Source organism: Bos grunniens, chromosome 3 (assembly GCF_055505025.1).
Source record: "Bos grunniens cultivar Pamir isolate PY7600 chromosome 3, Bosgru_T2T1.0, whole genome shotgun sequence".
Taxonomy (NCBI): Eukaryota; Metazoa; Chordata; class Mammalia; order Artiodactyla; family Bovidae; genus Bos; species Bos grunniens.
The window spans coordinates 98,861,919-98,991,216 of record NC_141167.1 but is presented as its reverse complement, the minus strand read 5'-3'; the positions used below and the strand labels follow the sequence as shown (position 1 = coordinate 98,991,216).

Below are 129,298 nucleotides of genomic sequence, written 5' to 3'. Positions count from 1 at the left end.
AAGCCCCAGTTACTGATTAATACTCATCAATTTACCACATCTTTCTTTTGTAATTATATTAAAAAGTAATATCATTTTCCTAATTATATTATACAAAAAAAAAAAAAAAAGAGAGAGAGAAAGCTTTTTTGTAGTACCAGAAAGTAAGGAAGTGCTCAAAAAGCAAACTGGTGGGAGTATGTCATAGGGACACAGGAACCAACTGAAAATGGCCCCAGTGGCCAAAGCTGAATAACAGTACAAATAATCTAGCCATCTCGAGTGGCTTAGGCCTGCAGCAGCTTGAAGCGGGGTTTTGGTTCTCAGCCAGAGATTGAAGATGATGGTGAAAGCACCAAATCCTAGCCACTAGGCCAGTCGTCAGTGACAAGGCCCTGGCTCTTCAGCTTTGCAGAAAAGAATTCCCACTAAGAGAGAAAGTAGTGAAACCAGTAAAGTATTTATTAGGAAGAAAAAGGGTACCATATGTGTGGATAAATACATGGACACACTCCCTTCGTGGCAATTTGAATCATTTTTATGGGGCATTTCTTCCAGTTTCTTTTGGCCGATCATTTTGATGTACCTGGTTCGGTGTTCATATTTGGTATATCTCAGGATCCTCCCGTATGTGCCAAGATGGGTTCTATGGAAAAGGCCTATGGGTAAAGCATCCCTTAGCACTCCCCTTCAAGGGGACTTTCTGTGAATGTGTGGTCAGGGAGGTCTCCTGACTTCAAGAATGAGAAATACATGGCCTGGGCAGGGCTCAGCCTCCTCCCTTGACAAGATATTCTTGTTTTGGAGTTTCAGTCCACAGGGAATAAATCTCCAATCACTTCACTGGGTGGGGGGGGTGTGGTAATCTACCTCCTGCCTCACTAGTACTGGATTATAGTATAAAGTATAAAAAAAAATGCCCATGAGTCAATACTGATATAAATAAGTGATTGAGTAATAAATAGGGCAGAACAGACAAAACACCCATAGGAAGAATTTTGAACCTTTACATAACTACACTACCCTTAAGGAGTTGAATCACAATTCCCCACTCCTTAAGTATAGGCTGCAGAGAGTGACTTCCTTCCAAAGAGAACAATATGAAAAGGGGGAGAATTAACTTTGCAGTGGAGAAATCAGACAAACACTACTTCAACTGGGTGATCAAGATTAACATCAACAGTGAAGTCATGCTGACAGTATGCACTCTTGATATGATGTGATGAGAAAGGTACTTTACATCTATGGTCTTTCTCCCTAAAACCATAACCCAGTCAACCCATGAGAAAAACATCAGACAAACCCAAGTTCAAGAATATCTTACAAAATACCTGACCATCTCAAAACTGTCAAGCTCATCAAAGAAAAAGGAAGGTCTGAAACTGCTGTAGTATAGAGGAGCCTAAGGAGACCTGATGTCTAAATGTAATGTATCTTGGATGGGTCTTGGAAAATAAAAAGGACAACAAGTAAAAGAAAATGAAATTAGTGTTAATAAACTATGGATTTTGGTTAATAACAGTGTACTGATTGGTTTATTGGTTGTGACAAATGTACCACAGTAATGTAAAATGTTAACAATAAAATAAATTGGATGTGGGATTATTCAGGGACCCTATACTATCTTCCCAAGTTTTTCTTAAAACTATTCTAAAATTTTTTAATTATTAAATAAAAAAGAAACATATTCCTTTGGTTCAGGATTTGACCCAGAGCCATAATCTAGTGGAATTTTCTCAGAGGAGAAGTTATATTGGACCGTACCATTCATTTAAATTACTTTCTTTTCCCTTGATTAGTCTACAAATTAAGCTGTTTTAATAAGGTACACTATAACTTACTATAGCAATTATTTTCCTTTGCTGAGTAAGTATAGGCTACAGTTGTAGAGGAAAAAATGGTAATATAAGGTCAAAAGACACATTTTCTTAAAATACTCCGTTAATTTTTTTCTTGTAGCTGAGTATATTAAGACAGTCATCTCCACTAGCAAATTGTATGATATATTAATGACAAGTACATTCATGAATGAGATAATTTTACTCAATATTGGATCTCTGCATTGTTAATTTTATCAATAGTAATATAAAACATACTGAAAGGTTGTTGTTGAATCATGCAAAGACGCCGGGAATTCAGTCCGGGGCCAGAGACGAGGCTTGATCACTCAGAGCTTTTGTGTAATAAAGTTTTATTAAAATATATACTGAAGTATTACTGAAAGGTTGTTGCTGAATCACGCAAAGACTCCGGGAATTCAATCCGGGGCCAGAGGCGAGGCTTGATCGCTCAGAGCTTTTGTGTAATAAAGTTTTATTAAAGTATAAAGGAGATAGAGAAAGCTTCTAGACATAGGCATCAGAAGGGGGCAGAAAGAGTACCCCGCTGCTAGTCTTCAGCTGGATGTTACATAGTCACTAGCAGTCTGTTACTGAAAGAAAGGAATGTCTTAGAATGGCACCAGGCCCCTCACCCATAAGATGCATTTTGGGATAATATTGGCACCAAATGGTTCATCCTGGGCCATAAAATGATTAACTTGAATCTTGAAGAAGGGCAGATCACCATACAAATAGTTTCATTTACAAAAATTAGGGGAACAATATCTGAGTATAACAAACTGGTTTGTCAAGTAGGTTCTGAGCCAAGAGGAGGAACCGACTTGAAGAGAGTTTGGGGGTAAATGCATAGTACATTAGCATAGCTTAAGACAAACATTTCCATAAGAAAAAGGCAGTGCTTAACTTCAGGTGAAACCAGGGGTCATTATGGCAACACAGTATTTTAAGAGAAACCTCTTTTTAAATTTGTATAGAGAAGGAAAAAATATTGCTAGTTTGTTTCCTCCTGCTGCTTAAGAGAGAGAAAAATGTCTGACACTTGCAGCCTATTTCCTCCATTTGGAGACCCCTGGCCTTCCTGCCTGTTACCCTCTCAATACTATATAAATATCCTCCAGACTGCCTATTGGAATTTACCAAAGTGTTGTGTTTTTACCATGCTTCTATATACATTCTCATGCTGTACCCTCCTCTTATTACATGTTCCAGCCTATTTCATATTTCACCTTCCAGATTCACTTTATCTGTTATCTCTTCCAGAAATCTCTAGATTTCCAGGATGAAACAGGTGACCGCACTACACTTGGTATATTGCTCAATTATACACGATGAATATCACAGTCACACTACATAATATCAGTTGTTTCTCTCACCTAGTTCTTCCTTGAACTAGTAAATTCCTTTGAGGAAGATACTTTATAATTAATTTGTATGTTCCTATAGCAACCCACTCCAGTACTCTTGCCTGGAAAATCCCATGGACGGAGGGGCCTGGTGGGCTACAGTCCATGGGGTCGTGAAGAGTTGGACATGACTGAGCAACTTCACTTTCTCTTTTCACTTTCATGCTTTGGAGAAGGAAATGGCAACCCACTCCAGTGTTCTTGCCTGGAGAATCCCAGGGATGGGGGAACCTGGTGGGCTGCCGTCTATGGGGTCGCATAGAGTCGGACACGACTGAAGTGACATAGCTTAGCAGTGCCCAATATAGTGTCTGAAACATGGTAAGACCTAAGTAAATTAGTGATTAGTTAATTAAATAAATTCAACATGGGAGATAACAGTATGAATGAGTTTTTTAAAAAGTAAATAAAATAGTGAATAATATGTTACCATTTTATTAAAAAGTGATCAGGAGATTAAGGGGTTCTTAACACTTTGAAATGTTTGTGGGCCAAGCACGTTCTTCCAGAAAATATTCTTGGATAAATCTTTGATCTGAGTCAGTAGGTCATCTATAATATTCTGTTTGGTTTGAAACACAAGTGATATGTCCTATCTATAACGTATTTCCTTGATCAAACGCAGGGTTTAAAAAGTCAATCTCAGCACAGGAAAGAAGATGGGGGACATGTCTTCCTCGATCCTGCTTGCTGTCCTGGTCCTCAGTACTGTTTCTTCATGTTTTGTCACATTCCCCAGCTTCTTTAAAGTATCCACTATCACTTCTGTTTGAAGTTCTTTAGAGACCTCCTGTTTACTCTTCATTCAGGGAAGATTTGAGCACCAAGCTTTCCACCTTTATATATAATTACTCCTGTAGTTGATTTTTTCAGCAGTTTTTTTTAACCTCAATTTTTTATTGATATATAACTGACATGCATTGTTAGTTTCAAATGTACAATATAATGATTTATGCATATATTATTAAGTGATCACCATGGTAAATATGGTTAAGATCTATCACCACAAATAGTTAATAAATTTTTTTATTAACTATTAATTACTGATGATGAAAGGTTGTTGTTGAATCACGCGAATACACCGGGATTCTTGGCCCCCGGAGGAGAAGAATTCAATCCGGGGCCAGAGACGAGGCTTGATCGCTCAGAGCTTTTGTGTAATAAAGTTTTATTGAAGTATAAAGGAGATAGAGAAAGCTTCTGACATAGGCATCAGAAGGGGACAGAAAGAGTACCCCCCTGCTAGTCTTTAGCTGGATGTTATATAGTCACTAGCAGTCTGTTAATTAAAGAAAGGAATATCTTAAAATTCAGAATGGCACCAGGCCCCTCACCCATAAGATGCATTTTGGGATAAACGGTTTATCCTGGGCCATAAAATGATTAACTTGAATCTTGAAGAAGGGCAGACCACCATACAAATAGTTTCATTTACATAGATTAGGGGAACAATATCCATACTGGTTTGTCAAGTAGGTTCTGGGCCAAGAGGCGGAACCGACTTGGAGACAGAGTTTGGGGTAAAGGCATAGTACATTAGCATAGCTTAAGACAAACATTTCCATAAGAAAAAGGCATTGGTTATCTCTAGACTCGAGAATAGCTAACTTCAGGCGAAACCGGGTGTCATTATGGCAACACAATATTTTAAGAGAAACCTCCCTTTAAATTTGTATAGAGAAGGAAAAAATATTGCTAGTTTGTTTCCTCCTGCCGCTTAAGAGAGATAAAAATGTCTGACACTTGCAGGCTATTTCCTCTATTTGGAGACCCCTGGCCTTCCTGCCTGTTACCCTCTCAATGAGAACTTTAAAGATCTACTCTGTTAGCAACTTTCAAATGTACAACAGAATATTGTTAATTATAGTCACCATGGTGTACATTATATCCCCAGGACTTATTTTACAACTGTAAGTATTTACCTTTAGGGGCTTCCCTGATGGTTCAGGCGGTAAAGAATCCACCATGATTCCCATGCCTGGAGAATCCCCATGGACAGAGGAGCCTGGCGGGCTATACAGTCCATGAGGTTGCAAAGAGTCAGACATGACTGAGCCACTAAGCATGGCACACTTACCTTTAGACCTCCTTCACCCATTGTGCCCATGTCCTGCCTCTGCCAACCACCAATCTTCTCTGTGCATCTGTGAGTTTAAGTGTTTTATTTTCTAGATTCCACATATAACTGAGATCATATGCTATTTCTCTCTGTCTTACTTATTTCATTTAGCCTAACGCCTTCAAGGTCCATCCATGTTGTCGCAGAGGCAGGATTTCCTTTATTTTTATTGCTAAATAATATACCATTGTGTATATATACCACATATTCTTCATTTCTCCATGAATGGACAGTTTGGTTGTTTCCATGTTTTGGCTATTATAAATAATGCTGCTATGAACATGGATGTGTAACCTTATTCTGTAGTTGATTTCCACAATTATGTAAGTAACACTTTCACCCATCCAATGTATTAGTTAGGATTAGTAACAGTAACCCAAAGTAACAGTGGGTTAAACAAGGTTAAAATTTATTTCCTCCTCATATTAAAAAGTCTGGAGGAAGATAGTCCTGAAGTGGTATAGCAGCTCCATAGCATCTCTTTCTGCTCCGCTCTCAGCATATGGCTCTGTCTTATGGTCCAAAATGGCTACTGGAGCTCCAGCCATTATATGGACATTCTACACAAAAGGAAAGTATAGTTTCCATTTCTCTTAAGGCAACTTCCTAGGAGAACATTGCCTTCCACAGAACATTGCCACTTGGATCTCATTTAGTCACATATATCTAGCTACCAGAGAGGCTAGGAAATGTGTCCTTATACAGAGAGGCAATGTGCCCAGGTAAAAATCAAGATTCTGATATTAAGGAGGAAGGGAGAATGAGTATAAGTGTTGAGGTAGATCTTTACCACCTGGCCTCTCAGTTCAGTGACCTTCTCACCCCAATGATCTTATAATCTACCTATGTCATTATCATCAAAACCTTGATTTAAAGCATCTTACTCTCCGAAAACATCTCTTATCTTTCCAGCACACTCACTCCAGTACTCTGACTCCAACAGTTTTTTGACTCCCCTGTGTGCCCTCCATCAACCTCCTCTTTTTTTGGGGGGGGGGGCGTTGTGCTGGGTCTTTGTTGCTTTGTGTGGGGGTTTTTTGTCTCTAGTTGCTTCAGGGCAGGGGGTGGGCTACTCTTGGTTTCAGTGTGCAAGCCTCTCACTGCAATGGCTTCTTTTGTTGCAGAGCACAGGCTCTAGGCATGCAGGCTTCAGCAGGTGTGGCACATGGGCTCAGCTGCTCTGCGGCATGTGGGATATTCCCATACCAGGGGCTGAACCCATGTCCCCTGCATTAGCAGGCAGATTCTTAACCACTGGACCACCAGGGAAGCTCCATCAACCTGCTCTGTCTTCACTTCTTAACCCACCTGGTCTAAAACCCATGGTCCAACATTATATCCATACCCTACCATGCACTCTCAATTCCTTTGCCCTTTCCCCCATACTTGCTTGGGTATTACCTTTGTTATGTGTCTTCACTAAAACACTCACATATGGCGAGAGAAAAATACTACCTGACATCTTAAATTCATGACTACTAAACCTTGCTTCTTTTTTCTCTAAGATAGACGCAATCAGAAGATTTTCACATCTTTCCACTCAGTGCCTGAGGTTTGTAATGAGGGCTAGTTATATAGGCACCCTCTGCCTAGCATATATCAAAATTCCAGGCTCCCAAGAGGAAAGCAGATGTTCAATATAAAACACATGGTTAGACTTCAGTGGTTAAGAATCCACTTGATAATGAAGGGGACATAGGTTCAATTCCTGGTCTGGGAGGATTCCACATGCCACGGGGCAACTAAACCCAGGCACCATGACTACTGAGCCTGCACTTAAGAGCCCATGCTCTGCAACAAGAGAAGCCACCATAATGAGAAGCCCGTGCCCTGCAACTTGAGAGTAGTCCCCGCCCACCATAACTAAAGAAAGCCTGGACACAGCAGTGAAGACCCAGCACAGTCAAAAATAAAATTAAATAAATATAAGATAATAGATTCCATAATTTACAGGAAATGGATAAATTCCTTTACAAGCGTAATTAAAAAAAAATAATAAACCACATGGTTATACAGTTTAGTCTCGGGGAGCTACTCTTATCAGGGTGGTAAGAACCCTCCCCAAATCCAAATTCTCAGGCACCAGACATGGGTTAAGGATGCAAGCTGGCCTTCCTGAGGATAAACAGTCTCAGGCCTGGAGTCATGCCCTCCTTGAGAGGGCAATACATACATAAGTTATTTGGAATTTTTCTGTACAGAAGATTTGTTCCCCATATTCTGGTTGGTTTTAATTCTTTATTTTGGGGGATATGGGAAGCACTATCATGGTTACAAGAGTCAGCTAACCCTTTCCTGCACATTGCTTTTTATTAGGAGCCTCCAATACTGGTCTCCAGACTCTTGCCTGGCCCAGTGTTTCTCAAAATTTGGCTCTTGAGCCAGAAATATCAGCATCATCTGGAATGTGACAGAAATTCTCAAATCCCACCCCAGACTTACTGAATCAGAAATTTTAGTAAGTCCTCCTGATGAATGGTCAAGTTGAAGAACCACTGGTTTAGCCAGATAATGAGGAAGACCTGTACCTGCTCTTTCTGTCGGGCTTCAAACTGATCCTGAGGTCTCCACTATCTGCCAGAACCAATAGATGAAAGTAGGTTAGGATGGGAGTGGTGTGGAGTCAGGGTATATTCAAACTAGCATCTTCCCTTCCTTGTGGATTGTAAATAAACTTATTTTAAAGCTCTCTTCAGAGCATTCTTTTTCTCGATTTCCTTGGGGGCAAATTCTCTCATTTGAAGAGTCTTCTTACGAAAGATCATGGTACTGGATGCCTGTGTTTTACTATTTGGATTGCTTTAGTAATTTTTTATGTTTTTTTTTGGGGGGGGGGGCGGATTTCATAGTTTCATAAAAGTTGAAAAACTAAAACAAAGATTTCTTACATAACTTTTGCCCAAATTCCCTAAAGGCAAGACTTTACATACCAACAAAGGAACAAGAAAATTAACATTCATATAACATTGTTAACTAAACCACTTATTCAACGGTCACCACTTTTCCCACTAATTTCCCTTTTTTGTTCCAGGATCCTGTATTACATTTAGTAGTTATGTATCCTTAATCTCCTCTAATCTTTGTCAATTCTTCAATGTTTTGTTGTCTTTCAGGACCTTGACAATTTGAAAGACCTAAGTTCCATATTTTATTTCTGATTTATTTACTTTATACCTAATGTTGTTTTTCTATTGCAGGATCCCACTTTCTAAGTGGGATCACATGCCCTTTATTATTAGTCTGCTTTAGACTGTGACAGTCTCTTACACCTTCCTTGTTTTCGATGACTTGACAGTTTTGAGGAGTACTAGTTAAGTATTTTGTAGACTATCCCTTAATTTGTGATTGTCTGATATTTTCCCCTCATGATTAGGCTAGGGTTTTGCATTGTCAGGAGGAAAACTACAGAGGTGAAGTGCTATTCTCATCACATCATACCAGGGTACTACTAATCACTTACCACTAATGATGTTAACCTGCTGAGCTTGTGTTTGTTAAGTTTCTCTGTAAAGTTATTCTTTTTTCCTTTTTTCCAAATTGTATTCTTTGGAAGGAAGTTACTAGGCTCTGCCCATACTTAAGGGTTGAAGAGTTATGATCCATGTCCTTGAGGGCAGAGTATCTACATAAATTTTTTATAATTCTTCTGTATGGGAAGAATCCTCTCCCATGTATTTGTTTATTCAATTATTTATATCAGTATGGATTCATGGGTATTTATTTCATAACATGGGTTATAATCCAATTCTACATTATTTATTCCATTGCTCAAAGTATTCCAGCTTTAGCCATTTGGAGCTGTTGCACTGGTGCCTCTGACATACCATCATTAGTTTTTTTAAAGCACTTCTTCACTTTCTGGCACTACAAGATGCTCCAAACTCATCTTGTACATTCCCTGTCCCAGTTTTAGGAGCAGCCGTTTTGCTCGGAGTCCTGGTTACTCTCACTAGAGAATGGTATTAGAAATAAAAACTTGGTGCTAAGTGTGCTCATTGCTACTGGGGTATCATGGCTTCCAGGCCCTTCAGAGGACAGAGCTTGGAAATATGTGTATACTCACGAATACACAATTATTTCTATACTTATCCATCTACTTCTACACTAAGCTAAATATGACTTCATACTAATGAGAGAGGTAAAGCTTATGCAGATTGATAGGGAGTCCAAGGCCCCTTGAGGAGGAGGCAAGCATTCTTTCAGATATTCTTTTGCCTTAGTCTCATAAGACATGTTTCCCTTAGTTCAGTTCACTTCAGTTCAGTCGCTCAGTCGTGTCCGACTCTTTGCAACCCCATGAATCGCAGCACGCCAGGCCTCCCTGTCCATCACCATCTCCTGGAGTTCACTCAAACTCACGTCCATCGAGTCAGTGATGCCATCCAGCCATCTCATTCTCTGTCATCCCCTTCTCCTCCTGCCCACAATCCCTCCCAGCATCAGAGTCTCTTCCAATGTGTCAACTCTTTGCATGAGGTAGCCAAAGTATTGGAGTTTCAGCTTTAGCATCATTCCTTCCAAAGAAATCCCAGGGCTGATCTCCTTTAGAATGGACTGGTTGGATCTCCTTGCAGTCCAAGGGACTCTCAAGAGTCTTCTCCAACACCACAGTTCAAAAGCATCAATTCTTCGGTGTTCAGCTTTCTTCACAGTCCAACTCTCACATCCATACATGACTACTGGAAAAACCATAGCCTTGACTAGATGGACCTTTGTTGGGAAAGTAATGTCTCTGCTTTTGAATATACTATGTAGGTTGGTCATAACTTTCCTTCAAAGGAGTAAGCGTCTTTTAATTTCATGACTGCAGTCACCATCTGCAGTGATTTTGGAGCCCCAAAAATAAAGTCTGACACGGTTTCCACTGTTTCCCCATCTATCTCCCATGAAGTGATGGGACCGGATGCCATGATCTTCGTTTTCTCAATGTTGAGCTTTAAGCCAACTTTTTCACTCTCCACTTTCACTTTCACAAGAGGCTTTTTAGTTCCTCTTCACTTTCTGCCATAAGGGTGGTGTCATCTACATATTTGAGGTTATTGATATTTCTCCCGGCAATCTTGATTCCAGCTTGTGCTTCTTCCAGCCCCGCATTTCTCATAATGTACTCTGCATATAAGTTAAATAAGCAGGGTGACAATATACAGCCTTGACGTACTCCTTTTCCTATTTGGAACCAGTCTGTTGTTCCATGTCCAGTTCTAACTGTTGCTTCCTGCCCTGCATACAGGTTTCTCAAGAGGCAGGTCAGGTGGTCTGGTATTCCCATCTCTTTCAGAATTTTCCACAGTTGATTGTGATCCACACAGTCAAAGGCTTTGGCATAGTTAATAAAGCAGAAATAGATGTTTTTCTGGAACTCTCTTGCTTTTTCCATGATCCAGCGGATTTTGACAATTTGATCTTTGGTTCCTCTGCCTTTTCTAAAACCAGCTTGAACATCAGGAAGTTCACGGTTCACATATTGCTGAAGCCTGGCTTGGAGAATTTTGAGCATTACTTTACTAGCATGTGAGATGAGTGCAATTGTGCGGTAGTTTGAGCATTCTTTGGCATTGCCTTTCTTTGGGATTGGAATGAAAACTGACCTTTTCCAGTCCTGTGGCCACTGCTGAGTTTTCCAAATGTGCTGGCATATTGAGTGCAGCACTTTCACAGCATCATCTTTCAGGATTTGAAATAGCTCCACTGGAATTCCATCACCTCCACTAGCTTTGTTCGTAGTGCTGCTTTCTAAGCCCACTTGACTTCACATTCCAGGATGTCTGGCTCTAGGTGAGTGATCACACCATTGTGATTATCTTGGTCGTGAAGATCTTTTTTGTACAGTTCTTCTGTGTATTCTTGCCACCTCTTCTTAATATCTTCCGCTTCTGTTAGGTCCATACCATTTCTGTTCTTTACTGAGCCCATCTTTGCATGAAATGTTCCCTTGGTATCTCTAATTTTCTTGAAGAGATCTCTAGTCTTTTCCATTTTGTTGTTTTCCTCTATTTCTTTGCATATTACAATGATATATCTTACTCATGGGAATGCTTTTCTCAGGCTTTGAGTTAATTATAACATAATTATAATATAATTATAACTGTAATTATAACAATATATCTTGACTGGGATTTTGTTCTTTCTCAAGACTGGCACTACTGAAGCCCAGAGACATGTTGCTTGGAACATGTTACTCCTGGCTAATCTTTTGCTGATGTTGTGTCAAGAAGTATGTTGTGGGAGAAGGGTCTGGTAAAACTTTTACAGACTTGAAGTATTCTTTTTATCTATTCTCAGCAGCCAATTGAAAAGTATATAATGCTCAGCTCATACTAGCAAAGTGGATACTCTTCTACCTTCCTTCCAGTTCCTTATGCTGGAAGCTTTCCCTATCCTTTCACTTTAACAAAATCTCTGCTGCACAAAGCTGAGACTGTGTCTTTGGTCCCAGAGTGAAATCTTCTCCTTCAGAGGCCACAAACCCGACACCAACCACCATAAGTGAAAGTGGAGTCACTCAGTCGTGTCTGACTCTTTGTGACCCCATAGACTATAGCCTACCACGCTCCTCTGTCCATGGGATTTTCCAGGTAAGAGTACTGGATTGGGTTGCCATTTCCTTCTCCAACCACCTAAGCTATCACTAATGTCTTCAAGTCTAATCTAGGATTTAGTGATCCCATGCCTAATCCTCTTACTTTATGTAGGAGAAAATTTACAACTAGAAAGATAAAGATACTTCCCCTAGTCAAACAACTTACAGTTAGCAGTCTACTTGCACCAAATCAATGCTTACGTGGTGATGCTGTGTATATGCTGCTGCTGCTAAGTCACTTCAGTCATGTCCAACTCTGTGTGACCCCATAGACAACAGCCCACTGGGTTCCCCCGTCCCTGGCATTCTCCAGGCAAGAACACTGGAGTGGATTGCCATTTCCTTCTCCAATGCATGAAAGTGAAAAGTGAAAGTGAAGTCACTCAGTCGTGTCTGACTCTTCATGACCCCATGGACTGCAGCCTACCAGGCTCCTCCATCCATGGGATTTTCCAGGCAAGAGTACTGGAGTAGGGTGCCATTGTCTTCTCCGGATGCTGTGTAAATGCTAGGTGCTAAGTCAATGCATTTTAATTAAGATGCTAATTAAGATACTAATTCTTCCAATAATATAAGTCTATATTATATTTGGAGGACATTTTCAGTGAACATTTAAGTCATATGTGTCATTAGAGACATTTATGGGTTTATAAGGGTCAGATTAGGAATCATATCTATTTGGGGTCATAGTGGTTTCTATGGAGATTTCAAGATTGTGAGTAGGTCCAGAGCAAGGGCCTTTAGCTAAGACCAGCAAGTACTAAGCCCCTTATAAAGGTTTGTTAAAATAACAGACTATAAGTATCATTTCAGGAAATAACTGGCCAAGTAGTTAATCTGAACCTCTTTTGTACAATGATCATCTAGATGTTCCACCTACCCTCACAAGTGGTTTCGAGGATCACACGACACAATTCATATGGAAATCCTTTGAAGCCTGAAAGAATTATGATAATATGTGGGGAAAATTCTGGACCCTTGAATTTGGTCCTTCTTCCTGCTGGTAGACAGAATATATGAACTGCTTCTCAGCCTGTATAAAATTATTACAAATAAAATAAAGGGATGAATCCCCTGGTGGTCCAGTGGTTAGACTCAGTGCTCTCACTGCCATGGGCCCAGGTTAAGTCGTTGGTCAGGGAACTAAGATCCAGCAAACGGTGCAGTGTGGCCAAAATGAATAAAACAAAAATAAGAAGCCACAAAGACTCAATAGCCAAAGGAATCTTGAGAAAGAGGAACAAACTGGAGGTATTACACTTTCTGATTTTAAATAATAATAGCCCAAACGGTATGGTACTGGCATAAAAAAAAGACACATAGACTAATGGAAGAGGATAGATAGCACAGAAATAAACACACATCTATACAGTCAAGAAATCTTTGAGGAAGGCACCAAGAGCGCAAAATGGGGAGAGCCTCTTTAGTAAGAGACTGGGAAAACTGAACATCCACGTGCAAAAGAATGAAACCGAATACCTATCTTATCTATCTGAAGATGGTGTCAGATCTCACAAGTTAAGGGCTCAGTCCTACAAGACTATCCTACCCCACCATAAAAACATGCACTTCAGACACCAACCACAAGTCCAGCCTGTCATCTGAGCTCCTGAGAGATGGGCTATGGATCAGGTTCCCAGACTTCCTCCTCAGGTTTTATTAATTTTCTAGAGTACCTCAGAGAACTCTGGAAACCCATTTACTGTCTAGATTATTGGTTTATTATAAAAGTATATTACTCAGGAACCAGAAGGAAGAGATGCATAAGGCAAGGTATGGTGAAAGGACTGTTTCCAGGCCCTCTCCAAGTAAGCCACTCTCTGTGAATGTCCATGTATTCACCAGTCTGGAAGCTCTCCAAATCCCTGTCCTTTTGAGGTTTTTATGAAAGCCTCAGTACATAATTATGACTGACTAAAGCACTGGCCACTGGCCACTGTCTCAACCTCCAGCTCCTCCCCCTTCCCCAGAGGTCAGGGGTATGGGACTTAAAGTTCAACCCTCTAAATAGTGTTTGGTTTTCCTGGCAACCAGCCCCATCCTTAGGTTCAGTCCAAAAGTCACATCATTAACCTAACAAGAGACACCTTTAATGTTCTCATCACTTAGAAAATGCCAAGGATTTTGAGAGCTATGCCAGAAATAGAGACAAAGATCAAATACATGTTTCCTATTATAAATCATGACATCACCTGAATAGACCTGAATAGGCATTTCTCCAAAGAAAGTATGCAAAAGGCCAACAGATACATGAAAAGGCACTCAACACTGATAATCATTAGGGAAATGTAAATCAAAACTACAATGAAATATCATCAGCTCATCTGTTAGAATGGCTATTATCAAAAAAAGACTAAGTGTTGGCAAGGACACAGGAAAGGGAATACTTGTATGCTGTTGGTGGGAATGTAAATTGAGACAGCCGCTATGGAAAACAGTATGACGATTCCTCAAAAATTTAAAAACAGAACTACCATATGATCCAGTAATCCTTCTTACATGTATATATCCAAAGGAAATGAAATCAGGATCTTGAAAATATATTTGCACTCCCATGTTCACTGCAGTATTATTCCCAATAGCCAAGGCATGGAGACAACCTAAGTGTCTGTCTAAAGATGAATGGCTAAAGAAGATGTAGCATACATACACACAATGGAATACTACTTAGCTATGAGAAAGAAGAAAATCCTGCCATGTCCAACATCATAGACAGAACTTGAGGGCATTATACGAAGTGAAATAAATCAGTCAGAGAACCAAAATACTGTATTGAATCACTTATACCTGGAATCTAAAAAAAAAGTTAAACTCAGAGAAATAGAGGGCAGAATGATGGTTGCCAGGGGTTGGGAGGTAGAGGAAATGGGAAGATGTTGGTCAAAAGGTATAAGCTTTCAGTTATAAGATGAATAAGAACAGCATGATGACTAAAGTTAATAATACTGTGTTGTATACTTGAAATTTGTTGAGAGTAAATCTTAAGCATTTTCCCACACAAACACACAAAAGTGTGAAGTGATAGGTATGAATTACCTTTATTGTGAGAATCATTTCACAGTGCATACATAGATCAAATCATTACACTGCATACTTATATATATATAATATAGTTATACCTCAATAAAATTGCAAAACATTAATATCGATGTTATTTATTTCTAAAAATAGTTTCCACAGTGGTTGAGTAGTCTCTTTTATGTATAAATTTGTATCTTTTCTCTTCCTAAAGCTGATTTTAAATAGATTTAAATTGTTTTTATTTTTATTGTGGCATAATATTCATATAATAAATCACCCTTTATAGTATAGTTCTGTAAATTTCGGCAGATACATTACATTCAAGATACAGTAGTATTCTATAATATAAACTTATTCTATAACTCAAAGTTCCTCAGTCACATTTGTAAACCCCTCTTCCCACCTTCAGCTCCTAGAAAGTACTGATCTGTTTTCCGACCCTAAGTCTTGCTTTTTCCAGACTGTCATGTAAATAGACTCTGGCTTCTTTCACTTCCCATAATGCATTTGAAGTTTATCCATGATGTGTGTATCAAGAATTTAATCTCTTTCACTGCCGAGTTTGATCCCTAGGTCAGGAAGATCCCCTGGAGAAGAAAATGGCAACCCACTCCAGTATTCTTGCCTGGAAAATTCCATGGACAGAGGAGCCTGATGGGCTACAGTCCATGGAGTTGCAAAGAGTCAGACATGACTGAGCACATTCCATTTATGGCTATACCACATTTTGCTTATGGATTTACCAAGTGAAAGACACTTGTGTTGTTTCCATTTTGGGGTGAGTGTGAATAAAACCACATATTGTACAAATAAATATTTATATACAGGGTTTTGTGTGAACCTGTCTTTATTTCATTTGAATAAATACCTAGGAGTGGTATTACTAAATTGCATGTTAGGTGTATGTTTAACTTTATAGAAAAAGATCAAATTGTTTTGGAAATGGAAATGACCAAGATGAGATGTCATACTCATTCCTGATCATAAATGGGGATGCAACCTGGGGAGTGGAGACAGTAAAGCTCCAGATGCAGAATCTAACCCGTCATCCAGTTCCATAAGATCAACAGATTTTCTCCCCATCCTCACTTCTCAGAGGAAGCAGGATACCTTTAGCAGCACACATAAAAGCATACTGTGCTATGAAGTCTCCCAAGCTCTCCTTTATTCTCCTTAGTTTATTAGGCAGAATGGCTTATCTGAGGAGAACAGTGGCAATGACATCTGAGATACAGCAATATCAAGAGAACCTCCATTAATTATTTTGCCTATTACCACCTTCTTTTCCTTCCCTCTAGAAGGAAAGATAGGACACTGGGGCAACAGTATTAAGTCTAAAGAGATAAAATTATACTAGTATTAGTTGAGAGGTCATGTTTCTTTACCTAGTCATTCCTGAGTAGAAGGAAAAAACAAATAGACATGAGACTGGGGATAAGAAGTTAATCCTTCGTACAGTGTGAAATTACTTTTGCCCTATACCTAAAATATGCAATATGCAAAGTTGACTTTTATTATTAACTACTGATTCATAAATGCTATTAGAGCAGAACGGTGGCATGGATACTCCTCCAAACCAGATTTGTCTCACCTATGGTGATCTGATGCTTATAAAGAAATACAGACAAGGGACAAATTATTTGGCGTGCAGAAACCACCCTGGGTTAGAAATCTGAATAGTAAATAAATTAAGATTTAATATATTTGTCCTTCAAGGCCCTTACTTCAGAGTCCTATAGAAAGATTAAAAGAAACTCAGAATAAAAGGGAGGTGGGGAGGGGGAAGTGGGGGTGGTATAAGGTTATCCAAGTAGCAGGTAACTAGACTGTAAAGATTTTGAAGGGGTAAGCAAAAGGTTGAAGTAAAATATGTAACTTTTTCTTCCTGCAAACTGTCTTTGGTGAGGAGCCACAGAATAACTGAATTTCTTAGGGGCAGAGTAAAAACATAAGTGGAAGCAGTGGATTTGTTGGACTTAAGTGGATGGGTATTCAACTTAATATAAAAAGGAACTTTTCAATTAAAAGGTTGAACTTTTCAACATTTCTGCTCATTCAGAAAGGGTGGCCTTGTGTGACTTGGGGTCCCCCATGACTGTCTGTATTTAAGACTAAGTGGAATTTCTGCATGGTTGCTGAGTTATATCTGACTCTTTGCAACCCTATGAACTATAGCCCACCAGGCTCCTCTGTCCATGAGATTTTCCAGACAAGAATATTGGAGTAGGTTGCCATTTCCTCCTCCAGGGGGATCTTCCCAGCCCAGGGGTCCAACCTGAGTCTCCTGCTTTTCCTGCACTGGCAGGTGGATTCTTTACCACTGAGCCACCAGGTGGAATTATCCTGTTATAAATGTAGTAAGCAGAATTCATGTACCCTTCATTCTGCAAATTTTTATTAAAAGTTTACTCTGTACAGGTGCATGCAAGAATATGAAAAAGAATCAAACCTAGTTTTTCTCTCTGCCTATTGTCAGTGCAGTGGTTCTTATCCTTTAGGTGTATTCACATTCCCTTGGGGGATCTTGTTAAAATGCAGAATCTGCTTTTGAGACGGCAGAGGTGGGTTCCATTCCTGGGTCAGGAAGATCCCCTGGAGAAGGAAATGGCCACCCATTCCAGTATTCTTGCCTGGAAAATCCCATGGACAGAGGAGCCTGGTGGACTACAGTCCATGGGGTTGCAAAGAGTTGGACAGGGCTAAACATCCATACACAGAGAGAGAACAGATGGGGCCTCTGATTCAGCATTTCTAACAAGCTCCCAGATGATGGCAATGCTGCTGGTCACTGTAACACACGCTGAGCGACAAGGGTTTCTAGTAGGTCATTAGACATGCATATAATCATAATACAGAGTAAGAATTAGTAAATAGCACAGATATCCCATTAATTATCAGTAGAAAGCTGAATTTATCCCAACCTAAGGGCTGTCATTGCCCTTTTCTGCCTTAAGTGTTCCTTCTGATGTTTCTGTTGCTTTCTTACTTGTATTTTCTTTCTTTTGAGGTTGCTCACGGCAAATACTCTTTCTTAGCCTAGAATAGCTTTCTCCTTCTAATTTTTACAATCTGTCAAGATTTGTCTAAATATTCCCTCTTCCCTGGGGCCCCACTCTGACTGCTAAGTACTCCCCATAACATCTAGTTTTAACCCCCAGCAATTACCATTATTTCCTTAGCTTTCAATTGCAAGTCCGTGTTCTTATTCCTTACAGGAACTCACCTCTCTGGCAAGCTTGACGAAAAGATGCTACAAAATGAAAACATTTGGCAAACCTGAGGCCAGGTGAGGAGGCCGAGAAGAAATCAACGCAGCTCCTCCCGGTACGGTGCACCAGAGCCCAGGAAGGGACCCCAGGTATATTTTGGGAACCATCCCTTCCGCATGGCAGGTCTTTGGGCTCAACCAACCTCTTGATGAAAGTGAAAGAGGAGAGTGAAAAAGTTGGCTTAAAGCTCAACATTCAGAAAACAAAGATCATGGCATCTGGTCCTATCAGTTCATGGCAAATAGATGGAGAAACAGTGGAAACAGTGGCAGACTTTATTTTGGGGGGGTGCCAAAATCACTGCATGTTGACTACAGCCATGAAATTAAAAAACGCTTACTCCTTGGAAGAAAAGTTATGACCAACCTAGACAGCACATTACAAAGCAGAGACATTACTTTGCCAACAAAGGTCCGTCTAGTCAAGGCTATGGTTTTTCCAGTAGTCATATATGGATGTGAGAGTTGGACTATAAAGAGAAGAAGAATTGATGCTTTTGAACTGTGGCGTTGGAGAAGACTTTTGAGAGTCCCTTGGACTACAAGGAGATCCAACCAGTTCATTCTAAAGGAGATCAGTCCTGGGTGTTCATTGGAAGGACTGATGTTGAAGCTGAAACTTCAATACTTTGGCCACCTGATGGGAAGGGAAGAGCTGACTCATTTGAAAAGACCCTGATGCTGGGAAAGATTGAAGGCGAGAGGAGAAGGGGACGACAGAGGATGAGACGGTTGGATGGCATCACCGGCTCAATGGACATGAGTTTGAGTAAACTCCGGGAGTTGGTGATGGACAGGGAGGCCTGGCGTGCTGAAGTCCATGGGGTCGCAAAGAGTCGGACACGACCGAGCGACTGAACTGAACTGAACTAAACCTAAGATTCGGGCGCTGGCTTGCCAGGGAAGCGGTCCTGGCCCCGCACTTCGCTGACTGTGGCACGGGCGCCCCCGCCTGGCGCTGGAGGCAGCGCGTGGCGGCCCACCACCGAGCCGGCGGCGGCTAGAGAGGCCGGCTGGCCCCGGGCGCCGTAGCGGCACGGCCGCAGGGAACGCGCGCGGGGCGGGCCCCACGCCACTGATCTTGTAGCCATTTTAGGAGGAAACCAGGCTCGCTAGCCCCGGGCGAGGTTTCAATTTCGATAACTTTATTGGTGGCTTTATCCGCAGAACAGCCATCGCACCATTGGTCCCGGGAGGAGGGAGAGCATCGCGGGAGGTGATTGGGTTGGGGGTGCCCCTGGACCGTGAGCGCGGGGGATGCGGGGGAGTTCCCGAAAGGGGGTTTCTTGAGCAGCCGGCCTCTGGAGGGTTTGGGGGTTCCGGGTGTTCTTGGAGGCCAGAGAGGAAGAGGTCCCCCAGGCACGGCTTCCCTGGGGCGGGGATTCCCTAGCCCGGGTCCCCAGACGCAGGGGCGGGGCCGGGGGCTCCCCTGACAAGACTGCCGGGGTGTCCCTTGCCCCATGCTGTTCCTTACGGCAGGTGGCCCCCGACTCGAGCTGCACAGCCATGGGAAACACCACCAGCGATCGAGTGGCCGGGGAGCGCCACGGCGCCAAGGCTGCGCGCGCCGAGGGCGCCGGCGGCCATGCTCCGGGTAAGGAACATAAGATCATGGTGGGGAGCACCGACGACCCCAGCGTCTTCAGCCTGCCGGACTCCAAGGTGAGCGTCCCCACGCCCCCAGTTGGTGGTGGTCCTGCAGCAGGCTGGGTGTCAGGCCTCCTCCTTCCTCTTTTGTTTTTTTCTTACCACGCTGACCCGAATTAAGGCTTTTAGAATTAAAGGTTTTTTTCTGGGGACGGAGATACTGAGTGGTAATTCTTTTTGCGGTGCTGCCTCAAAATAGGATAGAGGCGGAGTTCTTGTTACTGGACTCCTCTGTTTGCCACATTTTTAGGATGAGGCCAACCGCCCCCCCCCCCCCCCCCGCCCCCAACCTCCACCTTTGATTCTCCTGACCGGCAAGGGTGCCTCTTCTAGAGTATTGATGAATTTGTAGGTTGTGAAAAACTTCAGACTGTAGGTTACCTGAGTTGCTGACCATAGGCGGCAGTTTCTCACATTTGCCCTAAGGTAGATAAGTGACTTACTTTTCCCTGAACACTTCTACTTCTTTGTATTAGTCTCATTTTTGCCCTTCTAAGAGATCAGCACTTCAGATCCTCTTTCCCTTTGGCATGACTGTGAGCAACAACCCCTTGCTTATATGAATACTTTTTCCTAGTCTTGGGGATCAGTAAAGGACATTATTTGGTTGACTGCTTAGTTTTCATCTCAAACTTCATAGTTGTAGCTGAGGTGCTTTTTTTCATATCCAGCTACTTCTTAAGTGGGAGAGCAAATAAGTTTAGGATTTCTTCACTTCCCGGTAGTACTTGATATTACCAAGCTGAAAAGGGACAACCCGCAGTTTCCCTGAAGACCTGGCTGTCAGTCTAGGACTTTCAGGAAAGTGGCAACTTGTGTTCACTCTACAGAAAGGATAGATGGAGCTGACAGCAATAAAATTACATCCGAATGTTTCGAATCACTTTTAGAACTGTCTGCATTAAATACAGTAATTCCACCTGGTAGTCTGACTGGGATGAAGTAGAAAAATGGAGGGATTGAGGAGACTGGGGTGTGTTTGATGTTATCACTCATCCCTTGCCACACATCTGAGGTTTTATTTTATTTACTCTTGTAAATGTGTGTGTGTGTTAGTCATTCAGTCGTCTCCGACTCTTTGCAACCCCATGTCCATGGGATTCTCCAGGCAAGAATACTGAAGTGGGTTGCCATTCCCTTTCCAGGGGATCTTCCCTATTGAGGGATTGAACCTGGGTCTCCTGAATTGCAGGCAGATGCTTTTCCATCTGAGCCACCAGGGTAAATAGAGAGTAATTTTGCTGGGTTGGTAATACATGAAATGTGGATTCTGTTTATTTTCTTGGATCCCAATTGAAAACATAATCACAAAGAGAAGTGAAGGTGATTTCTTGGGGTTTCTTCTCTGTTCCTTTCTTGCTTCTTCCACTTCAGGACTTCTTCCTCAACACTTGGGCTGTCTCCCCAGCCATCTGAATTTACTTCTTCAAAGCTTTCTCAAGGTGATTGTATTTTTATCCATTTCCTACACTGATGACTCAGGATTTAAGTACCGTGTACTTTTCAAACTGTGACTGCAGTAATCGGTGTCCTGAATAAAAGCCAGGTTGCTCTGTCTGAAATGGAGCCTATTTTGGATCATTTTTTCCCTTACCTCAGTCTTGCCATTTGTGAAATAAGATTGGTTCAAATAATTCCCAAGGTCATTTCCAAATCTAAGATTTTACAGTTGCTCAGTCTATTCTGTTTCTTTCCTCAGTGTTTCACTTAAACAGTTTTCAATTGTAATTCTAGTTGTTTTGCCTCTTTTCCTGATGATTTTGCTGACTATTTAACTTGGAGTAAACAATCTTCCTGCTTGTCAGCTGCACTGATGCCTACCACAGAAATATCATATCATATGTGGAAGGGCTTTCTTCCAAAGCTAGGCATATTAATAGTTTATAGCTTTCAAATTCTAAAATAATAAAGCATACAAGTAAATGATAGAAACAGTGGCAGAAGGGCCTATATTGCTTCAAATGCCACCGTTCTTCAGTGAACTAGTTCAATGGTTTTCAGTCCTATTTGCACATTAGACTTACCTGGGATTTATTTAAACATTTCATGGAAAATCTGAAACATTTTCCATGTTTCAAAGTCAGGAGAGCAGTGTAATGAATCCTATATAACTGTCATCCAGTTTAAACAATGATCAAATCATGAATGAATTCATATTGTCTATACCCCAATCCACTCTACCCCCACCAATTATTTTTAAGCAAATCCCAGCCCATCATATCAAATATTACTTTATCTATAAGTATTTTAGGATGTATCGCTAATGATGAGATTTCTTTATTTATTTTCAACATTAAATTTTAGTATTATTGTCTGGGAAGCTTAAAAATAGATTCCCAGGTCCTATATCTGAATCAGAATCTGAGGCATATGTAATTGTTAGGAATGTAAAAATTTCTGTAATTCTAATCCAGACTGTCAAATGAGTTCATTGCTTTGAGAAAATGGAGATCAAGTTTTTCTCTTAAGTCATTTTCTTATATAATGTGAAAGTTCCTTCAGTTCTCTTTGTTTACTAAGGATTATGTTGCCACTAACGTCTCATACTGTAGTTTTGAGGAATATTCAGAGACAGTATGGAAGGTAGACTGCCTCAGCCATTTTGAAAGTAAAGCGCAAGTGAATAAACTAGTCTTTTTTTTAATCCCACATTATTTTATTTGGTATTAATAATATTTTGGCTTGTTACCATGAAGACTTATTACCAAAGTCATTTAAGCCACTCTAAAGTGTGGATCAACAAACTTTTTCTGTAAAGGGCCATATAGTAAATATTTTAGACTTTGTGGCAGACCATACAGTCTCTGTCACTGATATTCAGTTCTGCCATTGCAGCATGAAAGCAGCTATAGAAAATGAGTAAGTGAATGAGTGTGGCTATTTTCCAGTAAAACGTTATTTGTAAAAGCATCTGGCTCACTGGCCATAGTTTGCCAGTTTCTGTTCTAAAAGATAGTAATGAAAAGAAACTTGACTTAAGGAGTCAGTTTTTTTCTGCAACCCTACATACCTCATTTGATATTGGAACCACTTTTTTAAAGGAAACTGTGTTTTTGATCTGATGCTTCTTGTAGCTCCACAATTTTCATCCCTACTCCTGAAAATTACTAGTATAAGCCTGGCATAGATGAATAAGTAAGATTTCATAACTATTTCTCAAAATTTAGGAAACCAGTGATCTGATTTTTATATATTTAATGTCCTTTTATAACCTGTTAACTAAAGAGGAAATTATGAATTATTTAAGAATTTTAGTATCTCTAATTTCTATTACAACTGATAATTGATAATTGAGATGCTTATATTTACATATGAAAAATACATGGCTTAGGACTTCCTTGGTGGTCCAGTGATTAAAACTCTGTGCTTCTGCTGCAGGGGTGAGGGTTTGAATCCTTGGTTGGGGAACTAAGATCCTGCATGCTGCATGGCACAGCAAAAGAAAAAAAATAGATGACTAACTTAATTATTTTTTGTAGAACCGTGCTTTATTATCATATTTTTTCTCTTAAGAGATAAGCATATCATGATTGTCTGCCTATGAGTTAATCTGGTAACAGGAAGTAAGATTTTTTGTTTGTTTGTATTTTAAGGGAAATCCTAAGGCTCTGAAAGGATGAGTGATTCATGCAGACTCAGAAATTAAGCTATGATTTGGGCAGACTTTGAGCATAAGCCATTTGACCATTTGGGTCCTAGATGAGTTTCTTTTCTATAGTTTTGTTCAAAGTTTGATGTAGTTGCTAATTTCAAGACTTATTAATCCTTATCAGAAATGTAGCACCCCTCTCTGCCCTAAGGAGGAGAGTGACCTTTTCAGAATTCCAGGGTCACAATTTAGGGATGACCTAATCCTTCTTACAGCTCCCTGGGGACAAAGAGTTTGTATCATGGCAGCAGGATTTGGAGGACTCCGTAAAGCCCACACAGCAGGCCCGGCCCACTGTTATCCGCTGGTCTGAAGGAGGCAAGGAGGTCTTCATCTCTGGGTCCTTCAACAATTGGAGCACCAAGATTCCACTGATTAAGAGGTGAAGACAAGTGTCTTGGTTGAGTCTGCTGGGTCCAGGAGTAGAGACCCAATTTCCTTTCTCAGGAGAGAGACTTGGCTGGACGACTACTCTCCACCTGCTAGGGACTTTCTCTAGAACATTTTTTGTGACCAGTAACTACATCTGTGACTTTTTTTTTAACCTTATAGTGAGTCAGAGATGTTTTACCACTTACAATGTCATTGCCTTAGAGGGACTTACAACAGTTTTGTAGGTATGTTCTTTAGCATTGTGTTAATAGAAGTCCTTTCTATGCTTGTGGGAAGTCTCCCGTAACTGCCTGAGTCCAGCTGCCCTGACTTCTGCACTAAAACAAAACACGTTGTAAAGTTCTAGGTAGTAATGTTATTTGTTGCTTGCAGAGCAACAATGAGTTATGTAACTGACTATGGCCCTTTGTATGTAGGTAATTTTCTAGAAAATGCTCACCAAAATGTGGAAAGAGTACCTTGAGGCACTTCTTATCCTGAACCTACTCACTATCTTTTTTACACTCCTGAGGGATCTGTTCTGCTGAAGCAAAATAGTTGTACTAAGGTGAAACATTCTGGGGGATTAATATCTTTATTGTTCTTTTCCAGATATTAGTTAAAAATTAAAGTTATTAGGAGGGATAGCAAATACATGCTCAAGGGGATATAGAAAAGGAGAATGGGTTTATAAATTATTAATTTTTACTCCAGGGGGTGCAATCACTTAGGAATATGGGAGATCACTGGTATGATACTGTGATTGCCTCATGGCTTTTACATTTATCTTCTGTCTTCTAATAAGAATTTAGCCTGTTTAACTTTCTGTTTTCTTCTGTAGCCATAATGACTTTGTTGCCATCCTGGACCTCCCTGAGGGAGAGCACCAGTACAAGTTTTTTGTGGATGGACAGTGGGTTCATGATCCATCAGAGGTAAGACCTTGACCTCTGAGGGTAACCACTGGCTTAATAGTCTCCTTTTAGCTATTATTCCACTGGGTGTCAAATATCATTGCTTTTGGATTTCCCTGTTGATAAAAGATGGTGGTGCCAAGTATAATCCCTTCTAAAAAGAGGAGAGTTGAATGGATGAGATGTATTTGAAATGGGGATTCATGAATTTTTTTTTTTTTCCATTCACTGTTTCAGCCTGTGGTTACCAGTCAGCTTGGCACAATTAACAATTTGATCCATGTCAAGAAATCTGATTTTGAGGTGTTTGATGCTTTAAAGCTAGATTCAATGGAAAGCTCAGAGACATCTTGTCGAGGTAATTTTGTAGTATTTGCTCTTTCTTGATCTTTCCTTTCTTATAATGCATGTTTCTTCCCAAGAGTGGTTTTTGTTTTTTTCATTTTCGATTTAGGAATCTTCCTAATTGTATGTATGTGTATGTTTCTCCTATAAACATTTAGGTCATATTCTCTGAGAATGAAATCTGTGTAATGTATTTGATTTCACAGTAAGTGAAAGTAAATATATTTGATCTACATTAAATTTACATTGTAACCCAACACACATCACACAAACCAGTAACATGTCTTGCAGTATAATGTTTGCCTTTATTACATGTAAAGCACTTTATTTTCTGCTTTATTCTTCTTTTTATAAACAACGAATGTGCTGTGATCTATAGTTTAAAAAGCTATTTCTAATAATTTTTCAGTTTTTTCATTGACCTTTGATAGTATCAACTAGCAGGAGCTACTTATATCTCCTTTGTCTTGTTTAGCTGCCTCAACTTAATCCTGCCAGATTGATAGCTTAGTTGGCAGTTGTATATTTAATAGGCCCTACACATATGGCAGTCTTTGGGGAAAAAAGAGTCATAAAAACCTCAAATTTCTTTTGTGTGTATGTTAACTGAAATTTTTAAGTTTTGGGTTAAAGAAAAAATCCTCGATAGAGGAATAGACCTATATCCTTTTGTTTCTCCCAGTACTTTTTCCAAGGCCTTCATCTCTACTTACATTGGCTATAACACCAGAAAAGTGATTTGCCGTCCACATTCACAGTTACCAGTTTTGTTACTTTACAGTAAAGACTGTGAGTGTCTAAAGAACTGTGTTCCCAGTAAACAGACTTCTCCCTTTTGAGTTCAAAACCTGCCTCTGCTACTAACTAGCTTTCCCATTATGCGTAAGTCCTTCAGCATTTTTAGTTTTCAAAGTTTCTTATCAGTAAAATCAAAGGTTTAAGCTCTCAGTGATTCTCAGCTGAGGAGACACAGTGCCTAAGTGAGACATATTAGAATCTCAGGACACAAGGGTAACTTATGCAGAATAATTTCTAAGAGAATAATCAATAGTATAATATTGTCTGCTTAGAAAAATTACAGATATTGTTTTCATTATATAAGGTCAGAAAGTAAGGCTGGACATTGTTCTTAACTGGTGGGATAGAGATTAAAGAGAGATTAAAAAATACCAAATTAAATGTCAAGGCCACTATGGCTAAATTTTTGCATTATATGATTCTAACAAAGCAACCAGTGAATAATAGACATATAATCATAATTATATAGAGAGAAGACTAGCATACTTTTGATATTCTTCCTTTCCTTCTTTCACCCAATTTCCTGATCCTCTGAGGTAAGGTTTAGAATACATTTTATTAGGAATCTTGAGTTTTAATCTGCACTCAGTGACCATCTTGCTATGTATGTGACTTTAGCTAAATAACTTTACCTTTTTTTTTTTTTTTAATGAAAAGGGAAAAAATACTGTTCTGTGTACTTGCCAAGAGTAATTTTGTAGTTCACATGACAAAATAACAGAGTACTTTGAAAAGTGTCAAGTTCTATATGTTTTTAAGATATTGTTTAATATAACAGTATTTTTGCTACTCTTCTTTTGCCCCACATATAATTGAATTCTGAGTCCTTATGTTGAATTGGTTTAAAAATCCTTCTTACTAGGAACTGTAAAAAATATTAAGCAAAAACTTCTAGTTCTCCTCATTTTTGTGTTTCTGTTCTTATCTGTATATACTTTTCCCATTTTTTAAAGATTTAATTTCACATGCCATAAAATTCACTCTTTTAAGGAGTATAATTAGATAATTTTTAGTGTATTCACTGAGTTGTGCGACCATTATCACTATCTAATTCCAGACCATTTTAATCACCCCCAAAAGAAACTCCATTCCCATTAGCAGTTACTTCCCATTCCTTGCTTCTCTCCACCTCTGGCATCCCTAAATTATTTTGTGTCTCTATGGATTTTCCTATTTTGGACATTTCATATAAATGGGATTATAAACTTTGTGGTCTTTTTCGTGTGGCTTCTTTAACTTGGCATAATGTTTTGAGGGCTCATCCATGTTTTAATATGTTAAGTACTTCATTCCTTACAACTGAATTAAATTCCATTGTATGGGTATACCATTTTGTTGATCCATTCATTTAGCTGATGACACTTGGACTGTTTCCACTTTTTGTATGTTACAAATGATGATGTTATAAACATTTATGTTCAAGTTCTTTTGTGGACATCTGTTTTCATTTCTCTTGGGTATGTATGTGCCCAGGAGTATAATTTCGGGTCCTACGGTAACTTTGTGCTTAACTTCTGGAGGAACTGCTGGACTGTTTTCCAGAGTGGCTGCACCATTTTGCATTCCAGCCAGCAATGGGAATAGTACAAAGGTTCTCGTTTCTCCACATCATTGCCAATAATTATTATTGTCTGTCTTTTTTTATTATAGCCAAATTAATGAGTGTGATGTGGTATCTTATGGTTTTAACTTGTATTTCCCTAATGACTACTACATTGGTAGCCGTTTTTCCTCGTTGTTACAGTCATTGTAGTATCAATAGTCCTAGAGTTTTATTGTTGCTTGGGTGGGAAAAAGAAAAATCTAATATTTTCATGTTGTTTAATAGTTTTAAAGGCATTGTCACATCTGTTGTCTCATTTGATTCCTATCAAAACACTGTGAAATAGGGCAGAAATTGTTGTTTTCATTTTATGAATGAAGAAACTGACTATAGTAGAGAGATTTGTCCCAAGTCATACAGTTGATAAATGGAGTAGCTCTCCCCTGAACCTACATCCTTATCTCTTACCCTGTCCTCCACATCATGTTGCCATGAAGAACCTCATGGTTTATGTTTAGGATGACCCAGACTTTTTCTTTGCCTTATAGTTATAGACCCAACAAGTCACAAGTTAATGATTCTTGACTTCTACCATATTTAATATTACCTGCCACGTATTGACAGTTTTTTCATGCATCTGTACTAGCTGTCCAACTTTCCTTTATATTTGAATAAATATCTTCCAGACCTTTCCAGCTCACCCCCAGGGCCTTATGGTCAAGAAATGTATGTGTTTCGATCAGAGGAGAGATTTAAATCTCCACCCATCCTGCCTCCTCACCTTCTCCAAGTTATTCTTAACAAAGACACTAACATATCTGTGAGTATTCTAAAAATATTGCTGGGGCATCTGAGGGTTACTAGGATTATTTGAGCCAAAGTGTAGTAATCTTAGAGGTTGGGATTATTACAAAGGTCTGTTGAATATGAATCATGTATGTATCAGTAGCATTACAGGTTCCTTTTTCCAGGGCTGTGTTGTGACTTTTCCAAGTACTGATATCAAAATTCATAGTTTTCTTCTGGTCCTAATGTATCAGCTCAGAGCTGTGGATTGCTAGAAACAGTTTCTAAGACTTTTATTCCAACATAAAATAAGAAGTATTTATCATTTGGCGATATCCAAAAGAAGCATATTTTTCATATAATTTATATTTCTAGTCAATTCACTTGATTCCCACTAAGATTATTTTTGCCTCTTAACACAAACCTTCCATATGTGTTGTGGGTAAGGTCTATTAAAAAGAGGATGAATAGATTCTGAAACTTAGAGTTTCTGCCCTGGACTCAGAATTTTTGTGATTTTCTGTGATGAGAATGTATTATTGATGTATACTAGAATAAGTGAATTATTTAAAAAAAAAATAATACCTTCTAGTTTTGAGTTTCTCAACAGTTCCAAAGATCTTTGAGGAAGAATAAACTGTTTGGTTTAAGATTGTACATTTAACCCCATGTAGTCTTTTTTTTTTTTAAACAGTGTGACCCAGCCTTGCTCCCCGAGCCCAATCATGTTATGCTGAACCATCTCTATGCATTGTCCATTAAGGTAAATGGTGGGCCTGCTTCTTCACATAGCTCCCAAAAACAGGAGGGCAAGAGTTGAACACATGTTCTCTAGTGGTTTGCTGAAGCTGGCAGTAATGGTCCAGTTATAGGAGAAGAACTTTCTTTTTTTTAACCAAAGGGTGAGTTGTTTATTCTAAATCTTAGTCTTGATATCTGAGTTCTGGCTAGCTGAATTGCCCTGTGATTAAATGGACTTTTTTGTTTCTTGGTTTCTTTTTGGGTAGCTATAACCTTTGCACCACCTACTTAATTAAGTGTGAGTTCATAGTAAGTACTAGGATTTCATTTGCAGAAAAAACAAGTTTACTTTCCAGTTCAAAGAATGCTTAAATCTGATATTAAGGCCTCCAGTGTTTAAAGGTGGACATGAACTGCTTTAAGGTGCCTGAGTCGTATATACGCCAGTGCTTGCATCTTTCCTATACACTACTCAAAGGAGAAATGTGACCAGACTTGCCCTGTGCACCGCCAACCCCACCCCCACCCCGCCGCTCCCCCGCTTTTAGAATGTTTCTTGGTTTCTTAGAATGCTTCTTAATTTCTCTGCTGCTTTAGATTCTGGATTGAAAATATCTGTTCAGTCCTGTAATGTCTTTGTGGTCTGGCTGTTGGGATATTTTATATAGTTCTATAGTTACCAAACTAAGCTGAGCATCAGCAGAATTATTTGGGGGAAGTTTGTGAAAATACAGATTCAGAAGCTCTATCCCCATGGATTCTGAATAAGTGCATCTAGGATGGGCCTCAGTAATTTTATTGAGTTGCTTATGTTTCTTAGATATGTAGCCAGATTAGGGAAATCACTGATACAGCTGTCTGTAACAGATTACAAGGTACTTATATACTACTGAATTTAATTTTCCTAATAAGCTTGTGAGATAAGTATTATTTTTAACTCCTGTTTTAGAGATAAAGAAACTAAGGCTAAGAGAAGGTCATATTGCCAGTAAGGACTAGACAGAGGACTGAGGTCCTGTCCTATCCTCATTCCATGTTCTTTCCTTGAGATTATGGTGCTGGTTTTTCCAAGTAGGTCTTTTTGTCACCTGCTCCTCATTTCTACCAAACTCTTTCTGGAGTTAAATTTTTTACCTGCCTTGCTGCTGTCATGTTTAGGCTGTGATTTGTATACTATGGTCACAGAATGTCAGTCTGGTAAGTATTCATTGTGGATGATACCTATCCCTGGTTCTCTCAAGATAGTTTAAGCTGTTTGGAATTGCTTCATTGGATGGAGTGTCTTTCCAAGGAGAATTTTAGGGTCTACTTTGTTCAAGGATAGAAGATGATTCCTGAGTCCCCTCTTGATCAGAGAGGATGTTTTTTAAGTCCAGCCCCAGATACTCAATGGAAATTAGACCTGTTTTGGGGCTTGGAAATGGTTTTTCAAAAGGACCACTGCTGTGATCCTTCTCATTGCTTTTAAGACTTCCTTCTAGAAACAGATGTCACAATATTTCTTTTTTTTTCCATGATAGTTTTAAGCCCAATATTTGAATTTGAGGTGGAAAAGGAAGTGAGGTAGAACACTAATATTTCTTTAGCACCTATTTTCTGTCAGTTTCTGTGTCAGATATTTTCAGGTAATCATTAGAGCCATCTTAATGGTGGGTATTAACCTTTGTAATGATGAGGAGAAAAGACTTGGAGATAGGAGTCGGACACAGCTTAGCAACTGAACGACACTCAGAGTCACAGAGTGTAACAGTAGGTGTCAGGATCAAAACAAATTGATTTGACTCCCAAACCACCTTTTTTAAAATAATATCAAAGTAACTCTGTTTAAAGTGAGCAACTGTGAGGGATTAATGGCTGGGAACAGCTGTTTTCATCCTGAACTAGTGAATTAACTGCATGTGTTTATTTCCCTTGCAGGACAGTGTGATGGTCCTTAGTGCAACCCATCGCTACAAGAAGAAGTATGTCACTACTCTTCTGTACAAGCCCATCTGAGGGATCCCTTCCTGCCTCCCAGGATTCAGGAGAAGCATCTCCCTTGCCTTTCTGGACTGGACCAGTCTTAGCTGGGACTGGAAGGCTGATTTGCTTTGAGGCTAATATGTGTGTTTCAGTGCCTGAGTAGGATGCTCTGCTTTTGCATTTGATTGCAGATGAGAGCTTTATGAGTTTATGGAATTTATTTTAACACTATATATATATATACATATGAAGGGAAAGTTAATGGAAGCCTCCTAGCTAGATGTATTCTCCCTGCCTATGGGAACTCACCAAGACCTGTTTGGGAGAGCTTCAGGAAGAGCCATTACAGGAATCTTTTTTCCTAAAGTGAATGAAGAACAAACTCTCAGGATCCTTGTTGGGTGGAGATTCTATCACTGCTACTACCTTGGCTCTCCAAGGAATGGACTTGTGCCAGACTGCTGCCCTACTTACAGCTGCCTCCTTGTAGGAGCAGCTTTTCTTGCATGGATTCTCTGTATTCCCAGAGAATGTGGCACAATCTGTGCTTTTTTAAATGATACCAGATGCCCCATAAGAACCCTTTTCCCTTTCATTTCACATTCTTGCTTTGTTAGCCTCCTTCAAATCCTATACCTGACCCTTCCTAGCACAGAACTTAGTAGGTAAGTGACCCATTTCAAAGGCTTTGTGAGACCTGACCCACCTCACAGACTAGGGCTGCCAGAATGTCTCCTTTTTAAGCCAGCACAGGCCCATGAGACTTTGTTACCACTTACCTTAACTTCTACTGAAGAAACTGGCTTCCTATGATATGAAAGGCAGAATGCAGAAGGTCTGTTTTCTTGTTTTGGTTTGGTGCCACAGTTAAGGCTGTATTGGCACATTCCCATACTTTTTCCCACCTGGTTTGGCCCTGCTTCCATGTTTTCTTTCACAGACAGCTTTGAAGGTAAGAGTAAAACTAGTAAAAACCTTCATGTCTTTTGTCCTTGGAAGATTTTTATGTGCCTACATTTTTCTTTTCTCCAAAAAATGCCTTTTCATTGCTCTAAAGAGACTGCTTTTGGAGAACTTAAGCTTTTGATAAATAGCTCACTATTTTCTTTAGCCCTGTACAATCGTACATTAATGAGGCTGACTCTGTGTACATCATTACAGTAAACACTGTTCTAGATACAGGCCCGTTCAGGCTCATCTTGTGCACCTAAAAGTTTCCTTCAACTTAAAGATTCATTACGCCAAGAAGCAAGACATTACCCTTGGTAGTCTCAGCGATGAAAAATACTGCTTTCATGTGCTAAATGCTAACAGTCATCTTGCTCTTCTGTATCTTTTCCCAAAAAGTGTTTGATGATGAAGAGGGGTCAGTGATTTCCATTTGTGGAGTAAAAAGTTTCTATTCAATCCACTCTTGAGATTCAGAGATAAGATATTTTCCCCTAAGTTTCTGTGGCTCTTGCATTACAAATAAATGCAAGCCAAACATTCAGTACCGAAGGAGGCCAGATTTGATGCTTGAGAGGCTCCTTGAGATGAGCCCAGTCCCACTGAAAGGGCACCCACATGTCAATTAGCTACCTCCTCTCTTTCCCATGTAAAGCTGATGACATAGTTGTCTTTGGGTATGTAGAACTCTTAGATCATCTGTGTGAGCAGTATGGTATGGGATTGCTGTCTTGCTGAGAATGCAAATTGCTAAGTGCTTTGGTGGTTATTTGCTGAGAGTAAATACTACTCTAGCCATTCGAGGCCACTATCTACAGCAAAATGCTTTTGTGGAGAATGTTTTATAGTTTTAGTCACATTTAGAATGGTGTACCATTCTAAACTTCTGTTAGAACCAACTGTCAGAATCTACACTGTCTCCAGTTATACTAAAATTTTGTATTTTTCTAATACCCAGTAAACAAGTGAGTCACTTAGGATTTAAAGTCTTGCTTGCTACATGGAAGGTTTTGTTGTACTTATATGTCTTGTCAGCGGTATTATCATGTAATCATCCTTGTGTTCATGTATTAAAATTTCTATTCTGCACAGATATATCATTAGCGTGGGGTAGGAAAAAAGATTCCTCCCATTTTTCTCAGGCCAGAGGCTTCTATGAAATGAATGGGTCTGTCTTCAGCAACAGCAGGCTTTGGTGTTGGTGACCTTCCAATCTTTCTAATCTGGAAACGTGCAGAAGGTGTCAGTTTTCCAAATTCTGAGGTAATCAATCTTTCAGCCAGATATGAAATTGGAGCCTACCAGCAGTTTTGGAAAGGGACAAGTAAGAGGAATTGGATGATGACTTATGCAGCCCTGTCCCTTCTCTGTGCTGCTGATAACATCCCATGGCCTTGATAATTCCTATCATACTCTCCTCAGTCTGCCTCCAAGAAACTGTTCTAGGCTGAAAGGGAAGGAGGAAAGTACCCCAAAGTACAGCTCACTCATTCTTTTATATTGGTTAAAGGGATAGTTTATTTTCTGCAGAAGAATTTGACAGAGTTTGAAAATGAATAGAGTAAAAAATTGGGTTGTTTTTTTTTTGTTTGGTTGGTTGGTTAGCTTTTGCCTATAAGAGTTTCACAGAGTCAATAAGTAAGAATGTAACTCTTTGAGGCGGCTGACTATTAAAGAACTGTATCATGGTATAGGAGTTGTGGGAAGCAGAGTAACTGAGCCGAGGACTGATACTAGGAAAATTAAGGCTTAAGTAACCCAGAACTAGAAATACCCTTTTTAAAATTAATTCAGACACATCCTGGTGTCTTTAGATCCCATTGTATAGAGTTTGTCATATAAAAAAATCTTCCCTTTGTCTCTTGTTTCTGTTTTCTACACTTTGTTCTATATTGTGCTTTAACTTCATGTGTCAGGCAAACTTTACAAGGGTCTAAAGTCAAAGGTTACCTAAAGCAAATATTAGTCATCTTGCTGTTAAGGTAGATGTGTCATGGAAGGAAGAGCATCTGTGTCAGGATTATTAGCTTGCTTTAAGATTAGAGTTGAATGGGATTTAATCACTAGGCAAAACCCCTGAAGGGTATCTGGCCTCAAGAGTGTTGGCTTAAAAAAAAAAAAATGCTTATATATGGTAGAGAAACCCTATAAAAGAATTCAAGAGAAGTTTCTGACAGGATCCTATAAACCCAGGCCCAGTCACTTCACTCTGATTATTTCTAGTCTCTCTTACCTAATGGATCTGAGATAAAAAATTTTTTTGAAAAGTGTTGGTACTCTATGTATGCTGCTAAAATGAAGTTAAGAAAGAAGTTTTACTTCTAGACTGGGCTTATATTAATCTGGGTATAAATGAAGGAGACATATTAACGATAGACTCCCCTGCTTTTAATTGGGGAAATAGGGCTTTTAAATTTTTGACCTCAACTAAAAATTATATGCAATAGTCTTTGTTTGAGTATGTTTGCAATATGTTCTGTTCTCAGAGATCTCTAAATCTTCACGTTCTAGTGATTTGGGGCATAGACTTAAGAGCAGATACACCATTGGTTCCTGCATTATTCTGACTCATTGTTAAAGCTGAGTGCTTGCTGTATTTTACTAGGAACTGCTGACTCTAGTTACCCATGGGATGGAGGACCTGGGAGGGATAGGAGTTAGGGTCTTTTAAAACTCTGGATTTAGCATTTGTCTCTCCTTAAGCACCAATCACAATTGGAGGTTGAAGGGCTGTCATTTCTGCGATGAACTGGAACTTTCAGAATAAAAAGGCCAAATCTTTAAAAATTATAAGAAAAGCAGAGGAAAAGGCTCTAAGAGTCTGTTACTTAAGAAATCCAGTTCTTGGCAATGGAATCCCTCCAGGATTCAAATTTGGGCTTTGTCTTGATTTGCTTTACTCAGTTGTGTTTTGAATTGAATAAATTATTTAAAAGTTAAATTTTGTATTAGTTCTAACGTGAGTGGAGTTGAATTTTATGTAGCATAGTGCTTTTGCAGTATGATTGGTGTGAAATACTGAATATCTTGTGGATTTTGTAGTCAGGTTAAATGACTGAGGAGTACCTACCCTAAGTATTATGTACTGGTCATCTAACTTCTTTTCTGTTCCCATCTACAGAACACCTACCCAGGTTGTGGTTTTAGAGCAGCCAAAGCTCACTAATGTTGATTAGTTCTAATCTCCACACTGGCCTCATATGTGAAACTTGCTTAAATTTTGGTAAATTTTAGAATGTTGGTTGTTACTTCACCAAAACATTTTGAATGAATACAGCTCTGTTATAAAGGGGGAATAAGACTATAATTTGAAGGGAATTAAATATGTCAGTCCTCCTTTAAATGGTGCTTTTTGTAATCTTTAGTGCTGAGGGACAAAGCTGCTTTTCAATATTTCACAAAGGAGTGGCTTACAAGAATGGATTTTAAAGCTTTTCTCCAAATGTAATTTGTCACTGGATTCTGACATGCGTCTGAAAATTCTGTGATGTAACACATACTGAAATGTGAGTTTTTTCCCCATAAAACTGTGGAATAAAAGTATTATACAGCAATAATATTTGAGTTCTTCATCAGTTACTGATTATACCATCAAGATGTATCCCTCCAGGTAGCCTCAGGACCTAAAGAATGTAAATTGCCACATGGATATTTTTAAATAGAAATGTAATAGGTATATGGGACACATGATATCATTCCTCTTCTTTTTGATGGAAGGAATGATGCTAAAGCTGAAACTCCAGTACTTTGGCCACCTCATGTGAAGAGCTGACTCATTGGAAAAGACCCTGATGCTGGGAGGGATTGGGGGCGGGAGGAGAAGGGGACGACAGAGGATGAGATGGCTGGATGGCATCACTGACTCGATGGACGTGAGTCTGAGTGAACTCCGGGAGTTGGTGATGGACAGGGAGGCCTGGCGTGCTGCGATTCATGGGGTTGCAAAGAGTCGGACACGACTGAGTGACTGATCTGATCTGCCAACATTAACTGCTGCTGCTGCTGCTAAGTCGCTTCAGTTGTGTCCGACTCTGTGTGACCCCATAGACGGCAGCCCACCAGGCCCCGCCATCCCTGGGATTCTCCAGGCAAGAACACTGGAGTGGGTTGCCATTTCCTCCTCCAATGCATGAAAGTGAAAAGTGAAAGTGAAGTTGCTCAGTCGTGTCCGACTCTTCGCAACCCCATGGACTGCAGCCTACCAGGCTCCTCCGTCCATGGGATTTTCCAGGCAAGAGTACTGGAGTGGGTTGCCATTGCCTTCTCCAGCCAACATTAACTAGAGGAATGCAAACTCTGATTTGAGTTTTAGCACTTTCTGTAAACTGCACACTTAGCTATCATCCTGTTCTGGATTAGCCTAATGGTTTTCACCCCTGGCCACACATTAATATTACCTGTTCAGATGCTATAAAAATACTGATGCCGAGCCTACTACTTTGTTGTTTAGTTGCTATGTTGGGTCTGACCCTTTTGTGGCCCCATGGACTGCAGCCCACTAGGCTCCTCTGTTCATGGGATTTCCTAGGCAAGAAAAATGGAGTGGGTTGCCATTTCCTTCTCCAGGGGGATCTTCCCGACTCAGGGACCAAACTTGTGTCTCCTGCATTGGCAGGCAGGTTCTTTACCACTGAGGCACTGGAAAAAAGTGAAAATGTTAGTTGCTCAGTCGTGTCCGACTCTTTGTGACCCCATGGACATAGACCACCAGGTTCATCTACTCATGGAATTCTCCAGCCAAGAATACTGGAGTGGGTAGCCAGTCCCTTCTCCAGGGGATCTTCCCAGCCCAGGGATCAAACCCAGGTCCCCTGCATTGCAGGCAGATTCTTTACTGTCTGAGCCATGAGGGAAGCCCCTAAACGCCAATTAAATGAAAATCTCTTCCATGGGGTCCAAGTATCTATATTTTTTAAGCTCTCCAGATGATTCTAACATATATTCAGAAATGAGGACCATTATCCTGGAACTTCCCTACTTATTCTTTCTCTGTCAGATATGTACTTGTATGTGAAAGCAGGTTATATACTTCATTCTGACAGCGATCACTTCCCTCAGATGGCTTTGCCCAGGGCCATGATTATAATATCCTTATTATTTTCCATCCCTTTATTTCATGGCATTTTTATGTAGCTAGCATCTGGACTTTTCTTCAAAGAACACAATCAGGCTACTCTGTATTTGCTGCTCTGAAGTCATCTGAGTTAAATTTCCTCAAAGGAAAGAGGGGAATGACTTGGTGGGAGTGACTAGAGGGTGAGAACAGAGAGGGTTGGAGAAGTGTAGATGTACAAGGACAGGTAATGAAGAACCGCGATAGTAGAAATGGACCAAAACAGTTACCCCCAAACCTCAACAATAAGTCAGGAGACTGCATGCAGACTAGAGGTAGAGAGTGGTGGGTGTAATGGGGACTCAGCCTCTAGCAGAATAGTCTCCTAAACATGTACCTTGGTCACTGAAACAACAAAATGGCACCAGAATTCTATCAAGGCTCAAACTTTCATTGACGTGTTTTCTAAAGTACTTCCTTCTGGCCCAGTTGATCTGGAGTCTTATTGTATCCCTTCCAAACTCCTCTCCTCTCCCACATCAACAATCACCCATGACACAGGTGGCTTGGAGACCTTGTGAGTCTCTCTGTGGCCCTATTTGGTCACCATTCAGCAGCACATATGGAGATCTCGAGTACTACCTCCCTTTCTCTAATCCATCCCCTGGCTCCAGGGCACTTACATTGGAGATGAACTTCTCTGTTAGAATTCTTCAGGCACTCAGTCGTACTCTGAAGAAGACTCCTGTCTTGAGAGTATTCTCTTCATTGACTTTCTAGGAAGGAGGGCAAGGTTCTCTGTCAGAAGGTCCACATGCAATAAGATATTTTAAAACAAAAATGGGTTTTCTCCAAATTCTCAGCTACTCTAAATTAATTTCCCTTGACTACAACTTCCAAAGCGCTCCTGCTAGTGCTAGCTTGTGATAAGAACATCAGATGACAATTCTGAACACCTGAAAGAGCCACCAAGATTACAGCAGACCGGTATACCTGGATCTTGGAGGTAAAAATCTTAATTCCCAGCTGACTGATCCTCAAAACTCTGACTACAGACCTAACTTAGTTCTTGTTTTCAGGGATATTTGTCATTGATTACAAGTTCTGGGTCATGATTACATGTTAGGTGTTGGGATTAGGTAGTGGAATGGCTGTTGCATTCAACAGGATCTCAGAAACTATTTCTTGGGGGTCAGGGAACAGACTGGGGATATTTTGAAGGTTTGGTCTTTTGTTGTATCCACAAATGGAAACATGAAGATGGTGTTTCTCTTTCTCCACCAGTTGGCAGAGCTGGCTCCTGGAGGTAGTCTGGGAGAGTGACCTAGAGTTAGGAAATCTGGGGAGAGTAAAGGAATCCAGGGATCTACCTGATCAACAGCCAGTCCGAGCACAGAATGGATTCTGAGAGGGGCATCTTGTTTTTAGATTAACAGGGAACTGTGGCTGCAACCAGGACCGAACGAACTAACATCCAAGAGGGAACGTAGAACCGTCCAAGGCAAACTGAGATCACTAGCCATCTTACTCCCTGTAGCTGTTTGCTGATTCTGAGCATGGGCTGAAGACTGAGCTTTGCCCAGGCAGAAGGTATATGATGGGGGTAAAGTGAAACCAACAAAGCCATTAGTGGTATGTGGTGATGGAGGGAGGAGTTGAAAACTTGAAGGGCATCAATGCACAGCTATTTTTCTCTAAAGGACACTTATTGAAGTCTGGACTGCATAGGAGGCTTAAGAGCTACCATAAGAGCTCATAAAAAGTAGAGCAAAATCTCCCAAAACCCCTGGTTCTGTGGTAATAAAACCAGCTAGAGAAAAGGAACTTGTTTGAAGCACATGGTCCCAAGACATTTGTCAAGTATTGGACTAATGTGGGATAGGACACAAAAGAACTATCCTAAAAATTCTTAAAAGGCCAAGTGGTTTCCAAATAATTGCATTCCAAAACAAAACTCAAGAATACCTATAGGAGGGCTTCCCTGGTGTTCTGGAGGTTAAGCATCTGCCTTCCAATTTAGGGGACACAGGTGTCCAGGAAGATTCCACATGCCATGGAACAACTAAGCCTCTGAGCCACAACTACTAAGCCCATGTGCCACAACTACTGAAGCCCACACACCTAGAGCCTGTGCTCTGCAACAAGAGAAGTCACTGCAATCAGAAGCCTGTGCACCACAACAAAGAGTAGCCCCTCTCATCGCAACTAGAGAAAGCCTGTGTGCAGCAATGAAGACCCAGTCAGAGATACACAAATACATCTTTAAAAAAAAAAAAAACTATCAATACAAAAATATCCAGCACATAAATAGTCACAACTTTGACACCCAATCAAAAATTACCAGACTTTTATTTCTGGTCAAAATAGAATAATAGGGACTAGATTTATCCTCCCATTGAAAACAACCAAAGACTCAGACAAAATATATTAAATAATGACTTTTAGATATTAAAAACCAAGCAATAAAGGACTTTAATCCCTGAAGAACAGGAAATTAATTTAGGCTGAATACTTTAAGAATTTCCCAGGTTGGATACTTTGAGAATTTCCAGTTTGGTAACTGCAAAGACCAACAACGCAGAATGCACGGGGTAGAATACCACAGGGGAGAAAGCAGCACAGAGATAGAGTTTAATAGATCACAGGCTAATCGCTTCCAGAAACACTCTCATAGACACATAGAAATAATGTTTTGCTATTTATTTGAGAATCCTATTTGGGCAAGTCAAGTTGACACATAAACCTTCACAACAGAATACTGTGGTTAAATCTCAAAAACACTAAGCTTAGCAAGAGAACCCAACAGAAAAGAGTATACACCATATTATCCAGAAATCAGATCAGTGATTATCTAAGGATGGAGTTTTCAATGGTAGGGATAGGAGAGAGGAAGAGATTACGAAAGAGCAGGAGGAAACCATGGGGGATGCTGGTTATGTTCATTAGTGAGGCTTCACAGGTATATATCCCCGGGTCAGGAAGATCCACTAGAGGAGGAAATGGGAACCCACTCCAGTACTCTTGTCGGAAGAACCCCATGGACAGAGAAGTCTGGTGAGGTACAGTCCATAGAGTCGCAAATAGTCAAAAGAGATTGAACGACAGGCCACCATACATATACACACAAACATATGTGTGTATATATATGGAAAGATCAAGTGTGCACTTTAAATATGTTTAGTTATTATATGTTAATTATACCCCAGTAAATTAAAAAAAATGTTAAGTAAAAAAATGGTGAAATACATATGTTTTTAGAAAACAAAAGCTGAGGAAACTCAACATCAGCAAAGGATATTACAAATATACTAAAAGTACTTTTTATGAAAGAATGAAAGTAATCCTAGTTAGAAACATGGCTATTTAGAATGGAATAAAGAATAATGAAAATGGTAGATGTGTGGGCAAAAAATATTTAATGACTTCAGGAATTTACAATAGTTTGTCAAGAGTAAAGCAAAAGTAAAATTTGCTAAAGGGAGTTATAGTTTTCCAAGAATCCTAGAAGTATTGTGAAAGTAATTATTTGTATAAAAATACACTAAATCATAAATGTTGCATGTTGAAATTTCTAAGGTAAAATCTCAAAGAATGGTACAGCAAGTTAATAGGAGAAAATGTAATAACATAAAATATTTGTCTAATCAAAAAGAAAGCAAAGAAGAAGGGTAAAGTGGAACATAAAACATATGGTTGGTGGTTTCTTTTTAAACCTTGATTGAGTTACAGCAACTTGTGTGCAAATCATGGCTTCAGGCCATTAAAAAATTATGGTAAATGTAAAAACCAAGTAATAAAGTGGTAGACATATACCCAGCTATAATAGTAATTATATTAAATTTCAAGAACTAAAAGATTCAAAGAACTAAAAGATTGCCAGACTTGGTAAGAAGAAAGTCTTGTCCTTGAGAATGTAAAGATTTTTTAAATTTGAAGGTAAGAAAGTAACTTCATATACATGCTCAGGAAGACAGAGGGGATATTATAGAGTACATGATCTTCCTGGAAACACTCTCAACCTTGGTATTAGAAATTGTTTTGTTTTCTTGTTTGGAGATTTTCTAATTGTTATATTAATAACAGCCATCCTAATGAGTGTGAAGTGAAACCTGAGCTTTTAATTTACTAACACTAACACCACCCTTATGGCAGAAAGTGAAGAGGAACTAAAAAGCCTCTTGATGAAGGTGAAAGTGGAGAGTGAAAAAGTTGGCTTAAAGCTCAACATTCAGAAAACGAAGATCATGGCATCTGGTCCCATCACTTCATGGGAAATAGATGGGGAAACAGTGGAAACAGTGTCAGACTTTATTTTTCTGGCTCCAAAATCACTGCAGATGGTGACTGCAGTCACAAAATTAAAAGACGCTTACTCCTTGGAAGGAAAGTTATGACCAACCTAGATAGCATGTTCAAAAGCGAGACATTACTTTGCCACCAAAGGTCCATCTAGTCAAGGCTATGGTTTTTCCTGTGGTCATGTATGGATGTGAGAGTTGGACTGTGAAGAAGGCTGAGCGCAGAAGAATTGATGCTTTTGAACTGTGGTGTTGGAGAAGACTCTTGAGAGTCCCTTGGACTGCAAAGGAGATCCAACTAGTCCATTCTGAAGGAAATCAGCCCTGGGATTTCTTTGGAAGGAATGATGCTAAAGCTGAAACTCCAGTACTTTGGCCACCTCATGCGAAGAGTTGACTCATTGGAAAAGACTCTGATGCTGGGAGGGATTGGGGGAAGGAGGAGAAGGGGACGACAGAAGATGAGATAGCTGGATGGCATCACTGACTCGATGGACGTGAGTCTGAGTGAACTCCGGGAGTTGGTGATGGACAGGGAGGCCTGGCGTGCTGTGATTCATGGGGTCGCAAAGAGTGGACACGACTGAGCGACTGATCTCATCTGATCTGAATAATCATTCACATTGACATCTTTTCATATGCTTATTGGCCATTTGTGTATCTTCTTTGAAGAAATGTTCATTTAAGTGCTTTGCCCATTTCTAAATTGTTTCCTTTTTGTTGTTGAAAGAGTTTTTTATGTTTTTTGGATATCAATCCAAATATTGGATTATCCAATCCAAGTATTGGATATCAATCCAGATACTTGATTTGCAAATATTTTCTCCTTTTCTGTGGGCTCTTTTTTACTCTGATGATAGAAGCCCTTTGATGTACAAAATTTTTTCATTTTGATAAAGCCCAACTTATCTATTTGTTTCTTTTGTTGCCTGTGCCTTTGATGTTATACAAGAAATCATTGCCAAATTCAGTATCATAAAGCTTTCCCCCTATGTTTTGTTCTAAGAGTTTTATAGTTTTAGCTCTTACGTTTAGGTCTTTGATCAATTTTCTAGTAGTCACATATGGATGTGACAGTGGAACCATAAAGAAGGCTGAGTGCCAAAGAATTGATGCTTTTGAACTGTGGTGTTGGAGAAGACTCTTGAGAGGCCCTTGGACTGCAAGGAGATCAAACCAGTCAATCCTAAAGGAAATCAACATTGAATATTCACTGGAAGGACTGATGCTGAAGCGGAAGCCCCAATACTTTGGCCACCTGATGGGAAAAGCCAACTCATTAGAAAAGACCCTGATCCTGGGAAAGATTGAAGGCAGGTGGAGAAGGAGATGACAGAGGATGAGATGGTTGGATGGTATCACTGACTCAATGGACATGAGTTTGAGCATGCTCCGGGAGATAGTGAAGGACAGGGAAGCCTGGCATGCTACAGTCCATAGGGTTGCAAAGAGTCAGATATGACTGAACGACTGAACAACAACAACAACAAATGTGTATGGTGTTAAATAAGAGTTCAACTTTATTCTAGTGCAGGTAGATATCCATTTCCCTCAGAACTTTTTGTTGAAAAGGCTGTCCTTTCATTTACTGAATGGTCTTGGCACCTCTTGTTGAAAATCATTTGACCATATAAGTAAGAGTTCATTTCTGGACTCTATACTATCCCACTGGTCTACGTCTGTCATTATGCCAGTACCACATTGTTTTGATTACTGTCTCTTTGCTGCTGCTGCTGCTGCTAAGTCGCTTCAGTCGTGTCCGACTCTGTGCAACCCCATAGACGGCAGCCCACCAGGCTCCCCCGTCCCTGGGATTCTCCAGGCAAGAACACTGGAGTGGGTTGCCATTTCCTTCTCCAATGCATGAAAGTGAAAAGTGAAAGTGAAATTGCTTGGTCGTGTCCGACCCTCAGTGATCCCATGGACTGCAGCCTACCAGGCTCCTCCATCCATGGGATTTTCCAGGCAGGAGTACTGGAGTGGGGTGCCATTGCCTTCTCCGCTGTCTCTTTGCAGTAGGTTTTAAAATCAGGAAATGTGTTTTCCAACTTTGTTCTTAATTTTCAAAATTGTTTTGGATATTCAGGAGTCCTTGAAATTCCATTTAAGAATTTTAAGGTGGATTTTTCTATTTTTGCAAAAAAAAAAGTTAGAATTTTGATATGGAATGCATTGGATCTGTAGATCATTTGGGGCAATATGGATATCTTAGCAATATTGTCTTCTAATTCATGAACATTGGCCATTTTCCCACTTATTTTTGTCTTCTTTAATTTCTTTCAGCAGTGTTTTGTAGTTTCATTGTGTAAGTCTTTCATCCCCTTCATTGATTCCCAAATATGCTATTCTTTTTGAGACAAATAGAATTGTTTTATTAATTTCCTTTTCTAGTTGTTCATTGTTAGGATACAGAATCACAACTGATTTTTGTGTGTTGATTTTGTATCCTGCTATTTTGCTGAATTCATTTATTATTTCTAACTTGTGTGTGTAGAATCTTTACAGTTTCTTTCTGACATCATGTCATATGTGAACAGAGATAATTTACTTCTTTTCCAAATTAGATGGCTTTTAGCTCCCTACCTTCTTATCCCAAGAATCTTCTGAGAGATTCTCTACACTCTCCAAAGATGTAGGAAAGACCCTTCTTAGGAAGGCTCAGCTTATACCATCCATTCCCAGCAACATTTTCCTGTGGTGAGCTCTAATGAGTATGGGATTATTCTCGAAAATTCTCACTGTTTCACCTTCCCAGTGGCAAGACATGTTTTTGTCCTGTACTCTATGCCCCTCCTCTATGCTGTTAGACTACCCAAAGGTTAGTACAGTTGCCACATTCTGATAAAAGTACCTGTTTTGAGCATTTATGTCTTACAAATTTGAGGTTCTCAAGGAGAACTTGACTGACTCTGTGACTCCAGCGCCTAGCATGGTGTCAGGAAAATGAATTACTCAATGAATATTCATGAAATAATGTGTATAAAATCCTTTGTAAACTGAAAGTACAGAAGACAATAATTATTAAAATTTCTTTACACACAATGATCCTTTTTTCCTTAGCCCCTCCTGATCCTAGGAAGAAGAACCATTAAGGTAAAATTTGTTACACTTATTCAAGCATCTTTCATTCCTACTAATCGAAAAGTTATTTGGTAGGCATCTACTATGAGGACAGCCCCAAGGTTGAATTCTGGAATGTGCAGCAGAGTCTCATGATGATATACTCCTCCCCTTGGAGGTGATGTTTCCTAGCAGTATAGATAAGCCTTGGGTCCATCCTGTGGACCTCCTTGGCCAGGTGCACAATTCACTATGGGATAAGTACTCTCTTAGACCTCACTGCTCAGCACGGGCTGCCACTTAAGGAGTTGGATATTGTTGTAGGCAATTTTTGTTTTCCCCTCAAGCTTTCCTAACCTAGCCTGAAGACTGTCCTTATTCTTATCCTCTAAGGCTACCAAAAGACTGCCATCAGCTTATCCTTCTATAACACATGCTTTGATAACTCTCTAGCCCTGCAAATACTTTCTTCCAATTAGTTCCTCAGTTATATGTCGTCAGGGCATAGGCTAAGTATAATGTTTATTCAACAAATACATACACTGAGGACTACGCCCTGGCTTTGGCTGAAGTGCCTAGTGGCTGTTTAACACACACAAAGTTCATCACAGTTCAAAGAGAACACTAGAGCAGAAAGAAACTGTCAAGCACACAAGATAAGACCAAGGCCTGACTGACTCAGCTGGCAAAAATACAATGAACCACTTTTACATGCAGTTTATTACTTACATAAGCAGTGAAAAAGAGTAGTCAAATGGACCAGCTCCCTGGGCCATTGTCCTGCACACAAAAAGTCACCACCAAAACAAAAGGGGACTATGACTGCCATGTGAGTTGTAGGATACCCACTGCTGAGGAGCCAATTCTAGACTGGAACTAAATGGTTTTACCATCTCAGCTATGCCCTGAGAAAAGCAGGCAGAAAGCATCATTTCTCATCAAAACTTGGTAGGCATTGATAACCTATCTCATGAGAGACTATCAGGGCAAGTGGGATGTTCAAGTAACTGCAGGATCTTCAAGCCAAGTGGGATCTTCAAGCCCCCTGTCCTCTCGTGTTCTAGAGGATAAAAAGGGATTCCGCCAAAGCTCAGATTAGCTGCAATTTAAGCCTGCGTGACCTATGTGAATACAAAGACAATCTCCAGGGCAGGGGTGTTCCTCTGCAGGAAACTTGGAAAACTGGAAAAATTAAAGATAACAACCTAATTTTATAGATGAAGAAACTGAGGCTTACAAAGATTAAGAAACATGCTAGAGCTCCCACAGCTTGTTGGTGGCATTGCTATCTTTATAAATCTGGGAGCCTTAAGACTTCCAGGCCAGTGCTCTTTGCACTCTAGCCACACAGCCACATATTAGAATATCAGAGTGGAATAAACCATGATCTTCATGACAGAGGATGAGATGGTTGGATGGCATCACTGACTCAATGGACATGAGTTTGGGTAAACTCCGGGAGTTGGTGATGGACAGGGAGGCCTGGCGTGCTGCAGTCCATGGGGTTGCAAAGAGTCGGACACCACTGAGAGACTGAACTGAACCAAACTGAACTTCTCACGTTTAAGATGAAAAAATTAGAAGATTCCTGTCCAGGAAAAATATATCCTCATGGATTTCACGGTGTATTTTTCATGCTCAGTCACCTTTCAATCCCTAGCTGACAAAATTAGACAAAGGAACACATAAATAATAATTAACATTCATCACAATTGCAATATATTTAGTAATTATCTATATAATGTTTGACTATTAGAAGATAATCTTTGTGAGAGTAAGACCTGCCTTGTTTTTGCCTCCTTACTATACAGGTCCTTGCCACATAGAACAGTCAATAAATACTTGTTGAATGGATGAATAAAAATCATTATAAACAGATAATTTTTACATTATATTACAAACAACCAGTATTCCTTAGTTCCAAGTGTGTATGCTAAGTTGCTTCAGTTGTGTTCAACTTGTTGCAACCCTATGGACTGTAGCCCGCCAGGCTCCTCTGTCCACAGGATTCTCCAGGCAAAAGTGCTGGAGTGGATTGCCATTTCCTTCTGCAGGAGATCTTACCGACCCAGGGATCAAACCCGGGTCTCTTATGTCTCCTGCATTGGCAGGCTGGTTCTTTATGACTAGCACAACCTAGGAAGCCCAAGTGTATTCCTCACAAAATCCTTTACTGGGCCTAGATTGAAGAAATAAAACCATGGATTTGAAAAAGATTTTATTGGATTTGAATACCAGATCCACCACTTTAAATATGCAATTTTTTGAGCCTCATTATCCCATTTTACAAAATAGAGAATATAACATTACATATAGATCTTTTAGATGATTTTTCGATATATGTGTGTGTGTGTGTGTGTGTATGGATGTGTGTGTTACTGAGTCCAAGCTCACTCTGTTCACCGCATGACAGAGCAATAAATCCAAGAGACATGGTGTTCAGGCAAGAAATATAACTTCATTTGGAAAGCTGGCAGACTGAGAAGATAGCAGATTGTCTCAAAACAACCATCTTATTGGGGTCTGGATGCCAGGTTCTTTTATAGAGCACAGAGTTGGGAGAGGTGAGGAAATAAAGTAAAAACGGTACTAATCTTGCAAATATCTTCTAGAATGGCAAGACTCAGGGAGGGGATGTGCTAACTTCTTCCATCCTGTAGCCACCCAAAAGTGGGAAGGGTCCTGATCAAAGGTACATTGGCTTAATATTCATGCAGCTGAGGTGGCATTCCGCGAGGCAGTCCATTATGGATAAACAGTATCCTTTAAGTGAAAAAAAGCGGTGGGAAGCAAAAGTTAAAGAAACACATCCAACATGGAGTCATAATTGGCTCTGACACTGAAAGCTCAGCTTCTCTGTACATCAGTACCGAATCAAATCTTGGAGACAGAGTTTTGGGCAAAGTAGATGCAAAAAGGCAAAACGGTTGTCTGAGGAGGACTTATAAATACCTGAGAAAAGAGAAGCAAAAGGCAAAGAAAAACAGGAAAGATATACCCACCTGTATGCAGAATTCCAAAGAATAGCAAGGAAAGATAAGAAAGCCTTAAGTCAAGAAATAGAGGAAAACAATAGAATGGGAAAACTAGCGATCTCTTCAAGAAAATTAGAGATATCAAAGGAACATTTCATGCAAAGATGGGCACAATAAAGGACAGAAATGGTATGGACCTAACAGAAGCAGAAGATATTAAGAAGAGGTGGCAAGAATACACAGAAGAACTGTACAAAAAAGGTCTTAATGACTCAGATAACCATGATGGTGTGGTCATTCTCCTAGAGCCAGACACCTCAGAGTGTGAAGTCAAGTGGGCCTTAGGAAGCACTATTAAGAACAAAGTTAGTGGAGGTGATAGAATCCCAGCTGAGCTATTTCAAATCCTAAAAGATGATGCTGTGAAAGTGCTGCACTCAATATGCCAGCAAATTTGGAAAACTCATCAGTGGCCACAGGACTGGACATTTCAGTTTTCATTCCAATCCCAAAGAAGGGCGATACTAAAGAATGTTCAAACTGCCACACAATTGCATTCATTTCACATGCTAACAAGGTGCTCAAAATCCTTCAAGCTAGGCTTCAACAGTGCATGAATTGAGAACTTCCAGGTGTACAAGTGGATTTAGAAAAGGCAGAGGAACCAGAGATCAAATTGCCAATATCCGTTGGATCATAGAAAAAGCAAGAGAATTCCAAAAAAACATCGACTTCTGCTTCATTGACTACACCAAAGCCTTTAACTGTGTGGATCACAACAGACTGTGGGAAATTCTTAAAGAGATGGGAATACCAGACCACCTTACCTGCCTCCTGAGAAATCTATATGCAGGTCAAGAAGCAACAGTTAAAACTGGACATGGAACAGACTGGTTCCAAATTGGGAAAGGAGTATGTCAAGGCTGTATATTGTCATCTTGCTTGTTTAACTTATATGCAGAAATATAAACATTATTCGAAATGCCAGACTGGATGAAGCACAAGCTGGAATCAATATTGCCGGGAGAAATATCAATAACCTCAGATACACAGATGACACCACCCTTATGGCAGCAAGTGAAGAAGAACTAAAGAGCCTCTTGATGAAAGTGAAAGAGGAAAGTGAAAAAGTTGGCTTAAAACTCAACATTCAGAAAACTAAGATCATGGTATCCGGTCCCATCACTTCATGGCAAATAGATGAGGAAACAATGGAAACAGTGAGAGACTTTATTTTTGGGGGGCTCCAAAATCACTGCAGATGGTGACTGCAGCCATGAAATTAAAAAATGCTTACTGCTTGGAAGAAAAGCTATGACAAACCTAGACAGCATATTACAAAGCAGAGACATTACTTTGCCAACAAAGGTCCATCTAATCAAAGCTATGGTTTTTCCCATAGTCATGTATGGATGTGAGAGTTGGATCATAAAAAAAGCTGAGCACTGAAGAACTGATGCTTTTGAACTGTGGTGTTGGAGAAGACTCTTGAGAGTCCCTTGGACTGCAAGGAGATCCAACCAGTCCATCCTAAAGGAGATCAGTCCTGGGTGTTCATTGGAAGAACTGATGCTGAAGCTGAAACTCCAATACTTTGGCCACCTGATGTGAAGTACTGACTCATTAGAAAAGATCCCGGTGCTGAGAAAGATTGAAGGCAGGAGGAGAAGGGGACGACAGAGGATGAGATGTTGGATGGCATCACTGACTCAATGGACATGAGTCTGAGCAAGTTCCAGGAGTTGGTGGTGGACAGGGAAGCTTGGCGTGCTGCAATCCATGGGGTCACAAAGAGTCGAACATGACTGAGCAACTGATCTGAACTGACTGGTGCAGCATGCAGTAGCAGAGCTTGGATTGGTTAGCTATTACTTGGTATGACTATCTCCAATTTCAATCCAAAACCATAAGGTTCTTCCTCAACTCTTCCCATTTCATATTTTTGTCCTCCTTCTTCCAAGTTGATAACCTTGATTCCTGACAATATCAACATTTTTACTAATTTCTCTATCTCACAACACAAGACACCTTCAGAATTATTATACCAGTTCTGCAACCAACCTCTTAAGAGTCCCTTGGACAGTAAGGAGATCAAAGCAGTCAATCCTGAAGGAAGTCAACTCTGAATAGTCATTGGAAGGACTGATGCTGAAGCTCCAATGCTTTGGACACATGATGTAAAGAGCTGACTCATTGGAAAAGACCCTGATGCTGGGAAAGATTTAGGGCAGGAGAAGTGGGTGACAGAGGATGAGATGGTTGGATGGCATTACTGACTCAATGGACATGAGCTGCAGCAATCTCCGGGAGATAGTGAAGGACAGGGAAGTGTGTTGAGCTTCACTTCATGGGGTCGCAAAGAACTGGAGATAACTTAGCAACTGAACAACCACAACGATGACCAACCTTAAATGTATCAAGTAAAGTTCACGATGTCCTTAGGATATACCCCACTATGAGTTTATAGACAAGCATGCGTTCAAATTTTACTTGAATTAATTATATTCTATGTGGTTATATTATCATTTAATGCATAATTAAATTCATTTATTCTGCTTTTATTTTTTAGTTTTAAGATTAGCTTTTTTATCCTCTTTCAGAATATGTAAAACAGTGACACGGTTAAAAAATGAAAACTGTATTAAGATTACACTTAGAAAAAAGCCTCACCCATCTCCATATCTCAGACTCCATTTCCATGTAACCCTAGATAAAAACATTTCCCCTATTTTCTGACCTATATATGTGCTGCTGAAGTGAGCACAAAGAATACTGGAGTGGGTTGCCATGCCCTCCTCCAGAGGATCTTCCCAACCTGGGATCAAATCGAGGTCTTCCACATTGTAGGCGGATTCTTTACCATCTGAGCCACCAAGAAAGCCCAAGAATACTGGAGTGGGTAGCCTATCCCTTCTCCAGGGGAACTTCCTGACCCAGAAATTGAATTGGAGTCTCCTGCATTGCAGGTGGATTCTTTATCAGCCGAGCCATCCGTTTCCCCTTTTCCTTACACAAAAAATAGCATCCTGTTTCGATAGGTTGGGACCTGGGATACTTTACTGGAGTGCTTTCACCTGGACAAATATCTCCTAGAGCAATAGAATACAAAGAAACTATAACATACTAAACATAACTGCACACCTTCACAGTTGGGGCAATTATGAACAATAACATACAAAAAGGCCACAAACCAACTGCCATTTCTGAGGTGCCTGGAACAAAAGCAGGGTACTGTACCTGTCCCCTGCACACAACACCACCAAAGGGGTGGAAAGACCACCTCTAAGCTAGATCCCCAGACCAACTCATGGCCACCCACATTGTTAATCCTTTTAACAACCCAAGCAGTTTCTCTCTGGGAGCAAGCCAGGGCACCTGTTTCTCGCTTTCACTCCCTTGTACTATAGCACCAGCACCCATAAAACTTTATCTGAAATGCTCATCTGACCTCTTATCAATTTCTATTGACTTAAGAGTCCAAGGACTGGGATCGGTAACACTGTGTACCTGCTCTTTTGTACCTTGCCTTTTTCCCCCTCATAAAAACACATTCTGGAAATAACTCTGTACTGATTCATAGAGATATTCTTCACATTTATGGCTTCAAAGTACTCCACGTGTGTATGCATTAATTGGTCATTCTTAAATATGGGGAGTGGGGACCAATCATTATGAAATTATCAACCTTTATGATCACATTCATTTCACAAGCACAGATAGTGTTAGTAGGGGGAAGGTAGTTTTGAGAGCCGTTTAGAGGATAGTATGAGGATGAGGACAGATTCCAGAAGAACCCACCTGTAGGAGATTGCTGCTCAGCTCACTAACCAAACCTTCCTCTGCCCCACTTGGTCCTAGTGAAGCTCCAGCTTCATCCCCAGGGATCCTCCCAGAATTCTGGCACCTTCTCCAAGTTCTCTCCCCAAAGAGGCTCTCCTTTCCTCCCCAATTAAATTGCTTCTGCACTGGCATCTGAAGCATCTTTCTTTCATTTTTAAATTTTCCTTTCTTTTTTAGACAAAAGCAACACGTGTATATATTCTCTTTGTAAGTTACATAATAGAATGTATAAGGAAAAAAGTCAGTTCTTCTTCTCAACACTAACTTTCCTAAGAATAACCACTGTCAACAGGACATAAACCACAGCTCTGGCTTATTTATAACTGCCTGTTGAATCTGACTAATATACTTTGGTCTAAGGGGCTCCAATAGTTTGGCTACCTGATGCGAAGAACTGACTTATTGGAAATGACCCTGATGCTGGGAAAGATTGAAGGCCAGAGGAGAAGGGGACAACAGAGGATGAGATGGTTGGATGGCATCACCGACTCCATGGACATAAGTTTGAGCAAGCCCTGGGAGTTGGTGTGATGGACAGTGAAGCCTGGCGGGCTGCACTCCATGGAGTCGCAAAGAGTGGGACAGGACTGAGCAACTGAACTGAAGGGGCAAAACCTCTTTTCTCTTCCCTCCCTTCCCACACAAAGTGTAAGATCCCAGCTTCTAGTCAAGACTTATGAGTGTCTAGATGCTCAGATGTTGGGTTGTGCAAAGATGGTGGCAGGAGATCTTTGACAGAATCTCTGGGCCACTGGAAATTTTAAAATGAGAAGGTTGGCTGAGGAAGGTTGGAAGTTCTATGATCTATTCATCCTTCTTCTGCCTGAATTCTAAAGCTAGAAAGTTGCTTTTTCAACCCCCGCTTGTAGTCAAAAGGGAGGAGCATACTTTTTCCGCCTCCATGCATCTATTTTAGTCGGTAGTTTGTTGGATTTTCAATTTCAAGGTCCTGAAAAATCACCCAGTTCTTTGCATTTTCCGGCATCTACAGCACTCCATCACTGTGCGCTGTACCTGACATAGCCACGAGGGGGAGAAACGAGGAGCCCCTGATTTTTCTCAATGTAAGCCGTAAATGACTGACGAGAGCGCTGGAGGTTCACTTTCGTGGAATTTGACTAATCAGTCAGGAGCTGCGCCGAACCCAAGGTTCTTAATTTTGAAGCCACTCTAGTTCCAGGATGGTCCCAGGCGGGCTAAAGGCCAGCGCTGCCCAGGCCTCGAGCACTGGCTAAGGACACTCAGCCACTCTCTCCAGCAAAGACCCCCAAAGGATCCTGACCGAGAGGCAATCGGGCTTCTCCCATGAGGAAACTGTTCCTCACCTCCCTGTCAGACTGTAGCCGCTCTTCCCCATGTTCTGACAGCCTGTGCTTCGTACTAGGCCGGGAGCAAGAAAACTGAGGACGAGTGGTAGGCAACGAAGCAGACGAAGGAAGCGGGCGGCATGAGGGGGAAGACTGAAAGGAACGCGGAGAGGAGAGAGAAGGGGTGTAGAGAACAGAATGGTAGGTGGAGGCGGAGGATGGGGCAATCCCACAGAGTCCCAAGAACTGTTCTGGGGGAGTTCAGAGCTCCCCGGGCAGCGGGAACAGGACAACTTCAAAGGGGAAAGGGACTTTTTTTCCCCTCACGGGAATTTTACCTCGGGGCAGAAAACTCTAGAAATGCCGGTAGAGCAGGTGCATTTGGAGGAGGCCTAGAAGCCCTTCCCTGTCACTCACCCAGAATGGATTTCGTCTCCATTCGACGACGTCCCAACCTGAAGAGACGGCCGCGGGCGCCCCCGGGCGTCGCGGAGGAAGCGGCTGGTGATGGAATGACGAGAGCCCCGGCAGGGAGGCGGGTCTTGGGCCCGCACGGTTGCGTGTGGCCTGGCTCAGCCTCGGGAGAACGAGGCGGCCGTGGGTAATGGTGAGCACTCTGGACTCTGAATCCAGTGATCCGAGTTCGAGTTTCAGTGGGCCTTTTACCTTTAGGCTGCGCCCAGTGTCTTTTACTCGTGCGGCCCGAAGCTTTGAGGGTCGAGTCCTGGACCCCGTTAGGCTCCCACTTCAACCTGCTGGACTCTGCTCCAATAAGACACCATTGACAAAGAAGGCCATGACCCTTTCCTTCTATTCATAGAAGATTTTACTTTGAGACTTTCGAAGGACCCTCTCACCGAGTTAAACTGTCTTTTACCACCAAGAACATTGATCTACTCAAGAATGGTTTCTGCCCAGAAAGCCTGAAAGTTGCTCCATGTTTATTTTTGCTATATTTCCTTTTGCTTTTTGTGGGGATACTGTAGATTAGGTAAATCCTTTGTAATGTATGTGGCTGCTAATTTAGGCATCCTATTGTCTTCCTTAAAGTTGACTGGCAGGTACCCTCTCCTCCCCACTTTCCCTTCTCTTATCTTGCAGGACCTCAGGAGGTTCAGGACACCTGAGACCACAAGTAAAGGACTACAGGCTGGAGATTCCATGGCCAGTGATGTGCACATCCAGGGATTCGAGGTCTATTCAGTAGACTGTGTAAAGGAAAATTTCATGGAGGTGATCAGCAGGTTTCTCCTCAGCAATATACACATTTCTACCTAACTCTTCATTCAGGCCCTCCCTCCTCTACTTGAGGAACATTTAATCTTTATTTAATCTTTATTTTGTACATGAAATGTCAAGTTCTAAATAGGCCCTGTTCTCCCATCTATATCTGTCAACCATTTCCAGCTGTCAATACAGTAGGCATCCTGCATCTCTCTGTACCTGATCAGTCCAGTTCAGTCGCTTAGTCCTATCTGAGCCTTTGTGACCCCATGGACTGCAGCACAACAGTATTCCCTGTCTATCACCAACTCTCAGAGCTTTCTCAAACTCATGTCCATTGAGTCAGTGATGCCACACAACTATCTCATCCTCTCTTGTCCCCTTCTTCTCCTGCCTTCAATCTTTCCCAACATCAAGGTCTTTTCCAAGGAGTCAGTTCTTCCCATTAGGTGGCCAAGTATTGGAGTTTCAGCTTCAGCATCAGTCTTTCCAATGAACACCCAGGACTGATCTCCTTTAGGATTGACTGGTTTGATCTCCTTGCAGTCCAAAGGACTCTCAAGAGTCTTCTCCAACACCATAGTTCAAAAGCATCAATTCTTCGGCACTGAACTTTGACATATTCCTTTCCTGATTTGGAACCAGTCTGTCGTTCTGTGTCCAGTTCTAACTGTTGCTTCTTGACCTGCATATAGATTTCTCAGGAGGGCAGGTAAGGTGGTCTGGTAGTCCCATCTCTTTAAGAATTTTCCACAGTCTGTTGTGATCCATACAGTCAAAGGCGTTGGCATAGTCAATAAAGGAGAAGTAGATGTTTCTCTGGAACTCTCTTGCTTTTTCAATGATCCAATGGATGTTGGCAATTTGATCTCTGGTTTGATCTCTGCCTTTTCTAAGTCCAGCTTGAACATCCATACGTGATTACTGGAAAAACCATAGCTTTGACTATATGGATCTTTGTTGGTAAAGTAATGTCTCTGCTTTGTAATATGCTGTCTAGGTTGGACATAGCTTTTCTTCCAAGGAGTAAGCGTTTTTTAATTTCATGGCTGCAGTCACCATCTGCAGTGATTTTCGAGCCCAAGAAAATAAAGTCTGCCACTGTTTCCATTGTTTCCCCATGTATTTGACATGAAGTGGTGGGACCAGATACCATGATTTTAGTTTTTTGCATGTTGAGTTTTAAGCCAGCATTTTCATTCTCTTTCACTTCATCAAGAGGCTCTTTAGTTCTTCGTCACTTTTTGCCGTAAGGGTGGTGTCATCTGCGTATCTGAGGTTATTGATATTTCTCCTGGCAATCTTGATTCCAGCTTGTGTTCATCCAGCCTGGCATTTCACATGATGTTTATATTTCTGCATATAAGTTAAATAAGTAGGATGACAATATACAGCCTTGACATACTCTTTTCCCAATTAGGAACCAGTCTGTTTTTCCATGTCCAGTTCTAACTGTTGCTTCTTGACCTGCATATGGATTTCTCAGGAGGCAGGTAAGGTGGTCTGGTATTTGCATCTCTTTAAGAATTTTCCACAATCTCTTGTGATCCACACAGTCAAAGGCTTTGGCATAGTCAATAAAGCAGAAATAGATGTTTCTCTGGAACTCTCTTGCTTTCTCAACGATCCAGAAGATATTGGCAATTTGATCTCTAGTTCCTCTGCCTTTTCTAAATCCAGCTTGAACATCTGGAAGTTCTTAATTCACATACTGCTGAAGCCTGGCTTGGATAATTTTGAGCATTACTTTGCTAGCGTGTGAGATAGTGCAATTGTGCAGTAGTTTGAGCATTCTTTGGCATTGCCTTTCTTTGGGATTGGAATGAGAACTGACCTTTTCCAGTCCTGTGGCCATTACTGAGTTTTCCAAATGTGCTGGCATATTGAGTGCAGCACTTTCACAGCATCATCTTTTAGGATTTGAAATAGCTCAACTGGAATTCCATCACCTCCACTAGCTTTGTTCGTAGTGCTGCTTTCTAAGGCCCACTTGACTTTGCGCTCCAGGATGTCTGGCTCTGGTGAATGATCACACCATTGTGGTTATCTGGGTCATGAAGATCTTTTTTGTATAATTCTTCTGTGTATTCTTGCCACCTCTTAATATCATCTGCTTCTGTTAGGTCCATACCATTTCTGTCCTTTATTGTGCCCATCTTTGCATGAAGTATGTAAATCATGAAATTCCAGATGTTCAAGCTGGTTTTAGAAAAGGCAGAGGAACCAGAGATCAAATTGCCAACATCTGTTGGATCATTGAAAAAGCAAGAGAGTTCCAGAAAAACATCTGTTTCTGCTTTATTAACTATGTCAAAGCCTTTGACTGTGTGGATCACCACAAACTGTGGAAAAAGCCAGACCACCTGACCTGCCTTTTGAGAAATCTCTATGCAGGTCAGGAAGCAACAGTCAGAACTGGCCATGGAACAACATACTGGTTCCAAATAGAGAATGGAATGCATCAAGGCTGTATATTGTCACCCTGCTTATTTAATTTATATGCAGAGTACGTCATGAGAAATGCTGGGCTGGATGAAGCACAAGCTGGAATCAAGATTGCTAGGAGAAATATCAATAACCTTAGTTATGCAGATAACACCACCCTTATGGCAGAAAGCGAAGAAAAACTAAAGAGCCTTTTGATGAAATTGAAAGAGGAGAGTGAAAAAGTTGGCTTGAAGCTCAACATTCAAAAAACTGAGATCATGGCATCTGGTCCCATCACTTCATGGCAAATAGATAGGGAAACAGTGGAAACAGTGACAGACTTTATTTTGGGGGGCTCCAAAATCACTGCAGATGGTGACTGCAGCCATGAAATTAAAAGACACTTACTCCTTGGAAGAAAAGTTATGACCAACCTAGAAAGCACATTAAAAAGCAGAGACACTACTTTTCCAACAAAGGTCTGTCTCGTCAAGGCTATGATTTTTCCAGTAGTCATGTATGGATGTGAGAGATGGACGATAAAGAAAGCTGAGTACCGAAGAATTGATGCTTGAACTGTGGTGTTGGAGAAGACTCTTGAGAGTCCCTTGGACTGAAAGGAGATCAAACCAGTCCATCCTAAAGGAAATCAGTCCTGAATATTCATTGAAAGAACTGATGTTGAAGCTGAAACTCCAATACTTTGGCCACCTGATGCGAAGAACTGACTTGTTGGAAAAGACCCTGATGCTGGGAAAGATTGAAGGCAGAAGGAGAGGGGGAAGACAGGCAATGAGATGGTTGGATGGCATCACCGAATCAATGGACCTGAGTTGAATAAACTCCAGGAATTGGTGATGGACAGGAAGGCCTGGTGTGCTACAGTCCATGGGGTTGTGAAGAGTCGGATACAACTGAGTGGCTGAACTGAATTGAACTTGCATGAAATGTTCCCTTGCTGTATCTAATTTTCTTGAAGAGATCTCTAGTCTTTCTCATTCTATTGTTTTCCTCTATTTCTTTGCACTGATCACTGAGGAAGGCTTTCTTCTCTCTCCTTGCTATTCTTTGGAATTCTGCAAGTTATGGGTATGTCTTTCCTTTTCTCCTTTGCCTTTCTTTAGCTTCTCTTCTTTTCTCAGCTATTTGTAAGCCCTCCTCATACAATCATTTTGCCTTTTTGCATTTATTTTTCTTGGGATGGGCTTGATCACTGCCTCCTGTACAATGTCATAAACCTCCATCCATCATTCTCTGGCACTCTATCAGATCTAATCCCTTGAATCTATTTGTCACTTCCACTGTATAATCATAAGGGGTTTGATTAGGTCATACTTGAATGGTTTAGTGGTTTTTCCTACTTTCTACAATTTAAGTCTTAATTTGGCAATAAGAAGTTCATGATCTGAGCCACAATCAGCTCCTGGTCTTGTTTTTGCTGACTGTATAGAGCTTCTCCTTCTTTGGCCACAAAGAATATAATCAATATGATTTTGGTATTGACCATCTGGTGATGTCCATGTGTAAAGTCTTATCATGAGTTGTTGGAGGAGGGTGTTTGCTATGACCAGTGTGTTCTCTTGGCAAAACTCTGTTAGCCTTTGCCCTGCTTCATTTTGTATTCCAAGGCCAAAATTGCCTGTTATTTCAGGTATTTCTTGGCTTCCTACTTTTGCATTCCAGTCCCCTATAATGAAAAGGACATTGTTTTTTGGGTATTCTAGAAGGTCTTGTAGGTCTTCATAAAACTGTTCACCTTTGGCTTCTTCAGCATTACTGGTTGGGTCATAGACTTGGATTACTGTGATATTGAATGGTTTGCCTTGGAAACGAACAGAGATCATTCTGTCATTTTTGAGACTGCACCCAAGTACTGCATTTCAGACTCTTTTCTTGACTATGAAGGCTACTTCATTTCTTCTAAGGGATTCTTGCCCACAGTAGTAGATATAATGGTCATCTGAGTTAAATTCACTCATTCCTGTCCATTTTAGTTCACTGATTCCTAAAATGTTGATGTTCACTTTTGCCATCTCCTGTTTGACCACTTCCAATTTACCTTGATTCATGGACCTAACATTCCAGGTTCCTATGCAATATTGTTCTTTACAGCATCGGATTTTACTTCCATCACCAGTCACATCCACAACTAGGCATTGTTTTTCCTTTGGCTCCATCTCTTCATTCTTTCTGGAATTTATTCTCCACTCTTCTCCAGTAGCATAATGGGCACCTACCGACCTGGGGAGTTCATCTTTCAGTGTCATATCCTTTTGCCTTTTCATACTGTTCATGGTGTTCTCAAGGCAAGAGTGCTGAAATGGCTTGTCATTCCCTTCTCCAGTGGATGACATTTTGTCAGCACTCTCCACCATGACCCGTCTGTCTTGGGTGGCCCTACACAGCATGGCTTATAGTTTCATTGAGTTATACAAGGCTGTGGTCCATGTGATGTTTGATTAGTTTTCTGTGATTGTGGTTTTCATTCTGTCTGCTCTCTGAGGGATAAGGATAAAAGGCTTATGGAAGTTTCCTGATGAGAGAGACTGACTGTGGGGGAAACTGGGTCTTGTTCTGATGGGCGGGTCCATGCTCAGTAAGTCTTTAATCCAATTTTCTGTTGATTGGTGGGGCTGTGTTTCCTCTCTGTTGTTTGACCCTATCCTGGAGGTAATGAAGATAATGGCGACCTCCTTCAAAAGGTCCCATGCACACACTGCCACACTCAGTGCCCCTGTGCCAGGAGCAGGAGCTCCGCCCCTGGTAAAGGTCATGGGGAAGGAGGCTCGGCATACGCAAAGGCAGGATGGAGCCTCAGGAGTCCCCCTGGAAATTCTCGAGCATCTACCCCCAAAACCAGTGTCTGCCTACTTTCTGCTTTGTGCTCTCACCTACACCTCTGACTTTACGGGGGGCTGTCCCCCACTATCTCTCTCTGAAAAAAGAATTAACTTACAGCTCCAGTTAATAATTCCTGGGTGTGACAGTGTTTCAACCTACAAACTCCTTTGGAAGTCCTCTAGCCTGCCTGAATAGGTTTTTCCGGCCACATGTGATTGTTCAGAGCCTCCCAACTGTGAGAGGCATGAGATGTTCTAAACTGTCTGAATACAGATTCCTTTGAGCAGTTAAAAGATTGATTAGAAATTGTATTGGTGAAGGGGTTTTCACTTGTTGGGCCAATGTTTGCTGCTAAGTTTCCATATCCCTTAACTGCCGTGTCCCTGGCAGTGTATTGATTAATATAATTGGTGTAAGTACTAGCTTTAACGTTTGTAATCTTAGACCCTTGAGTTAATTCTTTTTCTTGTTATAGCCCACCACACCTTTGCCCTATAGGAATGCAACTTTATCTAATGCTTTTGGAGGGTGGCGCCTGACTTTAGAATAATCACCTTTAGAGAAAAATAAGTTTCTCAAAATGTTAACAGGCCTCCGGGCCAGAAGATGATGCAAATCACCTAAACTTTTGCATATGATAATTTTGCAGGAAGAAAGCCTGGCTTACTGCATGACTCTACCCCTTCCCCCATTATCCTCTATGCATAACTTAAGGTATAAAAACTACTTTGGAAAATAAAGTGCGGGCCTTGTTCACAGAAACTTGGTCTCCCCATGTCGTCCTTTCTCTCACCTTCTGGCTGAATTATTCAGCCTCTTTTCTCCACTGAATTTCCTCACTGAGCTATCCTTATTTAACCACTCTTTATATACTTAATTAACGTTTAATTAAGCAATTGTTTCCTGATCCTTGCCAACGCCGTCCCCGCTTCGAATTCCCTGGATCCACCGGGGCTGGACCCTGGCACCCCTGACCCTGCAGCAGGCCATCGCCAACCCACGCCTCCGCTGGAGACTCCTGGACTCACAGGCAAGTCTGGGTCATTCTCTTGTGGGGTCAGTGCTCCTTTCTTCTGGGTCCCAAGGTTTTGTCTGTGCCCTCCGAGTGTGTTTCCCTAGTCCTGTGTAAGTTCTAGCGGCTCTATGGTGGAGTTAATGGTGACTTCCTCAAAGAGGGCTTATGTCACACCTAGGCCTGCTGCACTGAGTCCCTGCCCCTGCGGCAGGCCACTGCTGACCGGACCTCCGCAGGAGACACTCAAACACTCAAAGGCAGGCTGGTTCAGTCTCTGTGAGGGTCTCCTGGTGGTTTCCTTACCTCGTGCCTGGATTTTTTTCCTCTGCCTCATGGAGAAGATATCCTTTCTTTCTGTATCCCAGCGAACTGCCCTAGCTCAGGGAATTCTCTGGCCTTCCAGTGGTTAGGACTCTTCCCTACCAGGGTAGGGGGCACAAGTAAAAGAGGCTTTCTAAAGAGAAAGGTCCCACCGAGACTCAGACTCAGATCGCTGGATTCAAAGTCCAGAGTGCTCACCATTACACCATGGAACCATGACCAATTTGTTGGCTCACTCTTCCACTGTTGAGCCAGGTGGCGCGCAGCGCCGCGGGCCCAGGACTCGCCTCCCGCCGGTCGCTCTAGTCACCCTGCCTCGAGTGGCTTCCTCCGCGACGCCAGGGGGCGCCTGACTCGCCGGTCCGCGGCCGTCTCTTCAGGTTTGGACGTTGTGGAAAGAATTGAAATCCATTTGGGGTGGATTAGTAACTTTTTCCTGGTACTAGGAAAGTTTTTAGGAAAAGGTTACTAGACTTCCCCCAAATCCCCCTGTTCTACCGGCATTTCTAGAGTTTTCTGCCCTGAGGTAAAATTCCCCCCAGGGAAAAAAGTCCCTTTCCTATTTGCAGTTGTCCTCTTCCCGCTGCCCTGGGAGCTCTGAACATCCTCAGAAGAGGCCTTAGGACTTCGTGGAATGTCCCTTCCCTGGGACCTCAGGTCCAAGGGTTTAATCGTGGGGCTCTGCCGGCTTCATTGGAGTGGGTGAGCAGAGCGTTCTCTGTGTTGGGAATGCGATCAGAACCAAAGCGACGCGGCCCCCACGCTGCTGGCGCCCCGCGGGGTGTGGTTGGGTGTGAGCAGCTGACGGTGTTTCTTCTGGGCTGTTTCCTCCCTCATCTTCCTTCTCTCTTCTTCCTTCCAGGTTCATCCACTCCCCACCCATCCGCGTCCCCAAGACGGCGGCGGTCGCTCGGTCCTGAGGGAAGCTCAGCGTGGCCCGTGGGCTTCTTTCTAGATTTTTTCACTCTCCGAGCTTTTATATGGTTCAAAGGCCAGTTTTAAAGATTTGAAAATCGGCCACTTTGGAAAGCCTTTCACACCCTCCCACTCCGCAGAAGGGAATGCGCAAGAAAGAAGGGCATGTGTCCAACTCCAGCCCAAGAGGCTGTGTCGTCACCTGTCACCTGGGCGGGGGCTCCCAAGGCAGCGAGGAGCAGGCGGCCAGGGCAGTGCGCCCTACGTTGGGGTGTGGAAGGCCACTCGCTGGTGTCAGTGCCCAGACGTCCGCATGTTAAGACTCAGCACTCTGTGTTTTCAGCACAGGAGGCAGCTATATTATCCTGTAGCTCTCATATTGTGTCCAGACTCTCTTTTGTTCTGTGTGCACAGGTGGGGCAGCTGCAGAATCTCATTCCTCCTGGATCTTCACATAGTTCTGTCCTGCGATGGTTTCTCCCAGCCTTCACTACATGCTAGTCTTCTCTCTGGACCATCTGGAGCACTGGGGCCACCCTGATCTACATGATTTCCCATCCAGATTCCAGAGGAACTGCTAGGCTGGCAAAGGTTGAAGGCCCAGGCATGGAAATCACCAACTGGTCAGACTCCAGATTGGTGCCCCTCAACACTCAGTAATAATTAACAGTTACAGAATGCCACCAAAACTATGATTTGAAGGTGTTACGTCCTTTAAAAACATTAATACACATTACTTCTTAGAACAGCTTTAGGCTTACAGATAAACTGAGCAGCTAGTACAGAGTTCTCTCACTTATGGTCTATTCTCCCTCACACAATTTCCCCTATTATTAGTATTTTGTATTAGTAAATACAGGACAGTGGAAATACCATGAGCAGGCAGGTGGTATTGAGGCTTAGCCATTGCACTCTGTAGTGCTGACCTGATTTCCACAATGTGGGAAACATGACTGCATAATTTGTGGTAGTAGGGAACTGCATTCTCACTCTCCCCTGACAATTAATGGTTAATAACAGGACAATTCAGTATATTCAGGAGTTTTGGTAAATTCTTGGAGGGCATTTCTGGGTTGTGTTTCCCTGGAAGATAAACCTTCTGGCTCCCCTTCTAAATCCTTTGGGAAAAAAGACTGTTGCTGCATTCCTTTCAAATGCCAGGCTGTGAATTGAGGACCAGCAAGATTTAATGAGGATTAAGGCCTAATCAACCAACTGGGTATACTTCCTTTTGGATCTCATTCCACTGGGACTAGAATGGATCAGGTTACTCCTTCACTGCAGAAATGCCAGAGATTTTGAACTCAGGAAGACCTGTGTGGCCAAGTGACTACCTCTCCCAGCTGAGGAAGAACAAATGTTTCTGATATGTCCCTGGCTTTCCCTCTTTATTTTTCATAATACACCACCAGAGGTTGAAATCTGGCTGAGAACCAGGGTTACTGAGCCAGGAAAGACCATACAGCTTAGGGGTGGCAGGGAGGAAAACCAGGACCCTTCTGTAGTAATCTCTAGGCATCATTTGTCACGTCTTCCAATGAACCCATCACCACTACATTTTTTGTGACTTCCTGGTTACTGGACTGAAGTGAAGTGAAATTTGCTCAGCTGAGTCCAACACTTTGCAACCCCATGGACTATACAGTCCATGGAATTCTCCAGGCCAGAATACTGGAGTGCGTAGCCTTTCCCTTCTCAAAGGGATCTTTCCAACCCAGGTCTCCTGCACTGTGGGCAGATTCTTTACCAACTGAGCTATCAGGGAAGAAGTTGAGACAATACTTTATTCATCTCTGTGTTCATGATTCCTGGTGCTGAGTCAAGTACTGAGGAGGTTCTCAGCAATTATCAGTCACAGTTTGAATAAAAGTTGCAAATCTCCAACCATGTCAACTACGTTCCAGTTGTACTGTCAGGGATGCTTTGCTTTCTCCCACTATGTAACAAAGCCCTTTACTTAGAGAGGAGTCCGCTCTACATTATCCTTGCCATATAACACTCACCAGTGTGACTCTGAGGAAGATACAACTGTTCTTAGGATTCCTCAATGGTTCACACTGTCATTAGGAAGAGATGTCCTTGATCTACCCTCCCAGCCTCTTGGCTGCTGCAACACCCCACCTGAGGAGAGCAAGCACATTTTGTTGAAAATATCCACTTGCACTCTTTCTCTCATGGCTTTGATTTTCTCAGGGAAATACAGCATTAAAAAAAAAAGCACTCAACAAATATTTAAGAGATACTGTGTGTAAAGCCTTTCAAACTCTAAATGCAAAAGAATATTATTAATATCTCTGCTTCAGATATAAATGTCCCCTCCTTTCCTTGGCCCCTTCTGGCAACAGGGCAGAACTATTTAAAGTAAAAATGGACATCTCCAATTCTCTAAATATCATTTATCCATCTTGGCCCATACTTACTTGGAAGGCTTCCACTGCAAGGGCAGCTCCAAGGTCTAGACGGGGCAGGTCTAGGGCAGAGCCTCAAGGTCCCATCCTCCTCCTTCTGAAATTGGTGCTCCCAGCAGTATAAACCAATCCTGATCCAGCATGTGGATCACCTCGGCAGGTGCACAAGTTCCCTGTGGACTAAGTTACTCTCCCAGTTCTTCTTGCTCAGCTCAGACTGCTCCATGAAGAGTTGGATGATGCTGTATGTAGTCCTCTGTTTTCCTTGATTTTCCTGAACTCAACTTGTCACTTCCTTTGGTTAGCACCATTTCCTTGGCCTTATTTGGGTTATTCTCATCTTCCAAACTTGCTGATTTTCTTTAATTTTAGTGTGTGGGCTCAGGTGAGGCTCCTGCAGGAAACACAGAAAGGACCAAGGCCAGATCTTGGCTGCAGTTCCCAGGGCACATTTAGCATGCATCTCAGCCCCTTATGCAACTCTAAGAAAACTGAACAGGATGGAATTCAGAGAATTTGAATAACAAGTTTATTTTACTGATGAAACTGAGGCCCAAATAGATTAGGGGATTTTCCCAAGCTCCAACCATGCAAATCTCCAACCCCTTGGTGGCAAGAAAGCCACAACAAAGCTGTGGATACAAGCTTCTCTGTCTAAAGCACATGATACACCCTTTAGGAATGCACAGCTGAATTTCAATGGACATTGGATCAAACGTCAGTATTCCCACTGTTAAAACAAAAATATCTGAAAGACCTTTTCTGAGACAATTCTTTTACTGCAGTCCCTTAGTCCTATTATTTATACTCAGTCAGTTTTCAATCCTGGCCAACAATGGGACAAAGGAATGCATGAATACAAATAAAATTTATCAAAGCCGTAATTAAATAATATTTATGTGACTCTCTGTAAAATGTCTGGCTTCTGTGTTAAAAGATCATCTTCCTGAGAGCAGGAGCTCTGCCTGCCTTATTCACCCAACCCCCCTCAAGAGCCTGCCGTGAAAAAAAAAAAAAAAATCCTGCCAGATGGAATATTCAGTAAATACCAAGTGGATAAGTAACAGTTACCAGGAATAACTAACTTTTACTAGTGTTCTAGTCCCTATCATATTCCCAGTCAGATCCTGTCCCAGGTCTGTGCAGAAGCAATAAAAGCACAGCCATAAGTAAAGCAGTACAAGATGCAAATACCAACACACCATATACCAAGTCTGCTTTACATGGTGATTTCATTACCCTCTTTGAGCAGATTGATCTTATATACAACAGAGAAGAACACATAATGTAATAGAGAAGACAGCATTAACTTTGCATGAGTAAATGTAATCGTGCAGCAGACAGGCTTCAATTACTGAGCATTAGCTATACAGGTAAAGAATATCTATGTCATAGTCACTGTGGTGCTTCCTAAAATTCTCTGGAGATAAGGTTCAAGAAACTGCATTTCAGACAAAATTTCCAAGGAGACCGTCACGTAAGGAAAAGGTCTGACCACTAAACAGTCTAGAATGGAAATCCCCAAAGCCCTAGTGGCAACAAGAATGACTCAGATTAAGCAAAGCAAGACCTTTGTCAAGGTGGCCTCTCAAGGGAAAATGTCTCCTTTTCCAGGAAGGGTACCTACCTGAGGTGGGACACAAAGAGGACCCTGCTTCCCCAGTTTGAGCTTTTAGTGCCTCCATTGTCTTAAAAGACTCTGCTCTAACTGGTGGGCTATCTCAGCCCTCGTATGGGTCATTTCTTTATCAAGATCTCTGTAGCTCCCAAATATGGCTGCTGCTACTGGCTGTGTCCCTAGGGCAAGCTGCAGCACCTCTACTGCTCCAGGAGACCCTCCAAGACCAGCAGGAAAGCAAATGGGAACAGGTGGGTTAAGTGGTCTGCAGTACCTATGGCTGCAAACTGTGGAGAGGAAGAACAGGAAGGCCACTGCTCTGAAGAGACATAAGAGGACTTCCCTGGGGGTCTAGTGGTTAAGAATCCACCTGCCAATGCAGGGGACACAGTTTGATCCCTGGTCCGAGAAGATTCCACGTGCCTCTGAGCAACTAAGCCCATGTACCACAACTACTGAAGCTCCCTGCCTAGAGCCCATGCTCCACATCAAGAGAAGTCACCGCAATGAGAAACCCATGCACTGCAAGTAGAGAGTAGCCCCCAATTGCTACAACCAGAGAGAGACCAGCACAGAACAAAGAGGCAGTGCAGCCAAAAGTAAATAAAATCTTAAAATATGTAAATAAAATAAAGAAACACAAGGAAAAAAAGACCTCAGTTATTTTATTCTCCTCTTGGAGAAAGAGATGGCAGAGGTCAGTTCTGGGCTCCACAGTTCTATGCTTTCTCTTAAGTGACCTTTCTTCAGATGAATTGAAAGAAATCGTGACCGACAGAATTCAGGTCAATAGCAGATGGTGACTGCAGTCATGAAATTAAAAGATGCTTACTCCTTGGAAGGAAAGTTATGACCAACCTAGATAGCATATTCAAAAGCAGAGACATTACTTTGCCAACAAAATTGAGCCACAGAATATTCCAGAAACTTAGTCAAAGTCACACTGTAACTCAGTCAAGTTTGAACCTACAGCTTAAGATACCAGAATGCTCTGATTTCTCGTTATAGAGATTTCCAATGAGAGAGAAAAATACCAGTCTCTGATGCCCTGAGATGGCCTGACACTTACAGTCTGACTGATTTCTTCTCTTGTTGGAAATAAACAATCTCAGATACAGAATATCAACTTAAGACAAGGTTTTTCTGAAACCTTTATAAAATCAATAAAAGAAGGCACCTTCATAATTTTGCCCAGAGAAAAATAAGGTCACTGGGCAACCTACAAAATCTCAAACATCTTCCTGTTTTCATAAGGAAATAACTGCTACATCCTTACTCCAATCATAGAATTGTGCACACTAACAGTATTCAATATGGAGCAAACCCTGTGTTTTCCAATCTTTCCCCAAATCACAAATCACCCAACCAAGCCCAAATCTTATAATAGGATTACACCCAACCACACCTTGAAACCAAGTATCCTGAAAGCCAAGTTCCTCTGGGAGTTTATTTTTAAATTATCTATAAAAAAATATTATTCCTTTTCTTGTCCAACACCTGATCCTCTCAAGACTGAGTATCAAAGAAAAGTGGGCCACTGACATGGAACAGGACCCTATGCGGCTCTCCTATTTACAAAAGCCTTTCCATGTCCCTCATTTCATATTTGTTGGGGAAAACTTTCAGCTTCCTAGACCTTCACTGGGTTTCAAAGGGCAGATTCAAACTAATTAAGTGAGGGAATGCAGAGACAAAGACGGTCAAGAAATAATAATACATGTTCTGAGCTAACGTTAGCCAAAAGGGGAATATGGCCAACATTTAGACATGGAGGTGAAGCAGCTGTTGTTCTCTGAAGGTCGTTCACAGTATCCAGCAGATACCAGATCACCACAGTCCCAAGCCCTACAGACACTTAGCAGCAGGTGCCAAGAGGTGACAGCTACACTGTAACACACCTTTCCACAGACCTCCCTAAGCTTCACTTTGGTAGCTGGAAGCACTCGGACTGTTGGATTGACAGGTTTGTTGACTCTTCAACTTCTCTCCTGAGTGGACACGACTGAGCTACTCAACAACTTCCCTCCTGAGCTTTCACTTCCCCAATTCTTTTCACAGTTGGAAAGAAAGAAACAATAATGCAGCCATGGGGCACGGTCTAGGTTCCAACTCAAGGAACGTACATAACTATCTGATACATATCTCTTAATTTCTTCAGGAACTAGGGCCTCACCCACGTGGGAAGGATGGTGGGAGGATGGTACATTCAGGCAGAGCACAGGCACCGGAACCCCAGATTAGTTAGAACCGGAAGACTGACTGAGATTCCTGGAACAGGACCCTGTTACCTCACCACCAACCAGTCCAGGAAGATCATATACCCTGCAGCTCTCCCCCTAAAGACTGCCTATAAAAACTCTCCCCTAAAACTTATCAGGCCGTCTGAGCCTTTTGAACAGGCAGGAGTCCCCTTTCTCCTTGCCCAGCCCTGCAATAAGCCTTTCTCTGCTTCAGACTCCTGCATTTGCTTTTGTTTGGCCTTACTGTGCCTCCAGCACACAAACTCCTGTTACACAATCCAGCAGAGCCTGAAGGGCATGGGTGCACATAGTGTGAAGTGGAGCACGGTGGTCGCTTCGATTTCCACCCCCCAACGAAACCGGCAGCGCCTTCCCCCATTCTGCCCTGGGGTCCCAGGGAGGGGACATCCCACGAAGTCCCAAGGGCTCTTCTGGGGACGTTCAGAGTTCCCAGGGCAGCGGGAAGAGGACGATTGCAAAGAGGAAAGGGACTTTTTTTTTTCCCCTGGAGGGAATTTTACCTCAGGGCCGAGAACTCTAGAAATGCAGGGAGAGCGGGTGCATTTAGGGGAGGCCTAAAAGTCCCTCCCTGTCGCTCACCCCGAATGGATTTCAACTCTTTCCACGACGTCCAAACCTGAAGAGACGGCCGCGGGCCGGCGCCCCCTGGCGTCACGGAGGAAGCGGCTCGGGTCCGGGTGACGAGAGGTGGGGCGGGAGGCGAGTCCTGGGCCCTCCCAGCTGAGTACGGTCTGGATCATCTGTGGGACAGTACCCATCAGTCGTTGTTCCGTGGTGTAGTGGTGAGCGCTCTGGGCTCTGAATCCAGCGATCCAGGTTCAAATCTCGGTGGAATATTTCTGTTTAACTAGAAGGCTTTTTACTCCCCTAATAAAACCTGTTTTCCGGCTCCCGTATCCGCGACCAGCGCGGTGCGCACGGATTTGGCAGGCAGGTATGAGATCATCCCGGGTGTCCCCGCTGGACCCGGGCGACTCAGCCCGTTACTGGCCGTCCGAGGCCCGGCCCTGCCGCCAGGGGGCGAGGCGACCTAACCATTGCCATAGCCCTGTCGGGTCCCCTGGGTCTCGCGGGTAAAAAGCAGAGACAGAGACTGCAGAGTCCTGCCTCCCCAGGGGGCTTCGCACCGCACGTCTTGTAACTGCACGGCTGTCCTTGTGAGTAAATGGTGGCGGGGGGTGGAGGGGGCTGCGATGTCGCTGATCAGCCAGGATGGCAGCTTTCGGGTAGAGGGTTCCAGACCTGAATGGGAAGAACTGTATTTTATTCAGGTGCCCTATTATTACGAATTTTAATTGATGCTATTCCAGTTCAGTTCAATTTTATTTAGAAATTCTCGTTCCTAGGTCTCCATTGGATGTGGAAAGCCACTGTTAGGCTAAGATTAGAAGCTTAACTCCAGGAAATTTCGTCCTTTCTTCTCAAGTTCAGCCAGGAAGAGGAGAAAGTTCAAGGATCCAACATCTGAGGAAACCAGGGGTCCCTGACCCACCTCCACCCAGGCCTTTGAGCCACCCGCTGAACTTATAGTCAAGGCTAGACTATAAGGAATATACCTTGTTTGGTTACACGTGAGTTGGAAACCACATTGGTTTTGTTATCATTATAAAATGAATTTCTAAGGTGTCACCTCTGGACACTGAGAACACAGTGTAAAAATTAATCTGTTAAAGCCTTTTGTGGAACAAGCATATGGATAAGAACTATCCCAAGAGACTATAAAACAATAATTTATATGTACCCCCAGGACAGTGACAAAATAAAACTGCTTTCCTCAATTATATTGTTATTGGCATTGTTGGTATTTTTTTATTCTTTTGTCTATAATGCACAGAAAATTAAAGGAGACTGTATGAGATACCACATTTCTATTCCAGTTTCATTAAAAACGAAACTACTGATATTAGTGGAAAGAGATTCAGCTGAAAGATAGACATTCAATTTAAAAAACCTGTAGTTCTGAATTTGAATTATGAATATATATGAATAGGTACAAGTATGAATATATATTTGCTACCTCTGTCCACTGCAAAGATGTAGAAATAAAACAGTTCTAATGGATATCTTTAGGTTAAACAATTTGATTTGGAAATAATGTTTTGCACCAAGAGAAACCAGAGATTCTTAGAGAAATGACTGACTCTAAGTCAGAAAATAGTCAAGATGAGACAGAAGCACCTTGTCATACTGATATCAAGAAAGGTCTCAAAGAGAATTAGAATCTTATCAAAAGGATGAAGGAGCCAACTTAAAGTCACTTTCACTACTGAAAGAGAAGTTAATTGGAGTATCAGTAAGGGCTATATTGCAATGAATTGAATTATTTTAATGTGCTTTAAACTTCAAATTCATATTAGCACGGGGTGGGGGAGAAATAAGCTTATTGGTGACCACAGAGGATGCTTGGGAAATTGTTCATTAAGTTGAAGTTTTCTTTACAGAAGGTACCACTAAGTAAGTAAACAGTATTTAGGGGAAGTTTCTTTTTATACAATTGTTCCAGTAAATAACATATAATGATGGACTATCACCATTTTGCTCCACATAATCAATTAATGAGCATAGAGCTTGAACTTGAAGAATTGCTAATATTATTTGAAGAAACACACATGACTTGATGTGTCTCCTAATCAGAGAGCACATACCACTTCTGAGGCAGTCTTGCCAAGATATTAAACATGAATCTCCTCAGTCTCTATGACAAATAGGGAGAAACATGGAAGCAATAACAGATTTGATTTTCTTGGGCTCCAAAATCACTGTGTAAGGTGACCGCAGCCATGAAATTAAAAGACGCTTGCTCCTTGGAAGGAAAGCTATGATAAACTAGACAGTGTATTAAAAAGCAGAGATATTACTTTGCCAACAAAGGTCCATAAAGTCAAAGCTATGGTTTTTCCAGTAGTCATGTATGGATATGATAGTTAGTCATAAAGAAGGCTGATGCTTTCTAACTGGGGTGCTGGAGAAGACTCTTGAGAGTCCCTTGGACAGCAAGGAGATCAGATCAGTCAATCCTAAAGGAAATCAACCCTGAATATTCATTGGAAGGACTGATGCTGAAGCTGAAGCACCAATACTTTGGCCACCTGATGCAAAGAACCAACTCGTTGGAAAAGACCCTGATGCTGGGAAAGATTGAAGGCAGGAGGAGAAGGGGACAACAGAGGATGAGGGGGTTGGATGGCTTCACTGATTCAATGGATATGAGTTTCAGCAAATGAAACTGATGTTAAAGGACAGGGAAGCCTGGCGTGCTGCAGTCCATGGGGGTCACAAAGAGGTGGACTAGACTTAGTGACTGAACAACAAGCAGGACTGAGGAACTGGATTTTAATTGTATTTAATTTATAATTCATGTGAAAGTAAAGTTAAAAACTGAAGACATGCACAATATTTTTCTATTAACATAGCTTTAAAACTCTGGTAGAATTACATTTCCTTTCAGTTCAGTTCAGTCGCTCAGTTGTGTCCGACTCTTTGCGACCCCATGAATTTCAGCACGCCAGGCCTCCCTGTCCATCGCCAACTCCCAGAGTTCACTCAGACTCACGTCCATCGAGTCGGTGATGCCATCCAGCCATCTCATCCTCTGTCGTCCCCTTCTCCTTCTGCCCCCAATCCCTCCCAGCATCAGAGTCTTTTCCAATGAGTCAACTCTTCGCATGAGGTGGCCAAAGTACTGGAGTTTCAGCTTTAGCATCATTCCTTCCAAAGAAATCCCAGGGCTTATCTCCTTCAGAATGGACTAGTTGGATCTCCTTGCAGTCCAAGGGACTCTCAAGAGTCTTCTCCAACACCACAGTTCAAAAGCACAATTCTTCTGCGCTCAGCCTTCTTCACAGTCCAACTCTCACATCCATACATGACCACAGGAAAAACCATAACCTTGACTAGCCGGATCTTTGTTGGCAAAGTAATGTCTCTGACTATCCAAAACCACATGGCTTGTTACCGACAACCCAGGCCACAGCCCCTTTCTATACATTTGGGGGAAGGGAGAGGGAAGGCTCCAATCTGGAGAAGTCCATAGTTAATAGAGGGTGTTTGGTCACCCTCCTGGACAGGAAAAAGACTTTACAGAAAAATCCTGTTCCAAAGGGGCTGAGGAACCAATGAAAAAACAGGAAACTTGAAATGAAATCAGCAAAAAGAGATCAGGGAGTAACTGTGGCTCAACCTATTTGCATCCCATGGACACCAGAATACTATGAAGGTGATTGCATGCTGGATCCACCTGAGTCATTTCTAGGTCTATTCTCAACATCTAGACAAAGAAAACTCTGAAGTGAAAAAGCATTCATTTTAGATATACTAGATTCTCATGACTTTTTTAATCACACTTTTCCCAGAATTTCTCCTAGTATTTTATGCTAGCACATAGAAGAGCATGAAAAAGAATAAACGTAGAAGAATGAGGCCTAAGATTCATTATGGAGTTTTGCATACATAAAATATTTAAAGAAAAAACAATTTGTTGACTCTATAGTTCTGAGCCAATTAGTAGGCTATGAAACCCATTTAGTGAATAGTGAACTACAAGTTGCAGTTGCATTAACAGTAGAAATGAAAACACTGAATTTCATTCTTACAGTAAGAGGAGGTAGTATTTTTTTTTTTTTTTTGGAAGTGGAAGGTAATATTTTATACTCTGGGTAATGTTTGTATGTAATGTTTATTTTAAAATTTATCTTATACTACAGAAATTGTGAGAAACTTGGATTGAAACAGAGAGATTATATTACTAACTCATCTATATTTTTTTCTCTCATTTCTCTTCTCTAGGTTGTACAGTTGAGAGAAAAATGCTAATTCCTTAATGGCTGATATTCAGCTTTTTTATGAAGCAGCCACATACTGGCCACTGCCATAAGTTAATGATACCCTACCAAATCCACAGACCTTCTAATCCCTGATGCATATTAGCAGAGTTTTGAAAGATATTGATACCCAGACCTCACCCCAGAACATTAAAATCATAATTTCAATGGCTTGGGTTAAGGTATTCATATTAGATCAAAGCTCACCCAGTTTTTATTTTATAATAGCATGATTTAGAACTACTCACTAGACCTATATATTTCATACCACTCTTTTTTTCTCTCTACATTGAGTCTACCATGCACTTATTTCCCCCTGGCCCTAAAGATTTTTTGGTCTTTCTCAGACCCTCTCATATAAATAACTTGTCTTCTCAACTAGATTTGGCTGAAGCAATGATTATCTTGTGTATCTCCCTGGGTCTTCATAAATGTGGCCCAAAGTTAATTCACTACAATGCTGTCCTACATTCCCTGCCCTCCGATTCCAACTCAGTTCATTTTTGGGGATTTTTACTGAACGTGTAGAAGGAGTAATTTCAAAAAAAGAAGGGAAGAGGTCTGAATGCCTGTGCATCTCATGCTCTATGAATATTGAAAACCTGGCCTCTGTATCTCCGTTTGGCCACTGTCCCTTTAAGGATCCATCCACTGTCCTCTATCTAATGCCAGTTCCAGTGAGTTCCTGGAAGCCCCCTGCACATTAGCAAAGTTCTGCCCACCAAGGCCTGAGGGGAAACAAGACTCAGGTCAGTCCAGCACTTCTACCTATGACCCAGGTTCTTATTTAGTTTTTGTAATCAGGCCTCTTTTTCCTCAGTTTCAGCACTTCTTATTCAGGTGGAGAAGTTGAGGGTTAAGGATTTTCCTAGGTTAGATTCTCCAAAAGTCAACCCACATGCAAGTAATTCATTAAAACATGATACTGGAAGAAAGAGTTTGTTAGGGAGCAGGGGTGGGTGGGGTGCAAGTAAAGGAAGGTGAGGAAACCAAGAAAGTGTGTGATTTTTGTACCATGTGTTCAGCATGGTACATGCTAAATGACACTCTTATGATAGAGAGGACCACGGATCTGGGCTTCCCTTTGGCTAATAGGAAAGGTCAGAGGCAATAGAGGACAGTAGCAGCAGGAACACAGCAGAGCTCAGAGTGCAAACAGGAGATTGAGGTGGAAGGGCCCTGCAGGGTGGCAGACCCCCTGGAAAGCAGAGGAAAGACCACACAGAGGTAGTGTCAGCTGTTAAGTGAACAAGTGAGGAAGAGAAAACTCAGTGGGAGATTGAGCCATAACCTTAGATAAGGAGCATAAGGAAGAAGTGCATGGGATTACCTCTGTACCCTAAACTTGAAGGCCAGGGAATCCGCACGCTAGTCTCCATTTGCTGAAGAGCAGTTTTCTTCTGATAATCTTCTGTTTCAGGACACTTAAGCCCTTAATCTTGCTACAAACTGAACACTTAAGCGTTCTTGCTGTGGAGCCCTTATCCTCCAGCTTGGGAGGGTTCTTCATTCCAATGGAAGCATCCAAACTCAGCTCTGAAGATAAAACCACAGCCAATAGGATCCATTGTTATTTAGGATGTTTCTATGACTTAGTCCTCCACTCAGGAAGGACATCAAGTACAGAAACTGTTCAAGAACAGGATAGGCTATCTGAAAGTCCATGGTGAAGTGAATCCATCGGAGAAACTTTATATATTTTCTTTTTTGTTGATCTTCCTTCCTTACACTAGCCAATATTGGTAAGACTGCCACGGGGCAAACATGTTCCCAAATGCCAAAACAGAGTAAAGAAATAAAATTGATGACAAAAACTTCTTTCCTAGGTAGAAAAGACAAAGGCAAGAAATTCCTGCAGGACACAGATTGTACTGTTGGGAAGGAAGAGATCGTAGAGATGAAGCAAAGTCAAAGTTGAAGGAAAACCTCATAAGAGAAAAGAAGTAAGGAAGTCTAAATTGGAAAAATTTTACATGTGCATCAATATAGACTTCACACATATATACACAGTATATATAATATTTATACATAATCTAAGTGAGGCATGGACAATATAATAAAAATGCAACAATACTCTCAAGTGTGTCTGTGTTTGTGTAATGCAACAAATGAATGAAGATATGGAATGGATCATTCTAATGGCTTCTTGATGAGCTGAATTTGGAAAAGAAAAATCAGGAGAGAAAAGCTCTGGTGGGTGACAGGAACTAGGAGTTATGGCGGGTGGGAGTCACAGGGTGGAGGGGTATGAAAATAAAGGGTATTAAAATTACCCTTTGCTGCAAAATCTGCTGTGAAGCGTGGATTCCTGCTCATGTTTCCATGGAAGATGACCAGGAAACAGTTACTGAGGAAGTGGGGGTCGGTCTGGGCTGGGAATGTGGGAAGCCAAGGACAAGAAAAGGAGAGACGAGAGGGAAGAGAAGACAATAAACACTACAAGACCTACTGGCTCTTGTCACGCTCTGCATCCCTGCCCTCCCTGAGCACTTTCCTTGAGACTCTCCGTGCTGCCACAAGGGGGCTCCTTCTCATCTCAGCTCCGCCTGAGGACGTGGTTCTCTCCTCATTCCTCAGATGAGGCCACAGCCTGAGGGATGAGCACCGGGCGGCCCTGGGCTCCAGTGGAGGATGTGGAGAGCGATGCAGGGTAAGGATGAATACGTCCCAGATGAAATGGATGTGAGGGTCTGAAAGTTGTTTTAAGGAAATTTGAACATAGGTGGACTCGGAGGAGATGAAAACTAGGAGACAGACATGGAGATGAGTGGAGAGAATGAATTAAATGGAGTGCTGTAAAAGAGACTGATCAGGGCACTTCATGGATGAGGGTGGAAAGAGGGGAAAACAAGGGAAAATAAACTGGATGTGAAAAGCAAACATGACCCTGTGTTGCAGGGCCAGTATTTACATTGCTACTGAATGTTACTAATACACTGTTACTGAGAGCACCTAATAGGGGTAAATTGATTTGATGACGGATGTTGAAGGGAGAGAAAAATACTGGCCAACTTGCCTTTCTGAGAAAGCAAGGGAAGATGGAGTCCAGAGAAAGTGGATCATAAAAATTATGCCATCTCAGAAGAAACAACCATTGTGCAATCATTTTATAAGTGTTAAAGCACAAGAAAGACAATGCTTAGATATTATGTATTCATAATGGTTATCATCAATTTTTAGTGAATCAGACACTCTGGACATTATGTTGCTTAAGACTCCCAATAATTATGGAAAGGAGATAGAATTTTTCAAGGGTTCAGATGAGGGACGAGAGAGATAAGTACATAAGATAAATAACTTGGCCAAGTTAAACAAGCAGGAATTTGCAGAACCAGGGCCTGAGGCTGAGCTGGTCCTAAGTCCCAGGCTCTTGATCACCTGACGCTGTTAGAGCGTCACACGTTTCAACTGGGCCGACAACGGGCGTGGGAGAGGCCCTTTGCCTCCTCCACCCACAGCTTTGTGATGACCAGCACATGGACCAGAGCTTCCTAATCCCCTTTTCTTTCTTACCTAGAAAGAGTGGTCCTTGGTTTCCAGAATCAGGGTTGGAGGTAAAGCCCCAGTTGGTGGAAGAAAGACCAAGCATGGCTTTGCTGTCACCACAGTCGAAATGCTGGTCCAGCTGCCACTGCAGACAGTCAGTCACGTGGGTGCTTTTCTGAAGCTGTGTCTGTGAAGTTGGCACCTCTGACCCTGGGAAATTCACAGGTCCCCGGTGACAGTCCTCCCAGGTGTCCCCTGAAAGTAAAAGAGGGTTCAGTAGGACCAGTGGAAGCTTGCTCTTGATAAGCCCTCCCAGACACGCATTTCTGATATCCCTCCCCATGAGTAAAACCCAATAACCCAGACAGCAAAGGCAGACATCAGTGTGAAGAAGATGTCATATTTTTGGCTGTGACTGGGGTGCTGAGAAGGCAGGGGCTAGGCTGCAATTTCTTGAAATGAGAAATCACCCACTTGAGTCTAGAGGGTTTGGGTGACACAGGGGGTCAAGCCTCTTATTCTGTTATTAGCCTTAGTCTTGTAGCCTAGAGAGAAAGAAGGTTCTAGACAGGCCTCTAGGCATGGGGGAGAAATAGCTGTTGATATCTACCCACCAGAAAAAAAGAACTATGGGAGACATACAGCATAAAGGCTTCAGTTACTACTAGAAAAGGGAGTTGAGAAACTACCGTATATTATGGAGCCTTTTGAATTTCCTTGCTTCAAATGTTTGTCTGCCCTTCCACTCACTCATACATGTGTATATTCTGTTCCCAAATGGGGTAGAGTGAGGACGGACAGATGGAAAGTGTTAGCAGCTGCTGCTGCTGCTAAGTCGCTTCAGTCATGTCTGACTCTGTGTGACCCCATGGACTGCAGCCCCCCAGGCTCCTCCACCCATGGGATTCTCCAGGCAAGAGTACTGGAGTGGGGTGCCATTGCCTTCTCCAATTAGCAGCTAGGATTAGGGGATTAGAGGCCCGAGTCCCTTATTGGAACCCTCTTCGTCTCTCTTCAGAGAGATAACATAAGGTGCAGTCCTTATATTACAAGCCCCTCCAGTGGGGACTAGACAGTGCTCCTAATCAAATCTGTTTCTATGTCTACTGTGAAATGAGTACATATTCTCAGAACCTGGGCTTACTTAAGACATGAAGTACCCTCATCCAGTCTGGGTCAGGCTCAGGTGGGGTCACGGCCCCCAGAACCTGCTCCACCTTGTTGTGGGGCTCTCCTCCCACCCCCTCTTTATACCTCGACACCCTCAATGAGGTTTGCTTCTTTAACTGTCTTTCATGTATCTGTTACCACTTAGTCTTCCAGGAAGCATCTGTGTCTGACTCTCATCAAAGATTCATCCAACCTCCTTCCAACTGTTTTCTGTGATTCAGTCCTCTCCACACTCTCAAAGGTCACTTGTCTTATCACCCCTAAATCCTGTTTCATCACATGCTCCTCGGCTTATGGAAATTCATCCTCCCTTCCCTACTACACAAATCTAACCTCCTTACTCGCCTTTCAAGTCCTCCTATTCTGGCCCTTTCTTCTGCAACGTCACTGCCCACAGCTCCCTCTGCAAATCCTCCTGCCCTGCACCAGGAGCCTCTGGAGCCTCTGAGTGTTTTTCCACAAGCACTTCTCTCAGCCTGGTGTGCCCTTCGTATTTCCACCAGGCAAAGTTCATTCATCATTAATCATCATATTTTAGGACACAGTCAGATTTTATAATTCATATTGGGCTCATGGATAAAACTTTGTACATTAACAAATCTGATGGGTGAAATAATTGTTAAAACCACATATCCCCTCATTCCCCAATGTTATTTGAATCAATGTGTAGGACTATTTTTAATTATCACTGCATAATTTCATCATCTAATTTTATTTGTTTTTTCCAGACTAATGGGTTTTATTAAAACTATGTTTTGAATATTCTTTCCATTTGCATGGGAAAAAGACATAACACTTTATCCAACATTGACAATAGTACCCAATATTATGAGCGTAGGGAAAAGCCTCCAACTGGAGATCAAGTTGTAATTTAAAAATCAAGTGTTTATTATGTCTACAGGGTTTCTCCTTGTAGAGAAGGTGGGGTGGGGCGGACCCAACCTGTGCCCACACCGCTGCAGCACAGCTGTCCACACTGTCTCAGGTTATCATCAGAACCCAACACAGGGTGGAGCCATGTATAATTTAGATGTTCCGTCCATTCCTTTCAGCCCATCTGTGTGTGTGAGTAGTTGAGGGGGGGTGGAGGGGTGGGCTTTGGCCTTTCCTGGCCCATTCTGAATGATGGCCTGGCAGGGCTGGGCAATATCACACACATCTTACTTCTGAGACATGTGTCTGAGCCTCACTCATCCCTCTCAAAGAATCCACCTGAGAAGCCCATGCAGCACAACTAGAGACTAGTCCTGCTCACCACAGCTAGAGAAGGCCTGAAAGCAGTAAAGAAGACCTAGCACAGCCAAAAGTAAATATTAACTTAAAAAAAAGTTTTAAACGTCCAACTCTTCGTGACGCCATGGACTGGAGCTCGCCAGGCTCCTCTGTCCATGGGATTCTCCAGGCAATAATACTGGAGTGGATTGCCATGCCCTCCTCCAGGGCATGTCCCCGACCCAGGGAGCCAACCCACGACTCCTGCATCTCCTGCATTGCAGGCAGATTCTTTACCTACTGAGCCACCTGGGAAGTTCCCATAAGGAATCTTATCTTGAAAAAACAAAAGAGGTCTGTTACAAAAATTCCCGCAAGTGAGACAGTGGTAGCTGAGATTCTGCCCTTATCCCTCCACTTCCTCTCTACGGCCTGACTTGATACCAAATGCCTGCACTGGCGAGATGGGTTTAGGTGACCGAGGGTAGCCTGGGGCAAGAAAAAAGGAAAGCGGTCTGATGTGCTTGGTGCTTTTTAAAAATTAAATTCCAGAACCCAATTCAAACCCACAGGGGTCTGAGGGCTGTTATGGTTGTGCCACTAACAGCCTGTCCAGGTTGTTGGATACAAACAACAGAAATTCTACCTGGGGACCCACTAGAAGCCTTATGTTCTTACAACGGGAGTACTCACAGTCTACATCTAGAACTGGGAAGACTTCCCTTTTATCTGACACGAATTGTTACTAGGCGGGCAAGCATTGTGTTAGAGATCCAACTGAGGAGGTCAACAGATAAATCCGGACCAGAAATCTTGGTCTTTGCAACAGTAAGATAACTGCAGACACTTCAGGTTTAAGCTCAATTCTCAAGCATAGATACATTCTCCGAGGGAGAGTGGACTGGTCCCTGAGATATGAAACCAGCACTGCTGTACTGGCTTGGGGTGTTTATAAGGGTTTTGACCCTGAGGGCAGGGGTTGGGTTAAGGCCAGGTGGCTTGGTTGCATCAGTTGAGTGACAGATTTTATTGTGCATGCTCAGGGTCCAAACGTCCCTGTTTCTTGCCCATAATTCACTTGAAAAGCCCACCAGGGGAGCCAAATCACAAAGCAAATTTATTAAAACGAATGTATAATAAGGCCAAGGTTACTAGAGGTGATGTTCAGTTCAGTTAAGTTCAGTCACTCAGTCGTGTCCAACTGTTTGCGACCACATGAACCGCAGCATGCCAGGCCTTCCTGTCCATCACCAACTCCCAGAGTCCACCCAAACCCATGTCCATTGAGACGGTGATGCCATTCAACTGTCTCATCCTCTGTCATCCCCTTGTCCTCCTGCCCTCAATCTTTCCCAGCATCAGGGTCTTTTCAAATGAGTCAGCTCTTTGCATCAGGTGGCCAAAGTATTGGAGTTTCAGCTTCAACATTAGTCCTTCCAATGAACACCCAGGACTGATCTGCTTTAGGATTGACTGGTTGGATCTCCTTGCAGTCCAAGGGACTCTCAAGAGTCTTCTCCAACACCACAGTTCAAAAGCATCAATTCTTCAGCGCTCAGCTTTCTTCACAGTCCAGCTTTCACATCTGTACATGACTAATGGAAAAACCACAGCCTTGACTAGACGAAACTTTGTTGACAAAGAAATGTTTCCACTTTTTAATAAGCTGTCCAGGTTGGTCATAACTTTCCTTTAAGGAGTAAGTATCTTTTAATTTCATGGCTGCAGTCACCATCTGCAGTGATTTTGGAGTCCAAAATAATAAAGTCAGCCACTGTTTCCACTGTTTCCCCATCTATTTGCCATGAAGTGATGGGACCACATGCCATGATCTTTGTTTTCTGAATGTTGAGCTTTAAGCCAACTTTTTCACTCTCCTCTTTCACTTTCATCAAGAGGCTTTTGAGTTCCTCTTCACTTTCTGCCATAAGGGTGGTGCTATCTGCATATCTGAGGTTATTGATATTTCTCCCAGCTATCTTGATTCCAGCTTGTACTTCTTCCAGCCCAACATTTCTCATGATGTACTCTGCATATAAGTTAAATAAGCAGGGTGACAATATACAGCCTTGACGTACTCCTTTTCCTATTTGGAAGCAGTCTGTTGTTCCATGTCCAGTTCTAACTGTTGCTTCCTGACCTGCATACAGATTTCTCAAGAGGCAGGTCAGGTGGTCTGGTATTCCCATCTCTTTCAGAATTTTCCACAGTTTCTTGTGATCCACACAGTCAAAGGCTTTGGCATAGTCAACAAAGCGGAAGTAGATGTTTTTTCTGGAACTCTTTTGTTTTTTTGATGATCCAGCGGATGTTGGCAATTTGATCTCTGGTTCCTCTGCCTTTTCTAAAACCAGCTTGAACATCTGGAAGTTCATGGTTCACGTATTGCTGAAGCTTGATTTGGAGAATTTTGAGCATTACTTTACTAGTGTCTGAGATGAGTTCAACTGTGCATCAGTTGGAGCATTCTTTGGCATTGTCTTTCTTTGGGATTGGAATGAAAACTGACCTTTTCCAGTCCTGTAGCCACTGCTGAGTTTTCCAAATTTGCTGATATATGAGTGCAGCACTATCACAGCATCATCTTTCAGGATTTGAAATAGCTCAACTGGAATTCCATCACCTCCACTAACTTTGTTCATAGTGATGCTTCCTAAGGCCCACTTGACTTCACATTCCAGGGTGTCTGGCTCTAGGTGAGTGATCACACCATCATGATTATCTGGGTTGTGAAGATCTTTTTTGTACAGTTCTTCTGTGTATTCTTGCCACCTCTTCTTAATATCTTCTGCTAGAGGTGATGGCTTAATTTTAATTGCACCTGTGCCGTTTGGTGGAATTCCCCTTTGGTAGAGCTCATACTGTCCCTTTAGGATGTGCTGACCACAATCTGTACATCAGCCCCTTCCTGATAGGAAGGGCTGAGGCCATTTAAAGCTGGCTTAAAACTCAACATTCAAAAAACAGATCATGGCATCCAGTCCCATTACTTCATGGCAAATAGATGGGGAAACAATGGAAACAGTGACAGACTTTATTTTCTTGGGCTTCAAAATCACTGCAGAGGGTGACTGCAGCCATGAAATAAAAAATGCATGCTCCTTGAAAGAAAAGCTATGTCCAATCTAGGCAGCATATTAAAAAGCAGAGACATTACTTGGCCAACAAAGGTCCGTCTAGTCAAAAGTTCCTCTATGGTTTTCCAGTAATCATGTACAGATGTGAGAGTTGGACTACAAAGAAAGTGGAGTGCTTAAGAATTGATGCTTTTGAACTGTGGTGTTGGAGAAGACTCTTGAGAGTCCCTTGGACTGCAGAGATCAAACCAGTCAGTCCTAAAGGAAATCAGTCCTGAATATTCCTTGGAAGGACTGATGCTGAAGCTCTAATACTTTGGCCATCTATGCAAAGAACTGACTCATTGGAAAAGCCCCTGATGCTGGGAAAGATTGAAGGCAGGAGGAGAAGGGGACGACAGAGGATGAGACAGTTGGATGGCATTACCGACTCAATGGACATGAGTTTGAGCAAGCTCTGGGAGTTGATGATGGACAGGGAAGCCTGGTGTGCTGCAGTACATGGGGTCTCAAAGAGTTGGACACGACTGAGTGACTGAACTGAACTGAGGCCATTTCCCAGCCATGAGACTCTGCCTCCACCATCCCTTGCTCTCATCTCATCTCTAGCTCCCTGCCTAACATTGTGAGGCACTTCTCAGAGGCCTACAGGAACCTGACAGATGATGCCCAATAGAAACAGCCAGATAACATTCTTCCACTGAATCCTGCTGGATTTCATTCTATTCTACCACCAGCGGCTCCATACTGATACTTGTGTGGTGGGGAGGGCTGATGGTTAAACAAAAGGGATTAGTAAACCTGGAGTCCTAGCTGTTTTGATGGGAGGGTTCAGGTTCAGTTCAGTCGCTCAGTCATGTCCGACTCTTTGCGACCACATGAACCACAGCACACTAGGCCTCCCTGTCCATCGCCAACTCCCGGAGTCCACCCAAACCCATGTCCATTGAGTTGGTGATGCCATCCAATTGTCTCATCCTCTGTCGTCCCCTTATCCTCCTGTCCTCAATCTTTCCCAGCATCAGGGTCTTTCCAATGAGTCAGCTCTTCACATCAGGTGGCCAAAGTATTGGTGTTTCAGCTTCAGCATCAGTCCTATCAATGAACACCCAGGACTGATCTCCTTTAGGATGGACTGGTTGGATCTCCTTTCAGTCCAAGGGACTCTCAAGAGTCTTCTCCAACACCACAGTTCAAAAGCATCAATTCTTCAGTGCTCAGCTTTCTTTATAGTCCAACTCTCACATCCATACATGTGAGGGTTCAGGGACTGGCTGCAAAAAACAAATGAGAAGTCCCACCAAGAGAGATAAAACAATCCCTCCATCAATCTGAGACCAGAGCAGAAGGTTTTTGCAAAGGGAAAGGGAGAGAGAGTGAGGTAGAGTGAGCATGAGGTGCTCTGAGCACTGAGCAGAAATGAACTTGGGAGGAAGGAGACTGAACCACCCCAGGACACAGTCATGTTACACACACCCTCAGAAATCATAAAGGCAGCTTCAACTACAGCAGAAGTTTTGTTCAAATTCACATGTAGCAGCCAAGCAAACACAGGCTCTGGCAGCAGAATGGACTCCTAGAAATTCTGTGTTTTCAAGACCAATTTTTAAAAGATATTTATTTATTATTTGTGGCTTCCCTGGGTCTTCATGCAGTGCATGGGCTCTTCATTGCTGTGCATGGGCTTTCTCTAGTTGCTATGAATGGGGGCTACTCTCTAGTTGTGGTGCCAGGCTTCTCCATTCACTGATTTCCCTTACTGCAGAGCAAGGATTCTAGGGTGCTCAGGCATCAGTAGTTGTGGTATGAAGGCTGTAGAACAATGGCTCGGTAGTTGTGGCCCACAGGATTGGATGTCCCATGGCATATAGGATCTTAGTTCCCTGACCAGGGATCAAACCTGTGTCCTCTACACTGGGAGGCAGATTCTAACAACCAGATCACAGGGGAAATCCCAAGGTCAATTTTTCAAATACTGAGATGTGACATAAATGTTTTTGTTTCCAGTTACTTTCCTTGTCATGAAATACCTGTCAGTGTGGTAAGGCCAAACAGGCAGAGGCAGATACACATGTCATGCTGGGTTTAATAAAAAGGAGAGTGCAGGAAAGTGCAAAAAATCCTGTGACTGATTAGTAGCCCTGCATCAACTGACTGAAGGTTACTATAATTGAGAGGGATTCATAAAGGGGCCTATACAAGTACATGGTGACAGACAACCTTGTTACAGGGACAATTTGTGGTTGTCTGAACAGAAGAAGTAGGCATATTTAGCACTTTCCAATTCCCTGCATCTGAGATGACCAGATGTCACCACTGAACTCAGACCCATGTTTCTCCATGGTTACCTAGAACAGATGAGGTCTTGGTCTTCCTCTTCCTCAGGAAAAGCATAATTTTCTACTGAAAAATTCAGACAGGGCCAGAAACATTAAGCAGACCCCCCTATGTAAATTAATAATGCAGTGTCCAGTACCACCACCAGGACACCAATCTCACCAGTGAGACGATAGCATGTTTTAGAAGGATATTCCAGGTGTCTCAGGGTTGTGTCTCTCAGACTCTACTTGGTTTGCTTTTCCAAGACATCAGGCAAGATCTCCCTGACCTTGAAGATTCTCACCACAGTATCCTCTTCCAAGTCTGCCTAAGAAGTTAAACATTCATCTTCCCCACAGACCCTGGGGAATAGCTCACCTGCATTCTAGTAGAATACTGTAATACTCAGGCTTTTCTCATCATATGCTGGCTGCTTTAGCAGAATGATGAATGGAATCTACAAAACCTCAAACCAAAATGAACTTTGGTTGCTCCACTGAATCTCCAGCCATTCATGGGGTGGGAAATGCCAGGGCTCTGCCTTGCTTCATGAAACCATTACAAGCAAGGTGATGGGAGAGGTCTTTGTGTCCTGTGGTCCAGATGACTGCTTCACTAAGAGAGCCATCTTAGAGGAGACAGACACCGAGAGTGACGGCAATGACACCAGGGAAGCAACAGATGCTTAAAGCTCTCAGCATCTCTGGAAAGTCACAGAAGTTCAAGGGACATTTTGGGGTATGGAAATGGGAATACTGTGGGCAAGAAGAGACATTTCATTGGAATCAGGGAAAAAGCTAGTCATCTCTGTGCACCTGCACACATACAAGTGAGTGAGTGTGTCACACTTGCCTTGGGTCCATGATCTAACTTGGGGCCTGACCCATAGGCTTCACCTAGATGAAGAGGAGAGCTAGGCTTTCAGACCCACCTGATGTCTTGGCTTAAAACTCTACCACAGTCTGATTCAAATCACTGTCTACAGAGCTTCCACACAGGGATGACAAATCTCAGCACCACCAAAGGCAAGGAGTACAAAGAATACAGTCTACCTGGGCATCCAGGTGGAGTTCTATCACATGGTAATACTCACTGGTTACATCCCGAGCATAAGAGACATCCTCTTCCTCAAGTGGTGAGACGGCAGTGCTCCTATAAGGCCAGAAAGAGTCTGGCAGGCCAGGAAGAACCAAGTAAGTCAAATCGTATCATTCAGTGAATCCCATGGGACACCGTCCTCTATCATCTGTGGCATCTCTCTGCTGAACCTGGTTGGGGAGGGAGGACTAAAGATTAGTCAAGAGGGGTCAGAAATCTTAGAGTCCTGTCTGGGTTTGATGGAATGTTTAAAGAAGTGGTGAAGCAAGCCGGGGTTTGACCCAGTAAAGAGAGAAAAGCTCATTTTTTGTGTGTGGGACAGTGTATGGTTTTACAGGGGCAGAAGAGATAAAGAACAGTGGGAACTCTGTGCTCTGGCCAAATAGCAAGCTGATGAAGAAAGAGACTGAGTTATCTCTAGATGGTACAGTCATGACTCACAGAGATACACAATAGTGATTTTCACCCTTTTGTTTAAATTGCATTGTCACCTGGAGTATCCGGTGCATACAGTTTGGGGCAGTCTGGTTTCCCAGATAGTTCATGCTGTCAAGACCTCTCTTAATATTGTGGCATGATACAATGTTATTGTCTATTTACATTTCTTGTTATGACATACATGCCAGCATTCTGACACCAAACAGGGAGAAAGCAGATAGGCATCTCACTCTATAAACCACATCGGAGATAACGAGTGAGTGCAAAAAAATCACTCTGCCTTAGTTCATCTGGGTCAACTGACTTGGGTTATAAACTTGAAAAGTTAATAACTTAATGGGAAACAAAGTTAATGGGAAACAACGTAAGTACCACAGTGAAAGCAGAAAACATTACAAAAAAGGATAATTGGTGGCTGGCAAGACTGATGAGACAACGTATTCAGCACTTTCTGTTTCTCCCTGGATCAGAGGTCTGCAGATTTCATCACTGTACAACAGCCCACAGATATTCAAAATTACCTCAGGGAAATAGCCTCTGGTCCTTTTAGGTCATCGTGATCATTCTGGTTTTCTGCAAATAAATTAGCAGGAGACTTATATCAGGCAAATTCTCTTCACAAATGCCAATCCTTTGCCTATCTTCAGAGTGTGGTAACAGGGTACTGTGAGAGAAACAGTCCAGGAGGCCATAGATAGAGCCTCATAAGGAGGTGTTGGATTTCCTTCTTGAGCCATTGGACAAATTTCTTTGATATGATATGTCATTGGCAGAGTATCCTGGTCCTGAGTCTGCGCAAACAGCTAAATATATCCTTTTCCACACAGATGCTGGGGAACAACCTAGCTATATCCTAGAGGGTTGCTATAATACTCAGGCTTTTTCCATCTGAAATGCTGTTTGTTAATGACATAAGTGATTACACATTGAGATTAGATGGGAGTGGAATCTACATACCATCAAGTCAAATGAATCTTCAAAGCTACAAACGGTGGCCATTCATCAGACTGCAAAGTCCCAGGGCCCTGCCTTACCTCAGAGAAACACACCAAAGGTGACCACGTGGCTTACATTTGGGTTTCAGAAGACTTCAAACAAGATAAGTCAAATGAAGGGAGAGAGTTCATGGTTTGATAGAAGTGAACCAAAGTAGTGACATCTCCAAAGAGATATAAACAAGACTGCCAACAGTCTTGGACAGGTGTAGGAACTCAAGGACATTGCTCAGGAATGAAAATTAGAGTACTTCATGTGAGATAGGAGACTCATTCAAAATGAGGCAGCCTGAAAGTTACCTCAACTGTTGAGGTACACATGAATCTGGCAGGACCACCTTTGGTAGAGTGGTTAACCATAAGGACAAACATGACTAGGAATTGAGAAAAGTTCACTCATAGAATGTCTTATTTAAAACGCAATTAGAGAGTCTGGTTCAAAGCAGGCTTCAGTTTGTAAGCATACTGTCTATCTATCTAAGGGGATTAATTCTCTTAGAGTAGGCTAACAAAGATAATGCAGACTACCTGGGAGATCAATTTCATCCTCTTTAGCTTGGGAACAACCACAGGCTCCATCCAGAGCAAAGCCCACTTTCTCTTCATATGCAGATTTCGCATCCCTGTAAGGCTGGTTGCAGGCAGAATCTTCCTGGACAGTTGAAGGTACTGAAACACACTCATTTTGGGATTGCTGAAGTACCTCCTTCTTTTCAACATCATGCAGGTTCACGCTGTGTCAGGTGGAAAAGGGATGACAGAAGATTAAGAGGATTTGACTCCAAGCCATCCTGGTTGCTTTTGATGACAGGCATGAGGAGTGGTTACAAAAGCAAAAGCACAGTCCCCTTAAAGAGGGAAGTAACTCCTCCTGTATGTGAAATGGGGTGACATGGGGTGGGAGAGACAGTAGGTTCTCTGGCACTGGGCACACAACCAGCGGTTGAGGGAGGAGATGGGATTTTCCCTGCATGCTAACCTCATGGCCCCCAGCACACAAGAGGACTAGGATAGTGGTTCCCACTTTTCTGCACACATTGTGTTGATCTGGATATGCAGGATCCAAGTGAAAACAGCTTTTGAGGAATTACAGACTAGATATTCTGCCTTCAGGAACTATTTTCTCAGGATTTTGATATAATACAAATTTTTTCTAGTTTCCTTACTTGGAAACAAATATCTACCAACATGTTGAAGCCAAACAGGCACAAGGCTGATATGAATCTCACGCTACTTTTAACTACTCAGGAGAAAATACTTGATTACAGAAACTCCTGAGTTTGGCTATTCCACCTGGATCCACTCCCTGTACGTTAAGAAACTGAATGCACTGAGCCTGTGAAATGAAAATAGACAATACTGTTAAAGAGATATTTGGCTGTTGACTAAATAGATAAAAGATTTGCTTTTGGCACTTCCTGTTTTTCCCTGAATTTGAGGTCTCCTGCAGTCACCACTGACATTTACGGCCCACTGATCTTCAGAATTACCTGGGAAATGTTAAATTGTGTCCATTTACTTGCTCATGATCATTTTGATTGTCTAGTAAGAAATTCAGAGAAAACAGGTCATAATAAGCAAATCACATGTCACACATACCTACTCAGTAAACACATTTAACACAGGGACGTTAATATTCTCAGTGCAAGAACATAATACTTTAGCAAAGATATTCTAGGACTCTTAAGTCTTATAAGAATTAGACTGGTCTACTTCTAGACCCATAGGGGAAATTCTCTCCTTAATCTCATAGAGCTCTCTCCCAATATCCTTTGTTCTGCATCTGTATAAATAGTTAATGGTGTATTTTCCCCAGAGATCCTAGAAAATGCACTGAGTTATTTTCTAGAATTATTTCTGCAATATTGGTTTATCCCATCAGATTATGTGGTTGTTGATGGTTTAGAGGAATTTATACTTGAGACTAGAGTGATGCATGAATTGTGAAAAGTGAAAGTGTGAAAGTGTTAATCAGTCAATCGTGCCCAACTCTTTGCAGCCCCATTGACTATAGCCCATCAGGCTCCTCTGACCATGGAATTCTCCACAAAAGAATATCTGAGTGAGTGCCATTTCCTTCTCCAGGGGATCTTCTACACTCAGTGTTCAAACCCACTGTCTTCTGCACTGCAGGCAGATTCTTTACTGTTTGAGCCAGCAGGGAAGCCCAGTGAATTGTATTAACCCTCAAATCAAAAAGAATCTTCAGTGCTACACAGAAACCGTGGCCATTTGAAGCCGGAGGAAGTGCCAGAGCCCAGCCTTGCTTCATGGAAACATCCAAGCAAGGCAATGGTACAGTTGGGTCTGTCTTGGTTGTTGAGGGACTGCTTAGAGAAGACTAGCCAACCTAGAGAAAAGAGAGACTGGGGCTGAGAGGAGTGAAACCAAACAGGGAAATCACCTCACCTAATAAAGAGGCAAATCTGCAATCATGTCTGGAGAGGCCAGGCACATTTACAAAAAAAAATTAGATCATTGAAGATAACAAACACATTGGATCCAAACCAGGTGTGACAGACACCTCCTGTGGATTTCCAGCTGAGGTAGGTGAGAGTTGTCACAATAGATTTGGGTCAAATGTTTGACACTGGGGCCAGGGTGACAGAGGCAAGACCAGGGCCGAGAAGATGATGAAGGCTCCCTGACTGACCTGATGTCTGTGTTCCATAATAGATCCTTTCTCCTGGTTTCAACTAAGATGTGTCTATACAACCTGTCCTCAGAGATGACCTTCCTCAGTCTATACAGATTGTGGGGACAAAGAACACAGAAGCTACCTGGGAGATTGGTTGGGATTTCATCCTCTTTAGCATGGGAGAAACCACAAGCTCCATCCAGACCAAGGCCCACTTCTGGTTCATCAAATGCAAATTTGTCATCACTGTAAGGCTGGTGACAGTCAGAACTTCCTTGGTGAATTGAAGGCATCAAAACACATTCATCCTTAGATTTCTCAGGCAATTCCTTCTTTTCAACATCCTACATTTCCATGCTGTGACAGGTGGGAAAGGGATAACAGAAAATTAAATGAAGAGGATCTGACTCTAAGCCATTCTGGCTGGTTTTGATGGGAGGCATGAGAGTGGTCACAGAAACTGACTGTGGCTGTCTGGGAGTGGGAGGGAGAGTACAGCAGGTGCTCCATGTACTGGCCACAAACCTCTGATGAGGAATGAGACTCAACCATCCCAGGATGGTACTTTCAGGAACAGGAAGCACAGATGAATTTCCACACCAAGTGCGTCCCCCCTGGTCCTAATCCATGTTGAGTTTAAGATGAAGCAGCCAAGTGAATAAGGGCTTCCCTGTTGGCTCAGTGGTAAAGAATCCACCTGCCAATGCAGGAGACATAGATTCAATCCCTGGGTCGGGAAGATCCCCTGGAGGAGGAAATGACAACCCAATTCCATAATATTGACGGGCAAATCTCATGGACAGAGGAGCCTGGTGGGCTACAGCCCATTGCTTTGCAAACAGTAGGTCACGCCTGAGGAACTGAGCACGCACAGTCAAGTGGACACATCTATTAAGGCATTATAGATTCCCAGAAATATTATGCCTCCTTTTTAGGAATTGAAAGGTTTCCAAGGCCTCTTTCTATTACTATTGTCACGTGACAACCAATTTTTTTTTCTAGACAGTTGTCCTGATGTTTAATTTTTCTAGTTACTTCTGTACTAATTCCTTTGCTAGTTATCTTCCTCCCAAGAAGCTTAAACAACTGTGTAGGAATAGATATATATCTCACTTTGGACCTCCTTTAGGAGAGAACAGATATTCTCTATGTGTACAGGAAATCCTAAAGGGTGGTGCATTCACCCTGGCTCTTACATACAAGTACCACAGAGACAACAGACAACCAAGTTACAGGTCCAATCATATGTGGGTTGAAGTAAATCAGTACCATCTGCAGTTGTGCTTAGGCTTCCATCTGGCATCTCTGATTCTTTTGACCTCACTTACTGTTCTCTCTGTGACCCTGTCCATACTTTTCCTACCCATTTTCCTACCCAGCTCCTGATAGTTCACTGTTACCTGGGCATGAGTGTTTCTTGTCCTTGTTCATCCTCCTCATTTTCATAAATTTCTGCAGATAAATTCAGAAATATCCATTGAGCTTCTTGCCACGTCACCTATTACAAACAAAGGGACTCATATGGTCACAGAGTCATAAATATCTATGTACAAGTTAGTACTGTATGGAAGTTCTAATTTTTTGAACTTTGTTTTTAAACAACTGCCCAAGCATGGATTTCTGGTCCATCAGGCAGTCTGTTTCTAAACTGGTAGATCATCTTCAGGGCACCTTCTGCTTGAAATTGGGCAAACATTTAAATTGTCTTTTCTTCCTTATACCACCTCACATTGCCCACCTTCCATCTCCACTTCTACAAATGTGTCATCCATCCTGCCACAAATTCTGCCAAAGACACAGGCTCTAAAAACTTCCTCAGGTCTCACAAGATGCCCTCCTTTCTCTAAGGAGAACAACCAAGTCCCATGTCCCTCCATCTGGGAACATCCTGGCTCTTCAAGGTGGCTTTTGTGTGTTATCAGGGGAAGTCTCTCTATGGAAAGTGCTTCAGTCTAATCCACTTTCCCAACACCAAGTTCAACTCTATCAAGTACCTTACCCAACACCACAAAATGAAAGGCATTTTTTTTCTGCAGTGCATTTGTACATATTCCCAAATTTCATCACTACAGCTATCATCAACAGATTATTTGATCCATTTTACAGATGAAAAAACAGTTATTGACCTAAGAAAAATCAATTACTCACACACAGTTATAAGCACAGCACTCAGCCTGGAACCTGTGAACTTCCAGGTTTAGTCCAGGGCTTTTTTCACTCTAATAAGCTTCCTCCTGTCACCTCGCCTTATCTCTGCTTTAACGCGATCTGGATGCTGCCTCTTGCTCCAGTGGCCATTGTCCATCAGGGAGGAAGCAGACAGTTCAAATATTATGACCTCCACCCTGTGCATTTCTCCTCTGTCCTCCCACTCAGCCAGTCATGCTCTTATCATATCCCCAAATGGGACATGAAACAGGAAAGCTCATTTAAAAAAAATTCCTAGTGGAGTTCATCTTATGAAATGGGGACCTAGGAGAGGATCAGTGCTATCAGGGTCTGTGGCCCCCTCACCTGGGCTGAGCTTGCAGGCAAGGCGCTTGGCCAGTCGGTACCCCTCAGACAGGCTCTCTCGGAAGCCCTGCCCCTGGTGGCTGTCCGGGTCATTGCGGGTGAGGAGGTCCTCGAGGTGCTGCTTGAGCAGGACAGAGTCATCTTTCCCATCCTGTAGTGTCTGCCGTAACTGGGTCAGCTCTCTTGCCTGACTTCGATTTAGGGTGTCACAGGTCCTAGGTGAAACAGAACAGACAGTTGTTAAAGAGGTGGATGAGAGACTATTAGGGATTTCTGTGAGAACATCCCCAAGAAGCCCTTGAAACAGAATTCTGGCACATATTTGATGATCAAACTATGTCATAGAGAAAGAAGGAACAACAAATGTGTCCTTTGTATCCAAAAGTGCTCCTGAAGATTCCCTGACATCCCATTCATCTTGTTCTTCTGTATTCAAAACCTAATGTATTTCTAAACCTGTGTTATGAAGTTGTCTCTTCAGTTCCTTGCTCAGAGAAGGCCATTTCCATTTAAAAATACACAAACAGCATCACACATTGAGTGACACACAGTCAGATATAGAGTGTGGAGAGGTCCAGCTGGTGTGGATTGGAAAGAACAAGCGAATGTCAGGGTCAAGAAAGGATGACAAGCTGTAGTCAGTCAGGAGGGAGTTGTGATTTAAAGGCAAATGAGGCTTTAATTGCACAACACTGAGAATGTACCAAATGCCACTGAGTTGAATTGTCCACTTGAATTTGGTGAATTTCATGATATGTGGTTTTAGGTCAATAGTTTTTTAAAAAGAGAGTAACTGAAGCCCTGAATAACAGTTGGAATCCATAATCCACCAATTGTTGGAGCCAGGCGGTCCCTGGGCCATGGGTTCACAAAGAGTCAGACACAACTGAAGTGATTTAGCATGCATGCACCTGTTTTATGACAGTGTCCTGTGCCTGCCATGAACACCCGTGTCCTCCTTACCTCAGCCTCTCATCGAGCGTTGGCTTTTCTGCTGGCCTCAGTGCCTCAAAAGGCAGCTTCTCCCCCAGCACAGATTCAACGTTGTCCTTACACGGTTCACACTCTGAGGAAAGAGACACTGCCTCAGGGGAAGCTGGCCTTGCCGCTGTGGTCACTGCCTTCAGAGGAGGAGGACGGGCCACCCCAGAGGCAGATGTAACCTCAGTACCAAGGTCTACACAGCCATTTCCATATCTGATTCCCCAGCCTCCCAACTGAGGTTACTCCCCATTTTAGAACTGAGGAAAGAGGAGCTCCAAGGCACAGAAAGCAAGTAGACAGGATGAACTGCCATTTGGCAAAGTCAGAATTCACATCCCCTGAGACTGACCCTGAATCCTGGGCCACTGAACCAAGATCTGCAGCCTCTACGGTGAGACACTGAGCAGGGCCTGGGGTGGCGATTCCTGTGTGGTCAGGAAGGTCTATAGGACTAAACTGGTGGTTACCTTGTGCCATCCCAGTATTTCAGTAATGAACAAGTATCTCGAGGTAAAAAACTCACCTGGACACACTTGTGTGAAATAGAATACATGAAACCATAAGGACCTGAAAGAAATGTGCCCAAACACTGATAATCTTTGTGTTACTAGAAATAGTAGAAGTGTGAACTGTGTTTACACTGAGCCAGGCACTACTGTCAGGGCTTTATCAGATTTACTCAGTATTCATTATAACTCAAACAATAGTTATTATTACAGCACCACGTGGACAGAGGAGGAAACAGACACAGGCTCCCAACGTGAATGTGAGCCTAGGAAGCCTGGCCCAGAGTCCGTGCCCTTCACACTGTGCTGTGTGACCTCCCACAGGGTCCTGATGAGACATTTCTTCTTCACCAGCCCCACAGCTTATTTCTTAGAATAATGTTATGCTTATAAGGAAAGATGTAAATAAAACTAAGTGTGCCCTTTCCCCAAAGTTTCTCTCTTTACTTTCTTAAATAACAGGCTTTACTTTTTCTTTTTCTCGGTGTCAGTCATTTTTCATTAACTCCCTCATAGATTAACGGAAAACGACTACACAGACTCAAGTTGTCGAGATTTCTCTCACCCTCTTGCTGTGCATGTACCCCGCTCATGACTTCTTTCCTCACTACAGGCCCTTCTCCCGGAACAGGCAACAATGCTTCCAACTGCCAGGCTGACTGCAGATACAAAGGGCCTCCCCACACTCTGCCTGGGATTTTATGGTGGCTGGTGATCTCTTCCACTTACCATCATGCTCATGTTGGTCACACATCTTATAGCACAGACTCAGGGTCACCTGGACTCCTGGTCAACCTGAATCACCAAAGTTTCACCAGCTCAGGTAGAAATAGAAGGGGATGTACAGATGGTCGGATTTCCCCAGAAACACCCTCAACCTCATCACAGAGTGTCACATGGCTTTCTTGGACAGGAAAGACACTCTACACCCAGGAAGCACGGCTTCCTTCTCACCAGGGAGGCCCTGTCTTGATGGCGTCACTCATAGAGACCACGGTTTCAATGAGCAGCGGCCTCATCTTTAAGTTCCTTTAAATCTTATGATCCCTTGCTTCTCGCAGTATATAACCACCACATTTCCCCAGTGTAACTAGCACAGGGATTTGCCCATGGAACCTCAGGGAAGCTTGAACTGATGGAGTTCATTAGTCCCAGAGGTTTCGCCAACAGGGATGCAGGATCAGATATGAACAGAAAAAATTCCAGTCAACACTCTTTAGCTTTCTCCTGAGAGACATAGGCAGTTCTGTGCTTGTGCCAGGAATCACAGTCTGGATGATTAGGACACTGGGTGATTGAGACACAGACACACAATCTGTATCTCACCCTACAACTCACCACAAATTTGGGAAAGTGCCTCCACTCCTTGTGCTCAGTTTTCCATCCTCAGGGAACTAAGGGGAAAAGAGCCACTACCACCTTTCCTGGATTGTGGTCAGAATGGAACTCAAAACGACAAAGGGAAAAGGAGACAAAGCACAGAGACTTAGTTTCTTAGGGGGAAGACGGTGGTCATTCATTGCTTTGGTGATCACGACCCTGAGGACTTACTGTATTTCTGTAGCTGGTTGGCCAGGGGGTTAGCAGTTGCTTGGGATATGAGGAATTTCTCTGTGAGGTCTTGAAAGTCCTGCTTGTTATTTACCAGATGCAACCAAAGTTCCTGGTTGATTTCAAGTGAGGGTGAGTTCTGCCCTCAGATCAGATAAAGAGCGAAAAGGTATTGCCATGGTGATGTGTGGCAGATGAGGGCAGAGCCAGGGGCAAGGAGAAGACACTCAGCATACAGGGGATTAGAGTCAAGCAAAATCACATAGGTTTAATCAGCACTGAGGGATGACAACAACTGGAATTCCTGACTTACTGTTGGGAACAACTAGAGGGTTCTCAACCACAAAAAGAAGGTTCAAGATGCCAGAGCTCAGAGCCAAAGGTGCTGTGTGGGGCTCAGACTCAGACAGCAGTGAAGGAGGGGGACCTAGCGTGCTAGGTAACCGTCTGGAGTTGCCATAACAGAACTGGTAGGGGGAGGGGTTCATGGGATCTTGGGGACTCCTGCCTTCCAGGTGCCTAGGCCATGACTGTTTGTGAACATCACCACTGATAGCACCCAAGCCCTCAGCAGCCACTCTTAGGTTGTCTGTACACATCCTGATGCCACTGACCTATCTCCTTCCAAAAACTACCTCAGCTGAGTTCCCATTGTTCATTCTTCTGTGTATACAAATATTCGAGGGAGAAATACTTTGTCAGCAGGTCTTAATTTCTGTTGGGCTGTTATAAGTCACCTCACCTTCTCTTTAAACAAACCTTAAGGCTTTTCCACAAGTGAGAGATGTCAAGCTTTTAGACTCTCATGAACTCCTTCTCTGGGTCTTCTCCGCTTTTGTCTGTCCTTAAACCTGTAGGAAAAAACCAGAGTATAATACTAAGTGAATGAGTAATTAATTTTAAAAAATGGTTTCTGTCCAGACTCAATATTATTTTGCTGCATCCCAGTGTTATGTCAGATTCTTGTCTTCCTTGGGCAGCTTGTTCGCTTTAGAGTAAACTTAAGTTTGACAGCCCTGCCTTCTAAACCTCTCCTCTATTTCCGGGTTGCTTTAGTTGTTTTTAATGTCACTAAACACTACATTTCAAACTTTTACTCATGGATTTCATTGTACCCCCGATAAGAGCTCTTTTCAAGCTGTCAAAATGATTAAAAGTTTATGTGTATATCCTTGAATATTGGCATGATGATCTATTTAGTAAGGTCATGGGTCAGGGATGGTTGATGAGCTACAGTGAACATGGGAAATTGTGTTCAGGGACATAGAAGTTGAAATTGAGGAGAAAGGGACAGGCATGCTCTCAGGGAGGGATGGTCTTAACCAACTCCTCATTTCCTCAGCATCTCTTCCTACCTGGGTCTTGTGAACCTGAGATTTGGGAGACCCTCTGTAGCATTGGTCTCTTCAGTTTAGCTGCAGGACTAACCTGGATGGTGGGTGAAATGGGTGTGACCACGAACCACTGAGCATTTGCCCATGTCAAGGTAAAGGTAAGAGAGCTGGATCAACCAGTTATAAAAGTTTATCTCCCCCTCACCTCACACCATCCTCCAGATTCCCTTCTTAATGATATTGGTATATGAGATCCAGCAAAGACTTTGAAGAAATTTATTTTTTGATGTCTGTGGACCCTGACATTCTGTGGGGGTAAGAAAAGTGCATCACATTCCTTCATTTAAAAATCATAATAACAGTTATATATAGTTCATTGACTGATATTGGGTCAAGAAATTGTACAATATTATAATTAAGTGAACACTGCAAAGAAGTAGAGGAAAACAATAGAATGGGAAATACTAGACATCTCTTCAATAAAACTGGAGATATCAAGAGAAAATTTCATGCAAGGATGGGCATGATAAAGGACAGAAAGAGCAAGGACCTAACAGAAGCAGAAGAGATTAAGAAGAGGTGCAAGAATGCACAGAAAAACTATACAAATAAGGTCTTAATGACCAGCTAACCATAATGGTGTGGTCACTCTCCTAGAGTCAGACATCCTTGAGTGTGAAGTCAAGTGGGCCTTAGGAAGCAGTACTATGAACAAAGCTAGTATATGTGACAGAATCCCAGCTGAGCTATTTAAAATCCTAAAAGATGCTGCTGCTAAAGTGTTACACTCAATATGTCAGCAAATTTAGAAAACTCAGTAGTGGCCATAGGACTGGAAGGGGTCAGTTTTCATTCCAATACCAAAGAAGGACGATGCCAAAGGATGTTCAAACTACCATACAGTTGTGCTCATTTCACATGCTAGCCAGGTAATGCTCAAATCCTTCAAACTAGGCTTTAGTAGTACATGAAATGAGAACTTTCAGAGGTACAAGATGGATTTAGAAAATGCAGAGATCAAATTGCCAACATTCGATGGATCAAAAAGAAAGCAAGGGAATTCCAGAAAAGCGTCTATTTCTGCTATATTGACTATGCTAAAGCCTTTGACTCTGTGGAACAAACTGGAAAATTCTTAAAGATATAGGAATACCAGACCACCATACCTGTCTCCTGAGAAATCTGTATGCTGGTCAAGAAGCAAGAGTTAGAACTGGACATGGAACAACAAACTGATTCAAAATTGGGAAAGGAGTACATCAAGGCTGTATATTGTTACCCTGCTTATTTAAGTTATATTCAGACTACATCATGTGAAATTCTGGGTGAGATGAATCACAAGCTGCAATCAAGATTGCCAGGAGAAAAACAACCTCAGGTATGCAGATGAAACCACTTTAACGGCACAAAGTGAAGAGGAACTAAATAAGGGTGAAAGAAGAGTGAACACACCGGCTTAAAACTCAGCATTCAAAAAACTAAGATCTTTGCATCTGCTCCCATCACTTCATGGCAAATAGATGAGGAAAAAGTGGAAACAGTGACAGAATCTATTTTCTCAGGCTCCAAGAACAGCACAGATGGTGATTGCAGCCATGAAATTAAAAGATGCTTGCTCCTTGGAAGGAAATCTATGACAAATCTAGACACCATATTAAAAAGCAGAGATATCACTTTGCCAACAGAGGTCCATATAGTCAAAGCTATGGTTTTTCCAGCAGTCATGTCCAGATGTGGGCCTTGGATCATAAAGAAGGTTAAACAGTGAAGAATTGATGCTTTCAAATTGTGGTGCTGGAGAAGATTCCTGAGAGTCCCTTGGACTGCAAGATCAAATCAGTAAATCCTAAAGGAAACCAATCCTGAATATTCATTGAAAGGACAGATGCTGAAGCTGAAGCTCCAAAACATTGGCCATCTGACGCAAAGAGCCAAGTCATTGGAAAAGACCCTGAAGCTGGGAATGATTGAGGGATGGAGAAGGGGGCGACAGAGGATGAGATGGTTGGATGGCATCACCGACTCAATGGACATGAGTTTCAGCAAACTCCAGGAGATAGTGAAGTTCAAGGAAGCCTGGCATGCTGCAGCCCATGGGATTGCAAACAGTAAGACATGACTTCATGACTGAACAACAATGATTGTGATATTTTATTTTTCTCATAATCATTCAAGGTAGTACTATTGTGCTGAATAAATAAGAAACTTATAGAAGAGGACAGTAAATAATCTATTCAATCAAATTAAAAATTGAAAAAAACTTGCTTATCAAAGCAAGTAAGCTATTTCTTTGCATTTTGTAAGTAAGAGAAACCTACTTTACAATGTGTGCACTTTTGTCTTTACTCTGCATTTGTCCCATTTCATGCTCCTCATTTTCTGTTACCTGACTTTGCTCCTGGAGCCCTCCTTTGTTTCACTAAACCGTGTCTATGTACTCTGCAATAGCAGAAGTGATGGCCAGGACCTTACAAAGGCTCCTTGAATTGGTTATGTGTGTCAGGACATCAGGTACTGTCTGGAGGCAAGACAGTACCTGAATTAATAGCCAGTGGCCTGTTAGAGTGGGCTACTGTCTGTTAGAGTGGGCCATCTGCTTTCCCACCTCCTTGAAACTGATACAATGTCCCAGGACAGAAAGGGACATTTCCCTTTAACTTGGGAAACTTATCTCTCAGTGACTATACTCTATTGGGCTGAACTGTCCTGAAACTGAATGCTCTTGCTAACTTTCTGGTTTCTTGTTAGGTTGCTAGGGTATTTATAGAATTTTATAACAAACATCTGTTGAAGTCTGCATTTATAGTAATATGGTTTATTTCAATAAAGTGGCAGCTTGGAGAAGACTGGTCCCATCAATGAGCAAACAAGGGTAAATTTAACTTTCACTCACAACCAGCTTGAATTTGAAATTAGGGCTCTCAGTACCCTCAAAGTGGATGGTCAGGTGCTTCAATCATGTGTCTCCAAGGACTTGTGTCTCTGCTGTAAACCAGACAAGGGTAAAATGGAGCCAGAAGGGCCTGATGTTTCAATTCTTAGAGTCCTCCAAAAGTTCTCCTCTGCTTTAGTCACTGGATTGGAAACACCCTTGTTCTTCTGCTCTGTCCTACTTCTGTGTTTGGGGTAAAAGGTATACAGCTCAGTGTGTTCTGTCCCCAAGCTGATCGCTGTAAGAGTCACCTGGGAGAGTTAGTACCCAAACAAGTGCACAGTCCTCCTCTGTAGCAATTCTGATTCAGTGAGCTGAAGTGGGACCTAGAATCTATTTATTAAAGGTACTCAGAGGTGCACTTAGTTTTCCCCACTGATTTCATCAATCTTCTTCATGAATTGGGGGGATGATTACTTCCTATCTATAAGTACTTCTAGTGTTCAAAGTTGACTGGTGCAGAAAGCATTACTCCCTGCCGCTTTGTAGATGAAGAAACTTAGGCACAGAGAGGGTCTCTAACTGGCCAAGGCCCCTTTGCTGTAAGCACTAAAGCCAGACCCAGGGAGTATCCCCTCTACCCTGAAACCCCATCCCACATTTTGTGTCAGATCCTTCCAAGTAGCTGCTTCCTTCACCTACATTGCATTTCTACCAAAAACTTCCTGAATGTAATTTTTCATTTGATATCTTCCTTCACAATAGGCTAACAGCATCATATGCTGGTCACTGGCTATTAATTTGAAATACATTGCTTAGTGAAAATATAGGGCTTGGAAGATGCTAAGGCAGGTTGATGATGATGATGATGGCATAATTCATACACCATAAAATCCATTTGGTGTACAAATCAGTGATTTTCTGTTTACAAAGTTGTGAAACCACCACCACCATCTAATTTCAGAATAACTTCATTATCTCCCAAATAATCCCTAAACATCTCAGTAGTCACTCCCTATTCCTTCCTTCTCCCGGTCCTTGGAAACCACTAATCTACTTTCTCTCTGTATGGATTTGCCTATTCCGAACATTTCTTCAGTATGGAATCATCCAACATAGGACCTTTTGTATCTGGCATCTTCATCACCATAAAGGTTCATCCACCTTTTTGCCTACACCATTATTTCTCTTTACGCCTGAATAATATTTCTCTTTATGACTCTACTACATTGTGTTTATCCACCAACTGATGAATGAATGTTTAAGTTGTTTCTGCTTTGGCTTCTAAGCAGAATTGTTGCTCTGAATATTCATGTACTAGTGTCTTTAGGCTCATATATTTTCAGTTCTCTTGGCTACAAACCTCAGATTGGAATTGCTCCTAGTGTGTCAATGTCCACTCCATATTGAACTTGGAAGAACTGACAACTATTTTTCCAAACAATTCTATCATTTTACACTAGCAGTGTAGGAGGATTCCAGTTTCTCCACATCTTCCCCAACACTTCTTATCCCTATGTTTGCTTTTAACATACTAGCCATGCTAGTAGGGGGAAGTGGTATCTCATTGTGGGTTTCACTTCCATTTTCTCAGTTGTATCTAATGGTTTGGGGTATCTTTTCATGTGCTTATTGGCTATTGTTGGGTCTTCTAGTGAGAAATGTTTATTCAGATCATTTTTTCCATGGATATATTAGATTATTTCTCCTTTTCCTCTTGAATTGTAAGAGTTCTTTATATATTGTGGATACTAGACACTTGTCAGATATAAGTTTTGCAGCAATTTTCTTTGGTCGTGTGAGTTGCGTTTTCATTTCCTTATTAGTATCTGTTGAAGAACAAAAGACTCTAATTTTGATAAAGTCCTTTTAGCCATTTATTTGCTGTTGTTTTGTTTTAGATGTCATCTAAGAAATCATTGCCTAATCAAAGATCACAATGGTTTTCTCAAACACATTGCTTTGAATGAGAACTTTCTTGGGTTTTGAGGATAGAGGGACATTTTGAATTTTGTTTCCTACAAATGAACATATATTTCTACCTGATTGATATCCACAGGTCTACCACTCACTCCAATGGAGTCTGCATGTGCTACAGGACTGATCTGGGAAAAGATATCTATTAATATCTTGGCTATGATGCAGGTGAGAATTCTGGTGATGTGGTTCAATTTAGCCTGCACCTTTCCTGCTTTCAAAATTGTTCAATTTCCTTAGAGTTGAACAAATGATTGTCTTGCTGGGGAACACTTGGGAGTCAAGATTATTTTAAGGCTGTAGTGGGTTTCCTCATTTCATTCCAGACAGAGAAGACTGCAGGTGTTGACTATGGTGAAGATTTTCATCTCTGATTTTAGATGGAAACTAGCCATGCTCCAGTGCTTCCCAGGTGGTGCTAGCGGTAAACAACTCACATGCCCATTGAGCAAGTCATCTCTTCTCTCAGCTCCCAACCTGCTCCTCCAGTCCCGGTTTTGTAATAATGAAGCTGCAACCTGTAAACATTTCTTTGCCACTTAGTGTAATGCCAGGCTTTGTCAGTAGAGGGCACTAAAGTAACATTGCAAGATGATAGCAACATGAACTTTTTGGGGTGATGGAAATGCTGGGCGCTAATACGGTTGTCCAGCATCCCATGCAGCTGTTTAAATTAATATTTAAATTAATTAAAATGAAAGTTACTAATTCAGTTCCTCAGTCCCAAAGCCATTTCAAGTGCCCAGTAGCCAGTGTGGTCAATGACTACCATATTGAACAGGTACAGAACATTTACATCATCACAAAAAATTCTGTTTGATAGCGCTGCTCTATATCTTCATTGTGTTGAATGGTACATCACTGTATACATTAGTCAAAATGCATCAAACCGTACACTCAGAGTTAGTGAGTTTTGTTTATGTAAATGACACTTCAACAAAAATTACTGTTTGAATAAAAAGGTGTTAATGTGTTAGTCTAGGGTTTTAGTTATTTTTATCAGTGAAACTGTACCATTAAATAAAAGTCTCACAAACATCAATGTTGCCACCCACAGCTCTTTTTTTTTTTTTTTTTTTTGAGCCAGGAGCAAGCAGTGCTACAGTCTTCAGTTAACATTTATTCTGCATTTCCATTTTTAAACCAGATTTTCAATTCTTATCTTACTTTAGAAAATTAAAAGCATATCCTTTGGAGAGTCAAACAATTTCATAACCATTTTTTCAATGCTATTCATAAAGTTTGATGTCCTATGAGAACTGCCAACAATTTAAATCTTTTTCTAAGATGGTTTAAGCAATTATTAAAAAATTATTTGATGCATGAAATAAAATATTCCTATCTAGCTCAATTCCCAGATGCTAGATGATTGCCTTTTCCAGAAAAATGAATAGCTTTTGAGTGACAAAAACCATGGAAATAACTCGATGGAGGGGCTGGGGTATGTTTTGTTCAACAAACTGTATCTTGAGCACCTGAACAGAACCTGGCATTCAGTAAGTTTCTGGTGAATGATTGATTTGGGTGGATGAATGAATTCAAGTACTGGGGGAAATCTGTAGTTAGTTTTAGACTTTGAGACATAGTATACATCACAAGCAAAGAACAGAAGAGAACTGGAGAGATGCATAGGTATTATTTTTTAACTGAACACCTCCCCCAAATTTCTTTTGACTGAGTACCTGGGCAAATTTCCCGATTTCAAATCCATTTCCTAAAGCAAAGGGCAAGCTGGATGGCACATTTTAGGCATTTAAAATAGCAAATACCAGCTTCTGTGCGTCTGTATACTTTAAACACTTAAAATAGGCAATTGAACTCCTACCTCAGGGACTTCTATCCAGCTATCTGCCTAGGCCTTCCTTTGCTATCCCCCAGAGATGAAGTCAATGTACTTCAATCCACTCTCTCCTGGTCTTATTTTTGTATCTGAGTGATAAGAACTGCTCCTTTCCTTAGACACCACTGATAGAAACCAAGGAGTCTCTAGAGGAAGATCTCTCTTTCCCACCTTCTAGAGCCAGTCAGTTGCCAGGACTTGCTAATCCATTGTAAACTGGAATGTCTCTAGTTGTGTCCAGAAGCATCACTGGGGGTGGATAAAGACTGGAAGAACAGACTGGAAAGTCTGAACTGATGGTAACTGAGAAGTGGAGGCTCTCATAGGGTGCATTCTCAGAAAGTGGCCCCCCATTTTCCTGCAGTAGTTGTTAAAATTCTAATGAAAATTGCTTAGAAGAAACAATGTGAAGGAAGACTCTAATATGGAGAAGGTAGTTGGAGCAATGGTAACATTTTCACTTGTTATCTTTTCTAAGCAGCCAATGACAGAGACAGATTCATTCTTTGTTAAATCCTTTGTCTCTAGTCCCACTTCTATTTTAGTTCTTTTCACATCTTTATATTGGTGTCATCCTCATAAAATCAAAATTTTAATTCTTCTCTACTTACAAACCTTTAATGGTACTCTTTGATAACCAGTAGGATGGCTAGAATCAAAAAGACCAATAATAGCAAGTGTTGACAAGGGTGTGGAAAATCATACATCACTGGTAGGATTATAAAATGGTACATCACTCTGGGAACTAATCTGGCTCCCTTGAATCATTAAATGTGGGTTATCATATAACCCAGCAATCCCACACTAGGGTATATACTCAAGAGAAATGAAAACTTATGTCCACAAAGAAACTTGTACACAAATGCCTATAGTTGAATTACTCGTAATAGCCAAAAGGTAGGAACAACCCAAATATCCATCAAAGGATGAATGGATGATAAAAAATATAGTATATCCATATAACAAATATTATTTAGTCATAAAAAGTATGAAATACATGATACATGATACAACAAAGATGAACCCTGAAAATATTATGCTAAGTGAAAAAAGCCAATTACAAAAGACTGCATATTGCATGATTCCATTCTTATTAGATATCCAGAATAGGCAAATCTATAGAGACAAAAAGATTAGTGGCTGCTTAGGACTAGTGGATGGAGAAGGAAACGGCAACCCACTCCAGTGTTCTTTCCTGGAGAATCCCATGGACAGAGGAGCTTGGCAGGCTACAGTCCATGGGGTTGCAAAGAGTCGGACATGACGGAGCGACTAAACCACCACAGGACTAGTGGAGAGCATAGAGTATGATGATTGACAGCTAAAAGTTGTGGGTGTTTTTTTTTTGAGATAATGAAAATATTCTAAAATTTTGAGTTGCATGCATTTGTGAGTATACTAAAAATCAATAAGCTGTACATTTTAAATAGACGAATCATATGGTATATAAATTGTATCTCAACAAAGCTACTAGAATAAACACACACACACACACAAAAAGAACTCACACGCCAATGCATAAGAGATGCGGGTTCAATCCCTGGGTCAGGAAGATCCTCTGGAGAAGGGTATGGCAACCCACCCCAGTATTCTCACCTGGAGAATCCCATGGACAGAGGAGCCTGGTGGGCTACAGTCCATAGGGTCGCAAAGAGCTGGACACAACTGAAGCAACTTAGCATGCTGCCATGCACCAGGGTTCGGGGATGACTGTTCAAAAGACTCTTATTCCTCTCCTATGAAAATGAAACGAAATGAAAGTCACTCAGTTGTGTCCAACACTTGCGACCCCGTGGACTGTAGCTCATGAAGCTCCTCTGTCCATGGGATTCTCCAGGCAAGAACACTGGAGTGGGTCCTCTGTCCATGGGATCCTCCAGGCAAGAATACTGGAGTGGGTTGCCATTTCCTTCTCCAGGGGATCTTCCCAATCCAGGAATCAAACCTGAGTCTCCTGCATTGCAGGCAGATTCTTTACTGACTGAGTTATGAGGGAAGCCTCTCCTATTCTTTCTACTATTAACATGACTCCTAGAAATAGTGAGAAAGTATTTACTTTAGAATGTCTTCTGTGTGCTCTGTCAATCGTATTCTAACAATTTTAAGTGGGGAAAGGAGGGACAAAGTCAATCTCCTCTCAGAACCTAGTATAGTTCAAGTGATCCGTTAATCCCATGAACTATCTTAATAGTCAGGTGTTATTCTTTTCTTTATGAGAGCAAAATTCAAAAGGTTATAAAACTTCCCCAAATCTAAATTTGGTGAGAAGATTGAGCATTAGGAAACATTTCTATCTGTCCTTCAAAGTCAGTGCTGTACCATTATATTAAACTGAATGGCAGGACTTTTACTAGACTACATCTTTGTTGTCTAGGGTGATTTCTCCAAAGGGGGCAGTGTATCATTTGGACTTTCAAATTTCATTAGCATTTCTCATTGACTATCCTTTTTTGTGTCTGTGCTGCTCAATTACTTTGAGTTTCTTCTCAAGGGATACTGTTATTTATGTGCTGAATATTATCTTATGTCACTTACCACTTGTTTTACCCTTTGTCATTCCTTTTTTTTAATGCTGTCAGTTGTATAATGAGATATAATTTGCCTAAAACAAAATGTACAAAATTGAAGAACACAGATCAGTGAATTCAACGTTCGTGTGCACTGTACAATCATCATGCAAATCAGGGCATCGAACATATTCCTCCACTCCCTAAAGTGCTGCCATGTTACTTGCCCGTTAATCCCCATCCGCCAGAGATAAATATGTTCTGAATCCTCTCATAGATTAACCTCGCTTATTCTTACACTTCATATGAATGAATGATGCAGTATGTTGTCTTTTTTCTCTCTTCTTTCATTCAGTTTTGAGGTTCAATCTTAACTGCTCATGTCAATAATTTGGCTTTATTTTTATGCTAAGAAATACCCTTTTTTATGAGTATAACACAACTGGATTATCCATTTTTCTCATGATGAACAGATGTTTTATTATACACAAAGTAAGTATGAATATTTGTACACAAGTACACAAGTTATTTTATCTAGATATCCACTTAGGTATATGTACCTAAAGTTGAGAATTGCTTGGTCAATGAGTAGAAACTGACATAGACTTTGCAAAGTAGCTGTGTCATTTTACACTTACCCCCAAATATAAGCTTGATCCAGTTTCTGTACATTCCCACATACTTAGTATTTTAAATCTTTTAAATTTTAGCCATTCTTATGTCTGTAGTGGATTCCAGTTTTGGTTTCCAAAAGTTGCTTGGTCATTTGGATATCTTCTACTGTGAAGTGCACTTCAAATTTTCTGCTCATTAATATATTGCTTATAAGTTTCTTTGTGATTTGCATAAGTTCTTTATATATTTTTGAGAAGTTTCTTGTCAAATATACATATTGCAAGTAATACATATGGTCTATGACTTGCCTTTTTCCCTTTTTTTGGAGTATAATTGCTTTACAATGTTGCATTAGTTTCTGCCATACAGTGAAGTGAATCTGCTAAACATATCTCCTCTCCCTCTTGGACCACCCTTCTACCCCCAACCCCATCCCACCCATCAAAGTCTTCACAGAGCACAGAGCTGAGCCACCTGTGCTATACAGCAGGTTCCCACTAACTCTCTATTTTACACATGGTAGTGTGTGTGTGTGTGTGTGTGTGTGTGTGTGTGTGTGTGTATGTATGTATATATATAGTAAATTCTGTTAAGCTTCAGTTCAGTTCAGTTCAGTTCAGTCGCTCAGTCATGTCGGACTCTTTGCGACCCCATGAATTGCAGCCAGGCCTCCCTGTCCATCACCAACTCCCAGAGTTCACTCAGACTCACGTCCATCAAGTCAGTGATGCCATCCAGCCATCTCATCCTCTGTCGTCTCCTTCTCCTCCTGCCCCCAATCCCTCCCAGCATCAGAGTCTTTCCCAATGAGTCAACTCTTCTCATGAGGTGGCCAAAGTACTAGAGTTTCAGCTTTAGCATCATTCCTTCCAAAGAAATCCCAGGGCTGATCTCCTTCAGAATGGACTGGTTGGATCTCCTTGCAGTCCAAGGGACTCTCAAGAGTCTTCTCCAACACCACAGTTCAAAAGCATCAATTCTTCGGTGCTCAGTTTTCTTCACAGTCCAAATCTCACATCCATACATGACCAGAGGAAAAACCATAGCCTTGACTAGATGGACCTTTGTTGGCATTTTTGAATATGCTATCTAGGTTGGTCATAATGTTAAGCTTAAAGATTTAACATTTCACAAAACCCACTTTATTCAGTTTCAATCTATGGCAAGTGACTTGGCATTATGTGTAAGAAATTTTTGTCTTTACCTTAGTCAAGAATTTCCATTTTCCTTTTTAAAGCATTGCAATTTTAAAATAATGTCTCCAATTAACTTTGTGTGGAGAGACATGGTTTTTAATGTGAAATTATCTCTAAATGAACAATCATTTGTTCTAGCATATGTTGCAGAAAAATTATTCATTACCACACTACACATATTGGTGACTTTATTGGAAAACACAAATAGTTGGATATATGTAAACTTTTTACTCTCTACACCTTTACAGTCATATATCTGTGTTTTGTCTACTTACAATAGTGTATAGTATCTTAACTGTTGTTCTTCAGTCACTAAATTGTGTCAGACTCTTTGTAACCCCTTAGACTGCAGTGTGCCAGCCTTCCCTACCCTTTACTATCTTCTGGAGTTTGCTCGAACTCATGTCCATAGAGTTGGTGGTGCTATCCAACCATCTCATCCTTTGTCACCCTCTTCTCCTCCTACCCTCAATCTTTCCCAGCATCAAGGACTTTTCCAATGAGTCAGCTCTTTGAATCAGGTGGTCAAATTATTGGAGCTTCAGCATCAGTTCTTCCAATGAATATTCAGGGTTGATTTCCTTTAGGATTGACTGGTTTGATCTCCTTGCTGTCCAAGGACTCTCAAGAGTCTCTTCTAGCACCATGGTTCAAAGGAGAACCCCATGAAAAGTATAAAAAGAGCATCCTATTGTCTCCGTGTAAACTAGGAATTTGCTTTCCCCCTTTTTTACTTTAGTTATTTCCTCCAAAATTAGGGATAAAACACCAAGTTCTACAATTCTGAGAATAAGATTGATATATAAATTATTTTTGACATGAAGAATCTTGAAATCTGGAAAGTATGTAACTTATGAGACAGGAAACCATTAATCACTATGACAGCCATGAACCTATAAGACAAATCAAACTTGCCTCCTTATTCCTCCAGCTGGCCAAGAAACAGTCAGTAGCTACTGATATAAGAAGTTTTCTCTGGAGACGGTGGTAATGCTGACTGCTTTGAGCCAACATGGAACCCAAGTGCTAGCTGTATCCTGAGAGGCTCAAACCTTGGTGAGAACCAGGATTTGGGGGCCAGAAGAGACATATATCTGTTGGAAAAAAGAGAAAGGGAACAGATCACCCATGACATCATGGTAGCCAGCACTGACCATCTCCTCCAATGAATCCACCACCACTACACCTCTCATGATTTTGTTGTTACTAGATGGAGAATTCCATGAAATTGGGGATAATATTTCATTCATCTCTGTGTGCATGACTCCTAGCATTGAGTCAAGCACTGAGGAGACTCTCAGCAACATTTGTTCACTAACTGCATAAACATGGTTACAAGACTCCACTCAGCTCAACTATGCGCCTGTACAACTGTCTGGTCAGAGATGCTCTTTCTCCCAGGAAGCAGCAATCCCCTTCCTTAGAGAGGACCCCGCCTACACTATCCTTGCCCTAGGACACTCGCCTGAGCTGACTCTGATGAAGACATGACTGTCCTCAGGGATTCCTCCAGCAGGTTCACACTGTCATTAGAAAGAGAGGTCCTTGGTGTATCCTCCCATCCTCTGGCGGCCATGATATCCCACCTGAGGAGAGCCACCACATTTACTTGTCACTATGCACTTGTAATCGTCCTCTCGCTGTTTAAGTTCCTCATGGATATATTACTGATATCTGAACTCCACGTTGTTATCATAGCATAAGGAAAATTAAGCAATATATAGTTAAGAGATGTTATGTGTAAAGCCCCCAAAGTGTAAATGCAGAAGAATATTATTACCATCTCTACTTCAGAAACAAGGGTCCCATTAATCTGGCCCCTGCTATGAATACATATCTCTAATTCTTCTCCAAAGACTATTTATCCACCTTATTGCACACTTACTTGGAGGACATCCACTGTGTGGCCACTTCCAAGTTTGAGGCTGGGGGTCTAGGGCAGAGCCTCAAGGTCCCATTGTCCTCCTCCTGGAACTGGTGCTCCCAGCAGGATGAACCAACACTGACCCAGCGTGTGGATCTCCTCGGCAGGTGCGGAAGTTCACAGTGGACTAAGTTACTCTCCCGGTCCTTCCTGCTCAGCTCAGGCTGCTCCTTGAGGACTTGGATGATACTGTGCATTCCTCACTTCCTCTTGAATTTTCTGAGCTCAACTTGTCCTTATCCTCACCTCCCTTGGCAAACAGCTCCTCGATCATTACCTTGCTTTGCTTTGGGTTGTCTCATCCTCCAAAACCGTTGATTTCCTTTCTTCCATCTCCTCTCTGAGTTCTGTGTTTTCAGTATGTGGGCTCAGTTGAGGCTCCTGCAGGAGACACACGGAGAAGGGACCAACGTCAGGTCTTGGCTGCAGGTTCCAACACACATCTAACAGGCATCTCAGTTTCTCATGCACTCAGAAAAAAAAAAAAAAAAACCAGGAAGGGAATTTGGAAAATTTGAATAACCTTATCTTACTGATGAGGAAACTGAGGCCCAAATAGACGGAGATTATCCCTAAATTCTCACACCTCTTGCCGCAATAGAGCCACCAGGCAAACCTTGGCTGCAAGCTTTTCTGTCTTAAAACACCAGGAACCCATGGTTGAATTTCAGGGGACATTTGATTAAACATACATATTCCCACTCTTAAAACAATAGTAGTTGAAGGACATTTCTCAAAAAAAAATGTTTATCTGTTCAATAGTCCATATTTATACACTGTTTTCCATCTTGACTGTCATAGTGGGACTGAGGGAGGTATGACTATTAAAAAATCACAGTCATTATTAAAAATATATGTGTGGGGCTTCCCTGATGGCTCAGTGGTATAGAATCCACCTGCAATGCAGGAGCAGCAGGAGACTCGGGTTCAGTTCCTGGGTCAGGAAGATCCCCTGGAGGAGGAAATGGCAACCCACTCCAGTATTCTTACCTGGAGAATCCCATGGACAGAGGAGCCTGCCAGGCTATAGTCCATTAGGTCGCAAACAGTCGGACACGACTGAAGCGACTTAGCATGCATGCAAGGCAAAATAAGGCAGTTGATGTGGCCAGTCATTAGCACCCTCTCCCCACTGCTCTTTTCTGCATCTTTTTTTCTTTTCTTAGGGGTGTTTTTTTCCAACTCTGTAATCACTTGTCAGATCCCTACTTCAGTGCCATACTGACAATGATCAAGTCATACAGGAGACATTATTAGGCAAACATAGATGTAGCCATTTATGTAGCAAATGGTAGTGCCCAGACTGAAGTGGCATTTCCAAATCAGCGTTAGTTGCCATGTTGGAGGAAGAAGAGCTAAGAAAAGGCTTAAGTGCTGTTAGCAAATAAACAGGACACAGAACAAGCCATGACACATTCTGAGACCAGATATTCACTTGGGTTACGAACTGTAAGGACCACAACTGGCAAGTATGCAGAACTTCCGCAACCAAAGGCAATGGCCTTGATGAGACAATGGGATGGGTAGTTGAAACATAAACGAGCAAACAGTAATACCATCACTTCTGCTCCTCTGAAAGAAGACCACATCCCAGATCCCTCTGAAAACAGGGGAGCTTTCTTCCTTTCAAATTAAAAGAGATGTGAGGGAAGCACTGAATACCAGTCATTAACCACTTAGGATGAGTTGACCTGATGTACTCACTTTTACCTTGGCCTTCTTGCTAAGTGTGGAGGAAGGGCTTTGTTCCTTGCTAAGGAGTTCAGTCAAGCCTCAGTAAGAGAAAAGGTATTAGATCAGAGTGAGATCTACCCTGTTACACTCAAAGTCAACTCAGGAAATGACCACACCTGTCTACGTATTAAGCCAAGGGCCACAGCCTTTTGTTATTTACCTAAGTCATGTGAAATCTTTTACACTTACTGGTTACCTTGGTAACTGTACATATATACTTACAACTTCCTTACATGCACCTCAGTATGAGAGGAGGCCATTGGGGCTTGGTTAGCATCACCTGGCCTGTATTTGAAGCCAGTCTACCCTTTAAGTAAGCTCATGTAAACTCATGAATGTGTGAGAGAGGACAGTAATACTTAAAGATCTTGCTGTCCAAGCCCCAACCTCCCCATGTGGGCCCCACTAGTGACCAGGATGCTCCATCTCCATCTCCTCCTGTCCTCCTGGGTAGCTGCAGAGGCTGACCTGCTAGAGGAGCATCTTGGTAGAATCTGGAACCTGCGCCAGCACCTGGAGGAATCCATCTGCATTAACAACCGCCTGCGGGAGCAACTGGAACACAGGCTCAGCTCCACTGCTGAAAAGTGGTAGGAGGGGCCCAGGGCCTCCTATTTCTGGTTTCTTTGGGAGAATCTGAAGGTTGCCCTTGGGAAGAACTTTGCAGATTTCAAAACACTGTGGTCTGCTTTCCTCAACTTGTCCTTGGGTGGGGGGCAGGGCTGGGGTGGTGGTACAAGTCCCATTCCCCGCTCTTTGTTGTTGTATCTGAGCTCAGAGAATAACTCTCCCCACTGCAGATCTAACAGGTCTGCTCCCCAGAATCCTGGCTTCTCATCCATCCTAAATCTGCTCATTTGCTGCCTGCTGACTTCTGTGCCCTGGTCCTGTGATTGGCACGTGGTGGAGCCAGGTCTGCAGGGCCTCCCCCAACCACTCACTGAGATGGCCTTCCTGCCCACACTCTCCCCCAGGCTGCTGACACTGGGAGGCCAGACCTTTCACGTGCCCTTATCTTGTCAACAGCGCAGCAGCAACTGCTGCTATTTAGGAATAAAGCCTCCTGAACAGCTCACCCAGGGCATAAGAAACATGCAAAGAACCCATGAGGAGGAGCCAGAGGAAAGCCAGGCATTCGGCCTACCAAGCTTTATGCCCAGGAGGTGAGTCCTCAGGCTTTTCTGCAGGTTTGGGACAGTGTCTTTGGAGACAGAGAATGAGCAACACAGGGAGCCTCTGTTACCCAAATATGTAACTTACCTGCTTGCACATCCTGGGTCAGGCTTCACCTCTAACTTCTACAGTCCAGGCCTGGAATCCACAACTCAGTTCTGCAATGAGAACAGAGTCCTTAGGGAAGAAAACCAGAGGCTTCAGCCTCAGTTCAGTCATATTTCCAGGGGAAGGAAGGCACTCCTGGATCCCTTTCCTCCCTGGCTACACCAATCACCAATTAGAGAAACAAAGAAAGAAGGCAGAGAGAACAGAGCTACTTAGACCCACCAACCCAAACTCCCATAGCTTTTCTCACTCTAGAAAGGGCTATTTCCTGACAATCCCCAACCAAGGGCCCTCAGACTCCAAAGCTTCAGGGAGGAGAAGCTTTAGGAAATACACCACTTCTGTGCAACCCACTTGCAGATATTCAGTCATTAGTTATCAAGTTGGACACCAGCCAGTGCCTGTCCTACCTGCCTACAAGTCACAGCTAGTTTTGATCCAGGAAAGGGAGGAACAGGAGACCTACACACCTTCTCAGGTTTCTCCAGAACTTGCTGAAGCTCCCTGTGTCCCTCCCATGCTGAAATGCTGGCCCCATGTCTCCTCACTCACTCCTTCCTACTTGTACACTGAGGCCTACCATGCAGGCCTGCAAGCCTTGTAATTCCCCAGCTGCAACACAAAAGAAAAACAGCCCATAGACAGTGGCAGAGACAACCGTTCAGTGGATATAGAATTCCTAAACAAAGGGTCCTGGAGTGACATGCCACAGTATTCAGCAAACAGCAGGCAGAACAAGGCAGCAATCTTCACTGCTGGGGGTATGGGGTGCGGAATTGAGGGGAGACTACAATTTATAGGGACCATTGATGGCTGATTGGCTCACCAGTCACCAGGAAAACCAGAGACTGGGGGCAGGGTCAACTGTGTAGATGGTTATTGATTACGCTCTACAATTCAGGGGATTGGGTAGTCATGTGGGTGAAGGATTGGTTGGTGAAGGAGAATGAACAGATAGCAAGAGAACAGTCATTTTGAATGACCTGACCATACAATTGTGTCTGGAGGTGCCAGCAAAATTTCCTCCAGAGCTTTCTCGACACTGTTCAATGGGCATCCACAGCCGGGCCTCATTTCCTGTGTGGGTGGAGTGGCGTTGGGGAGCCAACCTAACTGTTGATTGATTGAATCAATATATCAACATCCACAATTTTTATTTACAAATATTTACTGAATAATCTTAAAAGACTCAGAATATTGTTCAAAAGGATTAAGCCCAGAATGAAAGAATGTTTGTGGAAAAGGAAAAAGACATCAAAGAGATATTTCTAAATTAGCCTCCTCTGAGTGATAGATATGAGGAAAGGTCATTGATTGGGAAGATAACAAAATCCATAGAGAAGGGAGAAGACAGAACTACTAAAATACCAAGGCTTCCCTGGTGGCTCAGTGGAAAAGAATCCACCTGCTAAAGCAGGGCAGGAGGCACAGGTTCGATCCCTGGGTTGGAAAGACCCCCTGAAGGAAGAAATAGCAATCCAATCCCATATTCTTGCCTGGAGAGTCCCATGGGCAAAGGAGCCTGGTGGGCTACAGTCCATAGGGTCAAAAAGAGTCAGACACAAGCATGCACCTATGCACTCTTACATGAACAAAGCCAGGAGGGTACAACGTGGTCCTTCCCTTGGAACTTGCCTTATAAAGAAGGTGGCACCAAGATTTTAAGTTGAATTGGATCTTGTGAACCAGATGTCCTCCATCTATGTCCAGAGTTCTTGACTTTTGGTCACATATCCCTGAGGCTGGCCTTAAGGCCTGTGCTGCCTCGGTTGGCCGTGGAAGTGGAACAATCTTACTCTGTCTCTTCCAAACAAGGATGTAACTAGAAAGAAATGTATTTGTGCTTCTTAGGCTGGTGGAAGATATTCCCTAATCTTCCTCTCAGACTACCCAGCCCTCTCCTTTGCTGGCCTGCTTTTTGGACTCTCTAGAACCATAGACAAGGGTTTGGGTGCTGGTGAAGAATCTGTGCCTAATTCTGGGGAGACTCAGGGGAAAAGGAAGTAACTCCCAGAATCTGGGCATGTAAGGGGGCAGGGGCTGAGAGGCTGCTCTTCTGTGAATAAAGGAGGTTGGAGGATGTGAGAGCAGCTGGGTGGGGGGGGGTATGCTCATTGTGTATCCCTATACCAGGAGGGGGTATGGTAGTGGAAGTGATCCGAGAGGAGCAGGAAGAGGGAGGAGGAGTGGGAACAATAAAACACTGGTGAGACACTAGTGAGGACAGAGAGGAGAAAGGGAAACAGAGGCAGAAGAAGGAGGAGGATGAGCAGAGCTTGAGTGCCAAGGTGCTCTAGTCTCTGGTCCCAGAATTGCAGCTGCCCTCTCTTGAACTTCCCTTGAATTTATCCTGGACACACACAATGGGCACACACACACACACATACACCTCAGCTCCTCTCACACCCTCCAACCTCCTTTATTCACAGAAGAGCAGCCTCTCAGCCCCCACCCCCTCCCATGCCCAGATTCTGGGAGTTCTTTCCTTTTTCCCTGAGCCTCCCCAGAATTAGGCACAGATTCGTCACCAGCACCCAAACCCTTGTCTACGGTTGTGGAGAGTCCAAAGCATAGAACTCATCCAGTAGAAGAGGAAATGCAGGCCACATGGTGTATTGGGTCATCCTGAAGAATGATCAGCTGTCTCAGGCCATCCTGGGTTGTTATTTTTGAAGATGTCAAACTCATTCAAAAGAAACTCTGAGATCCTTGTTGCAGGCCATTGCTGCATGTAGCAAATTATGCTGTGCTGTGTGCTGTGCTCAGTTGCTCAGTCATGTCCAACTATGCTACGAAATCTTAAAGCACGTGATGACTCCTCATTCGAAAGTCATGGATAAGCCTTTAAAAGCAAAGCAGGTGGTCAGTGCTAATTACTGGAAATCAACAAGACTGGGGCAGATCCCCAAAAGGGCCAAGTAGGAGAAGCTGCTTAGGTCAATGACTAAGTGACCTCCTGTATTAGCTTGGGCTTCCAGAAAAAAATGCAATGGACTGGGTGGCTTAACCAGAAATCTGTTTTCTCACAGTTTTGAGAAGTCCTAGATCATGGTTGGAACTTCCCAGCAATTCAGTTTCTGCTGCAAGCTCTCTTCCTGGCTTGGAGATAGTCCTTGCCTGGCTGGGTCCTCACAAGGTCTTTTCAGGTTACTTGAGCTGGGGTAGGGCAGAAGCCCAAGCTCTGTGGTATCTCTTCATTTAAGGACATGTATCCCTTTTCCTACTTGGAACTAGTCTGTTGTTCCATGTCCATTTCTAACTGTGGCTTCCTGACCTGCATACAGATTTCTCAAGAGGTACGTCAGGTGGTCTGGTATTCCCATCTCTTTCAGAATTTTCCAAAGTTTATTGTGATCCACAGTGAAAGGTTTTGGCATAGTCAATAAATTAGAAATAGATGTTTTTCTGGAATTCTCTTGCTCTCGATGATCCAGCAGATGTTGGCAATTTGATCTGTTTCCTCTGCCTTTTCTAAAACCTTGACTGCAGCCATGAAATTAACAGATGCTTACTCCTTGGAAGGAAAGCTATGACCAACCTAGACAATATATTGAAAAGCAGAGACATTACCTTGTCAACAAAGGTCCATCTAGTCAAGGCTATGGTTTTTCCAGTAGTCATGTATGGATGTGAGAGTTGGACTATAAAGAAAGCTGGGCCAAAAGGAGAAGGGGACGACAGAGGATGAGATGGCTGGATGGAATCACTGACTCGATGGATGTGAGTCTGAGTGAACTCCAGGAGTTGGTGATGGACAGGGAGGCCTGGCATGCTGTGATTCATGGGGTTGCAAAGAATTGGACACGACTGAGCGACTGAACTGAACTGAACTGAGTGCTTAAGAATAGATGCTTTTGAACTGTGGTGTTGGATAAGACTCTTTAGAGTCCCTTGGACTGTGAGGAGATCCAACCAGTCCATCCTAAAGAGATCAGTCCTGGGTGTTCATTGGAAGGACTGATGCTGAAGCTGAAACTCCAATACTTTGGCCACCTGATGCAAACAGCTAATTCATTTGAAAAGACCCGGATGCTGGGGAAGACTGAGGACAGGCGTAGAAGGGGATGACAGAGGATGAGATGGTTGGATGGCATCACCGACTCAATGGACATGAGTTTGGGTAGACTCCGGGAGTTGGTGAAGGACAGGGAGGCCTGGCGTGCTGCAGTCCATGGGGTCACAAAGAGTCAGACACGACTGAGCGACAACTGAAACTGAAACATCCTATCAGATCAGTGCCCCAAGGCTATGCTCTCATTTAAATTTAATTACATCCTTCAAAGTTCCTTCTCCAAATACAGCTTCACTGGGGAATAGCGTCCAAGATATGAATTTGTGGGGGGTGGGGGAGGGAAACAGATATACTCAGCTCCTAACACCCTCCCCAGCCTCCTCCCCCCATGAAGGCATTTGCAGCTCTCAACTCTGATTCCTGGGAACTGCCCAGGCTGGGTCCTCAGATTCATCTCCCCACAGGCATTTTCCTTTTCTCTCTCTGACTCAGATGCCTCAATACGGGGCCCAGCTGTTGACTGGCTGACCCTCAGAAGCTGTGGACTGACTTGCTTTCACCTGGATCACTTTCAGAATGGAGCAGCCACCACTGACTGATATGCTTGCGGAAATGTGTTCACTGGGGAGACTGGCTGTGATAGACTAATGCTTCCCCAAAGATGCCCACATCTGGGTCCCTGGAGTTTGTGATTATGTTACTTGACATGGAAAAAGAGAATTTGTGGGTGTGATTAAATTAAGGAGAAGTCAGGTGGGCCTTAGGAAGCATCACTACGAACAAAGTTCATGGAGGTGATGGAATTCCGGTTGAGCTATTTCAAATCCTAACAGATGATGCTGTGAAAGTGCTGCACTCAATATGCCAGCACATTTGGAAAACTCAGCAATGGCCACAGGCCTGGAAAAGGTCAATTTTCATTCCAATCCCAGAGAAAGGTAATGCCAAAGAATGCTCGAACTACTGCACAATTGCACTCATCTCACACGCTAATAGAGCAATGCTTAAAATTCTCCAAGCCAGGCTTCAGCAATACGTGAACCGTGAACTTCCAGATGTTCAAGCTGGTTTTAGAAAAGGCAGAGGAACAGAGATCAAATTGTCAACATCCCTGGATCATCAAAAAAGCAAGAGAGTTCCAGAAAAACATCTATTTCTGCTTTACTGATTATGCCAAAGCCTTTGACTGTGTGGATCATAATTGCCAGGAGCCAGCACAGGAGACCCCACCAATGACAAGGTCATGAGGAGGAGACCTGACAGGCAAGGCGGATCAGGACTCGAGGGACTCCCTGGACCTGCTCTAGCATCTACCCTGAAACCAAAATCTGTCTGTCTATTGTTACCTATATTATGCCTTTCACCAACTCTTTTGACATTAACAGGCGTCTGTCCCCGACCACTATTCTCTGAAGAAAATCAACTTAGGGCTCTAGTTAATAAGTCTCCTGGGCACGAAAGGAGTATTTCAATTCAAACCCCTCTATTGGCATTTTAGCTTGCTTGACAGGTTTATCCACACTCTTGCAACTAACGCACATGATTGTTCACAACATCCCAACCATGAAAGGCACGGGAAGCCTAAGCATTCTAAAAGTCCTAATGGGCATAGAGCCCTTCGAGGGGTGCAAAATTATTAGAACAGTACTGGTGAAGGGTTCCACTGTTGAGCCAATGCTCGCTGCCAAGCTTCCATATCCCTTATCTATTGTGTGCCTGGGAGTGCATTAGTTAATATAGTTGGAATGTAGGAAAAACAAGTAGTAGCCTTGGCATTAGCAACGTAAGACCTTTGAGTTAATAAGTTCTTTCTTTTTGTAACCCACTGCACCTTTGCTCCATAAGAATGTAACTTTATTTAGTACTTTCTGGGGGTGACACAGATCGGAAAAATAAAGAAAAAACACTTTAAAGGAAAATAAGTTCTCTGGTTGACCAACCTTTATCAGAAAAGGGTCATAAAATGTCAACAGGCCTCCGGGTCAGAAGATAATGTACATAACATAAGACCCTTGTAAATGGAAAGGTATGCAGAAAACATCCTGGTTTCAATAAAGGTCAAAACTGATGGAATGTTGAGCTGACTCTGCATGACTCTGCATCTTTCACTTCTGGAAATGTGTAACTCAGGGTATAAAAGCTCCTTTTGAAAATAAAGCTGCAGACCCCGTTTCACCTAAGCTTGGTCTCCCCGTGTCATCTTTCGCTGATGCCATTCATCCTGAGGGTATCCCTGGACTCTGCTGAGGCTGGACCGCGGCACACAATAAACTGTGGAACATTCTGAAAGAGATGGGAATACCAGACCACCTGATCTGCCTCTTGAGAAATCTGTATACAGGTTAGGAAGCAACAGTTGGAACTGGACATGGAACAACAGACTGGTTCCAAATAGGAAAAGGAGTATGTCAAGGCTGTATATTGTCACTCTGCTTATTTAACTTATATGCAGAGTACATCATGAGAAATGCTGGGCTGGAGGAAGCCAAAGCTAGAATCAAGATTGCGGGGAGATATATCAATAACCTCAGATATGCAATGACACCACCCTTATGGCAGAAAGTGAAGAAGAACTAAAGAGCCTCTTGATGAAAGTGAAAGAGGAGAGTGAAAAAGTTGGCTTAAAGCTTGACATTCAGAAAACTAAGATAATGGCATCCAGTCCCATCACTTCATGGCAAACAGATGGGGAAACAGTGGCTGATTTTATTTTTCTGGGCTCCAAAATCACTGCAGATGGTGATTGCAGCCATGAAATTAAAAGACGCTTGCTCCTTGGAAGGAAAGTTATGACCAACCTAGATAGCATATTAAAAAGCAGAGACATTACTTTGTCAACAAAGGTCCATCTAGTCAAGGCTATGGTTTTTCCAGTGGTCACGTATAGATGTGAGAGTTGGACTATAAATAAAGCTGAGTGCCGAAGAATTGATGCTTTTGAACTGTGGTGTTGGAGAAGACTCTTGAGAGTCCCTTGGACTGCAAGGAGATCCAACCAGTCCATCCTAAAGGAGATCAGTCCTGGGTGTTCATTGGAGGGACTGATGTTGAAGCTGAAACTCCAATACTTTGGCCACCTGATGCAGAGAGCTGACTCATTTGAAAATACTCTGATGCTGGGAAAGATTGAGGGCCAGAGGAGAAGGGGATGGCAGAGAATGAGATGGTTGGATGGCATCACCGACACAATGGACATGGATTTGGGTGGACTCTGGGAGTTGGTGATGGACAGGGAGGCCTGGTATGCTGCCTCCATGTGCTGTGACATGGGGTCACAAAGAGTCAGACAGGACTGAGTGACTGAACTGAACTGAGATGGAGGCCCCATGGAATCACAAAGTTCATACAGACAGAAGGAAAGTTTGTGTCAGAATAATGTGTTGTGAGAATAACTTGATCAGCTGTAATTATCTTTGAAGATGACAGGGGCCTATGTGAGTAGAATGTGGGCATCTTCTAGAGGCTGGACAAGGCAAAGAAAGAGATTCTCTCTTAGCATCTCCAGGAAGAATCACCACAACCCAACTGTCACTTTGATTTTGGCCCAGGGAGATGCATCTTGGACTTCTGAACTCCAGAGTCATAAAATAATAAACGTGTGTTGTTTTAAGCCACGAAGTGTGTAGTAACAGGTTATAGGAGCAATAGGAAACTCCTACAGTGGACAGCGGTGGATAAAGAATATTTAAAGTCAGTGTGCAGGACGAGTAGTGTCAGCTGTTCCAAGAAAGGACAGGTTTTCCTGAAAGTTAACTGGGTGCTGAGTTCAAGATTTTCCCTCCAGGCTAGTCACTTTCCCTCTTAAGCCAAATGCACTTCAAGGATCAAGTTCCTCCACTCCTTGGTCTCTGGTCTGAAAAGCAAGCTGGTTGCCTTCTCTAGCCTCCCCATTCCCGGCCCTCAGGTCTAACCTAGTCTTATCCAGTAAGAAAAAACATACAAACCTCATTCTTCAAGCAAACACATCATCTTTCAATCCCTTATTTTGGTCATCAGCTTCTTCAGAATCTTCAACTTTTGTATTCTGTATGGTGAGAAAAAGGACTTCCCTGGTGGCTCAGAGGTTAAGGTGTCTGCCTCCAATGCAGGTTTGATCCCTGGGTCGGGAAGATCCTCTGGAGAAGGAAATGGTAACTCACTCCAGTATTCTTGCCTGGAGAATCCCATGGATGGAGAAGCCTGGTAGGCTACAGTCCATGGTGTCGCAGAGTCGGACACGACTGAGCGACTTCACTTTTAAACATGGTACCTGGGAGACCATGAGGATGAAGTAAGAAGGTGCACAGAAAATACACCATGTAGAACTTTGAGATATAACTCTTGTCAACTACAAACTGGCACTTGCCATCTATCTTTACAAGGATTAAAGGCTGTGGCCGCTAATTTTCAACACCCCCTGAAAGGAGTTCAGGGTGGAGAGCAGAAATGAGCCCACTCTGTACTCTGGGAAAAACTGGCAGAACAAGTCTTCAGATAATGATGTATTTTCAGGACCCGATTTTATGACCTGAATATCTCCTAGTACCTAGAAAAGTACTAAAATCCTTCATGGTGACATGTAATCCTCATGACTAGCAGTAACCTTCTGCAAAGAATCTGCAGTTGAATGCACATACTCTCCCTTCACATACACTGACCTTCACCCCTACCTTTGTGGAGCAAGTTCTCAGAGCTATCTGAAATGTTGCCTCCTGAGCTCCTCATTTTGCCCCAAATAATACTTGAACTCACAACTCTGACGCTGTGCTTTTTTTTTTTTTTAAAGTTAGCACCCTGAATCTATATGTCTACATACGGAACACATACTTATGGTTTACTTTGTTCCTACAAATATATATTTACATTCATTGTTTTACAACTTATTACTTCTTAAAACAAAATTGGATCAGCATAACAGAGGACCGCAGAATTACTATTCTCAGCATGTAACCCAGTACAAGGGTGGCCCTGGTGGCTCAGACGGTAAAGCGTCTGCCTGGAATGCAGGAGACCCAGGTTCGATTCCTGGGTTGGGAAGATCCCCTGAAGAAGGAAATGGCAATCCACTCCAGCACTCTTGCCTGGAAAATCCCATGGACGGAAGAGCCTGATAGGCTACAGGCCATGGGGTCGCAAAGAGTCGGACACGACTGAGCGACTTCAGTTTCTTAACCTAGAATAAAGGTTAAGAATGCAAGGAGGCTGGCTAAATTCCCCCACATCTCACCTAAAGAATAAACGCTTTGCTTCCACTGATTCCTGGGCTCCCTAAACTGTCCGGAATCATGACGTCACTTCTCTTCCAGCAGCCGGCCTGGGGTCAGAGAGGAGATGAGGGGCATGGGACAGGGCGTGGCTTATGTAAATTTTGCAGCGGAAGTGGTACAGTTCCTGGCCACCAGTTCCTGGCCTGCCATTTTGCCGGTTGTGGAAGTTTTTCCCGAGATACTGTTTGGATTTTATCAGAAGAGTTGTTAGGAGTGCCCGAGAGGCGCGGGAAACGATGGGGTGCGGTCGGTGGTGGAAGAGATGGTGGCAATAGCAAAGTGAGCCTGTGCGTACAGTGAACGTGTCTAAGGCTGTACGGGCGGCGGGCAGAATTACTTCATACTTACCTGGCAGGGGAGATACTGTGATCACGAAGGTGGTTCTCCTAGGGCGAGGCTCACCCATTGCACTGCGGGTGTGTTGACCTCTGTGATTTCCCCAAATGCGGGAAACTCGACTGCATAATTTGTGGTAGTGGAGGACTGCATGCGCGCTTTCCCCTGGTGTCTATGGTTTCAACAATAAAACTACTTTCTACCGTAATGTGGGATTTCCCTGGCTGCTCAGGCGGTTTGAAATATCTTGCAACGCAGGAAGCTCTCGGAAAGATTTCCTGGAGAAAGAAATGGCGAACCCCATGGATGAAAGAGCCTGGTCAGTCCCTGAGATTGCAAAAAGTAAACACGATTAAAAAATAAGTTCAGCTGAGTAGTGAATACATTGCTCCCTCAAGCTATTAACTTTTTATGTTTTTGTATTGTACATAGAGGCTATGCGTTGTTTTATATATATATACTATAGTAGCTAGTTCAGTTCATCGTGTTGACTGTTGCAGCATGCCAGGCCTCTCTGTCCATCACCAACTCCCAGCGTTTAATAAAACTCAAGTCCGTTGAGTCAGTGATGCCATCCAACCATCTCATCCTCTGAAGTAATCTTGCCAGGATTGCAGGTGTGAATCTCATCAGTGTCTGTATCTACAGGTCCAAAACAGGGACCACTAGACATATGGCTGTTGAATAGTTACAAAGTAGTAGGACTGACTCCAATCCCCAGAACCCATGTTCCTTTGCCTGAGGACTTTCTCTGCCCCACTGGAGCCTGCTCAGCCAGAATGGTGAGAGAATTAAAAGTCTACTACCCTCAACAGCTCCTAACCAACCAATGATAAAAGCTGAGGTATAAAGACCCCAGGTCCCTAGTCCTCAGATGCGATAGCTGAAAGGCACCTTTTACACTTGCTGCCAGAGTGTGAATCCCAGCTACCCACAGTGGTAATTCACTCCATCAGATCAGATCAATCGCTCAGTCATGTCCAACTCCTTGTGACCCCATGAATCGCAGCATGCCAGGCCTCCCTCTCACTCCATAATGTACCTTTATTTATATTATATAAATTATTTATTTATATATTATAATTCACTCCATAATGTACCTTTATTGAGAGGCTGCGTTCCTTTCCATGTCCTGGTTTCCAGCTCCCCAATGTTTCCCAAGGATCACCTTCCAAATAAATTAATTGCATCAGATCTTACTCTCAGAGTTTGTTTCTGAGACTGCCTAAATCACCAGTCCCCTTAGTTTTCCACGTGACTGTTAGCATTTATCACCATGTTGCACTGTCATTCTTCTCCTGGTAGAGAAATATTTATCTGTATTTGATCTTTATTAAAAGTGAGAAGGGAAAGGCAGCTCCAGAAAACAATGTGGTTTAGGAAAAAGAAAAAAAAAAAAAGGTGAGAGTATCTCTTTGTGGGAATAAAGAATATTCCTGCATATTTAACGTGCAAATACAGGCCTGCTTAGTATACTGACATTATCTGCCTGACCCTCTGCTGTTCATGCTTGGGATCCCTGATTTACAGCACTGAAAACTCTTGTTAAAATTCAGGGGTCATTAACCCTTGACTTTGAATGAGGCTCTGAGATTAGCTAGGCAGCCATCTGGGAGCATACACTGGGACCAGGAAGGAAGACACAGACATTTCAATGGGAGGAAGGACCAAAGGAAATCTTGGCACTGAGGCCAGGCAAGGGAGCTCAAGATGGCATCAGGGTAGGGTTCCCTGAAGGGAGGTGAGGTAAGTTGTTTCCTGATCTTGTGAAAACATCTTGCCCCACAGCGTCCACTGGTCCATGTCCACACCCTCCATTAGAGCTTGGTTCTCTTTAAACCAACACAGCTTCTGGGTGTGTCTCACTTGACTTGATAGGAATCCCTGGAGGGTGCAAGCTATATGTAGTCTATTTGTATCCCCAGGGTCTGACACAGGGCTTGCCATGCAGTTGATGCCTAGTAAAGGTTTGTCTTAAATGTCTGTGGGCCAACTTGACCCTAGGGTGAGGGATCTGAATTGCTATGTAAGCCAGGGGGCGCTGTAGTTCAATGTTCATTTCTCAGTTGGGAAACTGAAAAGGATATTATTTTGAGCTGTACATTGCAGAGTATATATATTTTTATATTATTTATATATATATACATTTATATTTATATATATAATGTATATTATATATAATATAGGGTAGGGGGCTATTATATATATATTATATATAATATATATTTATATATTTATATTTATATAAATATAAATAAATTTATATTTATATAAATATTTATATAAATATATTTATAATATATTTTATGTTTATATATATATATATAATATACATTGCAGAGTATATATAAGAGTATACTAGCTGGCACCACCAGAGAAGGCAATGGCACCCCACTCCAGTACTCTCGCCTGGAAAATCCCATGGATGAAGGAGCCTCGTGGGCTGCAGTCCATGGGGTCGCTGAGGGTTGGACACGACTGAGTGATTTCACTTTCACTTTTCACTTTCATGCATTGGAGAAGGAAATGGCAACCCACTCCAGTGTTCTTGCCTGGAGAATCCCAGGGACGGGGGAGCCTGGTGGGCTGCCGTCTATGCGGTCGCACAGAGTCGGACACGACTGAAGCAACTTAGCACTTAGCAGTAGCAGTGAGGACCTGGATTCTCATTTATAATTCATGTGACTGTAACCTTAAAAGTTGGAGACATGCACAATATTTTTCTATTAAACACAACTTTTAAACATTGGTAGAATTATATTTCTTTTGTGTGTATGCTCAGTCACTCAGTTTTATCCAACTCTTTTGGGTCCATGGATCATATCCCACCGGGCTCCTCTGTCCATGGGATTTCCCAGGCTAGAATACTGGAGTGGGTTGCCATTTTCTATTCCAGAGGATCTTCTTGACTCAGGGATCGAATTTGCATTTCTTGTGTCTCCTGAATTGGCAGGCGAGTTCTTGGGAAGCCCCATATTTCCTTTAAGGTATATATAGCATTATCAGCTATGTAGAAGATTATATTTGCATTATTGTGCTCTTATACTTTTTAGTTGTCAATGTGGTTACTGGAGAATTTTAAACTACGTGTGTGACTTGCATTTTCATTACATTACAGCACTGCTGTCTATTCTACCACCAAGAAGGAAGTGTGAAGGACAGAAACACTTATTAAAGTACACCCTAGTATACAGTTTAGACTGTGGGAATGCTACAGAAAAACCAACTCAGTTTCTTCAACAAATGAATGATTTAAAGGGAAAAAAAGGACAGCAATAGACCAAGAGAGATGGAGAGCGAGTGAGAGAGAGAGCAAGGAAGAAAGGAAAGAAGAAATTGAAGGTAAGCATACATGTAAGACAGAGAAGGTGATGGCAAACCACTCCAGTACTCTCGCCTGGAAAATCCCATGGACAGAGGAGCCTGGTAGGCTGCAGTCCATGGGGTTGCTAAGAGTCAGACACGACTGAGCAACTTCACTTTGACTTTTTACTTTCATACATTGGAGAAGGAAATGGCAACCCACTCCAGTGTTCTTGCCTGGAGAATCCCAGGGATGGGGGAGCCTGGTGGGCTGCCGTCTCTGGGGTCGTGTAGAGTCGGACACGACTGAAGCGATGTAGCAGCAGTAGCATATATGTAAGAGACTTAAATGCATTATCTTAGTAATTCCAGTTTGTGGACTCTATTTGGATCCAAAAAAGAATACTAACTTAGAAACAATAATGGAGGAGGGGGAGCGGGGCTTCCCTGGTTAAGAATTTGCCTAGCAATGCAGAGGACACAGGTTTGATCCCTGGTCCAGGAAGATCCCACATGCTGTGGGGCTCCTAAGCCCACAAGCCGCAACAACTGAGCGCATGGGCAGCAACTACTGAAGCCCAAGAAAGTAGCAAACGGCAAGAGAGGAGCTCCCCCTCTCCACAGCTGGAGAAGCCCTGCACCAAGCCATAGAGACCCGGGGCAGCCATGAACAAATAAATTAATTTTAAAAGCCTATGTGATCAAATAAGCTGAAAAAAAATGCCGCATTTTTAAACATGGAATTTTTGAATAGTCTTTTATGATATTAAAGATTTTGAATTAATTTATGATTATAATGGCGTGATGATAATACTTTCAAAAAGAGTTCTCATTGAGGGGAAACATGCTGACATAATTATAGATGAAACATGATGTCTGAGATTTCCTTTAAAAAAATAGGAAAAGGTAAGTGCATGGATATAGTAAGACAAGTTCAACCATAAGCTGGTAATTGTAGACCATGCCTGACAAAGCTGGGAGTGTTCTGTTATGTCTACTTTTGTGTACTACCGAAATTTTGGATTTGAAAAAGAATGATAGGAGAACACAGGTCCACCTGAATAATAGCAGCAGAATCTCTCAACATACAATTCTGAGGGCTAGGGACTAACAGAGAGAGTCAAGGACACCATTCAAAACCCTGCCCCAAACAACCAGGGACCAGAGAACACTGTGGGCGTGACTTGGTTTGTATTCAGCTAGGTCTGGGAGCCACACAGCAGCAGAGGGATCAACAAAGACCCTGCATATAGAGGAGAGCGCAGCAGGGAGGGAGTACTCCAGACAGAACTCAGGTAAAGTAACTCACAGAAAGAGTAACTCAGAGGGTGTCTGAGACATGATTGGCTCTAGCTCTGGTGACTAGGGAATTGATAGGAAGGGGTTCGACAGTGCAGAGGACCGAGGGTGGCAATCTTGAGGAGGCACAATTACTGGGATCGGGTGTGAGACCGAGCTGAAGGGAGCATCCTTTGGACACTTGTGGTGATGAAAAAAGAATGGTGCAACTGGCAGAAATTAAAGGTCCTACCGGAAGAAATAGAATCCCCAAATCAAGAGACACACCATGCCTTTCCCCCAAGCCTTAGCTCTGCCAGAATAATTGGACAAGACAGAACTAAAACAAAGAAATCAACTAGGCCACTCAAAGCACTAATCCCTTCTGACCTGGAACAACTGTTTCTCATTCAGGTAAACCTAGTCATATGAAAATGAAAACTGTATAGCAGACATTTCTTCCAAGGTGACAGAAGAAAAAAGTGTAAAATGAGAGTCAAAAATTTCAGCAAGTGAAAAGATTGCCTCAAAATTAATAAAAAAAAATTGGGAAATGTAAAATGGCATCCATATTTTGAATTGTTCTGAACAAAGCATTTGTAGATACATGCACATGGAGAAAACTTCAATATTTTACATAAGAAATATGGAACACGAGATAGAAGTAGACAGGAAAGGAGAAATGAGAAATTGGAACTGGCAGAGACTTAAAAAAATTGAAGGTAAAGAAAACTCTTTGAAAAAAAAAAAAGGCTGAATAGAGAACATATTTATCCCAACTTATAAGGGACACTGCATTACAAAGGAAAGCATCAAACAGAATAGAAATGAACAAAAGGTAGTGAGAAAGGGTCAGAGAGAAAGTCATAGAGACCTAGGGGAAGTAGACCTGGAATGGTCAGTTCTAAGACCTATCCTAGTAGAGCTGAAGACTTTTTTTTGAAGAAGAAAAAATGTCCTGAAGCTCCAGACCACCCTTTGCCCTCAGTGAAGAAAAATCACTTTACATTCTACATCTCAGCAGGACATACAAAGTAAGATATTATTTTTTAAAAAAAATCAAAACTGTTGTAACTATTCTTTCCTCAAGAGAATGGAGAGAAAACTGTTGCAATTTTGTGGGAAATGTTTCATTTGGCATTTAAAGGCTCCTTTTGGTTTAAAAATACGGGAGAGAGAAACAGAGATTGTAATGACATCAATAAAAGATTTGAAGTCAAAAAAAAAAAATCAATAGAACTCATTGTGGACAAGTTCTTTATATTTAGCCAAGGTATCTGTACTGTATCAAAGCAACAGAAAACAAGTATTAAATATATCAAACTTAAGGAGTCCTCAGTCCATCATGAGAAATCTTTAAAGATGAACTCTGCTCATCAAGAATTGACTGGAAACTATGAGTTTCGTACATCTGGTCATCACTGAATATATGTGATTGTAGATGTAAGCCACTGTGTCGTGGGCCCTGCTCTGGGGGCAGCCTAGGTACACCCTCAAACTTCTTCAGGGAGGCTGCTGGTACTCCCAGAGTGGGACAGCCATCCTTTGCCACTAGGGGGTCGAAAGGACCCAGTGGGCCCCTCCTCCAGCTCCTACCTCTACCCTACCAGTTAGCACATAAACAAAAAAAGGTAGGAAAAATATAGTATATAAAGGGTATACATTTGATTGGGTTGAAATAATACCATAAGGTAATAATACTATAAGGTAGGTAAACACAGAAAAAAAAGCAGAATAATGTCCTCAAGCATCACAGTAGTAAAAAGTTGAAGTTGACAGATAACATTTAAAACATATACTTCAAATATTAGAAATATGACAAAATACTAAAGGACTAACGTGTCAAAAATTTTAGTGCAGTAACTACCTATCCAGGTCAGACACGACTAAGCGACTTCACTTTCAGTTTCATGCGTTGGAGAAGGAAATGGCAACCCACTCCAGTGTTCTTGCCTGGAGAATCCCAGGGACGGGGGATTGGTGGGCTGGCGTCTATGGGGTCGCACAGAGTCGGACACGACTAAAGTGACTTAGCAGCAGCAGGCCTTCCAAAATACCAAGCAAAAGACACACACCCACAAATATGCATACATAAAGAAAATAAAATAAGAGAGAAAGAAACACAGAAGATACAATCTATTACAAATGGTAAATATAGATGAAAAGATGTGAGAGGAGTTTAAGATACAAAACTGAACAGGAGAAACAAAGGGGCTTCCCTGGTAGCTCAGCTGGTAAAAAATCTGCCTGCGATTCAGGAGAGCCCGGATCAATTCCTGGTTTTCTAGGATTCCCTGGAGAAGGGATAGGATACCCACTCTAGTATTCTTGGGCTTCCCTGGTGGAATCTGCCTGCAATGGTGCACACCTGGATTTGATCCCTGGGTTGGAAAAATCCCCTGAAGTAGACCATGGCAACCCATTCCAGTACTCTTGCCTGGAGAATCCCCATGGACACAGGAGCCTGGTGGGCTACAGTCCATGGGGTTGCAAAGAGTCAGACACAACTGAGCAACTAATCACAGCACGGCACATGAGAACAAGAGTATTGATATTAATAAAATCAATCATGTTAATAATGGATTGTGGTTGGGGGAGAGGTGGGAAGGAGGTTCAAGAAGGAGGGGACATATTTATTCTTATGTTTGATTCCCACTGCTGTATGGCAGAAACCAACACTATATTGTAAAGCAGTTAGCCTCCAATTAAAAATAAATGTAAGAAAATAATGGAATATAACAGTGAATTTTAAAAAAGCATGAGTCCACAGTGAAACTCAAAAACATTTTTAATAATATGTTAGGGGTAGGGATTGTCTTTTCCACAGCACAAAGCTGGCAATACCACAGATATGATAACTGACACACATCAGGGATCAATAAAGGATGGTAAAATTTTTACAGAAAGAGCATCCCATAATACAATATTCATACACTCTCAAAATACCACTAATCAAATTACTCATTACAGACACAAAAACCTGTCTTTTCAGTGAACGGATCTTACAAGCCTCTGCATAACAGTGTTCAATGCTGGAATAATAATCGTGGTGACAGGTGAAGTGGACGCTCAGCCTCTACAGGCTGCACTAGGAAGCTCACAGCAGGCACTAGACGGTGTTCTTGGCAAAAAGGGTTCACCCGAATTATCATGAGGAAGTGATCAGACAACTGCGCAATGTAGACCTTTGAGTAGACAACTGACCTATCCTCTGCAAAGAAGTCAATGTCACGACCATCAAAGACAACTACAAGAAGGAGAGGAGATGTTTGAGGTTCCGAAGGACTAAAGAAATAAAGTAACACAATCTTCTTAGTCCTTTGGGACCTAAAACATCTCTTCTCCTTTCTGTTGTCTTTTTGGTGCAAACATCGAATGTTTGAAGAAAGACAGGCCAGTTGTCTGGTTCAAAGGTCTAAATTCTGCAGTTATCTGATATCTACCTCAACATTAAACACAGGATGAACACTTTCAGCGAGAACAATGCATAGTAAATGCTTTGAGCACAGTCCATCTGGTGGCAAAGAGTGACCGGGTTGATATGTTGTCTTCTTGC

At 42.2% G+C, this 129,298-nt stretch overlaps 1 protein-coding gene, 4 long non-coding RNA genes, 2 other non-coding genes and 1 pseudogene across 12 annotated transcripts; 5 read left to right on the top strand and 3 right to left on the bottom strand.

The window, feature by feature from the left end:
• The first annotated feature begins 18,282 nt into the window (after positions 1 to 18,282).
• On the top strand, positions 18,283 to 35,473 carry PRKAB2 (protein kinase AMP-activated non-catalytic subunit beta 2). Of its 5 annotated transcripts, none has more exons than XM_086392208.1 (8): positions 18,284 to 18,301; positions 19,691 to 19,873; positions 23,723 to 23,889; positions 24,721 to 24,814; positions 25,031 to 25,151; positions 28,166 to 28,299; positions 28,960 to 29,028; positions 30,924 to 35,473. In XM_086392208.1, exons 2-8 carry the CDS (start codon positions 19,718 to 19,720, stop codon positions 30,999 to 31,001), a joined length of 819 nt encoding a protein of 272 aa, XP_086248334.1. In that variant the 5' UTR covers positions 18,284 to 18,301; positions 19,691 to 19,717; the 3' UTR covers positions 31,002 to 35,473. The 5 variants fall into 5 exon arrangements, with proteins under 5 accessions (XP_086248337.1, XP_086248334.1, XP_086248335.1 ...); XM_086392206.1 differs by lacking the exon at positions 18,284 to 18,301 and adding an exon at positions 19,220 to 19,427; XM_086392211.1 differs by lacking the exon at positions 23,723 to 23,889 and having other exon boundaries at positions 18,283 to 18,301.
• Positions 34,880 to 68,494, bottom strand: LOC147376231 (uncharacterized). 2 transcript variants are annotated; one of them, XR_015160865.1, is made up of 3 exons: positions 68,059 to 68,494; positions 63,613 to 63,994; positions 34,880 to 37,745 (listed from the first exon to the last, which is right to left on the bottom strand). It is a non-coding gene; the product is annotated as an uncharacterized LOC147376231 (long non-coding RNA). The 2 variants fall into 2 exon arrangements; XR_015160864.1 differs by having other exon boundaries at positions 67,980 to 68,438.
• LOC147376230 (uncharacterized) lies at positions 68,366 to 69,260 on the top strand. The gene is made up of 2 exons (XR_015160866.1): positions 68,366 to 68,636; positions 68,826 to 69,260. It is a non-coding gene; the product is annotated as an uncharacterized LOC147376230 (long non-coding RNA).
• Positions 69,261 to 73,534: 4,274 nt separating this feature from the next.
• LOC147376229 (NBPF family member NBPF4-like) lies at positions 73,535 to 100,035 on the bottom strand (annotated as a pseudogene).
• A 6,764-nt stretch (positions 100,036 to 106,799) lies between these two features.
• Positions 106,800 to 108,933, bottom strand: LOC147376228 (uncharacterized). Its single transcript, XR_015160863.1, has 2 exons — positions 108,514 to 108,933; positions 106,800 to 107,722 (listed from the first exon to the last, which is right to left on the bottom strand). It is a non-coding gene; the product is annotated as an uncharacterized LOC147376228 (long non-coding RNA).
• A 1,690-nt stretch (positions 108,934 to 110,623) lies between these two features.
• On the top strand, positions 110,624 to 116,328 carry LOC147376227 (uncharacterized). Its single transcript, XR_015160862.1, has 3 exons — positions 110,624 to 110,876; positions 111,313 to 111,449; positions 116,072 to 116,328. It is a non-coding gene; the product is annotated as an uncharacterized LOC147376227 (long non-coding RNA).
• Positions 116,329 to 120,523: 4,195 nt separating this feature from the next.
• Positions 120,524 to 120,595, top strand: TRNAS-GGA (transfer RNA serine (anticodon GGA)). Its single transcript has one exon. It is a non-coding gene; the product is annotated as a tRNA-Ser (tRNA).
• Positions 120,596 to 121,165: 570 nt separating this feature from the next.
• LOC147376225 (U1 spliceosomal RNA) lies at positions 121,166 to 121,329 on the top strand. Its single transcript, XR_015161741.1, has one exon. It is a non-coding gene; the product is annotated as a U1 spliceosomal RNA (small nuclear RNA).
• Positions 121,330 to 129,298: the final 7,969 nt, after the last annotated feature.

What these genes read in the sequence shown, in the direction of transcription:
- PRKAB2 (XM_086392208.1), top strand. Translation starts at nt 19,718, where the DNA reads ATGGGAAACACCACCAGCGATCGAGTGGCCGGGGAGCGCCACGGCGCC. An exon ending in AAGATTCCACTGATTAAGAG is followed by an intron (nt 23,890 to 24,720) that starts GTGAAGACAAGT and finishes TTTCTTCTGTAG; the next exon opens with CCATAATGACTTTGTTGCCA. An exon ending in TCTATGCATTGTCCATTAAG is followed by an intron (nt 29,029 to 30,923) that starts GTAAATGGTGGG and finishes TTTCCCTTGCAG; the next exon opens with GACAGTGTGATGGTCCTTAG.